Source organism: Salvelinus fontinalis, chromosome 25, assembly GCF_029448725.1.
Source record: "Salvelinus fontinalis isolate EN_2023a chromosome 25, ASM2944872v1, whole genome shotgun sequence".
Classification (NCBI taxonomy): domain Eukaryota; kingdom Metazoa; phylum Chordata; class Actinopteri; order Salmoniformes; family Salmonidae; genus Salvelinus; species Salvelinus fontinalis.
This window is the reverse complement of record NC_074689.1, coordinates 25,650,347-25,793,877: the sequence shown is the minus strand read 5'-3', so window position 1 is coordinate 25,793,877 and position 143,531 is coordinate 25,650,347. Positions and strand designations below refer to the sequence as shown.

The following is a 143,531-nucleotide window of genomic DNA, read 5'->3' as shown; positions in this document are numbered from 1 at the left end:
AAGCATTTAGTTTGGTACAGCAAGGGTTAATATAAGCCTAGCATTTAGTTTGGTACAGCCAGGGTTAATATAAGCATTTAGTTTGGTACAGCGAGGGTTAATATAAGCCTAGCATTTAGTTTGGTACAGCGGGGGTTAATATAAGCATTTAGTTTGGTACAGCGGGGGTTAATATAAGCCTAGCATTTAGTTTGGTACAGCGGGGGTTAATATAAGCATTTAGTTTGGTACAGCGGGGGTTAATATAAGCATTTAGTTTGGTACACCAGGGGTTAATATAAGCATTTCGTTTGGTACAGCAAGGGTTAATATAAGCCTAGCATTTAGTTTGGTACAGCCAGGGTTAATATAAGCATTTAGTTTGGTACAGCGAGGGTTAATATAAGCCTAGCATTTAGTTTGGTACAGCGGGGGTTAATATAAGCATTTAGTTTGGTACAGCGGGGGTTAATATAAGCCTAGCATTTAGTTTGGTACAGCGGGGGTTAATATAAGCATTTAGTTTGGTACAGCGGGGGTTAATATAAGCATTTAGTTTGGTACACCAGGGGTTAATATAAGCATTTCGTTTGGTACAGCGTGGGTTAAGATAAGCCTTGCATTTCGTTTGGTACAGCCAGGGTTAATACATGCTTTTAATTTGGTACAGCGAGGGTTAATATAAGCCTAGCATTTAGTTTGGTAGAGCGGGGGTTAATATAAGCCTAGCATTTAGTTTGGTACAGAGGGGGGGTTAATGTAAGCCTAGCATTTAGTTTGGTACAGGGGGGGTTAATATAAGCATTTAGTTTGGTACAGCATGGGTTAATATAAGCATTTAGTTTGGTACAGCGGAGGTTAATATAAGCATTTAGTTTGGTACAGCGGGGGTTAATATAAGCATTTAGTTTGGTACAGCGGGGGTTAATATAAGCATTTAGTTTGGTACAGCGGGGGTTAATATAAGCATTTAGTTTGGTACAGCGAGGGTTAATATAAGCATTTAGTTTGGTACAGCGAGGGTTAATATAAGCATTTAGTTTGGTACAGCGGGGGTAATATAAGCATTTAGTTTGGTACAGCGGGGGGGTTAATGTAAGCCAGCATTTAGTTTGGTACAGCGGGGGGGTTAATGTAAGCCTAGCATTTAGTTTGGTACAGCGGGGGTTAATATAAGCCTAGCATTTAGTTTGGTACAGAGGGGGGGTTAATGTAAGCCTAGCATTTAGTTTGGTACAGCGGGGGTTAATTTAAGCCTAGCATTTAGTTTGGTACAGCGGGGGTTAATATAAGAATTTAGTTTGTTTCAGCGGGGGTTAATATAAGCATTTAGTTTGGTACATTGGGGGTTAATATAAGCATTTAGTTTAGTACATTGGGGGTTAAAATAAGCCTAGCATTTAGTTTGGTACAGTGGGGGTTAATATAAGCATTTAGTTTGGTGCAGGGGGGGTTAATATAAGCATTTAGTTTGGTACAGCGGGGGTTAATATAAGCATTTAGTTTGGTACAGTGGGGGTTAGTATAAGCATTTAGTTTGGTACAGCGGAGGTTAATATAAGCATTTAGTTCGGTACAGCGAGGGGGTTAATATAAGCATTCAGTTTGGTACAGCGGGGGTTAATATAAGCATTTAGTTTGGTACAGCGAGGGGGTTAATATAAGCATTTAGTTTGGTACAGCGGGGGTTAATGTAAGCCTAGCATTTAGTTTGGTACAGCGGTGGTTAATATAAGCCTAGCATTTAGTTTGGTACAGAGGGGGGGTTAATGTAAGCCTAGCATTTAGTTTGGTACAGCGGGGGTTAATATAAGCCTAGCATTTAGTTTGGTACAGCGGGGGGGGGTTAATGTAAGCTAGCATTTAATTTGGTACAGCGGGGGTTAATATAAGAATTTCGTTTGGTACAGCGGGGGTTAATATAAGCATTTAGTTTGGTACATTGGGGGTTAATATAAGCATTTAGTTTGGTACAGTGGGGGTTAATATAAGCATTTAGTTTGGTGCAGGGGGGGTTAATATAAACATTTAGTTTGGTACAGCGGGGGTTAATATAAGCATTTAGTTTGGTACAGCGAGGGGGTTAATATAAGCATTTAGTTTGGTACAGCAGGGGGTTAATATAAACATTTAGTTTGGTACAGCGGGGGTTAATATAAGCATTTAGTTTGGTACAGCGGAGGTTAATATAAGCATTTAGTTTGGTACAGCGGGGGTTTATATAAGCATTTAGTTGGTACAGCGGAGGTTAATATAAGCATTTCGTTTGGTACAGCGGGGGGATTAATGTAAGCCTAGCATTTCGTTTGGTACAGAGGGGGGGTTAATGTAAGCCTAGCATTTAGTTTAGTACAGCGGGGGTTAATATAAGCCTAGCATTTAGTTTGGTACAGCGGAGGGGTTAATATAAGCCTAGCATTTAGTTTGGTACGGCGGGGGTTAATATAAGCCAAGCATTTAGTTTGGTACAGCGGGGGGGGTTAATGTAAGCCTAGCATTTAGTTTGGTACAGCGGGGGCTTAATATAAGCCTAGCATTTAGTTTGGTACAGCGGGGGGGGGGGGGGGGGGGTTAATGTAAGCCTAATATTTAGTTTGGTACAGTGGGGGTAAATATAAGCATTTAGTTTGGTACAGCGGGGGTTAATATAAGCATTTAGTTTGGTATAGCAGAGGTTAATATAAGCATTTAGTTTGGTACAGCTGGGGTTAATATAAGCATTTAGTCTGGTACAGCGAGGGTTAATATAAGCATTTAGTCTGGTACAGCGAGGGTCAATATAAGCATTTAGTTTGGTACAGCGAGGGTTAATATAAGCATTTAGTTTGGTACAGCGAGGGTTAATGTAAGCATTTAGTTTGGTACAGCGAGGGTTAATATAAGCATTTAGTTTGGTACAGCGAGGGTTAATATAAGCATTTAGTTTGGTACAGCGAGGGTTAATATAAGCATTTAGTCTGGTACAGCGAGGGTTAATATAAGCATTTAGTTTGGTACAGCGAGGGTTAATATAAGCATTTAGTCTGGTACAGCGAGGGTTAATATAAGCATTTAGTTTGGTACAGCGAGGGTTAATATAAGCATTTAGTTTGGTACAGCGGGGGTTAATATAAGCATTTAGTTTGGTACAGCGAGGGTTAATATAAGCATTTAGTTTGGTACAGCGAGGGTTAATATTAGCATTTAGTTTGGTACAGCGGGGGTTAATATAAGCATTTAGTTTGGTACAGCGAGGGTTAATATAAGCATTTAGTTTGGTACAGCGAGGGTTAATATAAGCATTTAGTCTGGTACAGCGGGGGTTAATATAAGCATTTAGTTTGGTACAGCGAGGGTTAATATAAGCATTTAGTCTGGTACAGCGAGGGTTAATATAAGCATTTAGTTTGGTACAGCGAGGGTTAATATAAGCATTTAGTCTTGTACAGCGAGGGTTAATATAAGCATTTAGTCTGGTACAGCCAGGGTTAATATAAGCATTTAGTCTGGTACAGCGAGGGTTAATATAAGCATTTAGTTTGGTACAGCGAGGGTTAATATAAGCATTTAGTCTGGTACAGCGAGGGTTAATATAAGCATTTAGTCTGGTACAGCAGGGGTTAATATAAGCATTTAGTCTGGTACAGCGAGGGTTAATATAAGCATTTAGTTTGGTTCAGCGAGGGTTAATATAAGCATTTAGTCTGGTACAGCGGGGGTTAATATAAGCATTTAGTCTGGTACAGCGGGGGTTAATATAAGCATTTAGTCTGGTACAGCCGGGGTTAATATAAGCATTTAGTCTGGTACAGCGAGGGTTAATATAAGCATTTAGTCTGGTACAGCGGGGGTTAATATAAGCATTTAGTCTGGTACAGCGAGGGTTAATATAAGCATTTAGTCTGGTACAGCGAGGGTTAATATAAGCATTTAGTCTGGTACAGCGGGGGTTAATGTAAGCATTTAGTCTGGTACAGCGGGGGTTAATATAAGCATTTAGTCTGGTACAGCGAGGGTTAATATAAGCATTTAGTCTGGTACAGCGAGGGTTAATATAAGCATTTAGTCTGGTACAGCGGGGGTTAATATAAGCATTTAGTCTGGTACAGCGAGGGTTAATATAAGCATTTAGTTTGGTACAGCGAGGGTTAATATAAGCATTTAGTCTGGTACAGCGGGGGTTAATGTAAGCATTTAGTCTGGTACAGCGGGGGTTAATATAAGCATTTAGTTTGGTACAGCGAGGGTTAATATAAGCATTTAGTTTGGTACAGCGAGGGTTAATGTAAGCATTTAGTTTGGTACAGCGAGGGTTAATGTAAGCATTTAGTCTGGTACAGCGGGGGTTAATGTAAGCATTTAGTCTGGTACAGCGGGGGTTAATGTAAGCATTTAGTCTGGTACAGCGGGGGTTAATGTAAGCATTTAGTCTGGTACAGCGAGGGTTAATATAAGCATTTAGTTTGGTACAGCGAGGGTTAATATAAGCATTTAGTTTGGTACAGCGAGGGTTAATATAAGCATTTAGTCTGGTACAGCGAGGGTTAATATAAGCATTTAGTCTGGTACAGCGGGGGTTAATATAAGTATTTAGTCTGGTACAGCGGGGGTTAATATAAGCATTTAGTCTGGTACAGCGAGGGTTAATATAAGCATTTAGTCTGGTACAGCGAGGGTTAATATAAGCATTTAGTTTGGTACACCAGGGGTTAATATAAGCATTTCGTTTGGTACAGCAAGGGTTAATATAAGCCTAGCATTTAGTTTGGTACAGCCAGGGTTAATATAAGCATTTAGTTTGGTACAGCGAGGGTTAATATAAGCCTAGCATTTAGTTTGGTACAGCGGGGGTTAATATAAGCATTTAGTTTGGTACAGCGGGGGTTAATATAAGCCTAGCATTTAGTTTGGTACAGCGGGGGTTAATATAAGCATTTAGTTTGGTACAGCGGGGGTTAATATAAGCATTTAGTTTGGTACACCAGGGGTTAATATAAGCATTTCGTTTGGTACAGCGTGGGTTAAGATAAGCCTTGCATTTCGTTTGGTACAGCCAGGGTTAATACATGCTTTTAATTTGGTACAGCGAGGGTTAATATAAGCCTAGCATTTAGTTTGGTAGAGCGGGGGTTAATATAAGCCTAGCATTTAGTTTGGTACAGAGGGGGGGTTAATGTAAGCCTAGCATTTAGTTTGGTACAGGGGGGGTTAATATAAGCATTTAGTTTGGTACAGCATGGGTTAATATAAGCATTTAGTTTGGTACAGCGGAGGTTAATATAAGCATTTAGTTTGGTACAGCGGGGGTTAATATAAGCATTTAGTTTGGTACAGCGGGGGTTAATATAAGCATTTAGTTTGGTACAGCGGGGGTTAATATAAGCATTTAGTTTGGTACAGCGAGGGTTAATATAAGCATTTAGTTTGGTACAGCGAGGGTTAATATAAGCATTTAGTTTGGTACAGCGGGGGTAATATAAGCATTTAGTTTGGTACAGCGGGGGGGTTAATGTAAGCCAGCATTTAGTTTGGTACAGCGGGGGGGTTAATGTAAGCCTAGCATTTAGTTTGGTACAGCGGGGGTTAATATAAGCCTAGCATTTAGTTTGGTACAGAGGGGGGGTTAATGTAAGCCTAGCATTTAGTTTGGTACAGCGGGGGTTAATTTAAGCCTAGCATTTAGTTTGGTACAGCGGGGGTTAATATAAGAATTTAGTTTGTTTCAGCGGGGGTTAATATAAGCATTTAGTTTGGTACATTGGGGGTTAATATAAGCATTTAGTTTAGTACATTGGGGGTTAAAATAAGCCTAGCATTTAGTTTGGTACAGTGGGGGTTAATATAAGCATTTAGTTTGGTGCAGGGGGGGTTAATATAAGCATTTAGTTTGGTACAGCGGGGGTTAATATAAGCATTTAGTTTGGTACAGTGGGGGTTAGTATAAGCATTTAGTTTGGTACAGCGGAGGTTAATATAAGCATTTAGTTCGGTACAGCGAGGGGGTTAATATAAGCATTCAGTTTGGTACAGCGGGGGTTAATATAAGCATTTAGTTTGGTACAGCGAGGGGGTTAATATAAGCATTTAGTTTGGTACAGCGGGGGTTAATGTAAGCCTAGCATTTAGTTTGGTACAGCGGTGGTTAATATAAGCCTAGCATTTAGTTTGGTACAGAGGGGGGGTTACTGTAAGCCTAGCATTTAGTTTGGTACAGCGGGGGTTAATATAAGCCTAGCATTTAGTTTGGTACAGCGGGGGGGGGTTAATGTAAGCTAGCATTTAATTTGGTACAGCGGGGGTTAATATAAGAATTTCGTTTGGTACAGCGGGGGTTAATATAAGCATTTAGTTTGGTACATTGGGGGTTAATATAAGCATTTAGTTTGGTACAGTGGGGGTTAATATAAGCATTTAGTTTGGTGCAGGGGGGGTTAATATAAACATTTAGTTTGGTACAGCGGGGGTTAATATAAGCATTTAGTTTGGTACAGCGAGGGGGTTAATATAAGCATTTAGTTTGGTACAGCAGGGGGTTAATATAAACATTTAGTTTGGTACAGCGGGGGTTAATATAAGCATTTAGTTTGGTACAGCGGAGGTTAATATAAGCATTTAGTTTGGTACAGCGGGGGTTTATATAAGCATTTAGTTGGTACAGCGGAGGTTAATATAAGCATTTCGTTTGGTACAGCGGGGGGATTAATGTAAGCCTAGCATTTCGTTTGGTACAGAGGGGGGGTTAATGTAAGCCTAGCATTTAGTTTAGTACAGCGGGGGTTAATATAAGCCTAGCATTTAGTTTGGTACAGCGGAGGGGTTAATATAAGCCTAGCATTTAGTTTGGTACGGCGGGGGTTAATATAAGCCAAGCATTTAGTTTGGTACAGCGGGGGGGGTTAATGTAAGCCTAGCATTTAGTTTGGTACAGCGGGGGCTTAATATAAGCCTAGCATTTAGTTTGGTACAGCGGGGGGGGGGGGGGGGGGGTTAATGTAAGCCTAATATTTAGTTTGGTACAGTGGGGGTAAATATAAGCATTTAGTTTGGTACAGCGGGGGTTAATATAAGCATTTAGTTTGGTATAGCAGAGGTTAATATAAGCATTTAGTTTGGTACAGCTGGGGTTAATATAAGCATTTAGTCTGGTACAGCGAGGGTTAATATAAGCATTTAGTCTGGTACAGCGAGGGTCAATATAAGCATTTAGTTTGGTACAGCGAGGGTTAATATAAGCATTTAGTTTGGTACAGCGAGGGTTAATGTAAGCATTTAGTTTGGTACAGCGAGGGTTAATATAAGCATTTAGTTTGGTACAGCGAGGGTTAATATAAGCATTTAGTTTGGTACAGCGAGGGTTAATATAAGCATTTAGTCTGGTACAGCGAGGGTTAATATAAGCATTTAGTTTGGTACAGCGAGGGTTAATATAAGCATTTAGTCTGGTACAGCGAGGGTTAATATAAGCATTTAGTTTGGTACAGCGAGGGTTAATATAAGCATTTAGTTTGGTACAGCGGGGGTTAATATAAGCATTTAGTTTGGTACAGCGAGGGTTAATATAAGCATTTAGTTTGGTACAGCGAGGGTTAATATTAGCATTTAGTTTGGTACAGCGGGGGTTAATATAAGCATTTAGTTTGGTACAGCGAGGGTTAATATAAGCATTTAGTTTGGTACAGCGAGGGTTAATATAAGCATTTAGTCTGGTACAGCGGGGGTTAATATAAGCATTTAGTTTGGTACAGCGAGGGTTAATATAAGCATTTAGTCTGGTACAGCGAGGGTTAATATAAGCATTTAGTTTGGTACAGCGAGGGTTAATATAAGCATTTAGTCTTGTACAGCGAGGGTTAATATAAGCATTTAGTCTGGTACAGCCAGGGTTAATATAAGCATTTAGTCTGGTACAGCGAGGGTTAATATAAGCATTTAGTTTGGTACAGCGAGGGTTAATATAAGCATTTAGTCTGGTACAGCGAGGGTTAATATAAGCATTTAGTCTGGTACAGCAGGGGTTAATATAAGCATTTAGTCTGGTACAGCGAGGGTTAATATAAGCATTTAGTTTGGTTCAGCGAGGGTTAATATAAGCATTTAGTCTGGTACAGCGGGGGTTAATATAAGCATTTAGTCTGGTACAGCGGGGGTTAATATAAGCATTTAGTCTGGTACAGCCGGGGTTAATATAAGCATTTAGTCTGGTACAGCGAGGGTTAATATAAGCATTTAGTCTGGTACAGCGGGGGTTAATATAAGCATTTAGTCTGGTACAGCGAGGGTTAATATAAGCATTTAGTCTGGTACAGCGAGGGTTAATATAAGCATTTAGTCTGGTACAGCGGGGGTTAATGTAAGCATTTAGTCTGGTACAGCGGGGGTTAATATAAGCATTTAGTCTGGTACAGCGAGGGTTAATATAAGCATTTAGTCTGGTACAGCGAGGGTTAATATAAGCATTTAGTCTGGTACAGCGGGGGTTAATATAAGCATTTAGTCTGGTACAGCGAGGGTTAATATAAGCATTTAGTTTGGTACAGCGAGGGTTAATATAAGCATTTAGTCTGGTACAGCGGGGGTTAATGTAAGCATTTAGTCTGGTACAGCGGGGGTTAATATAAGCATTTAGTTTGGTACAGCGAGGGTTAATATAAGCATTTAGTTTGGTACAGCGAGGGTTAATGTAAGCATTTAGTTTGGTACAGCGAGGGTTAATGTAAGCATTTAGTCTGGTACAGCGGGGGTTAATGTAAGCATTTAGTCTGGTACAGCGGGGGTTAATGTAAGCATTTAGTCTGGTACAGCGGGGGTTAATGTAAGCATTTAGTCTGGTACAGCGAGGGTTAATATAAGCATTTAGTTTGGTACAGCGAGGGTTAATATAAGCATTTAGTTTGGTACAGCGAGGGTTAATATAAGCATTTAGTCTGGTACAGCGAGGGTTAATATAAGCATTTAGTCTGGTACAGCGGGGGTTAATATAAGCATTTAGTCTGGTACAGCGGGGGTTAATATAAGCATTTAGTCTGGTACAGCGAGGGTTAATATAAGCATTTAGTCTGGTACAGCGAGGGTTAATATAAGCATTTAGTCTGGTACAGCGAGGGTTAATGTAAGCATTTAGTCTGGTACAGCGAGGGTTAATATAAGCATTTAGTCTGGTACAGCGAGGGTTAATATAAGCATTTAGTCTGGTACAGCGGGGGTTAATATAAGCCTAGCTGTTTGCCTGCCTGACCTCGGAATCAATGTTCCACTTTTGAATTTCGATCTTTAGAACCATAGTTAGAGTAGATGGTGCCCAGAATACTTTGTCTGAGCTAGTCGAAATCGCACATCAATGTCATTATCATGGACATATTCAAGTATACTGAACAAAAATATAAACGCAACATGCAACAATTTCAAAGATTTTATGAGTTACACACATAAAATAGACACTAATCTATGGATTTCACATGACTGGGAATACAGATATGTGTCTGTTGGTCACAGAAACCTTTAAAAATAAAAGTAGGGGCGTGGATCAGAAAACCAATCAGTATCTGGTGTGTCCACCATTTGCCTCATGCAGTGCGACACATCTCCTTCACATAGAGTTGATCAGGCTGTTGATTGTAGCCTGTGGAATGTTGTCCCACTCCTCTTCAATGGCTGTGAGAAGTTGCTGGATATTGGCGGGAACTGGAACACGCTGTCGTACACGTTGATCCAGAGCAACCCTAACATGCTCAATGGGTGACAAGTCTGCTGAATATGTAGGCCATAGAAGAACTGGAACATTTTCAGCTACCAGGAATTGTGTACAGAGCCTTGCGTCATGGGGCCGTGCATTATCATGCTGAAACATGAGGTGATGGCGGCAGATTAATGGCACAGTATCTCTGTGCATTCAAATTGCCATAGATAAAATGCAATTGTGTTCGTTGTCCGTAGCTTATGCCTGCCCATACCAAAACATTCCTGCATTCAGCATGCCAATCGCAGCCTCCTTCAAAACTTTAGACATCTGTGACTGTGTTGTGTGACAAAACTGCAGATTTTAGAGTGGCCTTTTATTGTCCCCCAGCACAAGGTGCACCTGTGTAATGATCATGCTGTTTAATCAGCTTCTTGATATGCCACACCTGTCAGGTGAATGGATTATCTTGGCGTATGGAACATTTCTGGGATCTTTTATTTCAGCTCATTAAAAACACGGGACCAACACTTTACATGTTGTGTTATTTTTGTTCAGTGTAAATGCCAGTCGAAAAAATGAAACCGCAAATACAGCTAGTGTACGGTCCTTCCAGGTTTAATGTTAGACTTGACTGAGTTAGCTGAAGTTGGCTAGCTAGCTAGTGACAAGAACGTTATCCAGCCTGCATAACAATCATTTTGTTTAGAACGGAAGACCAGTCCTTTCGCATAGCAACTATTCGAAAACAATTAACAACTGGGTGGTTTCTGTAGCAACATGACCAAAATAACTAACAACCTGATTTTTGTCCGGGCTAGATCTTCAGGTGGAAGAATAAAATTGTATGTATTGACTTATCAAAATAACGTTTAAATGAAAATATGTAATTAATTGTTATGTAAATATGTTGGTAACAGTTTTATAAAAGCAATTAGGCACACATGTATCATTAATACAGTCACGGGTAAATGGGTTGACTGGCCCTCTGCTATTGCGTCAGGCTGAACAACGCCCCTTACCTGTGACTGTATTCATGATACAGTATTGCCTTTTGTGCCTTATTGCTTAAACGCAACCTCTATCATTCATTTGCATTATGTAACTGAGCACCATGTCAACTTAATACAATTATACAAGAGACCCTTCTACAAATGACAAAACATGCAAGGACAAGTTATCAACCTAAATCCCAGACTCAACAGTCATAAGATCAGGTATTGTCTTGGAGTGTGGGGTGTTCACTAATGTTTACCCTGCCTTTGGAGAGATAACCGAAGAGAGAGACCCCCCCCCCCCCCCCTCTGCATGTTGTGTCTGTCTGTGTGCCCAGATCCCACTGATAGGAAGGCAGGGAGTCCTTATCTCTCTGATAGGAAGGCAGGCTGTCCTTATCTCTCTGCAGCCTATCTTATCTGTTGGAAGCTTGAAGAGCGAAGCAGAATCAAAGCCTCCGATCCTCCCCTACCCCCTTCTCTTCCTCCTTCTCCACCTCATCCGCTGGCTGCTGTACAGACGAAATAGAAGAAGGAGATTCCACACAACTGTCTATAGGACCAGGAGGAAGAGACAGACAGAAAGATAGTCAGCGGGGAAAAGTAAAAGAGGTCTTGCAGTTTCACAGTTGAAGTCAGAAGTTTAACATTAAAACTATTTTTTCAACCACCCCACAAATTTATTGTTAACAAACTATAGTTTTGGCTAGTCGATTAGGACATCTACTTTGTGCATGACACAAGTAATTTTTCCAACAATTGTTTACAGACAGATTATTTCATTTATAATTCACTATATTACAATTCCAGTGTGTCAGAAGTATAAATACACTAAGTTGACTGTGCCTTTAAACAGCTTGGAAAATTCCAGAAAACGATGTCATGACTTTAGAAGCTTCTGATAGCAAAATTGACATAATTTGAGTCAATTGGAGGTGTACCTGTCGATGTATTTCAAGGCCTACCTTCAAACTCAGTGCATCTTTGGGAAAATCGAAAGAAATCAGCCAAGACCTCAGAAAAAAAATTGTAGACCTCCACAAGTCTGGTTCATCCTTGGGAGCAATTTCCAAACGCCTGAACGTACCACGTTCATCTGTACAAACAATAGTACACAAGTATGAACACCATGGGACCACGCAGCTGTCATACCACTCAGGAAGGAGACGCGTTCTGTCTTCTAGAGATGAACGTACTTTGGTGCGAAAAATGCAAATCAATCCCAGAACAACAGCAAAGGACCTAGTGAAGATGCTGGAGGAAACAGGTACAAAAGTATCTATATCCACAGTAAAACGAGTCCTGTATCGACATAACCTGAATGGCCGCTCAGCAAGGAAGAAGCCACTGCTCCAAAACCACCATAAAAAAGCCAGACTATGGTTTGCAACTGCACATGGGGACAAAGATCGTACTTTTTGGAGAAATGTCCTCTGGTCTAATGAAACAAAAATAGAACTGTTTGGCCATAATGACCATTGTTATGTTTGGAGGAAAAAGGGGGACGCTTGCAAGCCGAAGAACACCATCCCAACCGGGAAGCACAGGTGTGGCAGCATCATGTTGTGGGGGTGCTTTGCTGCAGGAGGGAATGGTGCACTTCACAAAATAGATGGCATCATGAGGGAGGAAAGGTAGTTAAAATGTGGTCACAAATGGGTCTTCCAAATGGACAATGACCCCAAGCGTACTTCCAAAGTTGTGGCGAAATGGCTTAAGGACAACAAAGTCAAGGTATTGGAGTGGCCATCACAAAGCCCTGACCTCAATCCCATACAAAATGTCTGGGCAGAACTGAAAAAGCGTGTGCGAGCAAGGAGGCCTACAAACCTGACTCAGTTACACCAGCTCTGTCAGGAGGAATGGGCCAAAATTCACCCAACTTATTTTTTATTTATTTTTATTTTATTTCACCTTTGTTTAACCAGGTAGGCTAGTTGAGAACAAGTTCTCATTTGCAACTGCGACCTGGCCAAGATAAAGCATAGCAGTGTGAACAGACAACAACACAGAGTTACACATGGAGTAAACAATAAACAAGTCAATAACATGGTAGAAAAAAGAGAATCTATATACAATGTGTGCAAAAGGCATGAGGTAGGCAATAAATCGAGTAATTACAATTTAGCAGATTAACACTTGAGTGATAAATCATCAGATGATCATGTGCAAGAAGAGATACTGGTGTGCAAAAGAGCAGAAAATTAAATAAATAAAAGCAGTATGGGGGGTGAGGTAGGTAAATTGGGTGGGTAGTTTACAGATGGACTATGTACAGCTGCAGCGATCGGTTAGCTGCTCGGATAGCAGATTTTTAAAGTTGTTGAGGGAGATAAAAGTCTCCAACTTCAGAGATTTTTGCAATTCGTTCCAGTCGCAGGCAGCAGAGAACTGGAAGGAAAGGCGTCCAAATGAGGTTTTGGCTTTAGGGATGATCAGTGAGATACACCTGCTGGAGCGCGTGCTACGGGTGGGTGTAGCCATCGTGACCAGTGAACTGAGATAAGGCGGCACTTTACCTAGCATAGCCTTGTAGATGACCGGGAGCCAGTGGGTCTGACGACGAACATGTAGCGAGGGCCAGCCGACTAGGGCATACAGGTCGCAGTGGTGGGTCGTATAAGGTGCTTTAGTAACAAAACGGATGGCACTGTGATAGACTGCATCCAGTTTGCTGAGTAGAGTATTGGAAGCTATTTTGTAGATGACATCGCCGAAGTCGAGGATCGGTAGGATAGTCAGTTTTACTAGGGTAAGTTTGGCGGCGTGAGTGAAGGAGGCTTTGTTGCGGAATAGAAAGCCGACTCTAGATTTGATTTTGGATTGGAGATGTTTGATATGAGTCTGGAAGGAGAGTTTGCAGTCTAGCCAGACACCTAGGTACTTATAGATGTCCACATATTCTAGGTCGGAGCCGTTCAGGGTGGTGATGCTAGTCGGGCGTGCGGGTGCAGGCAGCGAACGGTTGAAAAGCATGCATTTGGTTTTACTAGCGTTTAAGAGCAGTTGGAGGCCACGGAAGGAGTGTTGTATGGCATTGAAGCTCGTTTGGAGGTTAGATAGCACAGTGTCCAAGGAAGGGCCGGAAGTGTACAGAATGGTGTCGTCTGCATAGAGGTGGATCAGGGAATCGCCCGCAGCAAGAGCAACATCATTGATGTATACAGAGAAAAGAGTCGGCCCGAGAATTGAACCCTGTGGTACCCCCATAGAGACTGCCAGAGGACCGGACAACATGCCCTCCGATTTGACACACTGAACTCTGTCTGCAAAGTAGTTGGTGAACCAGGCAAGGCAGTCATTAGAAAAACCGAGGCTACTGAGTCTGCCGATAAGAATATGGTGATTGACAGAGTCGAAAGCCTTGGCCAGGTCGATGAAGACGGCTGCACAGTGGGAAGCTTGTGGAAGACTACCCGAAACGTTTGACCCAAGTTAAACAATTTAAAGGCAATGCTACCAAATACTATTTGAGTGAGTGTATGTAAACTTCTGACCCACTGGGAATGTGATAAAACAAATAAAAGCTGAAATATATCATTCTCTCTACTATTATTCTGACATTTCACATTCTTAAAATAAAGTGGTGATCCTAACTGACGTAAGACATGGAATTTTTACTAGGATTAAATGTCAGAAATTGTGAAAAACTGAGTTTAAATGTATTTGGCTAAGGTGTATGTAAACTTCCAACTTCAACTGTATAGACTGGTACCTGCTCTCCTTTCCTTTCATCTTAGAGATCACTCCATCTCTCTCTTTCAACTCGTCTGATTCAACTCGTCTGCAGCCTTGTAGAATGACCTTTTGGAAAAGGAAGTATGAAAAAGGAAGTATATAGTTCATTTTAAACCCCGTTTCGTCGTGCATAAAAACAGCTCCCGAGTGGCGCGGCAGTCTAAGGCACTGCATCTCAGGGCTAGAGGCATCATAACAGACCCTGGTTTGATTCCAGGCTGTATCCCAACCGGCTGTGATTGGGAGTCCCATAGGGAAGCGCACAATTGACCCTGCATCGTCCGGGTTTGTCCGGGGTAGGCTGTCATTGCCTAGTTAAATAAATAAATAAACATCCCTTTCCTGTGGTATATTGGCCTCACCCCCTCAGGCCTTATTGCTTAAATAAGCCTTTAACCAAGAACCATTTGGCAATAAAGAAATAACTTTGCATTATTTGCAAGTAAAAATAAAACAGGATGACACAAATAATAAACTGTTCTAGAGCAGCAGTTTCAATATGAACTTTAATAAATAATTGTAATAGACAATTAGTGTCTGGCTATTGACAAGTATTCAACCTAAAACGTCCACTTCGAGGGGTATAGAAACTGAATAGGATATAACAGTGTGTGTGTGTATTGGCCATGGGTGAGGAGGCAGACGAAAGACACGCTAATAAGGGGTTGTGTCCTGTTACCATGGTGTCTAGACAGAGCCTCTCCACACACACACAACCTGAGGAGAGAGACTGGTGTCTCTCATTCACATATTCACACAGAGAGCTCAGAGACTATAATAAAATCAAGCTTTATTTCTACAGCACAGTTCAGACATGGAATGCAACACAATGTGCTTCACAGGAAAACAAACTAATAAAAACATTGAAAATAAAAACTGAAATAACAAACATAAAAGGATTTTTTTTAAACTCAAGAATAACAATAAAAACCGAACGACTGAAAAAGCACCCTGAGGGAAAGCAAAGCTAAAAAGGTGTGTTTTAAGATCTCTTTTAAACATGTCCACAGTTTCAGCCCCCCTCAGGGTTTAAATATATATATATATATTTCACCTTTATTTAACCAGGTAGGCCAGTTGAGAACAAGTTCTCATTTACAACTGCAACCTGGCCAAGATAAAGCAAAGCAATGCGACAAAAACAACAATACAGCGTTACACATTAACAAATGTACAGTCAATAACACAAAAGAAAAACTGAAAGATTAAAAAATCTATGTACTGTGTGTGCAAATGTAGAAGAGTAGGGAGGTAGGCAATAAATAGGCCATAGAGGCTAAATAATTACAATTTAGCATTAACACTGGAGTGATAGATGTGCAGATTATGATGTGCAAGTAGAGATACTGGGGTGCAAAAGAGCAAAGGGGAAAGTAATAATATGGGGATGAGGTAGTTGGGTGTGCTATTTACAGATTGGCTGTGTACAGGTACAGTGATCAATAAGCTGCTCTGACAGCTGATGCTTAAAGTTAGAGAGGGAGATATAAGACTCCAGCTTCAGTGATTTTTGCAATTCGTTCCAGTCATTGGCAGCAGAGAACTGGAAGGAAAGGCAGCCAAAGTAGGATTTGGCTTTGGGGGTGACCAGTGAAATATACCTGCTGGAGCGTGTGCTACAGGTGGGTGCTGCTATGGTGACCAGCGAGCTGAGATAAGGCGGGGCTTTACCTAGCAGATACTTATAGATGACCTTGAGCCAGTGGGTTTGGTGACGGATATGTAGTGAGGGCCAGCCAACGAGAGCATACAGGTCGCAGTGGTAGGTAGTATATGGGGCTTTGGTGATAAAACGGATGGCACTGTGATAGACTACATCCAGTTTGCCGAGTAGAGTATTGGGAGATATTTTGTAAATGACATCGCCGAAGTCAAGGATCGGTAGGATAGTCAGTTTTATGAGGGTATGTTTAGTGGCATGAGTAAAGGAGGCTTCGTTGCAAAATAGGAAGCCGATTCTTAATTTTGGATTGGAGATGCTTGTGATTCTGGAAGGAGTCTACCCAGACACCTAGGTATTTGTAGTTGTCCACGTATTCAAGGTCAGAACCGTCCAGAGTAGTGATGCTAGGCAGGTGGGAGGGTGCGGGCAGCAATCGGTTGAAGAGCATGCATTTAGTTTTACTAGCATTTAAAAGCAGTTGGAGGCCACGGAAGGAGTGTTGTATGGTGTTGAAGCTCGTTTGGAGGTTTGTTAGCACAGTGTCCAAAGAAGGGTCAGATGTATACAGAATGGTGTCGTCTGCGTAGAGGTGGATCAGAGAATCACCAGCAGCAAGAGCGACATCATTGATATATACAGAGAAAATAGTCGGCCCGAGAATTGAACCCTGTGGCACCCCCATAGAGACTGCCAAAGGTTCTGACAACAGGCCCTCCGATTTGACACACTGAACTCTATCTGAGAAGTAGTTGGTGAACCAGGCGAGGCAGTCATTTGAGAAGCCAAGGCTATTGAGTCTGCCGATAAGAATGCAGAGATTGACAGAGTCGAATGCCTTGGCCAGGTTGATGAAGACGGCTGCACAGTACTGTGGAGGTTATGATATAGTTTAGGACCTTGAGTGTGGCTGAGGTGCACCCATGACCAGCTCGAAAACCAGATTGCATATTGGAGAAGGTACGGTGGGATTCGAAATGGTCGGTGATCTGTTTATTAACTTGGCTTTCAAAGATTTTAGAAAGGCAGGGCAGGATAGAAATAGGTCTATAACAGTTTGGGTCTAGAGTGTCTCCCCCTTTGACGAGGGGGATGACTGCGGCAGCTTTCCAATCTTTGGGAATCTCAGACAATACAAAAGAGAGTTTGAATAGGCTAGTAATTGGGGTTGCAACAATTTTGCGGATAATTTTAGAAAGAGAGGGTCCAGATTGTCTAGCCCAGCTGATTTGTAGGGATCCAAATTTTGCAACTCTTTCAGAACATCAGCTGTCTGGATTTGGGTGAAGGAGAAGTGGGGGGGTGGTATGGGCAAGTTGTTGCAGGGGGTGCTGAGATGTTGGCCGGGATAGGGGTAGCCAGGTGGAGCCAGGAGGTGATCTTATTCTCCATGGACTTACAGTGTCCCAAAACGTTTTGGAATTAGTGCTACAGGAAGCAAATTTCTGTTTTGAAAAAGCTAGCCTTAGCTTTCCTAACTGACTGAGTATATTGGTTCCTGACTTCCCTGAAAAGTTGCATATCGCGGGGGCTATTCGATGCTAATGCAGAACGCCACAGGATGTTTTTGTGCTGGTCAAGGGCAGTCAAGTCTGGGGTGAACCAAGGGATATATCTGTTCTTAGTTCTACATTTTTTGAATGGGGCATGCTTGGTGAGGAAAACACTTTTGAAGAGCAACCAGACATCCTCTACTGACGGGATGAGGTCAATATCCTTCCAGGATACCCAGGCCAGGTTGATTAGAAAGGCCTGCTCCCTGGAGTGTTTTAGGGAGTGTTTGACAGTGATGAGGGGTGGTCGTTTGACAGTGATGAGGGGTGGTCGTTTAACCGCGGACCCATTACGCACGCAGGCAATGAGGCAGTGATCGCTGAGATCCCTGTTGAAGACAGGATGATATCTAAGAGGGCGCCCATGTTTACGGATTTAGGGTTGTACCTGGTAGGTTACTTGATAATTTGTGTGAGATTGAGGGCATCTCGGTTAGATTGTAGTACGGCCGGGGTGTTAAGCATGTCCCAGTTTAGGTCACCTAACAGTCCGAACTCTGAAGATAGATGGGGGATTATCAATTCACATATGGTGTCCATGGCACAGCTGAGGGCTGAAGGGAGTCTATGACAAGCGGCAACGGTGAGAGACTTGTTTCTGGAAAGGTGGATTTTTAAAAGTAGAAGCTCGAATTCTTTGGGCACAGACCTGGATAGGTTCTCTGGCAGGCTATTCCAGAGGCTTTGGGATAGTTAAAAGGCCATTATCAGAGTACCTGAGGGACCTACCGGGTACATATCTTAAAAGCATGTCTGATATTTATTGGGGTGCACAATCGTGGATTGATTTAAAAACCAATAGAAGAATCTTAAAATTATTTCTAAAACTCTCTGGCAGCCAGTACAGAGACCTTAAAACCGGTGTAATGTGTGCTCTCCATCTGGTTTTGGTCAGTGCAGAGACCTTAAAACCAGTGTAATGTGTGCTCTCCGTCTGGTCTTGGTCAGTACCCGTGCTGCAGCATTCTGTATGTTATGCAGTTGACCAATGGCTTTCTTGGCTAGACCAGACAGGAGAGCATTACATTAGTCAATCCTGCTTGTAATAAAAGCGTGGATGACTCTCTCTGTATCAGCCTGAGATAGAAACAGCCGCACCTTGGCAATGTCCCTCAGGTGGTAAAATCTTGGTCGAAATTGAGTTCAGAATCTAAAATGACACCTAGGTTTTTTACCTGATGTTTTATCTTTATTGCCCGTGAATTCAAATGTGCGCTCTAGATTCTCCCTCTGTGATTTGGCTCCAACAATAAGTACATTGGTCTTGTCTTGATTTAGCTGGAGGAAGTAGTGAGCCATCCAAGTATTTAAATCACTAATATAGTCTAATAATTTATTTGTGGAGCTAAAAATCCTCTGGTGACACACAAATGTAAAGTTGTGTATCGAGTAACAGTGAAAATCAATGCTATGCTTCTATGTGTAAAAGCATAGTACCCACCAACTCCAACCTGGAACCATGTTAGTTAAGGTGCTGATGGTTTTGATGCTATTGCTTCTTTTAGTCTTTGTCTTTTCAAAGTATTATTTTATTTATTTTATTTAATTTTCCCTACTAGCCCTCCCTCTAATTCCTCTAGATATGAGGTTGTATACCAACCACAATTGTTGAGCACAGTGGTTTAACTGTAAAGAACCTTTAATGTGTGGGATCATTACGAACTCCACTGCGTAGGCAAGCAGCTGGGGGTCTTTTCTTTGTTTGTATATTGTTGTTATTTGATCAAGGGAGGTTGTTAACTTAAAAAGACCATTGATATCTGACATGTTACACCATATGGTGCAAAAAGGTGGGGGGGGAAAGGTGGACTGTCTGCTTCTAAATCATTATGAATTAGTTTAGTTAACCATCAGTATAGAGTTTAGTACTAAACAGAACACTTTGTAGACAGACAGAACACTGTGTAGACAGACAGACACTGTGTAGACAGACAGAACACTGTGTAGACAGACAGAACACTGTGTAGACAGACAGACACTGTGTAGACAGACAGAACACTGTGTAGACAGACAGAACACTGTGTAGACAGACAGAACACTGTGTAGACAGACAGAACACTGTGTAGACAGACAGAACACTGTGTAGACAGATAGAACACTGTGTAGACAGACAGAACACTGTGTAGACAGACAGAACACTGTGTAGACAGACAGAACACTGTGTAGACAGACAGGTCACTGTGTCATTAGTTATGATCATAAGCATACCATATGCTACCGGGGAAGCAGCGTAGCCTAGTGGTTAAAGCGTTGGACTAGTAACCGGAAGGTTGCAAGTTCAAATCCCCGAGCTGACAAGGTACAAATCTGTCGTTCTGCCCCTGAACAGGCAGTTAACCCACTGTTCCTAGGCCGTCATTGAAAATAAGAATTTGTTCTTAACTGACTTGCCTAGTTAAATAAAGGTAAAAAAATATATATATACACTACCTGCCTCTCTGTGCTTCAGTCAAGCTACTTTGTTCACTGGGCCACATGAAAGCACTGGACCTCATCCAAATCTCCTATGGAAACCTGTGTGGCTGATGTAAGACTTTGATGCCCAAGTGCCCCCTTCTCTCTATGAGCTATCTCTAACCAGTGATCAGTCTCGGAGTCCAATTAGCCGGACTTGGCTGTGGGAATGACTTCCCAAAAGACTTACAGTAACTTAACCTTCTAAGGTCTTTTGAGGAATTTTAACAGAGAGAGCACATGGAAAGTGTTTTTCATGTGGATGTAGGAGTTGACACAGAAAACGCCATTTGACACAGTACATAGTCCAATTTAACTATCGTTTCTCACTTCATTTGATGAATTAGTTATTGGAAAGGTTTGATCCAACCAATGGAATGGGATACAGATCTGATAACCCTGATTAAAATGGCTCACATAAATCTGCCTCCCCTAACACAGCCATTTCAGTGAAACAGATGAGGTTTCAAAATGCACCGAAGAACTTACAGACAAAAACTAAGGGAGGGCTTTACCTTGAACGACCAGTGACCCAATAGGCCTCCTGTGACCCAATGGGGCGTCCAGTCAGAATCAGGTCCAGAGCCTGGGACAGACCAGAGACGTGGGAGCCGGACTGTACCCCCAATCAATCATGGGGACGCCTGAGGAGACAAGGGAATCATACATGAATGACATCATACCGAGGAGGAATGTCTGCACGCATTAACACTTGTCTCCTCAAATCCTCCCAGTCAAAGATTCTGCTTGACCACCCATTATTAAGAGCATAAGTCTAACACATTTTCATAAACTGAAATCATGCTGTATCTCTGGGTTTTCGGAAAACACCGTAATTCTATTCCTAATCCCCACTACATTATCGACTCCTTCAAATAAATCACATTTTAATATATTGAATACCAACGTTAATACATCTGCAACCAATCGAGAGGCCTAGGGTCTGACAGTCAGCACATATGACAGCCTGACAGAAGACAGCTCTTTGGGAGGAAGCTCTTTGTCAGCGAACACATCTCTCCCTGTCTCCACCGGTCAGGGCTGGTCTGGTGAACATCTTCCAATGACAGTGTTCTGTCAATAGCTCCAGGTAATGAAATGAGACATAAATCTATTAAAATCATTATTATTATTTTTTTTACAAAGGCATCACAAAGTCACATTACAGACAGCTTTTTAAGTCCGTTTATTAGATATTCTTGAGCAGGTTGGCCAGTTTTAGGTTTGAGCAATTTCACCTCAAATACTAATGGGAAGTCCCTATAACTAACTAACAAACAAACAAACAAACAAACAAACAAACAAACAAACAAACAAACAGACAGACAGACAGACAGACAGACAGACAGAGACACACACACACACACACACACACACACACACACACACACACACACACACACACAAACACACACACACACACACACACACACACACACAACCCCCTAGCTTCCCTCAGGGCTGGAGGCTAGATTAGATTGCGGTGCAGAGAGCCTCTTCAGCCCATGTCCAGCTCTATCTGGACAGATTGGAGAGAGAGAGCGATGATCCATGCAGGTTGGGCCAGAATGTCTTTAGTGCTGTTGGCACAGTGCTATCAGTCGCCCGGAAGGGTCCTCTCTTATCCAGCACCCGTCTCAAAGCTTGCTGATTCTCTCCCTGTCTCAAACGAGTCCTGTTTGCATGAACACACCAGCCCATCCTTTGTTCCCGTTTGAATGGAAGCCGGTGTGTTGGGCAATACAACGTCCCCTTAAAAATAGTCTCAAACAAAAAGGACACTTTGGAGGTTTGACTGGGTAGATCTAAAACTGAGAAAGGCCATGTTCACTTCATTTCTCATCTATTCCAAGAAGATCATTCCATTTTCCAGTTTTAGCTGGGGATGTCTGAGTCAGCAGAGCCTATCGTCCAATAATAGATATACAGTTGAAGTCGGAAGTTTACATACACCGTAGCCAAATACATTTAAACTCAATTTTTCACAATTCCTGACATTTATTCCAAGTAAAAATCCCCTGTCTTAGGTCAGTTAGGATCACCACTTTATTTTAAGAATGTGAAATGTCAGAATAATAGCAGAGAGAATGATTTATTTCAGCTTTTATTTCTTTCATCGCATTCCCAGTGGGTCAGAAGTTTACATAGACTCAATTAGTATTTGGTAGCATTGCTTTTAAATTGTTTAACTTGGGTCAAACGTAGCGGGTAGCCTTCCACAAGCTTCCCACAATAAGTTGGGTGAATATTGGCCCATTCCTCCTGACAGAGCTGGTGTAACTGAGTCAGGTTTGTAGGCCTTGCTCGCACACGCTTTTTTTTGAGGTCAGGGCTTTGTGATGGCCCCTCCAATACCTTGACTTTGTTGTCCTTAAGCCATTTTGCCACAACTTTGGAAGTATACTTGGAGTCATTGTCCATTTGGAAGACCCATTTGCGACCAAGCTTTAACTTCCTGACTGATGTCTTGAGATGTTGCTTCAATATATCCACATAATTTTCCTTCCTCATGATGCCATTTATTTTGTGAAGTGCACCATTCCCTCCTGCAGCAAAGCACCTCCACAACATGATGCTGCCACCCCCGTGCCTCAGGGTTGGGATGGTGTTCTTCGGCTTGCAAGACTCCCCCTTTTTCCTCCAAACATAACGATGGTCATTATGGCCAAACAATTCTATTTTTGTTTCATCAAACCAGAGGATAATTCTCCAAAAAGTCCCCATGTGCAGTTGCAAACCGTAGTCTGGCTTTTTTATGGTGGTTTTGGAGCAGTGGCTTCTTCCTTGCTGAGCAGCCATTCAGGTTATGTCGATATAGGACTCGTTTTACTGTGGATATAGATACTTTTGTACCTGTTTCCTCCAGCATCTTCACAAGGTCCTTTGCTGTTGTTCTGGGATTGATTTGCATTTTTCGCACCAAAGTACGTTCATCTCTAGGAGACAGAACGCGTCTCCTTTCTGAGCGTTATGACGGCTGCATGGTCCCATAGTGTTTATACTTGCGTACTGTTGTTTGTACAGATGAACGTGGTACCTTCAGGCGTTTGGAAATTGCTCCCAAGGATGAACCAGACTTGTGGAGGTCTACAATTTTTTTCTGAGGTCTTGGCTGATTTCTTTTGATTTTCCCATGATGTCAAGCAAAGAGGCACTGGGTTTGAAGGTAGGCCTTGAAATACACAGGTACACCTCCAATTGACTCAAATTATGTCAATTTTCCTATCAGAAGCTTCTTAAGCCATGACATCATTTTCTGGAATTTTCCAAGCTGTTTAAAGGCACAGTCAACTTAGTGTATGTAAACTTCTGACCCACTGGAATTGTAATATAGTGAATTATAAATGAAATAATCTGTCTGTAAACAATTGTTGGAAAAATTACTTGTGTCATGCACAAAGTAGATGTCCTAATCGACTTGCCAAAACTATAGTTTGTTAACAAGAAATTTGTGGAGTGGTTGAAAAACTAGTTATAATGACTCCAACCTAAGTGCATGTAAACTTCTGACTTCAACTGTAGGTGGTAGTTCTCTTCCTGACTAACAGCCTTGTCCTCTGCATTGCAGGGGCAGTGCAGGAGACTGTAACGGCTTCATCTTCTATCCAATGGCTGTGGTTCGTGATACACCGAGTATGAATGCTCTACATCAGATGCAGCCTACTATAACCCACTCTTCTCGAGTGTTCTATGCAGAGAGAGGTAGTTAGTCACTCACGGCTCCATTTCTTCACAGCGGAGAGGCAAGAGTTATACCTAAGCAAACATGAGACTTTAGTGCCAAACTGAAGAGTGAAAACCCCAAAGACTTTCAATATAATTGTATGTAGTAACAATAACTACTCAACAAGTGCATGATGATTGACCCAGTAAACAGTAAATGTTTCTCGAGGCTACATGTTTTTTGGAGTCTTCACTTAAATTTTAAAAGTTTTGAGCGTCATTGATGCCCAGCAAACGTTCAACGTTGCGCACACGTCGTTTTTTGGTCTTGATTGTAAGCTGTCTCAGCGTCAACTAGACAACTGTTATAATTATAATTATTATTTTTGATTGTCTTACTACGATTTCCTTACTTCAAATTAGGTTTTTGGCTGAGAGTCTTTATACATTTGATTTATTTTCTCTCTCAATGCCTGTTATAAGACTGGGAAAATAATGATATACATCTACAAGTGGTGCTTTTGTAATTTCGTTTGCACAAGGGATTCACTTTTATTTTTTTTATAAAAAAAAAAAGATATATATATTTTTGCTGTTTGATCCACAAATAAAACACGACTTTAAAGAGCGGGACTGTGGGTTTAGGTTTAAGACCGCACTCTCACAGACAAACTGTGCGAAGAGAACATGTTCTATTTAGGCTTGTACCTCGTTTGGGGAGGTATTGTCTGGGATGGAGGGAGGGGGGATTGAATTGTTCAGTTCTAATGTTGTCATTCTGTCTTTTTAGTTTTTTTTTCTGTACTTTTTAAACATCTACCACCGTACATTATTACTATGAGATAAGTTATTTTTGGGCGATCATTGCTTTTCCATTCTATGCTCTAATGACAGAGCTGTATAACGGGAATGCCCAAAGGGGCCGAAATAATGCGATCAAGTACATTTCGTGGAACATCAAAGGGGTTAATAACCCGGTGAAGCGTAAGAGGGTGTTGACACACTTAAAGGGTTTTATTCTCATGTTCATCAAACATACCTCCGCATTGATTACTTATTTTTGGACAAAAAACTTCTGCCTAACCTTCGGCAGTGTACTTACAAGAGTATTGTTATTTCTGACCATTCACCATTAGTGCTTGAACTAGTTTCCCCAGCGACCTCCTATGTGTTATCAATAGCGTCTTAACCCCATTTTACTCTCAGATAAGGAGTTTGTCAATTCAATTTCTTCTGAAATCACCTTATTCCTAGAAACTAATTCAACACCAGGTATGTCCTGCTCTACCATATGGGAGTCTCTCAAAGCATACCTACGTGGCCAAATGATTTCTTATACAGCCAACCAAAACAGAGTTCGCTCTCAGCGACTTCGGGACCTGAGCGAGTCCATAGCCACATTGGATGAGAAGTATGCTACGGATCCTTCCTCTGATCTGCATAAAGAGCGCCAACTACTCCAATCTGAATTTGATGAGCTTTCTACCAGGCAAGCTGAACAGTTACTCTTGCGAGCTCGGTACAGAGTGTATGAACAAGGCGACAAGGCCAGTAAACTCCTTGCACATCAGATCCGTAAATCTGAGGCCTCACGTTTAATCCCACAAATAAGGACCCCGTCTGGTGTCACCACAGTTATACATAAAGAGATCAATGATCAATTCAAACAGTTTTACTCTGCGCTATACACCTCTGAATCCCCTCAAGACCCTTTGCTGATTGATTCATTCTTTAATGGTTTGAATATGCCTTCAATTGATACAGACTCCCATGACTGTCTACAAGAAGAATTTACACCTGAGGAGATTGCAACAGCAGTGTCCGCAATGAAAAGTGGTAAATCACCGGGTCCGTACGGTTTTCCAACCGAATTTTACAGGACGTTTTCTGGTCTGCTTTGTCCATTCTTATCTCGACTATTTGCAGAGTGCCTTAATACCTCAAAGCTACCGCCTAGCCTTTATCAGGCTTCAATTTCATTACTATTAAAGAAAAACAAAGGCCCCCTGGAATGTGGATCCTATCGCCCAATCTCGCTTTTAAACTGTGATTACAAAATCCTAGCCAAGCTTTTAGCCATCCGTATGGAAGGCTCGCTGCACCAAGTAATACACTCTGACCAGACTGGCTTTGTGAGAAATAGGCATTTGTTTTTCAATATTAGGCGCCTTATGAATATACTGTACTCCCCAGCTTCGGAGGACCCACAGGTGGTGGTTCACTTGATGCGGAAAAAGCGTTTGACCGCGTTGAGTGGGATTACCTAACAGCAACCCTTTATAGATTTGGCTTTGGCCCCAAATTCATTGCATGGATAAAGATTCTTTATTTTTCCCCCATGGCTTCGGTACGGACTAACAACTTGTCCTCTGACTATTTTCCCTTGCACCGCGGATCCAGACAGGGTAGTCCACTCTCCCCCTTGTTGTTTGCTTTGGCAATCGAGCCTCTCGCCATTGCACTGCGCAGAAAGTCTCGCTATATGCGGACGACCTCCTTTTGTTTATCTCTAACCCTGAGACCTCATTGCCACATGCCTTATCTGTTCTTAAAAAGTTTGGATCAATCTCAGGGTACAAGCTCAATCTAGGCAAAAGTTAGCTTTTTCCTGTAAACAAGGCTGCTTTAAAGTGCTCTTTTACAAGTTCTCAGTTTAGGATTGTCCGGGATCAATTCACATACTTGGGAGTTAAAGTGACAAGGAAATATTCAAATTTGTTTCAGGAAAACTTTGTTGCTCTAGCAGACAGTTTAAAACAATCTTTTACTTTTTGGAATTCGCTACCTCTTTCTCTTATCGGAAGGATTAATGTCATTAAAATGAGTGTGTTGCACAAATTTTTATATTTATTTCAATGTTTACCCATTTTTATTCCAAAATCTTTTTTTATTTCACTGGATCAAACATTCATGTATTTTATTTGGGATGGCAAGGGACCACGGATTGGTAGAAAACATTTACAGAAGCCTAAGTCATTGGGGGGTTTAGCTCTACCAAATTATCAGACATACTATTGGGCTGCAAATTTCAGAGCCCTTCTGTACTGGCTGCAGACTGATCCTACTGGCCCTAGACCACTCTGGGTCCAGATGCAGTCTGAATCATGTAAACCTGCTGCACTTTCTTCTGTGTTGTGCTCGTCTCTCCCAGTGTCCCTAGGCAAAAGGTGTGTCAACCCAATTGTAAATCCGTCTCTTAAAATTTGGAATCAGTTCTGTTTAGCCTTTAGCCTCCGAGGCTTTTCTCTATCAGGCCCAATCAATCAGAACATTTTATTTCCTCCATCTTTGAATGATGGGGCTTTTGGCATCTGGCACTCACTAGGCCTCTCCTCACTAGCCCAATTATTCTTTGATGATACATTTGCCTCTTTCTCAGCTACAGGAAAAGTTCAACCTCCCCCAATCCCACTTTTTTCCGCTATCTCCAGACTAGGAACTTTGTCAGAGCTAACACACCTCAATTTCCCCATAGGCCTGCGAATACAGCTATAGAGAGCATCTTGGAGCTGAACAAGCTTCCTAGGGGCGCAATTTCAGATGTATATGCAATAATTCATGACTTACAGAACCCTTCTTTGGTGCCTTTAAAAGTCTCGATGGGAAAAGGATTTGGGGGAGGAACTTGGGGAAGACACCTGGGAATCTGTGCTGCACAGGGTGCATTCGTCCTCTTTTAGCACTAGGCACAGCCTCATTCAATTCAAGGTGGTTCACTGTATCCACTGGTCTGGGGCCAAACTTGGAAGAATATTCTCTGATTTTGATCCTACCTGTGTCAGATGTAAAATTGAACCAGCCACACTGTTGCATATGTTTTGGGGCTGTCATAAACTGTCAGGTTTCTGGGAATTAATATTTAAATGTTTCTCTGATATATATGACACTGTTATAGATCCGTCTCCCCTTACAGCCCTTTTTGGAGTACTGCCCATAGGTACCCCCCTGTCAAGAATCCAGTTGGACACTGTTGATTATACAAATCTTTTAGCTAGACGGCTAATACTACAGAACTGGAAGATGGCAGCTCCCCCATCTTATAAATATTGGGTGAGAGATGTGTTGTGCTCTCTGAAACTAGAAAAGATTTCATTAAATTCACGTGGGAACCCCAAACTGTTTAATGAGGCTTGGGCTCCATTTCGGTCTTACTTTAAACAGTCCATCCTCTGATGGCATTCCTATTAAAACCAAAATAAGTCTGTATTTGACTCCCCTTTGACTTAAGGGCTGGATGAGCATATTTGTGTTTTTTCTCTCCTAATTTTTGTTCACGCCTACATAAAATGATTATTATTCTTTATTTTAATTTTAAAGCATTGTAAACTTTTTATTTTTGGTCCAGTGGATGGTCGGTCTGTGGCCATGACTGTCTGTGAGTGGTTGCATTTCTCCACCCCTATCCCTTGACTGTTTACAGGAACAATGGTGAGGTGTTTGCTCTGTCCCTGTACTATAGATTGCCTTTTAACCTTTGTAGCCTTCTGCCCGGTGTGTTTAACTTGTCTAAAGTATGGTATCTTTAAAGATATATTTTTTTAAATGTATTATTTGTCTTTTTTCTAGTTGAGTATATTATTTATATTGCTTTGTGTTGTCTTGTCTGTGTGTGTGTGTGTAAAACTTAATAAACAGAGTTTTCAAAACAAAAAAACAAGTGCATGATGATGGATGACTAACTTAGAAACAACAGATTTTTCATAAATGCAGCTATACTGGGGAGATGGGCCACTACTATGTACGTAGAATTTGTATCTATGTTGGTCAGAACAATGGCCAGTAAAACAGTGAAGTATTGAACTCTATGAAACAACTTGAGCAGAGTAGACTGATTGTTTCCAGTCAGAACGGAGCTGTACCGGCCATACAGGCATCTGCACTACTTCAAAGCAAAGTTGTCCATAATGGACTCTCATGAGGGTTAATGCGATTAACTTCGATGCAGATTCGAGATTTCAAGCCATATCCGGACGAACTGATACACAGATGAGAACGTGAACCTAAAAAGGCGGGTTAACGTTCAAACACTCTCCGACACTCTCCAACTTGGAGAAATATTTTGGTCTTTTTCCAGCACATCATACATTTTTGGGGTGTTTTGTGACTTCATTGTTTGATGAAGGCCTCCCTATAGGCTCTGAAGAAAGCAAAGGACGTTCGGAGAGCTAGTTTAAATCACATCCAGTGAACCACAGAGACACACAGACACACACTGCAGGTGCCTCTCTAGCCACTAAAGCCAGATCCTCCAGTCTTAGGGCTTGGGTGTAGTCTCTCTCTACTCTATCTCCAGACTTTGATGGCAGGTCCAGTCCAATATCACACAGTCTCTGGCAGCCGCCTCTCTCCCTACCACCCCATCCATCTTATTAATTGGGTCTTTGAGCATAGCCGGAACCATCCGGAGCCAAGGTCCAGAGGTTCTCCACACCATGGTCCAATGACACCCAGGACGTCGGAACTGGACAGTGGCCGTTAAGGTTCTGCATAGGACTCCCTATAGGGAGTTGGACTAACTGTGCCATTCACACTGCTTAGAGGAGCAGGTGTTGAGCCTTGCGGCTTCACCCAGAGGGTTCTAATATGGTATACTCATGTCATCATTGGCATGTCATCAATAAAAAAAAAAGTAATTGGAGAATTGTTTGAATGGGCCAACCTGATGTCAGCTTTGTACTCTAAACATGTGGGCTATCCTATGATCCCTCCTTTGGCCTTCCTCATATTTCCGCACAAGGCGGGGGCTCGGGTGAGTGACGTGACAGGAAGCTGTCACTCAACTTGTGGCTTCCATTAGGCCACATCACATAGACATGGTAGGGTTTGAGTTTTTCATTCAAACCACCATGGATTCCCTCAGGCTGCTGTTCCCATGTGTTTCTCCACCAAAAAACAGATTACAGATTTCTCTGAATCAAAACTGAAGAGATACAGCAAACCTACCTACCAGAGAGATCTGAAAATAAAACTTGACTCCGAAGGAGTAGCGTTAATTTTGATGACAAGGGCCTTCCTGCCGCACACTCCAGGCAAAAGGAACACGACGTGTTGTACACAGCTGATAAATGGGTATAGTCTGTTGGTTGGGATAAGAACGGATCAGTCAAAATAACAATTACAGTGCTAAACTCACATCCCATGGTAAAATGAGCCACAGTGGCCAAACTAAGCTGAGGAAACGACTGAAACATGTGTTGCCAAACAACCCATGGGTTTGTGGAATGAGGCAGAGCCAACATGATGGGGTGGCTGAACATAAGCAGCAGGCAGGAAATGTACCTCCGCTGCCAACCGTGTCAAAACCTTCCAACACTCACATGCTCCACTCTGAGCTGCTAAAGGAGATCTGAGGTAGACGCGTAGTCATTCCCCTTTCAGCAATACAATTATTTCAGATCAATGCAGATGAAGGATAGTAGACAATGTAAGGAGCTTGTTGAAGCCACTTAAGACAACTGAGATGTATCTCTAACGGATTCAGCGGGAGTCAGTATGATAGAGGAGGTGACGAAGGCGAGACGCGGTGGCCATTTCCCTGCCACCAGACAGTCTGGAGGGTGGCCCTGGCGCGAGTCAGACAAGGGCACTGCCAGGATGCTCTGTTAAGTTACAGAACCACAATGATAAGCCCTGTTTAGGGAAAAGAGACCCAGGATCTACCCGCAGCCAGTAATTATAGTACAGCTGGTACTATTTATAACACAGAGGTCCTATTTTTTGCCCCGTAGGCAGACTGGTGTGGAGATGGGAGATGCTACATTAGATTCCTCTCCTTCTGGTCGTCAGGAAGTGTAGCATGTACATGCAATGCTTTTAAAGGCCACGGTCATTGCTGCTATCGCAGAGTTACTCGAAATCCAAACAGGAGAAAGCTAAAGTGACAGAGGCTTGTAAGGCTCCGTAGCTGTTGAAAGGAAAATGAAACAAGCACTTTGTAACGATATGGACTTCCGCTGGTTGGGTGACGGCTGCAGCCTTACAAGATTACATGTCACACACTAGGACCTAGTGACTAGGTAATAGTGGGAGGTGGACAGGCTCAGGAAGGTGGCCCCTGGTCATCTAGTAGGTGGCATGCACATACCATCTCTGCGTTAGAAGACCCCCATGACAGGTCAGCCAACAGAGCCAGCTCCAGCCCTCCTGTTCCAGCGTAGCCCCTGACCGCCAGTGCCTTGCAAAAGTATTCATCCCCCTTGGCGTTTTTCCGATTTTGTAGCTTTACAACCTGTAATTTAAATTTACTTTTATTTGGATTTCATGTAATGGACATACACAAAATAGTCCACATTTGTGAAGTGAAAAAAAAAAAAAAAAGTGGTGTGTGCATATGTATTCACCCCCTTTGCTATGAAGCCCCTAAATAAGATCTGGGGCAACCAATTACCTTCAGAAGTCACATAATTAGTTAAATAAAGTCCACCAGTGTGCAATCTAAGTGTCACGTGATCTCAGTATATATATGCCTGTTCTGAAAGGCCACAGAGGCTACAACACCACTAAGCAAGGGGCACCACCAAGCAAGCGGCACTACGAAGACCAAGGAGCTCTCCAAACAGGTCAGGGACAAAGTTGTGGAGAAATACAGATCAGAGTTGGGTTATAAAAAAATATCTGAAACTTTGAACATCCCACAAAGAACCATTAAATCCATTATTAAAAAATGGAAAGAATATGGCACCACAACAAACCTGCCAAGAGAGGGCCGCCCACCAAAACTCACAAACCAGGCAAAGAGAGCATTAAATCAGAGGCAACAAAGAGACCAAAGATAACCCTGAAGGAGCTGCAAAGCTCCATAGCGGAGATTGGAGTAAGCCGTACACTCTACAGAGCTGGGCTTTACGGAAGAGTGGCCAGAAAAAAACAAGCTAACATGTTTTGTGTTCGCCAAAAGGCATGTGGGAGACTCCACAAACATATGGAAGAAGGTACTCTGGTCAGATGAGACTAAAATTGAGCTTTTTGGCCATCAACGAAAACGCTTTGTCTGGCGCAAACCCAACACTCATCACCCCGAGAACACCATACATACACCCGAGAACACCATGGCAGCATCATGCTGTAGGGATGTTTTTCATCGGGGGGACTGGGAAACTGGTCAGAATTGAAGGAATGATGGACGGCGCTAAATACAGGGAAATTCTTGAGGGAAATCTGTTTCAGTCTTACAGAGATTTGAGACTGGGACGAAGGTTCACCTTCCAGCAGGACAATGACCCTAAGCATACTGCTAAAGCAATACTTGAGTGGTTTGAGGGGAAACATTTAAATGTCTTGGAATGGTTAAGTCAAAGCCCATACCTCAATCCAATTGAGAATCTGTGGTATGACTTAAAGATTGCTGTACACCAGCGGAACCCATCCAACTTGAAGGAGCTGGAGAATGGGCAAAAATCCCAGCGGCTAGATGTGCCAAGCTTATTGTCACGCCCTGGCCTTAGTATTCTTTGTTTTCTTTATTATTTTAGTTAGGTCAGGGTGTGACATGGGGAATGTTTGTGTTTTGTCGGTTTTGGGTGATTATATGGTAAAGGGGGTGTTGGGTGTATTGTATGGGTTTGTGTGTAGTGCATGTGTCTAGCGTTGTCTATGTTGGTTTAGTTGTTTAGGAGAGTCTATGGTTGCCTGAATGAGTTCCCAATTAGAGACAGCTGATTTCTGTTGTCTCTGATTGGGAGCCATATTTAGGGTAGCCATAGGCTTTCATGTGAGGTGGGTAATTGTCTATGTCAGAACGTTTGTAGCCTGTTGTATGTGCACGACGTTTATTAGCTTCACGATCGTTTGTTGTTTTGTTAGTTTGTATTAATTGTTTCGTGTTTATTCATCGTCGTCTTTAAAAATAAAAGAAGATGGCTTATTTTCCAAATGCTGCGTTTTGGTCCGTCAATCCCCCACACGATCGTGACAGAACTACTCACCAAAGGATCAAGCAGCGTGAATTGGAGCAGTGGCCTGCTACACAGGATTATTGGAGTTGGGAGGAAATATTGGACGGAGAAGATCCATGGGCACAGCCGGGAGAATATCGCCGTCCCAAAGCTGAGCTGGAGGCAGCGAAAGCAGAGAGGCGGCGATATGAGGAGGCAGCACGGAAACAAGGCTGGAACCCCGTAAGTCAAACCCAAAAATTTATTGGGGGAGGGCTCTCGGGTAGTTTAGTTGGGTCAGTCGGGAGACGTGAGCCAACTCCTCCTGCTTACCGTAAGGAGCCGGTGAGGGCGGATTTGGAAGTGAGCGACGCAGAGACAGTAAAGGAATTAATGGAGAAATTGGAGGAGAGAGTTATGAGGGATGTACTGGTTTGGTGCATGAGGCACGGCATCCGTCCGAATGAGCGTGTTGGTGAGTTAATGTCACCGGGAACAGCTCTCCATACTCGTCCTGAGGTGCGTGCTAGCCGTCTGGTTAAGACAGTGCCTACAGCACGCACAAAGCCTCCTGTGTGTCTCCAGAGTCCTGTGCGTCCTGTTACTGTTCCTCCACGTACTAGCCCTGTGGTGCGTGTCTCCAGCACATTACCACCAGTGCCTACACCACGCACCAAGCCTTCTGTGTGTCTCCTGAGTCCTGTACGCACTGTTCCTTCTCCCCGTACTCGTCCTGATGTGCGGGTCCTCTGCCCGGTACCACCAGTACCGGTACCACGCACAAGGCCTATATTACGCCTTGAGAGTCCAGTATGCCCTGTTCCTTCTCCCCGCACTAGCCCTGAGAAGCGTGTTCCCAGCCCGATACCACCAGTGCCGGCACCACGCACTAGGCCTAATGTGCGTCTCCAGGGTCCAGTATGCCCTGTTCCTTCTCCCCGCACTAGCCCTGAGATGCGTGTCCCCAGCCCGGTGCCACCAGTCCCGGCACCACGCACCAGGCCTACAGTGCGCCTCAGCCGGCAGGAGTCTGCCGTCTGCACAGCGATGCCTGAACTGCCCGTCTGCCAAGCGCCATCTGAGCCATCCGTCTCCCCAGCGCCATCTGAGCCATCCGTCTCCCCAGCGCCATCTGAGCCATCCGTCTCCCCAGCGCCATCTGAGCCATCCGTCTGCCATGAGCCTGCAAAGCCGCCCGTCTGCCATGAGCCTACTGAGCCGTCCGCCAGACAGGAGCCGCTAGAGCCGCCAGCCAGACAGGAGCCGCTAGAGCCGTCCGTCAGACAGGATCTGCCAGAGCCGCCAACCAGACAGGATCTGCCAGAGCCGCCAACCAGACAGGATCTGCCAGAGCCGCCAACCAGACAGGATCTGCCAGAGCCGCCAACCAGACAGGATCAGCCAGCTCCGTCAGCTAGCCTTGAGCAGCCAGATCCGTCAGCTAGCCATGAGCAGCCAGATCCGTCAGCTAGCCATGAGCAGCCAGATCCGTCAGCTGGCCATGAGCAGCCAGATCCGTCAGCTGGCCATGAGCAGCCAGATCCGTCAGCTAGCCATGAGCAGCCAGATCCGTCAGCCAGCCATGAGCAGCCAGATCCGTCAGCCAGCCATGAGCAGCCAGATCCGTCAGCCAGCCATGAGCAGCCAGATCCGTCAGCCAGCCATGAGCAGCCAGATCCGTCAGCCAGCCATGAGCAGCCAGATCCGTCAGCCAGCCATGAGCAGCCAGATCCGTCAGCCAGCCATGAGCAGCCAGATCCGTCAGCCAGCCATGAGCAGCCAGATCCGTCAGTTAGCCATGAGCAGCCAGATCTGTCAGCCAGTCATGGGCCGTCCCTCAGTCCGGAGCTGCAGTCCCTCAGTCCGGAGCTGCAGTCCCTCAGTCCGGAGCTGCCATTCCTCAGTCCGGAGCTGCCATTCCTCAGTCCGGAGCTGCCCCTTATCCTGGTGCTGCCCCTTATCCTGGTGCTGCCCCTTACCCTGGTACTGCCCCTTACCCTGGTACTGCCCCTTACCCTGGTACTGCCCCTGACCCTGGTACTGCCCCTGACCCTGGTACTGCCCCTTACCCTGGTACTGCCCCTTACCCTGGTACTGCCCCTTAGTCCGGAGCTGCCCCTTAGTCCGGAACTGCCCCTTAATGCTATGGGTTTAATGTGGAGGGGGGTCATTTGGAGGAAGCTAAGGAGGTGGTTAGGGACTATGGTGACGTGGGGACCACAACCAGAGCCGGAGCCGCCACCGTGGATGGAAGCCCACCCAGACCCTCCCCTAGACTGTGTAATGGTGCGCCCGGAGTTCGCACCTTAAGGGGGCGGTTATGTCACGCCCTGGCCTTAGTATTCTTTGTTTTCTTTATTATTTTAGTTAGGTCAGGGTGTGACATGGGGAATGTTTGTGTTTTGTCGGTTTTGGGTGATTATATGGTAAAGGGGGTGTTGGGTGTATTGTATGGGTTTGTGTGTAGTGCATGTGTCTAGCGTTGTCTATGTTGGTTTAGTTGTTTAGGAGAGTCTATGGTTGCCTGAATGAGTTCCCAATTAGAGACAGCTGATTTCTGTTGTCTCTGATTGGGAGCCATATTTAGGGTAGCCATAGGCTTTCATGTGAGGTGGGTAATTGTCTATGTCAGAACGTTTGTAGCCTGTTGTATGTGCACAACGTTTATTAGCTTCACGATCGTTTGTTGTTTTGTTAGTTTGTATTAAGTGTTTCGTGTTTATTCTTCGTCGTCTTTAAAAATAAAAGAAGATGGCTTATTTTCCAAATGCTGCGTTTTGGTCCGTCAATCCCCCACACGATCGTGACACTTATAGAGACATACCCCAAGAAACTTGCAGCTGTAATTGCTGCAAAAGGTGGGTCTACAAAGTATTTACTTTGGGGGGGTGAATAGTTTGTTTGTTTCACAAGAAAAAATATTTTGCATCTTCAAAGTGGTAGGCTTGTTGTGTAAATCAAATAATAACAACCCCCCAAAAAATCTATTTTAATTCCAGGTTGTAAGGCAACAAAATAGGAAAAATACCAAGGGGTATGAATACTTATGCAATCCACTGTATCAACGGCTTGGACAGCATCAGCCGGGAGGGATCCCGGAGAAGGACACGACACACACACCCTGAGTGAGGCATGAAAGAAAAACACTCACTAAACAAGGTTGCAACAAAACTTCCTGCACAAACATACGTCCACAACAAAGAAGGACCTTGGCATCTAAAAAAAAAAATACACAACCTTGAGAAAGACTGGTATTGGAGATTAGGGATGATATATTGTATGAAAGACAAACCCCTGATGCATGTACATGTACATACAGAGGGGTCAATAATGACAAACAGATTCATTGAAAGGTTGTGTGTTATCAGTCATCACTGATAGCATGTGAGGCTGATGTTAAGCCGGATACGTTTTTTATGTAGATGCACGTAGCATAGGAGCAGGACTTTTGGAAACATCTTGCTCCAATCTCACAGAGGCAGTGTGATGGACCAGCTCTTTCAGATTGTAACCAGCACAAAAATTCCATCCTGGAAGAGACCACAAAATGACAAAGTATAGCAGCTGGCAACTGAAGAGGAAGGGAAAATGACGAGGATAGTTTTTTATTTATTTAAGAGGCAGGGCCGCAAAACTGGAAGGAGGAACTCTGGCTTGCTGGCACACAAATGGTTTTCTGCTCTTGGAGTGGGCTCAGTCTGTCTTTACTGCACAATGCTCTCATTAAATGGTAGAATAACGCACCCTGACCTAAGCCCCTTCCGTTGGATTAATTTGGTAATTACAACATTACCCATGAGCCCTACAAACACTATGTCACAGACGCTGAGGAGGAGGGCTGTGAAACGGTGTGGCCTCTCTCTTTCTGACTGTAATGAGATTAAGGATGAGAAAAGCAATACCACCAACTGTACAAGGCTGTATCTGTGTGATTATGTCTTGGAGCCTCCTGGGTTTGAATGAAGCTGAATGATGACATATTATAAAAGGACTACATCTCAGGAGACATACGGTAATATTACTGTTTTTAAAACTGATTAGAACACCTTATTGTGACTTCATGGTGAGTTTAAAGGCCGAATCAGAGAAACAAGCTGGAATCAATGTTCAAATTGAGCACACAGGTCTATTTGGTTGTTTTAAAAAGCACTTACAAATACATGTATTACTGATATAAATGTAAAACCTGTGAGAAAGTTGAAGATACATGGCCATATCTCATGGCCCCACTCAACTACACTTTATCATACAGTACCAGTCAAAAGTTTGGCCTACTCATTCAAGGGTTTTCTTTATTTTTTACTATTTTCTACATTGTAGAATAATAGTGAAGACATCAAAACTATGAAATAACACATATGGAATCATGTAGTAACCAAAAAAGTGGTAAACAAATCAAAATATATTTTATTGAGATTCTTTAAATTCTCCCAACCAGCTTCATGAGGTAGTCACTTGGAATGCATTTCAATTAACAGGTGTGCCTTGTTAAAAGTTCATTTGTGGAATTTCTTTCCTTCTTAATGCGTTTGAGCCAATCAGTTATGTTGTGACAAGGTAGGGGTGGTATACAGAAGATAGCCCTGTTTGGTAAAAGACCAAGTCCATATTATGGCAAGAACAGCTCAAATAAGAAAAGAGAAACGACAGTCCATCATTACATGAAGGTCAGTCAATCTGAAAAATTAAGAACTTTGAAAGTTTCTTCAAGTGCAGTCGCAAAAACCATCAAGCGCTATGACGAAACTGGCTCTCATGAGGACCACCACGGGAAAGGAAGACCCAGAGTTACCTCTGCTGCAGAGAATAAGTTCAGAATTAACTGCACCTCAGATTGCAGCCCAAATAAATGCTTCACAGAGTCCAAGTAACAGACACATCTCAACTGTTCAGAGGAGACTTCATGAATTAGGTCTTCATGGACGAATTGCTGCAAAGAAACCACAACTAAAGGACACCAATAAGAAGAAAAGACTTGCTTGGGCCAAGAAACACAAGCAATGAACATTAGACCGGTGGAAATCAGGCTTTTGTTCGGATGAGTCCAAATTTGAGATTTTTGGTTCCAACCGCCTTGTCTTTGTCATACGCAGAGTAGGTGAACTGAAGATCTCCCCATGTGTCGTTTCCACCATGAAGCATGGAGGAGGAGGTGTGATGGTGATTTGCTGGTGACGCTGTCAGTGATTTATTTAGAATTCAAGGCACACTTAACCAGCATGGCTGCCACAGCATTCTGCCGCGATACGCCATCCCATCTGGTTTGCAATTAGTGGGACTATCATTTGTTTTTCAACAGGACAATGACCCAAAACACACCTACAGGCTGTGTAAGGGCTATTTGACCAAGGAGAGTGATGGAGTGCTGCATCAGATGACCTGGAATCCAAAATCACCAAACCTCAACCTAATCGAGATGGTTTGGAATGAGTTGCTCATCACATGTGGGAACTCCTTCAAGACTGTTGGAAATACATTGCTCATGAAGCTGGTTGAGAGAATGCCAAGAGTGTGCAAAGCTGTCATCAAGGCAAAGGGTGGCTACTTTGAAAAATGTCAAATATAAATATATTTTGATTTGTTTAACACTTTTTTGGTTACTACATGATTCCATATGTGTTGTGTCATAGTTTGTCTTCACTATTATTCTACAATGTAGAAAACAGTAAAAATAAAGAAAACCCACTGAATGAGTAGGTGTGTCCAAACTTTTGACTGGTACTGTATGTTCTCTACTATGGGGATAATAAGGCCTCATTGAAAGTGCTACAAAAGTGACCGTAGCAGTTATTTTAACTGTTTGCAAACCTTCAGATTCCTCCATCCCCTTACCACGAAAATATAGACGATTTCCCCAAAAACATTTTTGCCTTTAATTGTTTTTTAAATAGCCACTCTACCATAATGGTCTGATTGGTTGAGTGATGCAGAGATGGTTGTCCTTCTGGAAGGACATCTGGTCTATCTGGTTCTTGGTCACATCCCTGACCAAGGCCCTTCTCCCCCGATTGCTCAGTTTGGCCGGGCGGTTCTAGTTAGTCTTGGTGGTTCCAAACATCTTCCATTTAAGAATGATGGAGACCACTGTGTTCTTGATGACCTTCAATGCTGCGGAAATGTTTTGGTACCCTTCCCCAGATCTGTGCCTCGACACATTGCTGTCTCAGAGCTCTATGGACAATTCCTTCAACCTCATGGCTTGGTTTTTACTCTGACATGCACTGTCAACTGTTAGACCTTATATAGACAGGTGTGTGCCTTTCCAAATCATGTCCAATCAAATTAATTCACCACAGGTGGACTCCAGGTTGTGGAAACACCATTGGAAACAGGATGAGGATGATCAATGGAAACAGGATGCACCTGAGCTCAATTTTGAATCTCATAGGAAAGGGTTTGAATACTTAAATACGTTTTTTTTAAACAATTTGTATGTATATATATATATATACATACATTTGCAAACACTTCAAAAACCTGTTTTTGCTTTGTCATTATGGGATATTGTGTGTAGACTGATGAGGAAAACTGTTCATTTAATCCATTTTATAATAAGGTTGTAACGCAACAAAATGTGGAAAAAGTGAAGAGGTCAGAATACTTTCCGAATGCACTGTAATTACTCATAATTTTGTGGAAAGTACTGAAACAATTCTCCCAAAATGGAGATTTTACAAAAATGGCTTCCTTATTTTTACAAAATGGCTTCCTTATGGCTGTGTAATTTTGGGGTGGCAGGTAGTCTAGCGGTTAGAGCATTGGGCCAGTAACCGAGAAGTTGCTAGATCGAATCCCTGAGCTGACAAGGTAAAAATCTGTCGTTCTGCCCCTGAACAAGGCAGTTAACCCTAATCCTAGGCTGTCATTGTAAATAAGAATTTGTTCTTAATTAACTGACTTGCCTAGTTAAATAAAGAATCAATTAAATCGTTAGTATTCCAGTCTGTACATGTCTAGCTGTCGTCTCCACAAGTAGAGAGATTACTAATCATACCTGTGGTCAGCAATGAAGGAATCCCAGTGCACTTTGCCAGATATGTCCTTTACACTGGTCAAAGGTAACCCATTTACCCACACACGGTTTTCAGTTCAGCGTTGAAAGCGAGCAACATTTAGCAGCCTGCATTTGGCCGGGATCCAGCTTTGAAGTGTAGAATCGTTCAAGTAAAGCCTTTCGGGACAATGCTACACTCTTAGAGGGGGAGAGTTGATCCAGGTCGAACAAATGATTTCAATTGAAGGAGTTAATTTGGAAGGGGGAGAGATATTATGAAGTGGGTATAATTCTTGACCCCTGGTTGACATAGTGCAGAGCTCTGGAAGCTGTGAGCATACATACGTTAATAAAGACAGCGCAGAGGCCTGCCACGGCTGGCTCTCAGGACCCTGGTGAAGCCCATCTTCCGGATGCTGTTAAATGAGGGCTAATTAGGCAGTGTGAGAGGGGGATAAGGAGGAGGAGGAACGGAGGATGTGTTTCCCACTCTAATCTTCTAGTGCCTGCAGTCAGCCCGGCGAAACGCTTCAAAGAGTGTTTGATCTCTCGCCTCAGCTGATTGGGCCCCTGTGTTTCTTTCTACATGCATAATTAAGAATCTAAATAATTGGTGACTGGTATAGTGTGTTATGGGGAGCCTACCCCCATAATTATATTCTGATGAAATTAAAAGGATATCACGTTGAAGGTGTGATTATCAACACCTTGCTTGGGAGGAATAAGATATATATAGTTGAAGTCGGAAGTTTACATACACTTAGGTTGGAGTCATTATAACTCGTTTTTCAACCACTCCACAAATGTCTTGTTAACAAACTATAGTTTTGGTAAGTCAGTTAGGACATCTACTTTGTGCATGACACAAGTCCTTTTTCCAACAATTGTGTACAGACAGATTATTTAACTTATAATTCACGGTATCACAATTGCAGTGGGTCAGAAGTTTACATACACTAAGTTGACTGTGCCTTTCAACAGCTTGGAAAATTCAAAAAATGATGTCATTGCTTTAGAAGCTTCTGATAGGCTAATTGACATAATTTGAGTCAATTGGAGGTGTACCTGTGGATGTATTTCAAGGCCTACCTTCAAACACAGTGCCTCTGCTTTACATCATGGGAAAATCAAAAGAAATCAGCCAAGACCTCAGAAAAACAATTGTAGACCTCTACAAGTCTGGTTCATCCTTGGGAGCAATTTCCAAACGCCTGAAGGTACCACGTTCATCTGAACAAACAATAGTACGGAAGTATAAACACCATGGGATCACGCAGCCGTCATACCGCTCAAGAAGGAGACGCGTTCTGTCTCCTAGAGAAGAACGTACTTTGATGCGAAAAGTGCAAATCAATCCCAGAACAACATCAAAGGACCTTGTGAAGATGCTGGAGGAAACAGATACACAAGTATCTATATCCACAGTAAAACAAGTCCTATATCGACATAACCTGAAAGGCCGCTCAGCAAGGAAGAAGCCACTGCTCCAAAACCACCATAAAAAATCCAGACTACGGTTTGCAACTGCACATGGGGACAAAGATTGTACTTTTTGGAGAAATGTCCTCTGGTCTGATGAAACAAAAATATAACTGTTTGGCCATAATGACCATCGTTATTTTTGATGAAAAAGGGGGAGTCTTGCAAGCCGAAGAACACCATCCCAACCGTGAAGCACGGGGGTGGCAGCATCATGTCGTGGGGTGCTTTGCTGCAGGAGGGACTGGTGCACTTCACAAAATAGATGGCATCATGAGGTAGGAAAATTATGTGGATAGACATCAGTCAGGAAGTTATAACTTGGTCACAGATGAGTCTTCCAAATGGACAATGACCCCAAGCATTCTTTCAAAGTTGTGGCAAAATGGCTTAAGGACAACAAAGTCAAGGTATTGGAGTGGCCAACGTTGAAATCACAAAGCCCTGACCTCAATCCCATAGAAAATGTGTGGGCAGAACTGAAAAAGTGTGTGCGAGCAAGGCCTACAAACCTGACTCAGTTACACCAGCTCTGTCAGGAGGAATGGGCTTATTGTGGGAAGCTTGTGGAAGGTTACCCGAAACGTTTGACCCAAGTTAAACAATTTAAAGGCAATGCTACCAAATACTAATTGAGTGTATGTAAACTTCTGACCCACTGGCAATGTGATGAAAGAAATAAAAGCTGAAATAAACCATTCTCTCTACTATCATTTCACATTCTTAAAATAAAGTGGTAATCCTAATTTACCTAACACAGGGAATTTTTACTAGGATTAAATGTCAGGAATTGTGAAAAACTGAGTATAAATGTATTTGGCTAAGGTGTATGTAAACTTCCGACTTCAACTGTATATCAAAATCTGAATTATTATTCTGTTGTCAATGACAGTCCACCCCCCAAGGGGTTTAATTCAAATGAAATCAAACGTTATTTGTTACACGCGCCGAACACAACAGGTGTAGAACTTAGCATGAAATGCTTACTTACAAGCCCTTAATCAACAATGCAGTTCAAGAAATAGAGTTAAGAAAATATTTACAAAATAAACTCAAGTAAAAAATTATCAAAAGTAACACAATAAAATAACAATAACGAGGCTATATACAGGAGGTACCAATACCGAGTCAATGTGTGTTGTTACAGGTTAGTAATGAGGCTATATACAGGGGGTACCGGTAACATGTCAATGTGCGGGGGTACAGGTTAATCAAGGTAATTTGTACATATTGGTAGGGGTAAAGTGACTATGCATAGATAATAAGATTAACAGCAGTGTAAAAAACAAATGGGGGGGGGGGGGGTCAATGTAAACAGTCCGGTGGCTATTTGATGAATTGTTCAGCAGTCTTACGGCTTGGGGGTAGAAGCTGTTACGGAGCCTTTTGGTCCTAGACTTGGCGTGCCAGTACCGCTTGCCGTGCGGTAGCAGAGAGCACAGCCTATGACTTGGGTGACTGGAGTCTTTGACAATTCTTTGGGCTTTCCTCTGACGCAGCCTAGTATATAGGTCCTGGATGGCAGGAAGCTTGGTTCCAGTGATGTACTGGGCCATACACACTACCCTCTGTAGCGCCTTAGGGTCAGATGCCGAGCAGTTGCCATACCAGGCGATGATGCATCCGGTCAGGATGCTCTCGATGCAGCTGTAGAACTTTTTGAGGATATGGGGACCCATGCCAAATCTTTTCAGTATCCTGAGGGAGAAAGGGTGTTGTCATGCCCTCTTCATGACTGTCTTGGTGTGTTTGGACCATGACAGTTCATTAGTGATGTGGACAATTGGAGAGTGACCATTGCCTCCCTGCTAATTTGCTGTCTACTGTTCTGTATGTCAGAGATAGAGTGATGCTGTTTAATGTTCTGTATGTCTGAGAAAGAGTGATGCTGTCTACTGTTCTGTATGTCTGGGATAGAGGGATGCTGTCTAATCTTCTGTATGTCTGAGAAAGAGTGATGCTGTCTACTGTTCTGTAAGTCTGAGAAAGAGGGATGCTGTCTACTGTTCTGTATGTCTGGGAAAGAGTGATGCTGTCTACTGTTTTGTATGTCTTGGATAGTGTGATGCTGTCTACTGTTCTGTAAGTCTGAGAAAGAGTGATGCTGTCTACTGTTCTGTATGTCTGGGAAAGAGTGATGCTGTCTACTGTTTTGTATGTCTGAGAACCGGTGATGCTGTCTACTGTTCTGTAAGTCAGGAGGAGAGTGATGCTGTCTACTGTTTTGTATGTCTGGGAAAGAGTGATGCTGTCTACTGTTTTGTATGTCTGAGAACCAGTGATGCTGTCTACTGTTCTTTATGTCTGGGAAAGAATGATGCTTTTCTACTGTTCTGTATGTCTGGAGGAGAGTGATGCTGTCTACTGTTTTGTATGTCTGGGAAAGAGTGATGCTGTCTACTGTTTTTATGTCTGAGAACCAGTGATGCTGTCTACTGTTCTTTATGTCTGGGAAAGAATGATGCTGTCTACTGTTCTGTATGTCAGGAGGAGAGTGATGCTGTCTACTGTTTTGTATGTCTGGGATAGAGTGATGCTGTCTAATGTTCTGTATGTCTGAGAAAGAGTGATGCTGTCTACTGGTCTGTATGTCTGGGATAGAGTGATGCTGTCTAATGTTCTGTATGTCTGAGAAAGAGTGATGCTGTCTACTGTTCTGTAAGTCTGATAAAGAGTGATGCTGTCTAATGTTCTGTAAGTCTGAGAAAGAGTGATGCTGTCTACTGTTTTGTATGTCTGAGAACCAGTGATGCTGTCTACTGTTCTGTATGTCAGGAGGAGAGTGATGCTGTCTACTGTTTTGTATGTCTGGGAAAGAGTGATGCTGTCTACTGTTTTGTATGTCTGAGAACCAGTGATGCTGTCTACTGTTCTTTATGTCTGGGAAAGAATGATGCTGTCTACTGTTCTGTATGTCTGGAGGAGAGTGATGCTGTCTACTGTTTTGTATGTCTGGGAAAGAGTGATGCTGTCTACTGTTTTGTATGTCTGAGAACCAGTGATGCTGTCTACTGTTCTTTATGTCTGGGAAAGAATGATGCTGTCTACTGTTCTGTATATCAGGAGGAGAGTGATGCTGTCTACTGTTTTGTATGTCTGGGAAAGAGTGATGCTGTCTACTGTTTTGTATGTCTGAGAACCAGTGATGCTGTCTACTGTTCTTTATGTCTGGGAAAGAATGATGCTGTTTACTGTTCTGTATGTCTGGAGGAGAGTGATGCTGTCTACTGTTTTGTATGTCTGAGAACCAGTGATGCTGTCTACTGTTCTTTATGTCTGGGAAAGAATGATGCTGTTTACTGTTCTGTATGTCTGGGAAAGGGTGATTCTGTCTACTGTTCTGTATTTCTGGAGGAGAGTGATGCTGTCTACTGTCTGTATTTCTGGAGGAGAGTGATGCTGTATACTGGTCTATATGTCTGGAGGAGAGCAATGCTGTCTACTGGTCTGTATGTCTGGGGTGGAGTGGTGAATGTCATGTTTTGTATGTATAACTGTAGGGGAGCTTTGGAAAGACAACACATCCTCATCATCAGGTGTTGTCATAGGTTGTGTTTACACAGGAAGCCCAATTATGATATTGTTGCCACTAATTGGTATTTTGAGCAATTAGATCAGATTACTGACCTGCTGACCCTCTGTCAGAATTAGTTGATCTCCTGTCTGTAGTCTCCTGTCTATAGTCTCCTGTCTGTGCAGGGTCCAGGGTGTCTCACCGTTGCCATGGAGCACAGCTACAGTCAGGTTGGGGTCGCTGTCGAAGGCCGTCAGCTCGTCCAGCAGTGTTACGGGCCGGTCGATCGCCACGGTGACCACTGAACCCCTCCGCCATCACAGTCCACACGGCCACTGCACAACAATCATAACTTTAACAGTTAGCCAGCAGCATACCACCCTGCACCCCACTGCTGGCTTACTTCTAAAGCTAAGCAGGGTTGGTTCTGGTTGGTCTGTGGAGGGGAGACCAGATGCTGCTGGAAGTGGTGTTGGGAGGGCCAGTAGGAGGCCCCCTTTCCTCTGGTCTAAAGAAAATATCCCAATGCCTCAGTGCCCTGTGTAGGGTGCTGTCTTTCAGATGGGATGTTAAACACGTGTCCTGACTCTCTGTGGTCACTAAAGATCCCATGGCACTTATTTTAAGAGTAGGGGTGTTAACTCCAATGTCCTGGCTAAACTCCCAATCTGGCCTTCATACCATCACAGTCACCTAATCACCCCCAGCGTACAATTGGCTCATTCATCCCTGTCCCCTGTAACTATTCCCCAGGTTGTTGCTGTAAATGAGAATGTGTTCTCAGTCAACTTACCTGGTAAAATAAAAAAGTTGATGAGCCAAAACACATTTACACATAATACAATCATGTAGTGTTGTATAGGATTTGAAGTAGCAGACTACATGTCTGTTGTTGTTCAATATTGACTGCAATTTCATATTCCAAGTCAGGGTCAGTAAATTGAGTGCAGAACTCAACCCACATCATATCTAATATGCATGTTGTGATACATAGTGGCAGCTAGTTTGAGGATGTCTAAAATATGATACTAGGCTCCTTAATCAGCGCAATGAACAAACATGCCACTGCCCCATGTCATCTGGTCTGAAAGCAAGTATTTGCTGCCCTCTTCTGCCAGAGACATGTCATTGCATATATGAGACAGCTGTGTTGTTCAACGTAGCTACCTTTCCCTGATTCCTCTCCGGTTGCAGTGTCTCAGAAGACTTCTTGTCAAGTAACCAGCCTAGGGCAGTAGCAGCTTGACAGCTCAGATTTCTAGCTAATAAAACACGTGCCGTGGTCTGACACGCTCATGGGCCATAGATGTTTATTTATTTTACCTTTATTTAACTAGGCAAGTCAGTTAAGAACACATTCTTATTTTCAATTAATGCCTAGGAACAGTGGGTTAACTGCCTTGTTCAGGGGTAGAACGACATTTTTACCTTGTCAGCTCGGGGATTCGATCTTGCAACCTTTTTGTTACTAGTCCAACGCTCTAACCACTAGGCTACCTGCCGCCCCAAATGTGCTTGATAAGCAAAAATTAAAACTCAAACTGCTGAGCTCACAGAAACGAAATTAATTTCAAGTTAATGTTCCTTGTGCATATCTACAAACAAAAGATATTAAAATGGCAAACTTTCAAATGTTTACTAATAATGTGCAACACCTCGCAAGTTCCTCCAGAAACTTCGCAAACGTGGAAGGAAGGTACTGCACATAATTGGAGCATGCACTGGTGTAAGTACACCAAAACAGACAGGAGAGGGCAAAGTTGCGCCATTTCTTGCACTGCAGTGCACATTGCTGTACAGAGGTTCATTTTCTGTAGAAAAATGAAGTGAATAACCACACGTGAATAGGCGTTATAAGTACTTTTGGTTTAACCACCTATAGAGTACAACAATACCCATAAAACCTAGCAGTCAAACAGGGAAATTGTTCCAATTGTTGCTCCACCATTCATTTCTCCCATAGGGGATTTTAGAAGCACTTAAAATAAGGGCTTTGTTTCATGTAGGCTTACCCTGGTGTGATGTTTTGATTACCTTCTAAATCTCTTATCAATATATTCATCTGGATTTTCCCCCAACAAATTAAATGCTAATATGACTATCGTAAAGAACTACAAATGTATTTATTTGTTTTTTTATTTAACTAGCCAAGTCAGTTAAGAACAAATAATTTTTTACAATGACTGCCTACCCCGGCCAAACCCTAACCCGGATGACGCTGAGCCAATTGTGCGCTGCCCTATGGGACTCCCAATCACAGCCGGATGTGATTCAACCTGGATGCCTCTTGCACTGAGATGCAGTGCCTTAGACCGCTGCACCACTCGGGGGCCCATGATGATGCCATGACGATCTGGACGAGACTGCCGAATCTAGGCAAAGGTAAGAATCTGTGGATTAACTATCTAATGTTTGCTAAATGTAGTAATTAATAAATTGCCAAAATGTTCTTAAATGTACCAGTTTCTTAAAATCCCCTATGGGGAAAAATGAATGGTGGAAAAAACAATTGGAACCATTTCCCTGTTTCACCATTAGGTTTTATGGCTATTACAACACTGTGGGGCTCTACTCCTCTCAGACTAAATCTACCTCTTCCACAAATCTTTGTACCATACGATAAATCACAACAATTTTATCTATGCATCTTATAATATGCCGTTTAGCACAGGCTTTCATCCGAAGAAACTTAGTCATGCATACATTTAACATATTGTATCGGTGGTCCCGGGAATCAAACTCACATCCTGGCGTTGCAAGCACCACGCTCTGCTAACCCGAGCTACAGAGGACTATATTGACCATCTTCCGTCAATAATTGTATACAGTAATAAGTTATACTGTTGTCTCAACAGCAAACTGTTTAGTCTTTGTCCACCACACATTCAATTCAGAGCTCACAACTTTTTTCAGGTTTCTTTTTTAACAAAAGATGTTAATCTTGAATTTATACAGTTTAAGGCATCATGCACACACAAAAAAGCGATACAAAAGCATACGCTTATTTTACCTAAAATCCTAATAGGCAAACTTTTTTTTAAATGGATTTGCTGGTTAAAAATAAGACTATAGAAATATGGCGTTAGCTGGCATGTCAGTGAATCTAAAAGCAGGCTTTGTGCCCCACCATAACCTGCTGTCACAGTGTTTGTAAACATGGCTTCAGCAAAATAGATCTGAGATAGAGGGCATGCTTTGAACATTGGCAGGATTCCCCCGGAAGCATGCAGTTATTTGTCCTAAATGATATGTACAATGCAGGTTTACCTTAACACAGATATTCAGGCCTTTACGATTATCAAGATAAGATTCAGATATTAAACAATCATTATGAACAATGACAGACAGTACGTAATGTTGTTATATCCTAACCCAGAGTCCCAGTCCACTTGTGTTTTGGTCATCTTTATCCAGGAAGACATGTTGTGGAGGTGGGAAGGATTTGGCTTTGGCACAGTTGTGTCCAGTTGTGCTCTTGGCTTTACTATACAACGTTGAAAACCATGGATAGATACTGTTCATAGGAAACCTGGATCCAGCCGTCTTGGTCCGTGTCGTACCTCCTGAACACATCGGTCAACCTCTGAAAGTGACAAATGAAAAAGAATAATAAAAAAATTGTAATTTAAGATAATATTACAGTGGATCTAGAGAGCCGTAGATCTTGACTTAAAACATACTAGCGAGTATAGATGCCATTTCTGTTAATAAACCTTGTCCACTTTCCCAGACAGATTAAGTCGAGTCCAGAACTAAAAAAACATTCAAAATGGAGATTATCCATTGAAAGAGTTTAGTCCAGGACTAGGATTTATCTGTGTCTAGGAAACCAGCCAAAAACATCTTATTTTCATTTACAGACAACAGTATGGCCAGGAAAAACCTCTGACCAAGGTTAGAAATCTAATGAAAAAGAGTCTCTAAAATGTCATGTACATAAATGAAAAGATGCCATGTTGAACCAACCCAAAGTCCAATCTCAATATGGGCTGTATATACTGGGCTGACAAAACAATGTAGGCTACACACCCAGTGGTACATTCTGAAGCGCTAAACCCCCAGTAGAGCGCTAAACCCGCAGGGGAGCGCTAAACCCGCAGTAGAGCGCTAAACCCGCAGTAGAGCGCTAAACCCGCAGTAGAGCGCTAAACCCGCAGTAGAGCGCTAAACCCGCAGTAGAGCGCTAAACCCGCAGTAGAGCGCTAAACCCGCAGTAGAGCGCTAAACCCGCAGTAGAGCGCTAAACCCCCAGCAGAGCGCTAAACCCGCAGCAGAGCGCTAAACCCGCAGCAGAGCGCTAAACCCGCAGCAGAGCGCTAAACTCCCAGCGGAGCGCTAAACTCCCAGCGGAGCGCTAAACTCCCAGCGGAGCGCTAAACTCCCAGCGGAGCGCTAAACCCGCAGCAGAGCGCTAAACCCGCAGCAGAGCGCTAAACTCCCAGCGGAGCGCTAAACCCCCAGCAGAGCGCTAAACCCCCAGCAGAGCGCTAAACCCCCAGCAGAGCGCTAAACCCCCCCCCCCCCCCAGCAGAGCGCTAAACCCCCAGCAGAGCGCTAAACCCCCAGCAGAGCGCTAAACCCCCAGCAGAGCGCTAAACCCCCAGCAGAGCGCTAAACCCCCAGCAGAGCGCTAAACTCCCAGCGGAGCGCTAAACTCCCAGCGGAGCGCTAAACCCCCCCCCCCCCCCAGCAGAGCGCTAAACCCCCCCCCCCCAGCAGAGCGCTAAACCCCCCCCCCCCAGCAGAGCGCTAAACCCCCCCCCCCCCCCCAGCGGAGCGCTAAACCCCCCCCCCCCAGCAGAGCGCTAAACCCCCCCCAGCAGAGCGCTAAACCCCCCCCCCCCCCAGCAGAGCGCTAAACCCATCCCCCCCCCTCCCCCAGAGCGCTAAACTCCCAGCAGAGCGCTAAACCCCCAGCAGAGCGCTAAACCCCCCCCCAGCAGAGCGCTAAACCCCCCCCCCCCCCCAGCAGAGCGCTAAACCCCCCCCCAGCAGAGCGCTAAACCCCCCCCCCCAGCAGAGCGCTAAACCCCCCCCCAGCAGAGCGCTAAACCCCCCCCCCCCCAGCGGAGCGCTAAACCCCCCCCCCCAGCGGAGCGCTAAACCCCCAGCGGTACATTCTACGGGGCGCTAAACCCCCAGCGGTACATTCTACGGGGCGCTAAACCCCCAGCGGTACATTCTACGGGGCGCTACACAACCAGCGATACATTCTACGGGGCGCTACACAACCAGCGATACATTCCGGGTCGCTACACAACCAGCGATACATTCTACGGGGCGCTACACAACCAGCGATACATTCCGGGTCGCTACACAACCAGCGATACATTCCGGGTCGCTACACAACCAGCGATACATTCCGGGTCGCTACACAACCAGCGATACATTCCGGGTCGCTACACAACCAGCGATACATTCCGGGTCGCTACACAACCAGCGATACATTCTACGGGTCGCTACACAACCAGCGGAGCGCTACACAACCAGAGGTACATTCCAGACTGCTAAACCCCCAGCAGAGCAACCAGCGATACATTCTACGGGGCGCTAAACCCCCAGCGGTACATTCTACGGGGTGCTAAACCCCCAGCGGTACATTCTACGGGGCGCTAAACCCCCAGCGGTACATTCTACGGGGCGCTACACAACCAGCGGTACATTCTACGGGGCGCTACACAACCAGCGGTACATTCTACGGGGCGCTAAACCCCCAGCGGTACATTCTACGGGGCGCTACACAACCAGCGGTACATTCTACGGGGCGCTACACAACCAGCGGTACATTCTACGGGGCGCTAAACCCCCAGCGGTACATTCTACGGGGCGCTAAACCCCCAGCGGTACATTCTACGGGGCGCTACACAACCAGCGATACATTCTACGGGGCGCTACACAACCAGCGATACATTCCGGGTCGCTACACAACCAGCGATACATTCCGGGTCGCTACACAACCAGCGATACATTCTACGGGTCGCTACACAACCAGCGATACATTCCGGGTCGCTACACAACCAGCGATACATTCCGGGTCGCTACACAACCAGCGATACATTCCGGGTCGCTACACAACCAGCGATACATTCTACGGGTCGCTACACAACCAGCGGAGCGCTACACAACCAGAGGTACATTCCAGACTGCTAAACCCCCAGCAGAGCAACCAGTGGTACATTCTACGGGGCGCTAAACCCCCAGCGGTACATTCTACGGGGCGCTAAACCCCCAGCGGTACATTCTACGGGGCGCTAAACCCCCAGCGGTACATTCTACGGGGCGCTACACAACCAGCGATACATTCTACGGGGCGCTAAACCCCCAGCGGTACATTCTACGGGGCGCTACACAACCAGCGGTACATTCTACGGGGCGCTACACAACCAGCGGTACATTCTACGGGGCGCTAAACCCCCAGCGGTACATTCTACGGGGCGCTACACAACCAGCGGTACATTCTACGGGGCGCTAAACCCCCAGCGATACATTCTACGGGGCGCTAAACCCCCAGCGGTACATTCTACGGGGCGCTACACAACCAGCGGTACATTCTACGGGGCGCTACACAACCAGCGGTACATTCTACGGGGCGCTACACAACCAGCGGTACATTCTACGGGGCGCTACACAACCAGCGATACATTCTACGGGGCGCTAAACCCCCAGCGGTACATTCTACGGGGCGCTAAACCCCCAGCGGTACATTCTACGGGGCGCTACACAACCAGCGGTACATTCTACGGGGCGCTACACAACCAGCGGTACATTCTACGGGGCGCTAAACCCCCAGCGGTACATTCTACGGGACGCTACACAACCAGCGGTACATTCTACGGGTCGCTACACAACCAGCGGTACATTCTACGGGGCGCTACACAACCAGCGGTACATTCTACGGGGCGCTACACAACCAGCGGTACATTCTACGGGGCGCTACACAACCAGCGGTACATTCTACGGGGCGCTACACAACCAGCGGTACATTCTACGGGGCGCTACACAACCAGCGGTACATTCTACGGGGCGCTAAACCCCCAGCGGTACATTCTACGGGGCGCTACACAACCAGCGGTACATTCTACGGGGCGCTACACAACCAGCGGTACATTCTACGGGGCGCTACACAACCAGCGGTACATTCTACGGGGCGCTACACAACCAGCGGTACATTCTACGGGGCGCTACACAACCAGCGATACATTCTACGGGGCGCTACACAACCAGCGATACATTCTACGGGGCGCTAAACCCCCAGCGGTACATTCTACGGGGCGCTACACAACCAGCGATACATTCTACGGGGCGCTAAACCTCCAGCGGTACATTCTACGGGGCGCTACACAACCAGCGGTACATTCTACGGGGCGCTACACAACCAGCGATACATTCTACGGGGCGCTAAACCCCCAGCGGTACATTCTACGGGGCGCTACACAACCAGCGGTACATTCTACGGGGCGCTACACAACCAGCGGTACATTCTACGGGGCGCTACACAACCAGCGGTACATTCTACGGGGCGCTACACAACCAGCGGTACATTCTACGGGGCGCTACACAACCAGCGGTACATTCTACGGGGCGCTACACAACCAGCGATACATTCTACGGGGCGCTACACAACCAGCGATACATTCTACGGGGCGCTAAACCCCCAGCGGTACATTCTACGGGGCGCTAAACCCCCAGCGGTACATTCTACGGGGCGCTACACAACCAGCGGTACATTCTACGGGGCGCTACACAACCAGCGGTACATTCTACGGGGCGCTAAACCCCCAGCGGTACATTCTACGGGGCGCTACACAACCAGCGGTACATTCTACGGGTCGCTACACAACCAGCGGTACATTCTACGGGGCGCTACACAACCAGCGGTACATTCTACGGGGCGCTACACAACCAGCGGTACATTCTACGGGGCGCTACACAACCAGCGATACATTCTACGGGGCGCTAAACCCCCAGCGGTACATTCTACGGGGCGCTACACAACCAGCGATACATTCTACGGGGCGCTACACAACCAGCGGTACATTCTACGGGGCGCTAAACCCCCAGCGGTACATTCTACGGGGCGCTACACAACCAGCGATACATTCTACGGGGCGCTACACAACCAGCGGTACATTCTACGGGGCGCTACACAACCAGCGGTACATTCTACGGGGCGCTACACAACCAGCGGTACATTCTACGGGGCGCTACACAACCAGCGGTACATTCTACGGGGCGCTACACAACCAGCGGTACATTCTACGGGGCGCTACACAACCAGCGGTACATTCTACGGGGCGCTACACAACCAGCGGTACATTCTACGGGGCGCTACACAACCAGCGGTACATTCTACGGGGCGCTACACAACCAGCGGTACATTCTACGGGGCGCTAAACCCCCAGCGGTACATTCTACGGGGCGCTACACAACCAGCGATACATTCTACGGGGCGCTACACAACCAGCGGTACATTCTACGGGGCGCTACACAACCAGCGGTACATTCTACGGGGCGCTACACAACCAGCGGTACATTCTACGGGGCGCTACACAACCAGCGGTACATTCTACGGGGCGCTACACAACCAGCGGTACATTCTACGGGGCGCTACACAACCAGCGGTACATTCTACGGGGCGCTACACAACCAGCGGTACATTCTACGGGGCGCTACACAACCAGCGGTACATTCTACGGGGCGCTACACAACCAGCGATACATTCTACGGGGCGCTACACAACCAGCGGTACATTCTACGGGGCGCTACACAACCAGCGATACATTCTACGGGGCGCTACACAACCAGCGATACATTCTACGGGGCGCTACACAACCAGCGATACATTCTACGGGGCGCTACACAACCAGCGATACATTCTACGGGGCGCTAAACCCCCAGCGGTACATTCTACGGGGCGCTACACAACCAGCGATACATTCTACGGGGCGCTAAACCCCCAGCGGTACATTCTACGGGGCGCTACACAACCAGCGATACATTCTACGGGGCGCTAAACCTCCAGCGGTACATTCTACGGGGCGCTACACAACCAGAGGTACATTCTACAGCGCTACACAACCTGTGGTATGTACACAGTAAGCCCATTAAAACGGTTACCTGTAGAACAATACAACACTGGATGAAGTCATCGAAGGCCACTTGTCCCTTCCTCTGCCGATCAAATTTCTCTATGAGAGTGTTGTAGAACTGGTCTGAGAGACGATACCCTGGGGAGGAGGACAGAACAGTCAACATCACAGAAACACATCCTTGTTCAACAACCCTTACCCAATGTGTAACATCCATAGGGCTTTATCCTGCTCATTTCACAGAGCACTACTTCATTTTAATAATACAAGGACAAAAGAATAACAATGCATGTCTAATATCTACACCACAGGAGGTTGGTGGCATCTTAATTAGGGAGGACAGGGCTTGTGGTAATGGCTGGAGCGGAATCAGTGGGATGATATCAAATACATGAAACTCATGGTTTCCATGTGATGATACCCTTCTATTCTCTCCGTTCCAGACATTTTTATGAGCCGTTCTCCCCTCAGCAGGCCGCCACTGATCTACACAACTATTTTGGCACATACAGTAGCTTTATCCAGACTCGTGCATGTTGACCTTACGGAAGGGCATTAGAATATCGGGGCTGACCTTGTGAACCACATACATGCAGCGGTAGGCCATCCATCAGTATGGTCAAATAGGGAAAGCATACTGCTCACCGAATCCAGTCAGTGCCTGCTTCAGCTCGTTCTTGTCGATGAAGCCCGAGTTGTCTCTGTCGTAGGTGCGGAAGATGTTCTGCCAGTCCGTGATGTACTTCCACACGCCCGCAAACTCATTGAAGTTCACCCCTCCTTTGTTCTCCCTGTCAAACATGGCTGTGAGAGGGAAGCCAATAGAGGAGACATGAGTGACAGCAAGTAGGGGTCAGTACAGTGCAACGTTATAAAATAACATTCTGATAGAAATGCACTTTGTAGAATAGTTTTTTTTCTGTCTTATAGAATCAGGCACCATGTCATCTTTATTCATTACATTTCTATCTAAAACATCCTGAATAGGTCTAGACCCCTGAGAACTACAACTAAAAAAAAGAGCAGCTGGGAAGTGTAGTTCAATGCTGGAACACTAACACAATGGACTAAGGTCTCGCATAATGTGTTATGACACAGAGTTATAGAAATCTTGCCTGTTTGAATTCTCCCCTGCGGTTTAATCCAATTACATCCTATCAAAGAGCTTCATCACAATTACATCCTATCAAAGAGCTTCATCACATGGAAGGTCTGGGATGGCCATTTGAATACAACAGATTTACACAGTAGGCTCCAGTACAGTGGGAGATTGTGAGCTTTAAAATAACTTAATAGAAAACTAGTTGTATTTTCTTAGTACATATAAAATTCACATTCCGCTACACTTCTCAGACTCCAGAATGATCCAGTTGGTGAAGGTGTAATTAAGTTTGTTAACCAATCAAAACGGTCAGTGGGTGATTATAGACGGGATATGCCTTTTGAGACAAACAAACACCTCCTGTTTGTGGGAAGGAAATACTCCCTTTTGCTGATGGTTGCATGCACAGGAGGTTGGTGGCACCTTAATTGGGGAGGATGGGCTCGTGGTAATGGCTGGAGCAGAATGGTATCAAAGACAAACACATGGTTTCCATGGTTTCCATGTGTTTGATGCCATTCCATTCACTCCGTTCCCGCCCTTATTATGAGCCGTTCTCCCCCCAGCAGCCTCCACTGGCTGCATGCGTCCAATTAACTGGGGAGCTGGGTTGAAATATGTCACTGCACACAAACGTTAAGGTTTGTTGGTTGCTATGGGCAAAACATATCAACAATGCTAGTCCTACAGGACAATATAGGCTTGTCGTTGTGCAAGTTTGTTTGTGTGTCAAGGGTCAATGAGAGACAACTACTCACATATGATTGATCGGACCGTCACTGGGTTGAATGGTGTCCATGTACCTAGAGAGAGAAGATAAGATAGGTGAAACAAATGAGGACATTCAGCCACTAAGAGTTAAATCGTACAGGATGACTGCAAGGTTAATAGCTTTGGACTTCAATCAACCAGGCCATTCATAACAGAACAACCAGAAGAGGGAATTAGGCCAAGAGTTAGTAGTGGAGAACTCTGGTGGCTTATTAAGCAACCTTTATGTTCTTATCTTGGGTATGCTTTGGGTAACAGCAGAACTGCTACCCCGGAGAAAGAGCTGGAGATTTATCAGGGTTCCCTAAAGCTTGCAACCTCACCCTCACTGCTCAGAGAGAGAGAGAGAGAAAAGATCATCCCAGGTCCTCACCAGGATTTAGACAAGCCAAAGAGTTCACAGCTTTTAAATAGTTTAAAGAGAGAGAAAGCTTTGCAGTGAAGTAAACTGAACAGCTTCTCATTAAGCCTTTCCTCTGCAACGACAAGGACCAGTCTGGTAATACAGCTGGTCTGGATCAGGGACCAGTCTGGTAATACAGCTGGACTGGGTCAGGGACCAGTCTGGTAATACAGCCGGACTGGGTCTCGATCAGGGACCAGTCTGGTAATACAACTGGATTGGGTCTGGATCAGGGACCAGTCTGGTAATACAGCTGGATTGGGTCAGTGACCAGTCTGGTAATACAGCTGGATTGGGTCAGTGACCAGTCTGGTAATACAGCTGGATTGGGTCTGGATCAGGGACCAGTCTGGTAATACAGCTGGATTGGGTCTGGATCAGGGACCAGTCTGGTAATACAGCTGGATTGGGTCTGGATCAGGGACCAGTCTGGTAATACAGCTGGATTGGGTCTGGATCAGGGACCAGTCTGGTAATACAGCTGGATTGGGTCTGGATCAGGGACCAGTCTGGTAATACAGCTGAACTGGGTCTGGATCAGGGACCAGTCTGGTAATACAGCTGGATTGGGTCAGTGACCAGTCTGGTAATACAGCTGGATTGGGTCAGTGACCAGTCTGGTAATAAAGCTGGACTGGGTCTGGTAATAAAGCTGGACTGGGTCTGGGTCAGGGACCAGTCTGGTAATACAGCTGGATTGGGTCTGGATCAGGGACCAGTCTGGTAATACAGCTGAACTGGGTCTGGATCAGGGACCAGTCTGGTAATACAGCTGGACTGGGTCTGGATCAGGGACCAGTCTGGTAATACAGCTGGATTGGGTCAGTGACCAGTCTGGTAATACAGCTGGATTGGGTCAGTGACCAGTCTGGTAATAAAGCTGGACTGGGTCTGGATCAGGGACCAGTCTGGTAATACAGCTGGATTGGGTCTGGATCAGTGACCAGTCTGGTAATACAGCTGGACTGGGTCTGGATCAGGGACCAGTCTGGTAATACAGCTGGATTGGGTCTGGATCAGGGACCAGTCTGGTAATACAGCTGGACTGGGTCTGGATCAGGGACCAGTCTGGTAATACAGCTGGACTGGGTCTGGATCAGGGACCAGTCTGGTAATACAGCTGGACTGGGTCTGGATCAGGGACCAGTCTGGTAATACAGCTGGATTGGGTCTGGATCAGGGACCAGTCTGGTAATACAGCTGGACTGGGTCTGGATCAGGGACCAGTCTGGTTTTACAGCTGGGTGGGACAGGGACTGGGTCTGGACTGGTTTTACAGCTGGGTGGGACAGGGACTGGGTCTGGACTGGTTTTACAGCTGGGTGGGACAGGGACTGGGTCTGGACTGGTTTTACAGCTGGGTGGGACTGGGTCTGGACTGGTTTTACAGCTGGGTGGGACTGGGTCTGGACTGGTTTTACAGCTGGGTGGGACTGGGTCTGGACTGGTTTTACAGCTGGGTGGGACTGGGTCTGGACTGGTTTTACAGCTGGGTGGGACTGGGTCTGGACTGGTTTTACAGCTGGGTGGGACTGGGTCTGGACTGGTTTTACAGCTGGGTGGGACTGGGTCTGGACTGGTTTTACAGCTGGGTGGGACTGGGTCTGGACTGGTTTTACAGCTGGGTGGGACTGGGTCTGGACTGGTTTTACAGCTGGGTGGGACTGGGTCTGGACTGGTTTTACAGCTGGGTGGGACTGGGACTGGGTCTGGACTGGTTTTACAGCTGGGTGGGACTGGGACTGGGTCTGGACTGGTTTTACAGCTGGGTGGGACAGGGACTGGGTCTGGACTGGTTTTACAGCTGGGTGGGACAGGGACTGGGTCTGGACTGGTTTTACAGCTGGGTGGGACAGGGACTGGGTCTGGGTCTGGACTGGTTTTACAGCCTGTGAGACAAAGCTTCCTCTGTGCAGCACAAACACTGGGCCTTCTCATTGTGTTGCCCGGTGCTCACTCATGAAGAAGGAGCAGGGACATAGAAGAAAAAAACAGGGTGACTGCAACACAGCTCCCCACGGGAGAGACTCGGTGAGAGAACAGCTCCCCACGGGAGAGACTCGGTGAGAGAACAGCTCCCCACGGGAGAGACTCGGTGAGAGAACAGCTCCCCACGGGAGAGACTCGGTGAGAGAACAGCTCCCCACGGGAGAGACTCGGTGAGAGAACAGCTCCCCACGGGAGAGACTCGGTGAGAGAACAGCTCCCCACGGGAGAGACTCGGTGAGAGAACAGCTCCCCACGGGAGAGACTCGGTGAGAGAACAGCTCCCCACGGGAGAGACTCGGTGAGAGAACAGCTCCATAATAAACACATCAAAAGACACTCACACATGTTTGAATTGAAACATAGTAACACACTCTCACTTACTAGGAACTGCTCTAGGCAGGCTAAAAACAGCATGTGCAAGGTTGAGCTCGACCTTGAGAAAGACAAATCACCCGTCACCCCTTTTCCTCTCGGACACCTAGTGGAGGCAGGGGGCTGAGCACGGAGCCACAGAAGCCAGACAATCTGCCCCTAGCCAAACATTTCATTTTAGTCATTCAGCAGATGCTCTTATCCAGAATGACTTAGTGTGCATACATTTATCCTACTCTTTCATACTGGTCCCCCGTGGGAATCAAACCCACAACCCTGGCATTGCGTGCGCCATGCTCTGCCTATTGAGCCACATGGGACCTAGCCTAATTGTGCATGTTTCTTGTCAAAGCCAGACATGATTGTTCTGTGTTATTATTCAGTCTTGTTCATGGGGCGATTCAGGACGAGTCAATGCAGGAGTTAGTTATTAGTAGATGGTCTAGATTTCCTTGGCACGTAGGTAGACCTGCCATACAAACTACTCAGCACAGTGAATGCAATGCTGCCGATTTCAGTAACTACTAGAGTGGTGGGCTCCGAAACACAAAAAATGTATCCAAGAACATAAATATCAGTCTGGGTGCATTTTGGCAGATGCTTGGTGCAGACAGAGCATGTGCTTGGTGCAGACAGAGCAGGTGCTAAGAGGATAGTTAAATATGAAGACCTAGCTAAAAGGCCCTGGCACCTATAAAATAATCCCTTTAATGAAAGACTGGTGATGTACGGCGGGGTGGCTATCACTTTCTCATCAGGGGGACGATGAGAGTGGGGAGAGGCGCCAAGAGAGGAGGATCGATAAGAAGAAAGGAAAAGAGGAAGATGAGCGGAAACAAGGGAAGACGAGGGGGAAGGGGATGATGAGAATTGAGGAGAGGAGTCGAAAGAGGGGAGGATCGATAAGAGAAGAGGTGAAAAGAGCAGTTTACAAGAAGAAAAGAGAACGAGGAAGAGAACAGTGAGGTTTGGGTGAGAGTCAGATTGACAGTGAGGTCTGAGTGAATGTCAGAGTGACAGTGACAACACCATGGGCATGGTCAGTGAAGCGCACGGCCGAGGACGGGGCACAGCTTGCATTAAGTCAGCAGCTTGGTCACAGTCACACACAGTCTCACTGGCACAGCCTCATGACACAGCCCTACTAAATGAACTGGACTGACTGTGTGAACACAGCTCCTGCCTGCCTGCCTTCCACGCAGCCTAGTCATCAGTATTCTGAACCAGGGCTACTACAACAGCTTCTTTCATCGCTCCTGAGACTCTTTTTCAGTGTCCAAAAACAGTCAGAGAAGAATACCCATTCAACCCTTTTCAAAGTCCTCCATCGATTTAAAATGTTGAGTTTCAGAATAAATTGTTATTATTAACATGGTCTTAAAGTTTGCTTTGCTGGAACAAGTGCCCAAAGGTCAACACGATGTTCAGTCATGTCACTGACTCAATCCTGAGCATATATTTGCCATCCAGCCTGGTGGGAAGATTAATGTCATGTTGCGCTCATGGCGTTGGCTAAGCCACTCTCTGTCATATCTCGACAACAAGAGGGTGTTGAGTTGATTATCAGGTGGTAGCTGTCGTCAGACACTTCCTGCCTTATACAGGAAGTACTCTCCCTGTGTCATCAGATGAATTTTTCCCCTGATGGGTCGGCCATTTTGAGGTAAACACAAAACATTTGTGTCCATTTCAAGTCCAGAACACCAACTTTCCTCACCTCTCAGTCCTTAACCAGGTATTAAAATGAGAGCAGAAGGCAGTGTTGAGGTCGAGAGGAGAAAGAACGTACCGTTCGATAAGGCCTGCTGCAGCTCTGTGTCCGATATCACGGCGCTCCTGTCCTTGTCCACTCTGGGGGGAAACAAGACAGACGGTATTAACACACAGTAGAGCCCTGTTGAAAACCTACAGCCACGCTACGCTGTAAGGCCCTTGTCAGAATCTCAACACTCCATTCAATGAGAGTGTGTGTGGGCTGGTCTCGGGACAGGAGGGACGACGGTTTGTGGGAGATGGTGACGAGTGTCGTTTTACAGGGACGCCCGTGCCACCATCACAGATCAGTGAAAGGTGAAACCAGAAATAACCAACTGCATACAAACAGCACAGTGACACAAGTGCTATTCTCCTGTGTGGTGTAATAGCCAGATTGTTGGCAAGAGGGCTATTATGGTCTGTTTGTGCAGTCTTGCCAGCAATGTTTGGCATGACAACAAGCATAGGAGTTGGGTACAGTGTAGCATAAAGAGATCTGGGATCAGGCTAGCTATTATATTTTGAGTGCAATGCCAAAGAAAGGAGGCTTTTCCATTAAGGGAAAATAGATGAGATGCACGGAACGTTTTCGTTTTGAATTTACAATAGACACAAATATCGTATTCTATTGTAGAATCTCAGAACCCAGCGCCTTTCAGCACAATACCCATGCGCCATCTGTCACAGAAGTGTTGCATCACAAACTAATTAGCCTATTTTGTAAAATCGTGTTCCAATTGAACAGTATAAGAATGGTACAAGCGTTCTATTTAGACGTGAGAGACGTTTTGTGGGTTGAACATTAACAGAAATAAGAGGCTTTGCCTTCCAGTTCTGAAATAACCTTCGCCTCTGTGAAATGAAGGGCAATCATCCCATCCTGAATGACTCACATAGCAACCTCTCAAACCCAACACACCAACTAAACCGCAGTCTTTGCATAGCAAGACGGGACAAAACCTGTTTCCATGAAGGCACGCTGTGACTTCCTACAGACTGTAAAAAGATAAAGGTTGGTCAGAGGGGGTACCTAACATGAAACCCTTTTAGAGTAGGGTCTGTGCTGTGTCCAACTACACACTCTCTACTTCTTGTTTTTCCTCTCTCTACCTCAGGTTAACTTACCTCACTGGGTTTTACATCAAATGAGGTGAAGTGGGAGAGCATCATTATGATTCATTTTCCTGGCCTGAAGCGGAAGTTGGAACCATCTGCCCATTTGCTGAATGGTGTTCAGTACAGATCCTAAAAATGATCTGTACACAGCACAGCAGCCATTGGAATCTTAACATTTCTCAGTTTTTCCTATGAAGCGATTCAAGTTATGACAGGCCTGGCAGAGCATAGTCTTCCAATCAAATGGTTTAGCAGCTTATGTCATGCTGGCTCTCATGGTAGGGGGAAGGAGTAGCCCTTCTGAATAGGAGACCGGTTTTCAGCCGACATGACCCTAAACCATAGCTTATTGACGAACGGCAGACAGTGAAAGCAATCGTTTGTATCGTCACATATCAGAGATGTTGACCTGGGCCTAGATCCTAGACGGATCCTTTGCTGTACTATTCTAGGCTGTCTTTGTGGCCCACATTTTTGACATGCCAGTGTTATGGAAACTGATGATCATATAGGTGGAGAGTGGAAAAGGAACATTCTATGACACAAGCCAAACAAAATATGCTATGAAAGGACCAACTTGCTAGTGACTCATGCATTTACACTGTGACCACTCAAGTCATATGACCTAGGGAGGGAGTTCCAGCCACAGTGAGTTGCTTGGATGTGGAGTGTGTGGTGGAATACAGATAACGAGAACTAGGTCTTATCTGGCTGTTATAAATTATTCAACAAGGTGTTTCAGGTCTTGCGTGCCTTCAGCATTTTAATGTTGAGAGAAAGCAAAGCACCATGGGTCCTCTGCAGTATTACATAACGCAATACTACCACCAGGGACAAGAGCAACTTCTTATTTTTCTACTACAACCTTATGCCAAGCTCTTTCCAGTTATTACTGTATGCAAGTTGTCAAGCCCGCTCTCTTGTCAGTTCTTGTAAAATAAAGTTCCTTCAAAGCCATTCTCCTCGGATAACTGCCCGACAATAGAAACCGATAGTAAATTATTCGATTATTTTAATGTGATGCCATTGCCTAAATCAACTCCAAGAAGTCCATTGAACAACATTAAGGCCTTGTATGTGTGTGTCAAGAAAATGTCATAATGTTAGAGAGTAAAATAGGAAGAGAGAAAAAAAACGTGCTTACTAGAGCCAAATGACAGGCATAATATATCCCAATAATATTTTATATCCCAATAACATTTTTTTTAAAGAAACTGAAACCAGTCTGTCAAATACATGTCCTCATCGAACCATGGTTGTAATTTGAAAACAATAACTTTGTATGCAAACCGAACATATATTGTGCTATTTTTATCTCTGCCAATTATGCGCCGTGGCAGCAGTTTTCAAAATGAAGCTCAAACCAAAGCGGAGTATTTCGATAGCCACGAAAGACGTCTTTTCCCTCACCTCTGAAATATATTCCAAAGAAAACCTTGATCCGGTCCCGGCGCTGCGTTGTTGTATTGTTGTTGTTGTTGTTGTGGAGCTCCTCTATACGGACTACCGGAATTATATGCCATTTTGAAACCTTTATAATTTGTGCTACACTACCCTATACTCGTTTTAATCTGACACTGACGTTCGGTCGTCACATATTACCACAGCCACAAAGTCATAACTATGGCTAAACCCCGCCCATTTCTACAATTTATCTTCTCAAAAATCGGATTGTAAACCTAACCTTAACCACACTACTAACATTATGCCTAACCCTAAACATAAATTAAGACCGAAAAGCACATGTTGGTTTTCATGACATTTTACAATAGAGCCAATTTTGACTTTGTGGCTGTGGTAACTAGTGACAACCTGACATTCCTCGCGCAGAGGCGTGGCATGTAACCACTTCCCATAAAAAACGTGGACACGCCATAGAGCTCCATCCTGAGTGGGTTACTCGGAAATTACTCTACTTTAAAACGTTTTAATTGGTCTTCTGCCCGGTCCAGTGATTTACCCCGGCCAAACCCTAACCCGGACGACGCTGGGACAATTGTGAGCCGCCCTATAGGACTCCCAATCACGGAAGGTTGTGATACAGCCTGGAATTGAACCAGGGTCTGTAGTGACACCTCCTCTAGCACTGAAATGCAGTGCCTTAGACCGCTGCACCACTCGGGAGCCCTAGCCCCAGATAAAATATTTTTATCAAAATAAATCACTTTTGCATGTGAAAATAAAATCCTTCTCATTAATCCACGTGTAACCTACCTCACCTTTGTTTTGAGACAACTTCGCTGGGGCCCCTGGCTCACGCCCGGAAGGTAGCTGTAAGAAATTGTAATAGATACTGGAAACTAGTAATAACAACTTCTCAACATAAGCCATCTTTTATACAAAATACACATACTCCTCATTTCTCTTGGACATATGCTGGACTCATTAAGACACCAACCACAGACACACACAACTCCCCTCCCCCATGACAACCACAGACACACACAACTCAAGGTTGGAGCACAAAACAAAGAACTATCTCAGGAACCAATGGAACGTTGACACCAGGCCTGATCAGGACTACCCAAGACCCAGATCGACCAATCGGAAGGCCAGACTACAAGATCAACCTACTTTGCTTGTTGCCTATATAACCTGTACAAACTTTTTAGACTGTCTCTTATCCTGACGATTCCATACGAATCAGACAGAAGGAGCCGTGCTGCACGCTTTGCCTGATATTTTTACACTTGAATAAACCTGCCTTATTATACAAATATCCACCTCGTCCTATGTCTCCACTTGATCTCCTGTCTCCAGTAAACGTTTTATCAACATAGCCAGTTCCAAAACAAATGCAAACACTTTTCATGCACTAAAAACTCAAATCCCTTTAATGCATTCTTGTGTGAATTTCAAAATCCCTTTTTGCTGGAGAAGCACAAAAAGTAAAACACCATGCTGTTTTAAACTTTGACAAATCTTTTTAACACCAAAAACAAAAGTAAAGTCATCTGAAAGTAGCAACATAATTAAACGTTTAAGATTTAAATGATTTCCAATATGATTTTCACTTCTAAGAACTAAAACAGCTGTTTAGATCCAAAATGTTGTTGACCTGTATTTGCTTTTATGTATTTGCAATCACTCTCCGTGATTGGTCAAAAGCCTAAACGTTGTCAGTCTAAGTTTGGTGCGAATTTCGGTCATGCTCAATGCTGCTCTCTGTGGAGAATCTGAAGCTAGCAGCTGACTATGACCTATTTCTTGATCTAGCTATCTAATCAAGATCTGTTTACCTTATACGCAAGTTCTAGACACCAAACTAAGAAAGAAAATTCTGCACGAATTGAGGAAATATGTTTTACTATCCAAACAGTCTTCAGAGGCACACCAGCTGCTTTTCCACTATTTGGGGAGTCGTGGGCTAACTTAGCTAGGCTAACATTCTCTTTGGCAGAGTTTAATATTTTGTATCTTGTCAATCTCAGTCAATGTAATGTGTGTATTGGTCATCATCATCATCAGAGGCCTTCAATTTAGACAAATTCTGGTATTTATTATCATGCTTTTTGACAGCAACCAAAGGGATCAGGATAACATGCAGAGAGCTTCTGAGGGGCAACGTTGGGCAGACATGGTGACAACAACCCTTCCTCTCTCATTTCTATGTCTGAGAGACAGAGGGGAATATGTTATGCTAACCAACCTATATGGTCCCTAAACTTCGAGACGAAACATGGATAGCTAGCTAAGTTAGATGTATTGTGTCATGGCTCTGATCATAGCTAGTTGTTGTGTATGTGTGTGTGTATCTTTTGCAGTGAGGACATCATGGATTACGTGACGGTCCAGGTGGCTCAGTCCTGCCCTGGTCTCCCCCGGCCTCGCTTCTCCCTCTATCTGTCTTCCCAGCTGCAGTACGGGGTGGGCATCGTCTACCACCGCCAGTGTAGCTTCCTTCTGGATGAGAAAGAGAGGAGAGAGAGGAAAGGGTAATTTCAGACACTTCATTTCAGACACTAGATACAATGAATGGCATTCAGACTAACACCATGTAAAGAGATGCTTGTAGATAAAGGTCGTAATTCGGGTTGCAAAATTCCAGTAACTTTCCCAAAATTACCCATTTTTCCAGGATTTCTGAAAAACCTGGAAACTTTGCAACCCTAGCCGTAATTAGAGACAATATATCAGGTTTAATGTGAAGACAGGCCACAGGAACAATGGACACTGAACTGAAATAAACATAGCCAAAGCCATAACAGATACTCTCCATCCACACACACTCATTGATACAACCTGAGACAATACACCATACAACCAACCGCATTGTAGTTAGAGGTCTATATGAATGATTATGCTCAGACATGTACTCACTTATCATAACAGGCTGCTTGATAGTCTGATAGTCTCCTAAGCAGCCAGACATAAATCATCCTAACAGATCCACGACCAGATGTTCAGGGTCACCCGCTTGACCGGAGGAGAATGGTGCAGGAGAAGATGGCTGCCGTTTTACGGGCTCCTAACCAATTATGCTATTTTGTGTGTTTTTGTGCCATTGTTTGTAACTTATTTTGTACATAATAATAATAATAATATATAATATATTATAATCATAATAATATATATATATATTTTGTTTGCCTTCACCTCCCTTATCTCACCTCACTTGCTCACATTGTATATAGACTTATTTTTCACTGTATTATTGACTGTATGTTTGTCCTACTCCATGTGTAACTATGTGTTGTTGTATGTATCAAACTGCTTTGCTTTATCTTGGCCAGGTCGCAATTGTAAATGAGAACGTGTTCTCAATTTGCCTACCTGGTTAAATAAAGGTGAAATAAAAAATTTAAAAAAAAATAATGTTTCTGCCACCGTCTGTTATGACCAAAAATAGCTTCTGGATATCAGAACGGCGATTACTTACCTCGAACTGTACAAAGATTTTTTCTTTAGCGAGTCGGGCGCAAAGGATTTACTCCAGATACCCGACCAGGCCCAAATCCCTGTCATTCCCATTAAAAGAATACGCCGATACAGGTGACGCAGGTCCGGGTGCCTTGTGAGAATTTCTCGGCCAGTGGGTAACCTGCCTCTACCATCCATCCTATTGGCCAACGTGCAATCATTGGAGAATAAACTGGATGAGGTCCGCTCAAGACGATCCTACCAATGGGACATTAAAAACGGTAATATCTTGTGTTTCACTGAGTCGTGACTGAACGACAACATGGATAATATACAGTTGGCTGGTTTTTCTGTGCATCGACAAGACAGAACAGCTGCCTCCGGTAAGACAAGGGGTGGCGGTCTGTGTCTGTTTGTCAATAACAGCTGGAGCGCAAAATCTAATATTAAGGAAGTCTCAAGGTTTTGCGCTACTGAAGTAGAGTATCTCAAGCTGTAGACCACACTATTTACCGAGAGTTTTCATCTATATTTTTCATAGCTGTCTATTTACCACAACAAACCGATGCTGGCACTAAGACCGTACTCAACGAGCTGTATAAGGCCATAAGCAAACAACAAAATGCTCATCCAGAGGCGGCACTCCTAGTGGCCGGGGACTTTAATGCAGGGAAGCTTAAATCCATTTTACCTAATTTTACCTATGGCGTCATCACTACCGTGTCTCACCACCTTGGCCTGGATGAGGGCAAGGTTCTTGGCAGTCTGGCGAAGTACACTTACAAGCAAGGGCTTTGGGATGGAGATGCAATATGGCAGACTTGCCAACATATCTCATCAGCCACCTGGTGGAAGGGACTTTGTGGATCTGAGGCTCTTTCCCCAGTTGCCTCCATCATCCTCCAAATCCCACCAACATCAGCCACCTTAGAGCACAACTGGTCCTTGTTTTGGAACATACACACCAAAGCACTCAACAAGCTGACCAATATAAGGGTTGAAAAATTGGTGGCCATCTGGGCAAATGTGATGTTTTTTGAGCCTTACAACGAGCCATCCTCAACAAGGTTGGAAAGTGACTGTGAAGATGAGGCCTCAAAGTCTGATGTTCAAGAGGTGGACATTGAAGCCTAAGAGAAAGACAACCAAAGCTTTAGTTTATAAACTATCATTTTACAGATGTATGTTGAAAACGTTTTTGGGAGATACGATGGATCATTGGGGATCATTCAATATTACCTTTTGTTGTTCAGTGAAATCATCCCACGTGAAGAATCAATTAATTTAATTAAAGTTCAATTCGTAACTACATTATTTTTATTTTTTTCTATTGGAAGGATTTGATCATTTGCAATTATGTCAACTTATGATAAGGTAAAAGGTTTATGTTTCTGTCTCCATATGATTTGGTAAATATATCCAATGCAAAAAACATCTACATTTAAATGGTATTAATATTAATTTGCATATAGTCCCGTTAATTCCTACGGGAAGTTTCCACCTCTGAATATTCCCCAAAATGTGCAACCCAAGTCTAAACACACCAAGACAGTCGTGAAGAGGGCACGACAACGCTTATTCCCCCTCAAGAGAATGAAAAGATTTGGCATGGGTTTTCAGATCCTCAAAAAGTTATACAGCTGCACCAATGAGAGCTTCCTAACTGGTTGCTTCACCGCCTGGTATGGCAATTGCTCGGTCTACGACCGCAAGGTGCTACAGAGGGTAATGCGTACGGCCCAGTACATCACTGGGGCCAAGCTTCCTGCCATCCAGGACCTCTATACCAGGCGGTGTCAGAGGAAGGCCCTAAAAATTGCCAAACACTCCAGCCACCCTAGTCATAGACTGTTCTCTCTGCTACCACACGGCAAGCTGCACTGGAGCGCCAAGTCTAGGTCTAAAAGGCTTCTTAACAGCTTCTACCCCCAAGCCATAAGACTGCTGAACAGCTAATCAAATGTCTACCCAGACTATTTGCATTGACCCCCCCCCCTTTTTTTAAGCTGCTTCTACTCGCTGTTTATTATCTATTATCTATGCATAGTCACTTTACCCCCTACCTACATGTACATATTACCTCGACTAACCTGTACCTCATGTATATAGCCTCGTTATTGTTATTTTATTGTTTCTCTTTTATTTTTTACTTTAGTTTATTTAGTAAATATCGTTCATAACTGTTATTTTTCTTAAAACTGCATTGTTGGTTAAGGGCTTGTAAATAAGCATGTTGTATTCGGTGCATGTGACAAATTAAATTAAATTTGATTTATTGAATTTCTTTACAGAACCACAACTGTCCAATCAGGAAGATGTACAGTATATTGTATGTATTCCTTGACGTCATCTCGACCTTACCCCTCTCTTCCAGAGGAGATCCAGCAGGCGCATGGCGCGCTCCACGAGACATACGCATCGCCCTGGCCAAGCCTGACATGTCAGAACACACATGGTCTCCCGTATCCCCCCCCCCCCCACACACACACACACACACACACAAACGTCCTCTTGAGTTGTCCGATATAACTGTGAGACATATTGTATATTGGCAATGTTAATGAATTGGATTAATGTAGTATTTTCATTAGGTCTCAAGGCACATCGTGTGCATGGTATGCCATTCACCACCAATGTGTAGCACCCACCTGGGTGATGCACAACAGATATTTTTCAGCCACGTTCTGGTCACAGTAGCAGCGTTTCCTTCCCCAGGCAAGCCTTGAATGTCCCAGACTCTCTGTTCCTGCTGGACAAGGCTGAAGGGCCACAGGACCCCTTCCCTATAGGATTCCTCAGGCAATGTCAATAATACAAACACAGTAAAACCATTTCTACCAACCGTGTTAACACATTTTCAACGGTAATGTCACGTCAAATATTTATAACCCCCAAACAACCGCAGTTAATTCCAATGTACACATAGCACACAAAATGCCTTTTCACGACACAATTTTAACTTTACCCTCATTGAATCACCTTGTGAGTTGATAATGTGTGTCTCACTCTTCTGTGTGTCTCGTTCTCTTACAGCCATGGCAGCTGATACAGAGAATGACTCCAGAGTGCCCTCTAGGGACCAGTCCTAGAAACGCACCAGAGGACGTAGGTGAGACTGAGTGAGGGAACGATTTGTGTTGGAAAATCCTCAGCAAGAAATCTGCATTACTAATGCTTGCTCTTTGTCTCCATCTTTCTCTCTCGTAGGTTTCAAATCCTCTCCTGATGCCATTACCCTCAAAGAGAAGGAGCATCTTGTCATCAGTGCAGTAGAGGTGACCTCACTAATTTGTTTAAACCTAAAAAGGCTATATTTCTAAAGAAACCACAGTTGGGATTAGACAAACTGAGAATGTTACTCACTTTGCCAAATAAGAGACATTCAACCACGTGAACACATACCAAGCCAACTGTGTGAAACCAAAAGGATCTTTCCTGAGCTTTCAGTCGTTCATTATTAACTTCCTCTCCGTCTCCCTCACCATCAGTTTGAAGAAGCTGGGCTTCCTTAAGCCACAGGCAAAGAGAATGACATGCTTCTGGAGCAGCAGGACCAATTCCATGATAGTGAGAGAAGAGGGAGAGTAAAGAGTTAGGACAGATAATAAAAGCTATAGAAACGGAAATAAGCCAGTAAATATAGGTTTGTGTAAACTGGTGTGTGTCCCAGACGTCTCCGAGAGAGAGGGGGAGTCAGGGAGTCAGTCCGAGAGGGGCACGGAGAAAGCACTGGAAAGCTCCTGTGGAAAGGTGTCTGTGTGTTCACACTGTTCTGTGTTTGACTCATGAGGAACTACGAATCCAACTATCCGCATGAATTCCAAGATATTTGGGTCCTATATTTTCTTCTGACAAATGTGTGTGGGTATGTACAGTCACAGTATGTACAGTCACAGTATGTACAGTCACAGTATGTACAGTCACAGTATGTACAGTCACAGTATGTGAGTATTATAGCTCCTCTCTACAGCGCCCCCTCTGGCTGTGAGTATTATAGCTCCTCTCTACAGCACCCCCTCTGGCGGTGGGTATTATAGCTCCTCTCTACAGCGCCCCCTCTGGCTGTGTGTATTATAGCTCCTCTCTACAGTGCCCCCTCTGGCTGTGAGTATTATAGCTCCTCTCTACAGCACCCCCTCTGGCTGTGAGTATTATAGCTCCTCTCTACAGTGCCCCCTCTGGCTGTGAGTATTATAGCTCCTCTCTACAGCACCCCCTCTGGCGGTGGGTATTATAGCTCCTCTCTACAGTGCCCCCTCTGGCTGTGAGTATTATAGCTCCTCTCTACAGTGCCCCCTCTGGCTGTGAGTATTATACCTCCTCTCTACAGCACCCCCTCTGGCTGTGAGTATTATAGCTCCTCTCTACAGCGCCCCCTCTGGCTGTGAGTATTATAGCTCCTCTCTACAGCACCCCCTCTGGCTGTGAGTATTATAGCTCCTCTGCAGATAGTAGTAATACTGTAATATGCTTTAATTCTAAACAGCTCATAGTTCTTATATCGTAGTATTGTATGTGTGCTCCACGTGGGAATCAAACCCATAACCCTAATGTTGTCAGCACCTTGCTCCACGTGAGAATCAAACCCATAACCCTAATGTTGTCAGCACTGTGCTCCACGTGGGAATCAAGCCCATAAATCAAATCAAATGTATTTATATAGCCCTTCTTACATCAGATGATATCTCAAAGTGCTGTACAGAAACCCAGTCTAAAACCCCAAACAGTTAGCAATGCTGGTGTAGAAGGACAAACTACACAAACTACCTAGAGTACTGTAGGCCGTATTTACACGGTAAGAGACCTGCTCTTAACCATATTCCACAAAACAACTAAATGTAATGTTAACTAGCTTGGCTAGCAAGCAATGCAGGTGTAGAAGCACAGTGTAGAAGCACCATAAATCTGATGTTGTCAGCACCGTGCTCCATCTGGGAACCAAACCTATAACCCTGATGTTGTCAGCACCGTGCTCCACGTGGGAATCAAACCCATAACCCAGATGTTGTCAGCACCGTGCTCCACGTGGGAATCAAACCTATAACCCTGATGTTGTCAGCACCGTGCTCCACGTGGGAATCAAACCCATAACCCAGATGTTGTCAGCACCGTGCTCCACGTGGGAATCAAACCTATAACCCTGATGTTGTCAGCACCGTGCTCCACGTGGGAATCAAACCTATAACCCTGATGTTGTCAGCACCATGCTCCACGTGGGAATCAAACCTATAACCCTGATGTTGTCAGCACCGTGCTCCACGTGGGAATCAAACCTATAACCCTGATGTTGTCAGCACCGTGCTCCACGTGGGAATCAAACCCATAACCCAGATGTTGTCAGCACCGTGCTCCACGTGGGAATCAAACCTATAACCCTGATGTTGTCAGCACCGTGCTCCACGTGGGAATCAAACCTATAACCCTGATGTTGTCAGCACCGTGCTCCACGTGGGAATCAAACCTATAACCCTGATGTTGTCAGCACCGTGCTCTACGTGGGAATCAAACCCATAACAATGTAGTTGTCAACATCGTGCTACACGTGGGAATCAAACCCATAACCCAGATGTTGTCAGCACCGTGCTCCAACCAACTGAGCCACCTCAGAACTGCCACACCGTGAGCATGATGTAGATATCACAGTGAGTATTTTTTCTCTTTGCCCTAATGCAGCTCTCCTGTACCCTGACCTCTTGTCGCTACGGAAACAGTGCGCTGCCCTCACAATGCTAACTCGCTCCGGGGAGAGACGCAAAGGAGAGGAAATGGAGGAGGAGGGAAGCTCCGAGCTGGACGGAGAGATGGAGATGAAGAAGAGGGACTCTGGCATGCAAGAGGTGAACAGGTCTATATTTGCTATGTAACTTTCTGCATTTGTTTTTATTCTGGTTATCAATCGATGAACAATAAAACAATTGAAGCTGTAACATATTCTGTGTCCTTTATAAACAAATGAGGTCATTTGACACTGTGTTCTCTATATTACCAATGCCACCAGGGGACACTTGTGCAGGAATTTGTAAACATAATAAACACTTGATGGGGAATTCTAACATACCCAAGGGAGGAGTTGAACAGAAGGACAAGGCATACTGATAATGTTCATATAGCTCCAGCCTGGTCTCATAGACTAGACGTAACATAGTAATCGAAAATCCGGGACACTCAAATTAGTATATGTTATCGGGGTGGATGAGTGGGCGTATAACGTGAACGTCTAGCAACCCAAAGGTTGTGTGTTCAAATCTCATCATTGACAACTTTAGCATTTTAGCTAATTAGCAACTACTTAACATGTTAGCTAACCCTAACCATATTGCACGAATTGCAATTTGTAACATATCATATGAAATGGATGATGGACATCCACATATTAATACATACCATACGAAACGTAACAATTTATAGTATGGAATAAGAGCATCTAGTCTACACTGCTTAGTTTGTCATACTGACACTGTAGATGTCTGAAGTCTAGATTAAATGTATTTTCTCTCCTGTATCCCCAGATCCCAGAACAGTTACTGGAGTCAGCAGCAGCCCCTCCATCTGAAGCATCAGGTCGGACATTGTTTCACTGTCACAGTTACTTCAAATTCTAGAATGACACCCACGGAACTAGAATTAGATTTGATTTCTAGAATGACACCCACGGAACTAGAATTAGATTTGATTTCTAGAATGACACCAATGGAACTAGAATTAGATTTGATTTCTAGAATGACACCACTGGAACTAGAATTAGATTTGATTTCTAGAATGACACCACCGGAACTAGAATTAGATTTGATTTCTAGAATGACATCAACAGAACTAGAATTAGATTTGATTTCTATGATGACACCATTGCATCTGTTATGTGTTCTCTGTTTTCAACTGAGGTTCTTCTGGACATGTCCAAAGAGGACAGATCCCTAGAGCAGATGTCTCCTGTGAGCAGACTGTGAGGAATAGAGAGAAACAGATGCTGGGAATCTCTCCCAAGATCAAAGCAGAGACACGGAAAGAGGGACAGAAAGTGGGAGGAAGAGAAGAAGAAGATATATTTGTATAACTGTTTGCAGTAGTAGTTGTCTTGGTTAGATAGCTCAGTGTCTGCTCTTTTCAAGTCTCCTATGGAAGAAGCCCCAGTGCCTGTGGAGGCTATAGTGGAGGAACATGTGGCTCTACCAGACAGAGAACAGGAGACCGACTAGAGAGGTCACTGCTGAGGGGCTGTTGAGATAAGGTGTTTATAATTACCTCTCTAGTCACTGAATTACTATCTGCTCTATATCTATCTAACTCACCCATTACTGTACTGCTCCATCTATTATATCTATCTAACTCACCCATTACTGTACTGCTCCATCTATTATATCTAACTCACCCATTACTGTACTGCTCCATCTATTCTATATCTATCCCACCCATTACTGTACTGCTCTATATATTCTATATCTATCTCTCGCCCATTACTGTACTGCTCCATCTATTCTATATATATCTCACCCATTACTGTACTGCTCTATATATTCTATCTCACCCATCACTGTACTGCTCCATCTATTCTATATCTATCTCTCACCCATTACTGTACTGCTCCATCTATCTCTCACCCATTACTGTACTGCTCCATCTATTCTATATCTATCTCACCCATTACTGTACTGCTCCATCTATTCTATATCTATCTCACCCATTAATTTACTGCTCCATCTATTATATACCTATCTCTCACCCATTATTGTACTGCTCTATCTATTCTATCTATCTCTCACCCATTACTGTACTTGTCACGTTCTTTCAAGATCGAACCCAGAAGCAGACCAGGACAAGGAGCGTAGGAAGAAGGTGAGTATTTATTTACAATTAAATGTGAAAGGGTAGATATATCCAGATGGCGTAGCGGGCAGCGGTGGTGAATTGATGAGAGGAAATAGGTGAATCCAATGGAGTAGCGGAATCCTCTGTCAACCAGGCGGGAATGGGGTGAATGATCCAGGTGAGTAACTGAAGGCAAAACAAACGGAGGTAAGTTCAAGGCAAGCAATACGTAAACAAAAACAACAAAACAAATACTATCCAACTTGAGTCTGATACTATGGCACAACATACTGTTCATGGCTAACGATCCGGCAGGGAATGGATGTCAGGTCAGAGTTTTTGAAGGGGAGAGGTGATGATCAGGACAGGTGTGCAGATTACTGATGGGATACAGGTGCGGGTGAACATCAATCTCCCAACAAGCTAATTCGCCCGGCAACCAGACAGGGTGCGTTCCAGGACACCGGAAACACAGTCCAGGACAGAAACACAGGCAAACACACACTCAGGAAGCGGGATTCGTGACAGTACCCCCCCTCCGACGAACGCCACCGGGCGGACTACCTGGAGCGCCAGGATGGAGGCGGTAGAAGTCACGAAGCAGATCGTCATCAAGGATCTGACGCCGAGGAATCCAACTCCTCTCCTCTGGACCATATCCTTCCCAATCAACTAAATACTGGTACCCTCGACCCCGCCGTCTGGAGTCCATGATGCGGCGCACCGTGTAGACAGGACCACCTCCGATCATCCGAGGAGGAGGAGGAGGCAACAGAGGACTGAGGTGAACCGGCTTGAGACAGGAGATATGAAAAGTGGGATGAACTCTAAGTGTTGCAGGCAACTTGAGTCGAACCACCACAGGATTAATGATTCTCTCCACTACAAACGGCCCAATGAACTTCGGTGACAACTTCCTCGACTCCGTCCGTAGAGGAAGATCCCGTGTAGCCAACCAAACCTTATCTCCAAACGTATAAGCTGGGGCAGGAATCCGACGACGATTCGCCTGGATCTGATACCGGTCAGAAACTCTAAGGAGAGCCTTCCTGGCCCGATGCCAGGTCCGGTGGCAACGACGAATGTGGGTCTGGACAGAGGGAACCGAGAGATCCCTTTCCTGAGAAGGAAACAAAGGAGGTTGGTATCCGTAAAGGCATTGGAAGGGGGACATCCCAGTGGCAGATGAAGGAAGGGTATTATGGGCATACTCAACCCAGGGTAATTGAGATGACCAAGAGGTAGGATCAGAGGAGACAAGACAACGCAGCGTGGACTCAATCTTCTGGTTGGCTCTCTCTGCCTGACCATTAGATTGTGGGTGAAATCCAGAAGTGAGACTGACTGTAGCTCCAATGGCCAAACAGAAGGATCTCCAGACAGCAGAGGTAAACTGAGGACCACGGTCAGAAACAATGTCACCGGGCAATCCGTGAACCCTGAAAACCTCCCTAACCAGGATCTCAGACGTCTCTGTAGCCGATGGAAGCTTGGAGAGAGGGACAAAATGAGCAAACTTGCTGAATCTGTCCACAATGGTCAGAATGACCGTGTTCCCAACAGAAGGGGGCAATCCTGTGACAAAATCCAGGGCCAGATGCGACCAAGGTCGCCGAGGAATAGGTAGGGGGTGAAGAAGACCAGAGCTGGGCCGATTGGTACTTTTGTTCTGAGCACAAACAGGACATGCGGCAACAAACCTCCGGGTATCTTCTCCCATGGCAGGCCACCAAAATCGTCTGCGCAGTAGCGCCATAGTCCGAGCAACGCCAGGGTGACACGCTATCTTGCTGGCGTGGGAACACTGAAGAACAGCAGAATGGACCGACTCAGGCACGAACAACCGACCGGGTGGAGCGTTACCGGGGCCGGGCTGCGTCTGAAGGGCCGCCATCACATCCTCCTCAATCCTCCAAGTAACGGCTCCCACGACAAGGTTCTGGGGAAGAATCGTCTCAGTCTTGACCCCACTCTCCTCCGTCTTGGAGAACATCCGGGACAAGGCGTCCGCCTTGCCATTCTTCGACCCAGGTCGGAACGTCAGAGAAAAATTGAAGCGTCCAAAAAACAAAGCCCACCTGGCCTGACGGGAGTTGAGACGTTTAGCCGATTGCACGTAAGCCAGATTCTTGTGGTCAGTCCAGACCACAAACGGTTGCTCCGCTCCCTCCAACCAGTGACGCCACTCCTCCAAGGCAAGCTTCACAGCGAGAAGCTCCCGGTTACCCAAATCATAGTTACTTTCAGCTGGAGAAAGACGACAAGAGTAGAAAGCGCAGGGATGGAGTTTACCGTCAGTGGAGCTACGCTGGGACAGGATGGCGCCCACCCCCACATCAGACGCGTCCACTTCAACAACAAACTGACGGGAAGTGTCAGGTTGAGAGAGAATCGGGGCGTTGGTGAATCGACTCTTCAAGTCCAGAAATGCTCGGTCTGCCTCAGGAGTCCAACAGAACCTTCTGGTGCAAGACGTCAAGGCAGTTAATGGAGCGGCCACCCGGCTGTAATCACGGATAAACCTCCGATAGAAGTTCGCAAACCCCAGGAATCTCTGGAGCTGCAATCTCGTACCGGGCTGAACCCAATCCCGAACCGCCCGAACCTTCTCTTGGTCCATCTTGATCTCTCCCCTGGAGATGATGTACCCGAGAAAGGATGTAGTGTGGGCGTGAAAATCACACTTCTCTGCCTTCACAAACAGACGGTTCTCCAATAACCGCTGCAGGACCTGCTTAACATGCTGGATGTGGCTAGAAAGCTCCTTGAAGAAAATCAAGATGTCATCCAGGTAAACGAACACAAACAGACCGATCATATCCCTCAGCACGTCATTCACCAAACATTGGAACACTGCTGGAGCGTTGGAAAGTCCAAACGGCATCACCAGGTACTCGAAATGTCCCATAGGTGTATTGAATCCAGTCAACCACTCGTCCCCCTCTTTGATCCGAACCAGATGATACGCATTGCGTAGATCAAGCTTCGTAAACACAGTAGCACCCTGTAAAGAATCGAAAGCGGAGCTCATCAAGGGCAAGGGGTACTTGTTCTTGACCGTAATATCATTCAACCCCCGATAATCAATACACGGTCGAAGAGAGCCAGCCTTCTTACTCACAAAAAAAAATCCAGCTCCCAGAGGTGATGACGAGGGACGAATGAGACCTGCAGCAAGAGACTCCTTTATGTAGGTTTCCAGGGCTTCCCGTTCAGGTCGAGAAATATTGTATAACCGTCCCTTGGGAAAGGCAGCTCCAGGGAACAGCTTAATCGTACAATCATAAGGTCGGTGGGGAGGAAGTGACTGAGCTTTCTGCTTACTGAACACCTCACCCAACTCGTGATATGTTTCAGGAACCAGGGACAAATCAGGAGAAGCAGACTCAAAGACCCGACTGGGGACAGCATGAGAACAGGCAGTCCTGAGACAGTTACCATGGCACTCAATGCTCCAACTAGTTACCTTTCCAGTCACCCAATCGAACGAGGGATTGTGTTCCTTTAGCCAGGGATATCCAAGAACCAGAGGTACATGGGGGGAAGGCAAAATGAAAAAAGAAATAACCTCTGAATGATTCCCCGACAACAACATCTTAACCGGTTCAGTCCTCATAGTGATCCGTGCCAGAACACTGCCGTTCAGAGTGGTTGCTTCAATGGCTTCTGGTAATTGCTCCTTGGAAAGCCCCAGCTGTTCCACTAAGTCGGCATCAATGAAGCTGTCATCGGCACCTGAATCGATGAAAGCGTTAATCGCTAAACTCTGATCCTTATTTATGAGGGTAGCAGGAAAACGAGGTCTGACAGAACTCTTAAGAGGTTGAAACTGGCTCGCTAACAAACCTCCCAAACTTAACGAGCCGAGCAGTTTAACGGGCGCTGAGGACAAACGGAGATGTAATGTCCCGAACTACCACAGTAGAGGCAGCTGTTGGTCTCACGTCTACGTTGGCGCTCGTCCTTAGTTAACCCGTGCCGCCCCACTTGCATAGGTTCAGGATCTGGCGGCCGAACTCCTCCACTTATCCCGTGTGAAGGAAAATGATCAACCCGTTCTGGTCCATCTCCTGACCCGAATGATAACCGAGTCTCAGATTGATTAGATGGACCCCACTTCTTCTCCCTCCTTCTCTCTCGGACTCTATTATCTACCCGGATAGCTAAGGTGACCAAACTATCTAGGTCACTAGGCTCTGGATAGGAGATCAGCTCATCCTTGAGTTGCTCCGACAACCCCTGGTAAAAAAACGCTTGTAGTGATTCCTCATTCCAACCACTCTCCACAGCCAATGTCCTGAATTCTATCACAAAGTCTGCCACACTGAGAGTTCCTTGGCGAAGAGAGAACAAACGTTTAGCTGCGTCCTTACCTCGGACTGGATGGTCAAAAAGCTTTCTCATCTCTCCCGTGAACTCCTGATATGAAGACGTGCAGGTTCCCTGTCGTTCCCAAATGGCTGAAGCCCATTCCAGAGCTCTTCCACGCAGCAGTTCAATAACAAAGGCTATCCTAACCTTATCTGTGGCGTAAGAGTAGGGCTGCAGATCAAAAACTAACCCACATTGCAAAAGAAATGAACGGCATCCTCCCAGATCTCCCTCGTACTTATCCGGTGTCGGAACCTTGGGCTCACGGAAGGAACCCGCTCCCGAATCGGCAGGTGATATGGGTGAAACAGGTGGTAGATGATCCACCGGCAACCTGAGCTGATCCTGGATACTCGTTAATCTATCCGATAAGTTTCGGATCGAACCCGCTATATCATGTAGCGCCGTCTTGTGTTGTCCCAACATCTTCCCCTGCTGGGTGATTGCATGGCAAACGGAGTCCAGGTCCGCTGGGTTCATCACTGGCCGGATCGTTCTGTCACGTTCTTTCAAGATCGAACCCAGAAGCAGACCAGGACAAGGAGCGTAGGAAGAAGGTGAGTATTTATTTACAATTAAATGTGAAAGGGTAGATATATCCAGATGGCGTAGCGGGCAGCGGTGGTGAATTGATGAGAGGAAATAGGTGAATCCAATGGAGTAGCGGAATCCTCTGTCAACCAGGCGGGAATGGGGTGAATGATCCAGGTGAGTAACTGAAGGCAAAACAAACGGAGGTAAGTTCAAGGCAAGCAATACGTAAACAAAAACAACAAAACAAATACTATCCAACTTGAGTCTGATACTATGGCACAACATACTGTTCATGGCTAACGATCCGGCAGGGAATGGATGTCAGGTCAGAGTTTTTGAAGGGGAGAGGTGATGATCAGGACAGGTGTGCAGATTACTGATGGGATACAGGTGCGGGTGAACATCAATCTCCCAACAAGCTAATTCGCCCGGCAACCAGACAGGGTGCGTTCCAGGACACCGGAAACACAGTCCAGGACAGAAACACAGGCAGACACACACTCAGGAAGCGGGATTCGTGACAGTACTGCTCCATCTATTCTATATCTATCTCTCACCAATTACTGTACTGCTCCATCTATTCTATATCTATCTCTCACCCATTACTGTACTGCTCCATCTATTCTATATCTATCTCTCACCCATCACTGTACTGCTCTATATATTCTATATCTATCTCTCACCCATTACTGTACTGCTCCATCTATTCTATCTATCTATCTCACCCATTACTGTACTGCTCCATCTATTCTATATATATCTCTCACCCATTACTGTACTGCTCCATCTATTCTATATCTATCTCTCACCATCACTGTACAGCTCCATCTATTCTATATCTATCTCTCACCCATTACTGTACTGCTCCATCTATTCTATATCTATCTCTCACCCATTACTGTACTGCTCCATCTATTCTATATCTATCTCTCACCCATCACTGTACTGCTCCATCTATTCTATATATATCTCTCACCCATTACCGTACTGCTCCATCTATTCTATATATATCTCTCACCTATTACTGTACTGCTCCATCTATTCTATCTCTATCTCTCACCCATTACTGTACTGCTCCATCTATTCTATATATATCTCTCACCTATTACTGTACTGCTCCATCTATTCTATCTCTATCTCTCACCCATCACTGTACTGCTCCATCTATTCTATATCTATCTCTCACCCATTACCGTACTGCTCCATCTATTATATCTATCTATCTCTCACCCATTACTGTACTGCTCCATCTATTCTATATCTATCTCACCCATTACTGTACTGCTCTATCTATTCTATATCTATCTCACCCATTACTGTACTGCTCTATCTATTCTATTTATCTCTCACCATCACTGTACAGCTCCATCTATTCTATATCTATCTCTCACCCATTACTGTACTGCTCCATCTATTCTATATCTATCTCTCACCCATCACTGTACTGCTCCATCTATTCTATCTCTATCTCTCACCCATTACTGTACTGCTCCATCTATTCTATCTCTATCTCTCACCCATTACTGTACTGCTCCATCTATTCTATATATATCTCTCACCTATTACTGTACTGCTCCATCTATTCTATATCTATCTCTCACCCATTATTGTACTGCTCTATCTATTCTATCTATCTCTCACCCATTACTGTACTGCTCCATCTATTCTATCTCTATCTCTCACCCATTACTGTACTGCTCCATCTATTCTATATCTATCTCTCACCCATTACTGTACTGCTCCATCTATTATATCTATCTATCTCTCACCCATCACTGTACTGCTCCATCTATTCTATATCTATCTCTCACCCATTACTGTAGTGCTCCATCTATTCTATATCTATCTCACCCATTAATGTACTGCTCCATCTATTATATATCTATCTCTCACCCATTATTGTATTGCTCTATCTATTCTATCTATCTATCTCTCACCCATCACTGTACTGCTCCATCTATTCTATATATATCTCTCACCCATTACTGTACTGCTCCATCTATTCTATATCTATCTCTCACCCATTACTGTACTGCTCCATCTATTATATCTATCTATCTCTCACCCATCACTGTACTGCTCCATCTATTCTATATCTATCTCTCACCCATTACTGTAGTGCTCCATCTATTCTATATCTATCTCACCCATTAATGTACTGCTCCATCTATTATATATCTATCTCTCACCCATTATTGTATTGCTCTATCTATTCTATCTATCTATCTCTCACCCATCACTGTACTGCTCCATCTATTATATCTATCTATCTCTCACCCATCACTGTACTGCTCCATCTATTCTATATATATCTCTCACTCATTACTGTACTGCTCCATCTATTCTAACTCACCCATTACTCTGTGTTCCATATATTCTATCTAACTGGAACAGTCTGGGCAGTGTTTTAGACATGGCTATGATCTCCCTCTCTTCAGCTTTCAGTGTGGTGTCCTCGTTCCTCCTTAGGTTTGGCAAGGTCACCTTCTACTCTCTGTTGCCCCTGGAGGCAGACTGCAGTACTGCAGCTCACATGCTCTCCAAACTGCTAGGTGAGAGCTGACAGAGAGAACAGAGAAAAAAAATAGATATCGCATTCCAATATTGTTTTACTTCACTAACAAACATGCATGCGTTTTGTGTTTGTTGTATTGCGACCTATGTGTGTGTGTGTGTGTGTTGTATTGTGACATATGTGTGTGTGTGTTTGTGTGTGTTGTATTGTGACACATGTGTGTGTGTTGTATTGTGACGTGTGTGTGTGTGTGGTGTTTGTCCAGAGCTGGTGTCTGCTAGGGAGCTGGCAGTACATCAGGCTGAATCCTACAGCCCCATCACCATCATCCCTGGACCACTCAGCACCGTGCACGCCTGAGGAACACAGAGGATGTCCACGTCCACACACACACAAAAACACACACACACACACACACAAACACACACACGGGATGTGTGTGGCCATACTTTTAAAACTAATCATGTTCATTCATGTCCCAAATTTAATTTCTGTGAGATCATCACCTCAAATTGTTTTGTAGCACACATGATGACAACATTTATAAGTGAAGCCTTTTTTATAACAAGTGAAGTTACTGAGTTATTATTGAAAGGTAGTTGTTAATATTGAGATTTTTTATTCAAAGTTGGTATTTATATTATTAATATGTATTGATATGAGTGTATTTAGCAGGGGATATATTTTATTCTAATTTATTTGTCAACTGTCATGAAAGTTGATATTGTTGACAGCAACGTTTTTGGTGAACTTTTCTCAGATGTTTTTTCTGTCTTATTGTGGTATGATGTTACTCTGTTCTTACGGTGAAGCATTTATGAGTATCTTATGTCAAGTGTTATTGAAGTGTTGTGGTTTCAAGGTCACATCTAAAGCCTTTTCTTTTGGGGTGTTGTTATAGGCCACCAAGTGTTAACAGTCAGTAACTAAATAATATGTGTGAAATGCTTGATAGTGTATGTGATGTAAACAAAGGTCTACTTTCTTGGGGACCTGAATATTAACTGGTCTTCATCAAGCTGTCCACTCAAGAGGAAGCTTCTTACTGTAACCAGTGCCTGTAATCTGGTTCAGGTTATTAATCAACCTACCAGGGTGTTTACAAACACTACAGGAACAAGATAATCCACATGTATCAATAAAAAAATGTATTAATACTGTAGAACTTTGTTCTAAAGCTGTATCTGTACCCATTGGATGCAGTGATCACAATATAGTGGCTATATCCAGGAAAGCCAAAGTTTCAACAGCTGGGCCTAAAATAGTCTATCAGAGATCATACAAAAGATTTTGCTGTGACTCTTATGTGGATGATGTTAAAAATTGTTGTTGGTCTGATGTGATTAATGAGGAGCATCCAGACGCTGCACTTGATGAATTTATGAAATTGCTTCTTCCAATTATTGATAAACATGCACCTGTTAAGAAACTGACTGTTAGAACTGTTAAGGCTCCATGGATTGATAACGAATTGGAAAACTATATGGTTGAAAGAGATGGGGCAAAAGGAGTGGCTAATAAGTCTGGCTGCAGATCTGACTGGCTGATTTACTGCAAATTGAGAAATGATGTGACTAAACTCAACAAAAAGAAGAAGAAACTGTATTATGAAGCCAAGATCAATGATATAAACTTTGGAGTACTTTAAATGAAATTATTTAAAGAAAAGACAAATTCAACTCCATCTTTCATCCAATCAGATGGCTCATTTATCACAACACCATTTGATGTTGCCAATTATTTTAATGATTATTTAATTGGCAAAGTGGGCAAACTTAGGCAGGAAATGCCAACTACGAACAGTGAGCAATTGTAATCATGCATAAAAAAAACAAATAATGAAAAAAAAGCATTGCAAGTTTGAATTTTGTAAAGTTAGTGTGGGAGAGGTGGGAAACTTATTGTTATCGATCAATAAAGACAAACCTCCTGGCATTGACAACTTAGATGGAAAGCTACTGAGAATGGTAGCTGACTCTATAGCCACACCTATCTGTCATATTTAATCTGAGCCTTGAGGAAAGTCTTTGTCCTCAGGCCTGGAGGGAAGCAAAGTCATTCCGCTACCCAAGAGTGGTAAAGCGGTCTTTACTGGTTCTAACAGCAGACCTATAAGCTTACTGACAGCTCTTAGCAAGCTGTTGGAAGAAATTGTGTTTGACCAAATACAATGCTATTTCTCTGTAAACAAATTGACAACAGACTTTCAGCATGTCTATAGAGAAGAACATTCTACATGTACTGCACTGACAGTAATGACTGATGATTGGCTGAAAGAAATTGATAATAAGAAGATTGTGGGAGCTGTGCTGTTAGAGTTCAGTGCAGCCTTTGATATTATTGACCATAACCTGTTGCTGAAAAAACGCACACTGCCGTTCAAAAAGTTTGGGGTCACTTAGAAATGTCCATATTTTTGAAAGAAAAACTAAAAAAATTGTCCATTAAAATAACATAAAATTGATCCGAAATACAGTGTAGACACTGTTAATGTTGTAAATGACTATTATAGCTGGAAACAACATTTTTTTAAATGGAATATCTACATAGGCGTACAGAGGCCCAGTATCAGCAACCATCACTCCTGTGTTCCAATGGCACTTTGTGTTAGCTAATCCAAGTTTATCATTTTAAAAGTCTAATTGATCATTAGAAAACCCTTTTGCAATTATGTTAACACAGCTGAAAACTGTTGTGCTGAAACAATAATAAAAAATAAAAAAAGGCCTTTAGACTAGTTGAGTATCTGGAGTATCAGCATTTGTGGGTTCTGTTAAGATTCTGGGTTAAACTTGGAACATTGTTATAATCAGAAGTTAATGGTTATGTGTAGGAGCCAGATGGCTTTGGAATGTGTAGGGGAGACGGGTGGAGAGCTTAGAACATAACAATGTCACTGAGGGAGAGAGGGTCATGTATAACGTTTACATTATGTCAGGATATGTTATTGTTAGCCATCAGGGATCCTCTGCGAGGAGGAGAGACGCAGTCTGGTATCAATCGCCATGACAGCCTTGAGTTGGGGAGGAGTGAGCACTTTGGGGTAGAGGTCAGGTCAGATGAAGTGAGGAAGAACAGATATCACTAAGGTTCTGTCTAGCAAACAGAGATGCATTGGCTGTTCAGATGTGGAGGAGACTCAACCTAGGAGAAAGGGTTAAATATCAGTGCTTGTGTGAAATGTCGTTGTCTGAATACAGCTGTATCGACCCTTTGGGAAGAATAAAACTTGGTTAAGCTTTTCTAGTGTCCGTTGAGTTATTTACTCTGAGAATTATAACCTAACAGTTCGATTACAGGCTCAAAATGGCCAAAAACAAAGAGCTTTCTTCTAAAACTCGCCAGTCTATACTTGTTCTGAGAAATTAAGGCTATTCCATGCGAGAAATTACCAAGAAACTGAAGATCTTGTACAATGCTGTGTACTATTCCCTTCACAGAACAGCCACAGAACAAGTCCTCAACTGGCAGCTTCATTAAATAGTACCCGTAAAAGACCAGTCTCAATGTCAACAGTGAAGAGGCGACTCCGGGAAGCTGGCCTTCTAGGCAGTGTTGCAAAGACAAGATAAGACTGGACAATAAAAATGTAAAAATTAAGATGAGCAAAAGTGGTATGGACAGACAAATCTAAGTTTGAGGTGTTCGGATCACAAAGAAGAACATTTGTGAGACGCAGAAAAAATGAAAAGATGCTGGAGGAGTGCTTGACGCCATCTGTCAAGCATGTTGGAGGCAATGTGATGGTCTGGGGGTGCTTTGGTGGTGGTAAAGTGAGAGATTTGTACAGGGTAAAAGGGATCTTGAAGAAGTAAGACTATCACTCGATTTTGCAACGCCATGCCATACCCTGTGGACGGCATTTAATTGGAGCCAATTTCCTCCTCCAATAGGACAATGACCCAAAGCACAGCTCCAAACTATGCAAGAACTATTTAAGGAAGAAGCAGTCAGCTGGTATTCTGTCTATAATGGAGTGGCCAGCACAGTCACCGGATCTCAACCCTATTGAGCTGTTGTAGGAGCAGCTTGACCGTACGGTACGTAAGAAGTACCCATCAAGCCAATCCAACTTGTGGGAGGTGCTTCAGGAAGCATGAGGTTAAATTTCTTCAGATTACCTCAACAAATTGACAACTAGAATGCCAAAGGTCTGCAATGGCTGCAAACGGGGCAGCAGCGTAGCCTAGTGGTTAGAGCGTTGGACTAGTAACCGAAAAGTTGCAAGATCGAATCCCCGAGCTGACAAAGTACAAAATCTGTCGTTCTGTCCCTGAACAAGGCAATTAACCCACTGCTCCTAGGCCATCATTGAAAATAAGAATTTGTTCCTAACTGATTTGCCTGGTTGGGATCTACTGAAGAAATTGTATTGTTGAACGTGGACTCATCCACATCTGAGCTATGAAAACATGAACATCTGACTAACTTTGATTTTGGGGCTGAAGAATCCCTTTACATTTCTGGTCAATAAATTGAATTAGATACCAGCTAGTTAGCTTTACAATTTAGGAATAGTCTGCAAGGGGACAGTAGGGGGCAGTTGAGGACTAGTAGCTAGTCTCAGCAATTTAACAGCAGAGATCTATTCTGGACTATGACCTCGTCCCGCTCCTATCTCCCCTTGACGTCATTATGTCTGGCTGGCAGAAAAATCACATCTGATCTCATCTCTTAATTACTCAATACAATTCAACTTGTGGGCAGAAGGAGAGGGGACTGTGCAGCCTGTATCACACAGCACAAATGTAGCGGCGGGCAGCAATAAACAAAAGCAAACGAGGCAGAGGTCACTGCTGTGGTACATGCTGAGTGATGGTGACAGCCTGTTTCTCTGCTGAATGCAGACCAGCCCAGGGGACAAAATGGAAGTGTAACCGAGTGCCCGGAAAGAGAAGACTTATTTCATGTTCTAATCTAGCACTGAACTAGCAGAGAGCTGACATTACCAGTGTAAATCCATTAGCCAAGAGAATAATTGGTCTATTTTACTAGCCTTTTTAGGCCATTTTCAATTTACTTTCCACATCCTGCTAAGGCCAAAAGGTGGAGGTCACCAAAGATCATACTGACTTCACCTCTTCCTCTCTGATGTCACTGTGCAATGTGTGACCACTGACCAGTACACAACGTGAAAATCAACAACCCTCTGCTATTGTCATTTCACAGAGGGGACTGAACGCATCACAAAATGATCGCTAAAATGTCTTTGCATTGGAAAATAATCGTACATCCATATAGAGTTTATATTGGGTTGTTGGTGTGGTATCTAGGTGATAGAATTTGTTGTGAAACTCTGGTATGTCGCATAGGCCAGTCAGCATGTGTGTTAGTGGAAAAGGAACTCCCCCTTCCCTGGGGAGTGACCACACACAGTTATGGAACATGCACACAACACACACAGTCATGGAACATGCACACAACACACAGTTATGGAACATGCACACAACACACACAGTCATGGAACATGCACACAACACACACAGTTATGGAACATGCACACAACACACAGTCATGGAACATGCACACAACACACACAGTTATGGAACATGCACACAACACACAGTCATGGAACATGCACACAACACACAGTCATGGAACATGCACACAACACACAGTTATGGAACATGCACACAACACACACAGTTATGGAACATGCACACAACACACAGTCATGGAACATGCACACAACACACAGTTATGGAACATGCACACAACACACACAGTTATGGAACATGCACACAACACACAGTTATGGAACATGCACACAACACACACAGTTATGGAACATGCACACAACACACAGTTATGGAACATGCACACAACACACAGTTATGGAACATGCACACAACACACACAGTCATGGAACATGCACACAACACACAGTTATGGAACATGCACACAACACACAGTTATGGAACATGCACACAACACACACAGTTATGGAACATGCACACAACACACAGTTATGGAACATGCACACAACACACAGTTATGGAACATGCACACAACACACAGTTATGGAACATGCACACAACACACACAGTCATGGAACATGCACACAACACACACAGTCATGGAACATGCACACAACACACACAGTTATGGAACATGCACACAACACACAGTTATGGAACATGCACACAACACACAGTCATGGAACATGCACACAACACACAGTTATGGAACATGCACACAACACACACAGTCATGGAACATGCACACAACACACACAGTTATGGAACATGCACACAACACACACAGTCATGGAACATGCACACAACACACACAGTCATGGAACATGCACACAACACACACAGTTATGGAACATGCACACAACACACAGGCATGCAACCACACGTGCCACACATTCCTGCACACAGGAGAAACTTGTAAGGGTTATTGGGCAAACAGGTTTTTTCTTTACGCTTACAAATGTGACACCACACTGCCAATGTTCCGTAAATCGATCACAGCTCATACAAACCTGTCACACTGCCAGAGAGAGAGAGAGGCGGAGGAAGGGGAGGCCAACAATCAGTTACAGTCCAAATATTTACAAGAGGTCAGCCAAAAGGTCACTCACTGCATATATCACAAATAAGCTATGTATAATTATTGATAAGCATAAATCTGCCAAAAATGAATTGTAAAATGAAATTTTTGGTAATATGCCCTTTTGACCCTACAGAACAGGTTTGCCCGTTGGCCCATCAATTTGACGTGTAAATAGGATCACCAGGTTTCACACACCTGAGAAACCATTCTGAACAGTGCAGACTTTGTATTTTTGTTGCAAGTTTTGACATGAAAGCCATTTACCTTCAAACACTAACCGCGGATACATTGGCAGTGCTATGATTCACAAAGGTAGACCCCTGAATTGATAACGCGCGCACACACACACACACACACAACACACACACACACACACACACGAAGAACAGCATGAATACAAAGACAGAGGATAATCCCCTGGCAATAAAAACAACATGTCAGTCCATCAGCCAGCCCCTGACAGACTAATAAACATCACATCTGACTGTCACATTACACACATTCACCCCGACCGTTTAAATCCTCAGGAGGGAGAGAACAAGCCTGCATACACCACCACACCCTCCTTCAGTCTCTACCACTCTGCTCAGAGAGGAGGGAAAAGGACCTGCTGTCATTCTGAACCATTCACTTGGACTTAGTATCACAGACAAGCCTTTCTATTCTTCTGACCAAAGCAACTGTAGAAGTAACGGAAGACGACAACTGTCTACTGGATAGATACTGAGAAGTAAATCAGAGAAAGACAAATCACAATAAGAGAAAGACGGTAAAGGAGTAGTCCCATTTTAGATAGTGGTCTGTTTTTTCAGTCAGGCTGGCCAAAGACACTGACATGGCAGAAGAGATGAACCACACCTCGGAGGCCCAGGAGACACAGACCAACGGAGAACACAGCCTAACAGACTCCCCTATCCTGGGGAACATGGTACGCACCGAGCTGGAATGGGACGTGCCCATGAGTGTCCCTTTGCCCATCGAGGTCATCAGTACTGACCAGCCTTTCCCGTTCCTGGACACCACCCTGGCAGACCTGGGCATCGAAGAGTGAGTCCGCCAGTGGCAGGTTTGAGTGTGTGTGTTGTTGTCTACATGACCAGTGGCAGGTTTGAGTGTGTGTGTTGTTGTCTACATGACCAGTGGCAGGTTTGAGTGTGTGTGTTGTTGTCTACATGACCAGTGGCAGGTTTGAGTGTGTGTGTTGTTGTCTACATGACCAGTGGCAGGTTTGAGTGTGTGTGTTGTTGTCTACATGACCAGTGGCAGGTTTGAGTGTGTGTGTTGTTGTCTACATTACCAGTGGCAGGTTTGAGTGTGTGTGGTGTTGTCTACATGACCAGTGGCAGGTTTGAGTGTGTGTGTTGTTGTCTACATGACCAGTGGCAGGTTTGAGTGTGTGTGTTGTTGTCTACATGACCAGTGGCAGGTTTGAGTGTGTGTGTTGTTGTCTACATGACCAGTGAGATGATCAGTGTGTACTCCCAAGTGTTGCAGGACATTTGCTGCCACATAATACACAACATGCTGTACATGAAGTATGTTGACATGATGATGGATGTTTTCCTTCCCTCTACATAGTTTGTATCAGATGTGTGTCGATGTTGATCGGTTAGGGGGAAGCCAGGTTCTGGTCTGAATTGTGAATTGTGTGCTCAGATCCGCAGTGAAGGAGCGGGTGGTGTGGGTGGACACCAAGCGGACGCAGGTGAAGAGCAAGTCAGGCAAACTGAAGGAGAAGGAAATCACCATCTTGGAGGTACGGGTCAAGGCCCAGATCCCCGGAGACAAGAAGACCCAGGAGGTACTCTACAGCACCGAGTCCCACACAGACCGCTCCTTCTGTCGGACCGGAGTGGATATCCTGCCCTGGAAGAGTCACACACAGACAGGTCTGGGCCACACACGTCACTCTCCACACTATATCTTGTCAACAGCAATACAGTTGGATAGGTGTAAGCAAAATTGTGATGCTCTATGTAGTCCTCATGGAGCTTTTGCCGTATTGCTTTACACCGATCCAGTTCCTTCCGATGTGTAAACACTGACGGAATAGGGAATGAGGTAAGGATTTGGTTTGGGACCAGGCATAGGCCTAGGCTGGTTGTCAGTCTTTTTAGCTACATTCCACTCCTTGTACTGTGTTTAGCACATGACATAGTGGAATGTTAGATAAACAGACTGACAACCAGGCTAGCATAGGCCTAGACTTTATTGGCAAACTGAAGGCACCACCTGTGTTCTCAATATGAATGTCTCAATTTATCAAAGCCAATGCCACCCATCCCCTTGCCCTGGTCACGGACCTGACAAATGTTCAGCTGCCGAGTTCTCAAGGTGCTGTGGATTTAGCCATGCACCAGGCGGCAGCGACAGGAATCCAAGATGAGATCATGCTGCATGCCATTGCATCATTAATAATCCACCCAGATATCTCACACTTTGCCCCTGCCCCTCTGGTCTACACAGCTTCAGAATGGTGTTCGGTCAGTGGGCATGTGTGGTACTTGGCCCACTTAGCATAGACTTTACATCATCGACTGTGGTTTCCAATTTGATATGAACTCATACTTAACCCTAGAACCACATTCCCGAGATGGCAAAGCAAATTCGTCAAGCTGACACTCATTTTGCTCATAGAAACATTTTGATGTATTGGCATCCCTGCATTGAAGTCTTTTGTGCCTTTTTCAGAGGAGAATGGCTTCCAGCCAGTAGAGATGACCATGGCCTTGGACATCGAGTCACAGCCCAAACAGGAGATTCGAGAGGTGTGAGGGAACACTCAGGATCATCGCCAGAAAAAGCTATAACTTAATGATCAGTGCAATTAAACATGGATCAGCCACTCAGGCTTTGAATTGTAAAAACATTTAAGCAAAAAAAACAAAAGCAAAGTCGACCTGTAAAGCTATCTATGCCTTTGCTGTTATACCATGCTCTATATCTAAATCAGGGATGGATAACTTTGATTGGGGTGGGGGCCACAACTGAACCCCTGAAAATGTTGCTGCTTAAAGCAAGTTTGCTGCAATTCTACAATTGGAGAGAAATGTTTGCAGTTTTTAATATGATATCTGAGTGAGACTGACTAACAAAATCAAATGGGGGCCCCCCAGACAGTAATTCGACCATGATAACAAGTTTAGATAGCCGGCCGCTAGATTAATTTACCAATCTTAATTTTTTTTAAGATGGGCTAATTGATTGACTATTAATTAACCGACATGGGCTAATTGATTGACTATTAGTGTCTGACACATGAGGGAAAACTGCAGACGCACAACTACATTTCAAAATTGCACCTTGCTTATTCTACTATTTAAACTCAAAAAAGTAAGTGGAGATCCCAACAGGAAATTGAGCCGCATGTGGTCTGACAGATGCACATCCCTGATCTAAATCCTGCCTTATATATATTTCTTTCCAAGTATTTGTTGTAATATTATTTCATGAACTTTGTTTGCTATGTAATATTTGGCATCTCTATAGACTTGGTTTGTCTAGCTATTGCTTATTATACAGTGGCTTGCGAAAGTACATTTACATTTACATTTAAGTCATTTACCAGACGCTCTTATCCAGAGCGACTTACAAATTGGTGCATTCACCTTATGACATCCAGTGGAACAGCTACTTTACAACAGTGCATCTAAAACTTTTATGGGGGGGGGGGGGGGGGGGGGGGGCTGTAATTTCTGCAAAAGGTGGCTCTACAAAGTATTGACTTGGGGGGGATAGTTATGCACGCTCAAGTCCTCTGTTTGTTTCACAATAAAAAATCATTAGCATTTTGAAATTGGTAGGCATGTTGTTTAAATCAAATGATACAAACCCCCCCAAAATCTATTTTAATTCCAGGTTGTAAGGCAACAAAATGGGAAAAATGCCAAGGGGCTGAATACTAAAATTGCAGCATGATGCTGCCACCACCATGCTTCACTGTGGGGATGGTGTTCTCGGCGTGATGAGAGGGGTTGGGTTTGCGCCAGACTTAGTGTTTTCCTTGACGGCCAAAAAGCTCAATTTTAGTCTCATCTGACCAGAGTACCTTCTTCCATATGTTTGGGGAGTCTCCCACATGCCTTTTGGCAAACACAAAACATGTTTGCTTATTTTTGTCTGGCCACTCTTCCGTAAAGCCCAGCTCTGTGGAGTGTACGGCTTAAAGTGGTCCTATGGACAGATACTCCAATCTCAGCTGTGGAGCTTTGCAGCTCCCTAAAGGGTTATCTTTGGTCTCTTTGTTGCCTCTCTGATTAATGCCCTCCTTGCCTGGTCCGTGAGTTTTGGTGGGCGGCCCTCTCTTGGCAGGTGTGTTGTGGTGCCATATTCTTTCCATTTTTTAATAATGGATTTAATGGTTCTTCGTGGTTTCTTCTAAGTTTCGGATATTCTTTTATACCCCAACCCTGATCTGTGTTTCTCCACAACTCTGTCCCTGACCTGTTTGGAGAGCTTCTTGGTCTTCTTAGTGCTGCCTGCTTGGTGGTGTCCCTTGCTGAGTGGTGTTGCAGACCCTGGGGCCTTTCAGAACAGGTGTATATATACTGAGATCATGTGACAGATCATGTGACACTTAAATAAAGTCCACCTGTGTGCAATCTAACTAATTATGTGACTTTTGAAGGTAATTGGTTGCACCAGATCTTATTTAGGGGCTTCATAGCAAAGGGGGTGATTACATATGCACGCACCACTTTTCAGTGTTACATTTTTGGGAATTTTTGGAAACAAGTTTTTTTTTATTATTATTTTTTACTTCAACAATTTGGACTATTTTGTGTATGTTCATTACACGAAATCCAAATAAAAATATATTTAAATTACAGGTTGTAATGCAAAAAAATAGGAAAAACGCCATGGGGGATGAATACTTTTGCAAGGCACTGTATACACATATAAGATGGATTTGAGTAGGTGATGTAACTAGTAGTTACTGATTGTGGGCTGAAAGCTGTTGACAGAATGGAATAATTAATAATTAAAAAAAACGGGAAGACATGTTAGTAGATTTGATCGCTGAACCCAGCAGAAGCTATTAGGCAAGTGTGTTGAGTGTTTATCTATCAGCAAGCATATGATGCCAATTGTGTCCGATGTAAATAAAATATAACAAAAATTGCCATTATAATCCTGTCATTTGGGCACAAAGGAAGAACCGATTCACAAAGCCACCTTACTAAGCATGATGGGGAGCTCTCTGAATGAGGGACAGTGGAGAGAGAAACAATGGTACCAGGAGGAAAAAAGGGGGTTGACAACACGTGAGGGGAAAGGCAGAGAACAGTGCGTGACACTGACAAGTCTGAGAAAAGGGCATTTATCATGAGTTCAGTTCATTGCTTCACACTCAATACTAGTCAAGCCAGTTGATCAAATGTGTGGTAAAAGGGGGACAGCAGCAAATAGATGGAGGTTCTCAGTTACAACAAGGTTAAACCAGTATCAGATTAAAAATAAACAAAAACATACTAGTAACACAAAAAATGTAATAACTTCTAAAAAGCACAGATAATATAAATTAAAAAGTGAGAACTAGGAACAGAACCTCTGAATAATGATAGAACACTAATAGTAGAATGGTTCAAGTGCAGGAGTTTTAAGGTTTAACCAATTTTAATGTGTTCCAACTACTGTCCCACTTGTCATCTGTAGTAACACAAATCCTACATTTTGCTGGCTTTGACTGGCATGGAATAGCTGGTTGACGTGGTGTGCTAGGATTGGCTAACGGCCCCTGTCAGCTTCATCTTCTGCTCAGCAGGAAGTGACTTCATGGCGACCTCAAATTCCTGGGAGTGACGCTGAGCGACGTCTTGGAGCAGCATGACCAGGGTGTTCTGGGTTTCTGGAAGACAAAGACCTACGTTGTTATTACATTGTTAGAACGTTGTTATCCACATAAGACAACATTTCTACACAAGGTGAGGAAACATGTCAGGATTTAAAGCTCTCGCCTGTGTCAAGATCCTTGGTTCCCAGGACGTGGCTGGAAGCAGATACTATTGGCTTAATTTGACTCAGGACCTGAGGAGACAACATAAATATCAGTACTAATATACAAACAGATGGGTATGTAACAACAACAGATTAGTCAACATGATGGAAGAACACCACTAACGATCAGCGTACCAGTGCAGGGTTCTGAGAGTAGAGCATGGCCAAGCAGCTGTACACAGTCTTATTCTCCTCCATGTCCTCCTTCAGAGGGAGGCGAGCCAGGAGGGCAGGAAACACCTAGGACAGGCGGATGGACAGACAGACAGAGTTAGCTAAGTGAGCATCACTGAGGACAATCAGTTCATCTGTGTCTGTATGTCAAAAAGCCTGTGGCAAACTGTTACATTGTAAATCTAATGTACAGCATTTGGGACATTAAAGAACTGGAGACAAGGCTACAGACACAGGTCACAGTTATTCTCAAGAGGGTACAAATCCTAACATCGGAGCCACTCAAACTTCTACACAAATCTTTGAGTCATGCACAAACCTCAAGGTAGGCAGTGGCCCGGTATTACATCCCATGAATAAACGTGCATAGACAGTACCTGTTCCAGAGGGACACCCTCCATATTGCTCATGATCATCCTGCAGAGGGCAGCACACAGGTTGTCAATCACCCTCCTGTCCTGTTCTTTAGACAGCAGGTTGGAGAAGAGGGACAGCATCATGGGGTAGTCTCTGGGAGGGACAGGAGTTGAGGAAAAGACCCTGGTCTTCTGGGACAGGTCAGTAACATAATAATAGAATCTAATGATATGGTCAGGGCTGGTCAATGTGTCTAGCTATCAGAACCATAACACGGTTATCAGTGATCAATCCTGAACACACACACACACACACACACTTTTCATTATTATTGAGGGATACTGTGCGACGAGGGGTCCAGCAGCCTGGGCCAGTGCTCCCAGTGCAAACACGCTGTTGTTGCGAACCTCACTGTCGCTGTCTCTCACCCCAGCCACCAGGACAGGCAGCAGCTGATTGGACAGTTTGCCGGCACAGGCCCTGCCCCCAGACACGTTGACGAGGGATTGCAGGATCTCTCCGAGCGTACCCACGGAGAACGAACGGTCAGCCACTGTGTACGACAACTTCTACAGAGGAAGAGGAATAAATCCACTCATTCAATACATATAACTACATCTCTAACTAAAAGGTTTATCCTTTCTGTGCTTAAGGTGACATTTTTTGCAAACTCAAAATAAAACTAGTTGTGGAAATTGTAGAATTTCAACCAAAAATGAACTAGGAATTAGGTCTATTTATCTCTATATTGATGGCTTGTCAACTGGAGTTAATGACTTGTGTTAAGGGAGAAAAGGTGTAGTGATGGTTGTGTTACTCACAGCCTTGTTCATGATGAGCGGCAGCAGCTCGTTGAGATAAGGCTGGAAGGTCTCCGCTGGGACGGCAGAGGCTAGCAGGGGGATCCCCTCGCCGGCAAACTCCTGCAGCATGGCATCATACTCCGCCTAGAACGTTCATATCATACACCTGAAAGTACAGCCAATCCTGCCGGTGACGGACAGAGTGATAAAAGAGAGGAAGTCTCACCTGCTGCTCGTCATCATCTGCCTCGTCTCCTCCTCCGTCCTGACAGACAGTCTGTAGAGAGACGGGGGGAGTCAATGGCTTATCAAAATGTTTTCCTATTTTACTGTAGACATTTTAGGCTAAAGCACTTTAGTCCACTGGAACAAAAACAGGTAAAAATACACCTTATGGAACAGCGGGACTGTGAAGAGACACACACAGACACATGCACGATTTCATACACACTCCACACACACACATGGATTCTGTGTTGTAGATATGTGGTAGGAGACTAGTGGCCTGAGGGAACACAATGTGTTGTGAAATCTATTGTGAAATGTAATGTTATTTTAATTGTATATAACTGCATTCATTTAGCTGGACACCAGGAAGAGTAGCTGCAGCCTTGGTAGGAACAAATGGGGATCCTTAATAAATACAAACACATATCCTGATTTCAGATATTCTAAATGAATTAATCTGGGAAACCCAGTCTGAAGTGCGCTCAGGCCCAGCTTGGTTGGTCTGGGCTCACCCTCTTCTTGAGCACGTCTCGGATGGCCTGGCTGATCTCCTGCAGGCGCCCGGGGCTCTGCAGCGCCTCCCCCTGGCAGGCCTTCAGCACAGCGTTCATGGCCTCCAGCACGCCCATCACCACTTGGCGCTCACGCTCACTATGGACCGCCTCCAGGAAGCTTGGCAGCACCACCCCCAGCAGCTTCTGCAGGGCTGGACGGAGGAAGAGAAGCACAACTCCATTTTTTGTTTCAGAGAGGTATAGAGGTATAGATAGAGAGGTATAGAGAGAGGTATAAAGAGAGAGGTATAGATAGAGGTATAGAGAGAGAGAGATAGGTATAAAGAGGTATAGAGCGAGAGAGAGAGGGGTAATTTTATTGGTCACATACACGTGTTTAGCAGAGAGGTATAAAGAGAGAGGTATAGAGATATAAGAGAAGATAAAGAGCAAGTGAGGTATAGATAAACATACACAGTATCAGTCAAAAGTTTGGACCAACCTAATCATTCAAGGGTTTTTCTTCATTTTTACTATTTTCTACATTGTACAATAATAGCAAAGACATCAAAACTATGAAATAACACATATGGAATCATGTAGTTAAAAAAAAGTTTGTCGCCTTGACAGCTTCACCTGGAATGCTTTTTCCAACAGTCTTGAAGGAGTTCCCACATATGCCGAGCGCTTTCCCTTCACTCGGTCCAACTCAACCCAAACCATCTCAATTGGGTTGAGGTTGGGTGATTGTGGAGGCCAGGTCATCTGATGCAGCACTCCATCACTCTCTTTATTGGTCAAATAGCCCTTATACAGCCTGGAGGTGTGTTGGGTCATTGTCCTCTTGAAAAACAAATAATAGTCCCACTAAGCGCAAACCAGATGGGATGGCGTATCGCTGCAGAATGCTGTGGTAGCCATGCTGGTTAAATGTGCCTCGAATTCTTAATAAATCACTGACAGTGTCAACAGCAAAGCACCATCACACCTCCATGCTTCACGGTGGGAACTACACATGCGGAGATCATCCGTTCACCTACTCTGCGTCTCAAAGACAAGGCGGTTGGAACCAAAAACTTCAAATTTGGAATCAGACCAAAGGACAGATTTCCATCCATCTAATGTCCATTGCTTGTGTTTCTTGGCCCAAGCAAGTCTGTTTTTTTTATTTTTTATTGTTGTCCTTTAGTTGTGGTTTCTTTGCAGCAATTCAACCATGAAGTCCTGATTCACACAGTCTCCTCTGAACAGTTGATGTTGAGATGTGTCTGTTACTTAAACTCTGTGAAGCATTTATTTGGGCTGCAATTTCTGAGGCTGGTAACTAACGAACGTATCCTCTGCAGCAGAGGTAACTCTTGGTCTTCCTTTCCTGTGGCGGTCCTCATGAGAACCAGTTTCATCGTAGCGCTTGATTGTTTTTGCAACTGAACTTTCAAAGTTCTTGACATTTTCTGGGTTGACTGATCTTCATAGCTTAAAGTAATGATGTACTGTCGTTTCTCTTTGCTTTTTTATTTTATTTAACTAGGCAAGACAGTTAAGAACAAATTCTTATTTACAATTACAACCTAGGAACAGTGGGTTAACTGCCTTGTTTAGGGGCAGAACGACAAATTTCTACCTTGTCAGCTTGGGCATTTGATCTAGCAAACTTTCGGTTACTGGCCCAACGCTCTAACCACCAGGCTATCTGCCGCCCCATTTGAGCTGTTCTTGCCACAATATGGACTTGGTCTACTACCAAATAGGGTTATCTTCTGTATACCACCCCTACCTTGTCATAACACAACTGATTGGCTCAAACACATTTAGAAGGAAAGAAATGCCACAAATGAACTTTTAACAAGGCACAGCTGTTAATTGAAATGCATGAAGCTGGTTGAGAGAATGCCAAGAGTGTGCAAAGCTGGCAACAAGGGTGGCTACTTAGAAGAATCTAAAATATATTTTTATTTGTTTAACACTTTTTTGGTTACTACATGATTCCATGTGTGTTATTTCATAGTTTTGATGTTTTCACTATCATTCTACAATATAGAAATAGTAAAAGTAAAGAAAAACCCTTGAATGAGTAGGTGTGTCCAAATGTTTGACTGGTACTGTATGTGATGTGCGCTGAGAAAGAGCGCGAGCAAGAGAGAGATACCCTGGTGGTCGGCCTCAGTGGGATTCTCCTGCCACACTTTGTGCTGAGCTCGGCAGAACTGGCCCATGGCCACGAAGGCAGCCCTGCGCACATCCTCGTGGGGAAACTGAGGGGAGGGGGACACAGAATGCATGGTCAGAGAAACAAATGCTAACCCACACACACACTGACACACTGACTGAATGCCCTTCATGGCTCATTACACAGAGGGAGGGGGTGGATGAGCAGTGCTACAGTGCTTACATCACGCAGCTCATAGATCTGCTGAAAGCTGGACTCCAGGAAGGGCTGGAAGGCAGCACTGAAGGGGTGAACAGGAAAGAAAAGGACATCAGTAACTACTAATGGACTTGACGCTGTCCTGGTGCTCAAAGTGCTGACAATGTATATGACGGGAAATACACGACATGACCAAAAGTATGTGGACACCCACTCATCGAACAGGTCAGGTGCAGGCCAGCCAAGTTCTTCCACACCGACCTCGACAAACCATTTCTGTATGGACCTTGCTTTGTGCACGGGGGCATTGTCATGCTGAAACAGAAAAGGGCCTTTCCCAAACTGTTGCCACAAAGTTGGAAGCACAGAATTGTCTAGAATGTCATTGTATGCTGTAGCGTTAAGATGTCCCTTCACTGGAACTAAGGGGCCTAGCCCGAACCATGAAAACAGTCCCAAACCATTATTCCTCCTCCACCAAACTTTACAGTTCGCACTATGCATTGGGGCAGGTGGCATTCTCCTGGCATCCGCCAAACCCTGATTTGTCCGTCGGACTGCCAGAACCAATTTCATGAAGCTCCTGACGAACAGTTTTTTGTGCTCACGTTGCTTCCAGAGGCAGTTTGGAACTCTGTAGTGAATATTGCAACTGAGGACAGATTATTTTTTACGCGCTGCGCTCTTCAGCGGTCCCGTTCTGTGGGCTTGTGTGGCCTACCACTTCACAGCTGAGCCATTGTTTCTCCTAGACATTTCCACTTCACAATAACAGCACTTACAGTTAACATGGCAGCTCTAGCAGGGCAGAAATTTGACAAACTGACTTGTTGGAAATGTGGTATCCTATGATGGTGTCACGTTGAAAGTCACTGAGCTCTTCAGTAAGGCCATTCTACTGCCAATGTTTGTCTATGGAGATTTCATGGCTGTGTACTAGATTTCATACACCTGTTAACAACAGGTGTGGCTGAAATAGTCAAATCCACTAAGTTGAAGGGGTGTCCACATACTTCTGTATATATAGTGTATATACAGCATAGGACTGAATATATAACCTTTTTTATTTTTTTATTTTATTCAACAGAACACACATTTCAGTTGCTGGGAAGTGAAACGATTATATACCAGGACTCCCGGCACAGAGAGGAATGGAGACCAACGATGCCAGATGTCAAATTGCTCATGCACTGACTAATGAACAGTGGAACCAGAGTAGTGGCTGGCTGCTGATACTATGCAGTCCTGAATGAATATAGAGCCTTAATGGTCTGTGACAACCACCACCAAAGATCTCTATGCTCTCGAGTCTTTACCCGGTGTTGAAGGCAATCTCTCCCAGGGCGTCACATGTGTCCTCCTTCTCATCAATGTAGGCGTTCTCTACACTGAACCTGAGGAATGGAGTGAGAGCACAGAAGTTAGGATGGGGGATGGAGAAGTCCCTCTGCCTAGCTCAGTGGCAGGAAAAACAACATGGTTACCATTGACACCTTTTATGAGAGTTGCCTTGAAGGCTGCTTTAAGGAGCCTTTGCAACGTGTATGAACATCAAACATCACAAGATCATCATCAACATCTCAGACATGTACCCGGCGATGTCTGGGTCCACGGTGTCCGTCCCCTCCTCATCCAAAATGGTGTCTCCCTGAGCCTCGTCATCATCATCGTCATCCAGCAGGACAAACGTCTTGTCTTCCTCAAGGTGAGCCTGATCATGGAGAATAGAAAGAGTTCATCAGAGGATAAATTCTTTCAGACATTATGGATGTGCATATCATGATACCAGGATCGAGTCCATTTCAATTCAGTCCATTGAAAATGTCATTACGTATCTATGTGGACTTTTCATTCATGCATTTCATGTCACGTCCTGAATTGGCTGAGTTGACATGGAATACAGCGCCAAGTCCTGAGTGGTGAGAATAGGAAGGGTTTGGAGCCATAAAGCCCATTGACTGACCGTGACTCCCTCTGTGGACTTGAGAGACAGAAGCATGATGGTGGTGATGGCAGTGAGGTGTGGGTTCAGACAGTCTGGACTCACTGTGGACACGGCCGAAAACAGGCTGTACCTGCACACACAGAGAGAAAGACAGAGAGTTGGGCGATATACAAACTAATCAACAAGTCACAAAACAGCCATGCACTCTGAAAGCCCACCCCAAGAAGGTTGGCAGGACTTCTACTAGAGAGTGGGAGTATCTGGCACACAAACACCCGTTAACTACATACGTGCAGCGGCGCAGGTCGGGGTCGTCGATGGCGTTGGTGAGATTGAGTCCCAGCTGAACACACTCTGCAGCCAGGGGGCTGAACACCTCCTTACCTATGGTGCGGGCCAGCACTGACAGAGTATCTGAAAGGACAATGTATACCCATCAATCCCCATTCACAGGTGACTCATAGTTCATTCATCTTTATTACACAAGACGGGTTCCGATAGCTCAGTTAGTTGGAGAATAGTGCTATGAAATATAAGAGTTTTAAGTTAGAAACCAACCGGGGCCACATACTGTCATGTCTAAGCTGTTAGTCGTATTGACTAAAAGTGTCTGCTGGAAGACCACATCAAACTGACTAAGCCTTAGAGATAGTTAACCTACCCAGAGCCTGTGTCTGCAGAGACCTCATCTCATCCCTGGTGTCAGTGAGGAAGCCCTTCAGACTCTCAATGACAGGCAGGAAGTAAGGAACTAGCTTCTCTTTGGCTGCATTGGCTGAAAGGAAGAGAGGAGTTAATACATTTAGTGACGTACGCACCACTTGCATCTCAACAGTCTCAAGTGGCTTCCTCTACTTCTGTCCTCTCCATCTGCACTGATCTGAAAACAGTTTGTAAAGCAACTGGGACTACCTTTTAGCTTTCAGACCAGTGTGGATGAAGGAATACACAAGCGCTACATTATTCAGATGTAACATTCTCTATTGAAAGTCCTTTTGCTGGGTGTTACCTATAGCTCCTATAGCACTGACAGCCAGCTCTTTGAGCTTCAGGTTCTCTGCGTTGCTGAGGGCAGACAACATTGTCTCCATCAGGGTGGGCAGGTAGGGCTCAATCTCTGAACCTGACAGAGATGATGACAAATTCAACCTCATCTTTTTTGTACATTGAAAGTAGTCTGGGGACGAGACTAAAAAAACAAGATAGTCATTGACTGAATATTTTTTTACCTTGCTACAGTTTAGCATTTTATTATCTGAGTATAGAACAGAATCAAATAATAGCAAGAGAGATGGTTATGGATCAGGTGAACGGGAGGATCCTCACCCAGATTTTCCAGGAAGTTCTCCAGGGCGTAGAAGGCCTTGGTGACGTGTCCGATCTTGGCCTGGTTCAGAGCAGACATGTAGCCCAGCAACAGTGGCATCAGCTCAGCACAGTACTTACTGACCTCGGGCTGCAGGTGCTCAGAAAACTGTCCCAGGGCAAAGAGGCCGGCGCTGCGGACCACTTGGTTACTGTCTGACAGACTCTGGCACACCGTCTGCAACATTGACGAGAGCATCCTGACAGACAGACAGAGTGGGATTAGCAGGAAAAATACTAATCTAAAACCCATGACTATAGTTTATAGCTACATTACACACTGAAGGACATTGTCAAACGTAAACCTTTAAAACATTTAAGAAACTGTTTTTTTGGACAGGGAGCCACTGAATAGACATCAGAAACAGCATTGCACAGGGGACTCACTTGGTCCGTATGTGGTCGGCACAGCCCTCGGCCAGCACTGCCAGACACATCAGGCCAGCTTTCCTCTCATAGGGGTTCTCACTGGCCAGACACGCTTGAGTCAGTGGCATCTGATGGACACACCATTGGTCAGACATACATACTTACTAAAACCATATGTACTTCTATGCATGGAAATTGGTGTACCTCAGTACAAGACCGCAAATTAGTTAAAAAAATACTGCTGCTACAATCCTACCGCTATGTCAGAGATGATAATAACATGAATTGACTGATTGGCAGGCAAATGATTTATGAAGCAAGTGAGTGTGTTCACTAACCAGTTGGTGGAATAGTTTCTCAGGGGGCATGTGAAGAGCCATGGTGTCAATAACCTGCAAACAAAAAATACATTCTATTTCAAACAGGCATTAAAATTCATGCTCAAAATGTGTTGCTCTCCAAAACGTCACCTGTTTTCTGTGCATTATATATTTTCTGTGCATTATATATACATTTTCTGTGCATTATATATACAGTCCAACAACAGAGAAGGGAAGTTGACCTGAGCAGCAAAGTGTTTGGGACTCTCGTTGTCTGTGTCGTCCTCGTTGCTGTTCTCTTCGTCCTCAGGGTCCTCCTCCCCAGGTGGTGGCGCTGCACTAAGCACGGGGAACACCGTCTGCAGGATGGGATTGAGCAGCATCTGCTTTAACACTGTCTGAAGGGGAGAGAGAGAACAGCCCAGCATACATCACTGGATAAGCTCCACATATTTTAACTGACAAAAAGAGAAAGGCTCATCTCTATGGTTTAAAGTCAACTTCCCTTCTCTGAAAACACAGGCTAGGAAATTTGCGTTCACCTGTCCATTTATTTAGTGAGATGGGGGAAGGAGACAAGGGATGACGCCACTTGAGAGAGACTATTGACATATACCTCAGTTTAAGGACAAAAGGGCTCACTGGAGGGTGAATGTAGGCCAGGGCATCCATTTTATAACTGGTGACTTTACCTTGCTCTTGAGACGAATGAGAAAAGCAATGCAGGACAGAGCCTTCACACGCAGGGAGTCAGTCAGAGTGGTGTCTGCACTGACCTGAGAACACATACCATTGTCAACAAGACAAACCATCACTTTTCCTACAATGGCATGTAAGCAAAAAGTCAGTAGAAATAGTTTTAGAAGCTCCTTGCTCTCACCTCCAAGCAGAAGTGGACAATTTCAGCAATGTGTGGGACCATGATGGACACTTCACTCTCCATCAGCTCATCGAACACCTCCATGGCCTCACTGGCCTGATCCTGGTCAACACATAGAAACAGTCCAATAACACCTCCATGGCCTCACTGGCCTGATCCTGGTCAACACATAGAAACAGTCCAATAACACCTCACTGGCCTGATCCTGGTCAACACATAGAAACAGTCCAATAACACCTCACTGGCCTGATCCTGGTCAACACATAGAAACAGTCCAATAACACCTCACTGGCCTGATCCTGGTTAACACATAGAAACAGTCCAATAACACCTCACTGGCCTGATCCTGGTCAACACATAGAAACAGTCCAATAACACCTCACTGGCCTGATCCTGGTCAACACATAGAAACAGTCCAATAACACCTCACTGGCCTGATCCTGGTCAACACATAGAAACAGTCCCATAACACCTCACTGGCCTGATCCTGGTCAACACATAGAAACAGTCCAATAACACCTCACTGGCCTGATCCTGGTCAACACATAGAAACAGTCCAATAACACCTCACTGGCCTGATCCTGGTCAACACATAGAAACAGTCCAATAACACCTCACTGGCCTGATCCTGGTCAACACATAGAAACAGTCCAATAACACCTCACTGGCCTGATCCTGGTTAACACATAGAAACAGTCCAATAACACCTCACTGGCCTGATCCTGGTCAACACATTGAAACAGTCCAATAACACCTCCATGGCCTCACTGGCCTGATCCTGGTTAACACATTGAAACAGTCCAATAACACCTCCATGGCCTCACTGGCCTGATCCTGGTTAACACATTGAAACAGTCCAATAACACATCACTGGCCTGATCCTGGTCAACACATAGAAACAGTCCAATAACACCTCACTGGCCTGATCCTGGTCAACACATAGAAACAGTCCAATAACACCTCACTGGCCTGATCCTGGTCAACACATAGAAACAGTCCAATAACACCTCCATGGCCTGATCAACACATAGAATAACTCCAATCAAGGGACAATAGTGTTTTTCAACAGTCATCCCTGAAGACTGGTGCAGTCACCAGTGGTGCTAGAGGGGGCTGACATATTGAACTATCCCCTACCTGGTCTGCCTTGATGAGGTTTCTGAGAGCAATTATCAGTGTTGGGATGAGGGAGCGCATTAGGTTCTGAAAGACACAAGACATTTAATTACAACACAGTGATGGAGGAAACTGGTAGACTAAAACCTCTGTTCACTCCAAAAGGACATCAAATAGATAAGATTGTGGCCTCACCATCTCTTCTGTGCCAGTGTAGGCAGTCATAGAGGTGAGGGTGAGGATGCTGTAGTACATGGCTGTGGGGTTGTCCAGGTCTTGCAGCACGGTGCCAAACAGCTGCAGCAGTTGGCGATAGTGGGGCTTGAAGGGCTCTGGATTGGACTCCACCACTTTGCTGAGCAAGAGTAGACCCACCTGAGGGAGACATTTTGATCGATGCATATTCTGACCAATCAGTGAGCAACCATCAAGAGCGCTGGTCAAATCCACATAAAGCACAACCTCTCGCTGTTCACATTGTCAGGACAAGCCAACTGAAGTCATCCTTTTATATCCCATGAATTACAACAAAAATGTTGCAGTGTTTAAGTTCTACCTAAAGAGGCGGATACCTGTCTGTCCATTGGGTTGTTGCTCTTGGTCGACTGGTTGAGGAGTGTGAATAGAGCAGGCCAGCGGTCTGGGGTCTCGTGTTTGACCATCACTGCGCTGAGCTGCGAGAGAGAGTGGCGCACTGTGTGTCTGGAAACAGAGACAGGAGTTATTGTCAAGTTCAGATGTAACAAGTTTCATCGGTTTGTATGGATGAGTTAGTGGTTATGGTCCGATATCGGTTATAGCTATCTGTTTGATAATCCATTGATATTCTAATAAATCGTGTTTTCCACCTCAAAACAAAATGTGTGACTGTGTGATTTTATGTAAAGGATAAAATATGCTTACTCTGTCTCCTGCTGGAAGGCTTGCAGGACCACTGCTTTCAAACTATGAAGCAAAAAAACAAAAACATCTCAAATACAATAAAAATGTAAAACAAATAAAGCTCAGTCGGAATTCATTCAACAGTCCAATACAGAGGACTTGAAAATGACTGATTGCGGGGAATTGGACAACAAAGGGCAGCCAACCTCTCTCTGTGATCAGGGCTAATCTTCTTCCAGTGCTTCTTCACTCTCATCCGCAACATTACTGCAGCTGACTGGCGGATCTGATGAGAGGGGGGAGCAACAATTAATTCACTGATGAGAGCCAGTGATAAGCCGCACACAAAAATAACAACTCATGCAAGGCCCTGGGTTCAACATATATGGCATCTTCACACCGATGATAGGTGTTAGTGTAACTAATGTGTAACCTCCATACCTGCGAGTCCTGGGACCCAGTCATGACAGCACACAACGCTGGGATGATGGCTGGGTCTTTAAAAGCCAGCTTCAGCTGGGCGGTGGCCTGTAGGAGAAAAATATGTTGGATATGGCAAATACTGACTGAAATAAAGTAAGCTAGCCAGGCAGCTAAAACGTTCGTGAACTGTCAAGTTTATAAAGTGACGGACCATGTGGGAAAATAATTGTGTGTTAGCCACACTCGTTCGTGACTCTCGTTCGTGACATAATTTGGCTTTCTAATAGCTGTCCATTTTGATAACTAACGTTAACAGTTAGATAGCCGGTTGGTGCTTGTTATCAAAGCATGCCAGGGTAAGTGTCAATCCCAATTTCACAGGCTAAATCAGGAGTCCTTACCTGCTGAATAATCGCATTGTCAGGCTGCGTGAGCTGTAAGAGAATCTGCTCTAGTTCCCCAGACATCTTGGCTCTTCCCAAATCTCAGTGCTTCTGAGATTTTATGTTATTATTCAAAATTATGCGCAAACTGTCACGCTAAAATATGACCCTTTGACAGGGATAAACTGGGAGAGCGCTCTGAATGGTCAATTATAGACAGTTCGCTAACTCGACTCATATGTCAACAAATTATCTCTAGCTAGTAAGCAACTTTGATAGCTAGCGTATCAAACATATTTATGGATAAATCTTCTCCGTCGATTTATAGGAACCCAAATAGGCGACGGTTGGGTTTCGAGTCCCAGTCTGGTTCGTTCTATCAATTTGCCACGCGGGACAGAACCAACCCAGCGAGCGTTCCACGTGAACAGCGTCGTTAAAGGGCCACATTATGGAAAGCCGTTTTGGGTCTTTGCGTGTCAAAAAAATATACAAGTCAAATAACACTATTTGATGTGTCAAATAACACTATTTGACGTGTCAAATAAGCTTGTTGACCACCCAGGACCTGGACTTTTTTTACGTAGTTATTACACATTGATTACACTATCACTGGTATTTAATATGTCACAGAAATTCATCGATACGTATGCTAAAGTTGAATCGAGCACCTACAGTCATAAAAAGAGCTAGCTAGCTCATGGATGCAAACAATGTTCATCCCCAAAAACATAGCAAAAACAACAATCTGTTTCAGTAGCTATAGTTAGCTAGGTGTCATCTAAAATAACCCTAATTTATAAGACAGTTCTTATTTGATTAATGGTCAGTCCCATCTATGTGAAGCTAGCCACAATAAAGATTAGCCACAATAGTAGACTTTGCGGTTAGCCTCCAAAATAAAAGTATGTCATTGACAGTGATGCAAATTAACACAAATAGTAGAATTATGCCATAATTGAATAGATCATGCTAAACGAGGTTGGAATGTTATATAAAATCAACAAAAAACAATTTGTTAATTTTAAAAAATCTTTTGAAATCACACTAGATTTATTAAACGTTAGAATTGCATTGGGGTCATACTTATTTCACTGTACAGCCTTACCTATGGATTGTATATCAATGACATGGGGTATCAGTCTACTCAGTGACACCCAGAGAACATTACTGTCGTAGCTCTTATTGTGGGACTGAAAAAACTGTGAATTGAGCCACATTTATTGTCAACCTATGTGTATTAAACACTATTCCAGGGTAAAAACAATACTGTGTGGATGTTTCGGAGTCTGATAACTCTGAGGAGGACGTTGGGAAAATATTTATTGGGTATTGAGTAGACTGATACCCCATTTTATTGATCCTCAAATCCTTAGGTAAAGCTCTACAGTGCAATATGAATGTCAATACACACAATAGGCTGACTGGGGAGGTGATTTCACAGTCACAGTCCCGCAATAAGAGCTACAACACTAATATTTGCGTAAACTCTATACAGTTGTGTTTTGTGGGTGTCACCGAGTAGACTGATACCCCATTTCATTGCTTCACATTCCAACCTTGTTTAACATTATCTAGTCTAAATATGGCATGATTCCACCATTGGTTATCTTCTGCATCACGTTCAAATTGGGACTTTTATTTTGAAGGCAATCCGCAAATTCCACCATTGTGCCTAATCCTTATTGTGGCTAGCTTCACAACACATAACCAGGTCCGGTCGAGCCTCACTAGCCAGGTGAAGCTAGCTGGCTGCTTATAACGTTAGCTTTGGGCATCAGGGTTTTAGTAGCTGGCTAGCTATTTCTTTTCATGAACTGAAGTTTAATGTCAATAGGCGAACAACAAGTGACTACTTAGCTAAGACTTACTCACAAGGATTCCTAAATCATTGCTAAGCATAATGAAAATGACTGCAGTTGCTATTGGTCATTATTTTCAGGCTGGTTGTATTGGTGTTAGCTAGGTACCAAGCTAAGGCTAGCTAGCTACCCCAGAAGTTGCAGTCCAACACAACATTCTACAATTAAACTGTTATTTGTCAAATTATAAGCTTATTTGACGTGTCAGATAGTGTTATTTGACGTGTATATTTTTTGACACGCAAAGACCCAAACCGTGTTCCATACCACATTGAAATACACATCAACATCAGCTTTACAAGTGTACAGCGGCTGTTTTGGGGCGGAGGGCAAACATGATCAATATTGTTAGTGAACAAACTACAGTAGAATATTCTTGCATGAGTGCATGTCTAATTCTACACGTTTTCAAGTTGTAAAAACGTTGTTGTAGTTGAGCATGTCTCAATTGACATGCATAGTAGTATGAGGTGACAATTCGCACCTTTTAAAGGTCACAAAATGGGTAGTACCTCGTCTCACACGGACACTAAAGAAATCGATTAGTCAGACAACTGACTGATTTTCCTGTTCCAAGCGGTTGTTTTCACTGGTACAAATGTTTTTGTAAGCACAAGGTGAGGAATTCACTTTTTTTTCTCTTCTTTTGACATTTTTTAGAAAATTCAAATAAAATAGCCCAATGATTTATATACTAAATGCAATTAGAATTTTAAAAAACATTTAGGATACTACTTTAGCTACATCTTCTAATCACCCCCCCCCCCCCCAACACCCATCCCCCAAACACACACCCCACACCTATCACCCTCCCTCTGCCCAGGGTAAAGATCAGTAGCTATGTCAGTAGTCCCGTAGTCTCAACGTGATCACATATTCTCACCACTAATTGAACAATTACAATTACAATGCAGCCACTGAGGTAGACTAAAAACAAGCATTTGAATGGTAATTCTTGGGCCAGTTTGGTCCAGTATGTGAAAGCATTGCTACCAGGTGCTGACTATACACTGCATTTACATGTTGTTGCTGATGTAAGAAGGGCTATATAAATACATTTGATTTGATTTTGATTTGTCTATGAAGCAGACTGTTAGGTCGACAGTATTTCTCCCTTCATTGGTGCAGCAAAACCAAACGTTCACACAATCTTATTTGAACCTTTTTACAATCAAATAAAGTCCTGCCCACAAACTGCTGAGAATAGATAGGCTTCAGTCACGTTTGCCATAACATGCAGTTACATTTGTCCGTGTTGCTTTGGGCATCTACAAAGGACACTAAATGAAAGTTAAATAAAATAGCCCTATGATTTATATACTAAATGCATTTAGAATACAAAAGCATTTAGGATACTACTTAGGCTACATCTTCTAATCACTTGCCTCCCACCACACCCATCACCCAAAAAAAAGCCTCCCACCACACCCATCCCCCACACACACACCCCACACCTATCACCCTCCCTCTGCCCAGGGTAAAGATCAGTAGCTATGTCAGTAGTCCCGTAGTCTCAACGTGATCACATATTCTCACCACTAATTGAACAATTACAATTACAATGCAGCCACTGAGGTAGACTAAAAACAAGCATTTGAATGGTAATTCTTGGGCCAGTTTGGTCCAGTATGTGAAAGCATTGCTACCAGGTGCTGACTATACACTGCATTTACATGTTCAGCCATTTTAGCCAATTGTCTCCAAGTTGCCTGAATTGTCCTATGATTCCTATAAAACGTTATTTACTGTACATAATTAAGAAATATGGTCCGAGGGGGTGTGGTATATGGCCAATATACCATGGCTAAGGGCTGTTCTTATGCATAATGTAACACGGAGTGCCTGGATACAGCCTTTAGCCGTGGTATATACCTCAAACCCCAGAGTAGCCTTATTGCTATTATAAACTGGTTACCAAAGTAATTAGAAACAGTAAACAAGTACATGTGGTATAAGGTGTGATACACCATGGCTTTCAGCCATTTTCTTTTCACTAGCAGACTTGTTTGGAGAACCTGGCAACTGTTAATAGCTCTACACTGAACCACACGGAATGCTTCGACCAGGATATTTGGTAATGTCATCTTGTTACCTAATCTGTCACTCTTGCAAAGGGGAAACAAGGACTGGTTGTGCACATAAAGCATGTCTTATCAGAGCAAACTCTGACTCAATACTTGGTTTTAGGTTGGACCTCGACAACATGTGTGGTATTAAGAGGGCAGCAGGTGCTGCAATATTCCAATTAGTTCAGAGTGGAAAGGTACACGGTAACTTTGATTTGCTAGGATTTCAGCAGCCATTTGCATTCTTGGCTGATTTGTATTTATCCCAAAGCCGTCCATGTAAAGTAAATGGAGACTAACTGTACTACAGCTGCATATTATTCACTCTATCTAGATCAGTCAGTCACTTTTAAAGCGGTAAGATGTAATAGAAATATGTCTTTATTGAAAAGATTGTATTTACATTGGACCCAAAATCAGTCGATGACGACTACAGTACACAATATTGCCACAAACCCCAGAGTTGCCTTATTGCTATTGTAACGGATGTGAAATGGCTAGCTAGTTAGCGGGTACTCGCTAGTAGCGTTTTAATCAGTTACGTCACTTGCTCTGAAACCTAGATGTAGTGTTGCCCCTTGCCCTGCAAGAGCCGTGGCCTTTGTGGAGTGATGGGTAACGATGCTTTGTGGGCGACCGTTGTTGATGTGTGCAGAGGGTCCCTCGTTCGCGCCCGTGTCGGGGCGAGGGGACGTACTAAAGTTATACTGTTACATTGATGCTGTTGACCCGGATCACTGGTTGCTGCGGAAAAGGAGGAGGTTGAAAGGGGGGTGAGTGTAACGGATGTGATATGGCTAGCTAGTTAGCGGGTACGCGCTACTAGCGTTTCAATCAGTTACGTCACTTGCTCTGAAACCTAGATGTAGTGTTGCCCCTTGCTCTGCAAGGGCCGCGGCTTTTGTGGAGCGATGGGTAACGACGCTTCGTGGGTGTCAGTTGTTGATGTGTGCAGAGGGTCCCTGGTTCGCGCCCGGGTCGGGGCGAGGGGACGGTCTAAAGTTATACTGTTACACTATTATAAACTGGTTACCAAAGTAATTAGAAACAGCAAACAAGTACCTGTGGTATAAGGTGTGATATACAACAGCTTTCAGCCAATCAGCATTCAGGGCTCCAACGACCCGGTTTATAATAAGTATTTCTCCCTTCATTGGTGTTTTATTACATTTGTATGTAAATGTAATAAAATGTATGCACTCTACTGTAAGTCGCTCTGGATAAGAGTGTCTGCTAAATGACTAAAATGTAAATGTAAATGTGCAGCAAAACCAAACGTTTACACAATCTGATTTTAACCTTTTTAAGTAACTACACTCCAAGCGATCCAGTGTTGCACAGATCACCAGGTAAATAACGTTAGCTAGCCAAGCTAGTTAACATTACATTTAGTTGTTTTGTGGAATATGGTTAAGAGCAGGTCTCTTACCGTGTAAATACGGCCTACAGTACTCTAGGTAGTTTGTGTAGTTTGTCCTTCTACACCAGCATTGCTAGCTGTTTGGGGTTTTAGGCTGGGTTTCTGTACAGCACTTTGAGATATCAGCTGATGTAAGAAGGGCTATATAAATACATTTGATTTGATTTTGATTTGTCTATGAAGCAGACTGTTAGGTCGACAGTATTTCTCCCTTCATTGGTGCAGCAAAACCAAAAGTTCACACAATCTGTAACCTTTTTACAATCAAATAAAGTCCTGCCCACAAACTGCTGAGAATAGATAGGCTTCAGTCACGTTTGCCATAACATGCAGTTACATTTGTCCGTGTTGTTTTGGGCATCTACAAAGGATACTAGATGAAAGTTAAATAAAATAGCCCTATGATTTATATACTAAATGGATTTAGAATACAAAAGCATTTAGGATACTACTTAGGCTACATCTTCTAATCACTTGCCTCCCACCACACCCATCACCGCAAAAAAAGCCTCCCACCACACCCATCACCCAAACACACACCCCACACCTATCACCCTCCCTCTGCCCAGGTAAAGATCAGTAGCTATGTCAGTAGTCCCATAGTCTCAACATGATCACATATTCTCACCACTAATTGAACAATTACAATTACAATGCAGCCACTGAGGTAGACTAAAAACAAGCATTTGAATGGTAATTCTTGGGCCAGTTTGGTCCAGTATGTGAAAGCATTGCTACCAGATGCTGACTATACACTGCATTTACATGACCAGACATTGTAGCCATTTGTCCCCACGTTGCCTGAATTGAATTACAAAAATCTGTATTTGAGGAGGGATAAAGGCTCAGGTAGAAAGTGATCAGTGATGTTTTGAGTTGTACTAACTGCATCGACAACAGCATGCTGTGAGACACATTTCGTTTCCTGCTTCAATTTCCACTTTTAAGCCACATAACACAGATACCTATTGATTAAATAATGGGGTGATAATCTAACCAAATGGAGTTTTCCCCCGACCCAGGTCTATATCCTATGTCTGGGCAAAACTAGGGAGAATAAAACAGTCTTTAGGCTACATACTAGTCAATACATTTCTGCAGATGAAATAAATACATCTACAGTATTTCTACCACTCACAGCCACCATTGCTACACACATTTGTGTAGCCTTTCTCTACAATTCAAGCATAATGCACCACCAGCAGCCTTGATCACATTAACTGTTGAGGTCACTATTACCTTGAGGCTACCTCCACAACAATGGGACAGCTCTGAAGAGACACTTTATGGCAGGGATGTGAGAGAATGAACATTCTGATCCAAGCGGAAATGTAATCATGTTTGACATGTGTTATAAATTAGGTCTACACATAGAAGTGATATGACACTATGATTGGCATGTCAATTATAGAGCTAACAAAATTAAAATATAAGAGAAGCAGACTGAGCAGAAAGCTGTACTCATTAATCAAAGGTTGTCTTTTCAAAGTGAAGAGAGGATAAAATATGGGATTCACAAACAGTGGCAACTATTACAAAACACTGTGACCATTAAGTGTCTGCTCATTATGTTACTTCCAATTAATGAAACTTTTAAACTCATATGTTTTAAAATATAAAATGGTGATGATTTAATGGATATCTGATATATATGTTGGATAATGACTAATAATTTGCACCAAAATAAATCAACCATCAAATAGTTTTTCCTGAGAAAAATGTTGCTTTTTGCTGCTTATTTTGCTTCTTAACATTACTAGTTCAAGAAATACATTAAAACTTCAGGGCAGTGATTAAATTACAAAAATGTAATTTCTCCTGAACAGACCTTTTAAGGGGCGCGGCCTCAATACCGATACCTGAATGAAAGACTTGATGATTGGCTGAGACCTGACCCATACCTTTCCCTATAACAGGTGACCCCAGATTCGATAGACAGTATAATATTACACTACTTTCTTCAACGTAGGGGAAAGCGATATTGCTACTACAACTTCGGTGTTTTCCAGCCGTCGGCAGTTAGTTTATACTAGCTAGCTACACCAAGAAGCTTTCAACCTTCTTGAAGGTTGGCTACAGCATCCTTATTTTTGGGGCTTCATTGACAAGTTTGGACATTTTTTTCTTGCAAAGAAGAGGGCCTGTGGAAGCGATGGCGGATTGGAAGCTACCGGTGAGCTACAACCCACCCTACCATGCCTTCGCCTATGGTCTCATGTACCAAACAGGGGCTGAGCAAAATCCTCCCAACTTTTCCGGCTGGGCAGAGACCGTTTACAACTCTGGGGTAAGCGGCGGCTACCACCAGCAAGCGCAGCAGCAAGCTCAGCATCAATCCACACCCAGGGATCCCGAACACAACATTGGTAGTGGCAATTCCCACTACCCAGGTTCTGTCATGTATCTCGGCGACCCTCACAGCCATACTCCGGGTGGACGCCTTTTCATTTCCCACAACCGGACTCTGTTTGATCAACCGCCGAAGGAGACCGACGGGCCAAGTAACTACACTCCAAGCGATCCAGTGTTGCACAGATCACCAGGTAAATAACGTTAGCTAGCCAAGCTAGTTAACATTACATTTAGTTGTTTTGTGGAATATGGTTAAGAGCAGGTCTCTTACCGTGTAAATACGGCCTACAGTACTCTAGGTAGTTTGTGTAGTTTGTCCTTCTACACCAGCATTGCTAGCTGTTTGGGGTTTTAGGCTGGGTTTCTGTACAGCACTTTGAGATATCAGCTGATGTAAGAAGGGCTATATAAATATATTTGATTTTGATTTGTCTATGAAGCAGACTGTTAGGTCGACATAGTGGTAGTTCTTGTACTTGCATTTGCTGGGTCTCTGGCTAAAGTTACGACCTCCCTCTCAAACAAGGTCCATGTGTTTGTATACAACGCCATTTTGTGAACCGCCAAAAGTGTCCACTCTGGCGCCACTGTTTACCTTTGGTCAGACTGCATGGACAATGGCGCCATCCTGTGGAACTGTTCAAATTCAACCAAGCCAAAATGCAGACTTTATGTACCGACAAGTGTATATAACTTTCTCCCATTTTCTCGCTCAGATTCTTGGAGTTCAGAGAACAGCTATCCTCAAACCTACCCTGCCACCTGGGTGAAAAAGGAGTTGGAAGAGGAGACGGAAAGTGGAAGCCCAAATAATATTGAGCATGTCTCCAGCTCCTATCCAGAGAACACAAGCGTGCAAATTCTGGGGAGTGAGGACAACTCCCCGCAGTCTTTGCCCTTGCCTCTCCCAGAGAAAGTGGACAAAGACACCCCCAAACAAAAAGCTCGGACTGCTTTTTCAACAGGCCAAATGGATGCCCTGACCCATCGGTTTAACATGCAGAGGTATCTCTCCCCTGCTGAGATGAAGGCCCTGGCTGGACTGACGGGGCTAACTTACAAACAGGTGAGTTGATTGATTAGCCTACTGTTATGAGCGTAACCCACTCTTCACCATTGGGTCAAATCATACATTTAGCTGGTATTTACTTCAGATGTTGACTAATTATATGCATGTCTTTTAGGTTAAAACATGGTTCCAGAATCGCAGAATGAAACTGAAAAGGCACCAGAAAGACAACAGCTGGGAATCTGCTGGGTACCCAAACCCTGGCTACCCTATCATGCCACCACACCCTCAGGTGAGCACAATTATAATGCTGTGTAAACCTGCACAATATACATGTTATTTTCCTAGTTGATATGTTTGGTTATGTTGTACAATACTACATTTATCTTAAACCACAGTTATTGCTCCAGCAGTTGTCTAGCTTGTGCCTCCTGTTGGTTGGTAACAGAGGCAATAGGCTTGGACATAGTGTCTCCAGTCTGGACAATGTCTTAAAGGCAGGATGAAACATCTCTACACACATCAGTGCTTTAGCTTCATGCTGACTGTGTGGGTGATATTAACCACTATCTCTTTCTAGTTTCAGGGAGATGCCCAAACACAGATTCAGGACCATCACACCAACACTCAGCAGTTCCAAGAGGCCATGTTCAAGAAGAGCCCCCAGCAGAACCTGCCTTACTACGCAGGTGGATACCCTCAGCCATCCTCCTCTCCCCCACATCCCTCTGCAAGGCCCCTGGGCAACTGGCCCCCAGCCATGACCCACTAAGTGCCCCCCAATGGCTTCTACAGCTCAGCAACAGGCTACAACATGGACAGTGTACAACACGACTCCAGCATCAGGTGACGACGGGAGCCCCACCAACAGCTCCATACGCATGACCCTGTTTCACAATGCTAGCCAGTAATCCACAGGTGAATGTCTCAGTTGTAAATCAACTGTTTTCTTTGTAAATGTATGAAATGGTTGTTTGGAAGGATTCTTATAATTAATGTTGAGAGTCAGACACAGGTCATTCTCAAATGATGCGGTGTTGGCTAATTATATCAATCCATCTTAATAATGTACAGGTTCTGTTTGGACTTTTATCCCTTATTCATGTTTTATCACAATGTTGCCTTATTTTTTTTGTTGTAAATGTATGAAATGGTTGTTTGGAAGGATTCTTATAATTAATGTTGAGAGTCAGACACAGGTCATTCTCAAATGATGCGGTGTTGGCTAATTATATCAATCCATCTTAATAATAATGATGTGCAGGTTTGTTGCCTTATTTTTTTTTTTATACCTTACCTGCGTTTTTAATATCGTTAAAGAGGTCATTGCTCCTTGTGCTTTTTGACACTCAACTCTGACAAAGTTTTGCACTGTCTATGTTGGAAGTGGCGGCCTTTTTTCTTCTTTTTTTTTTTCTTCTTCTTCTTCTTCTTCTCCATCAGTTAACTGATGTCACACGTTCAGCTGTGTAGCATTTCTCACTGCAATGTTTGTGGTTCCAAGCTGCACCAGTATGATCTTTAACGTTACTGATATGTTTTACCTATTTGTTTTACCTATTTGACCAGTGTGTGTGTGTGGCGCTGCCTTGCGCTAGTTAGAATCAAATGTTAAGGTTTTGTTCGGTAGCCCTGAAACGGGAAAATGCATTGGAACTGACGGGGTAAGTTCTGTGCCCCAGAACTTTTCCCAGATTTTACAAGTTATGCATATATTTTTTTTCTATTTTTATCATTAACCCTGTTGGTGCACAGTTCACCTGTAATGAAATTATTTGACCATGGTGGTGGGATTTAATTTTCTTTGTATTGATTACACAGGGCAGTTTTTTTTTTAAAGGCAGACTTGTTTGGAAAACCTGTTAAAAGCTCTACACGGACTGCTTCGACCAGGATTTTTGGTAATGTCATCTTGTTGCCTGATCTGTCACTCTTGTAAAGGGGAAACAGGGACTGGTTGTACAAATAAAGCATGTCTTATTAGAGCAAACACTGACTCAATACTTGGTTTGTGTGTGTGTATATATATATAGCGTTTTTCTGGCAATATCTATCTCATTATAATAGATGTCTTTATTGAAAAGATTGTATTTACATTGGAACCAACTCAGTTGATGGCAACTATGGTACACAATATTGCTCCATCACTGACATTACATTACGCTAGAACTGATCCTTCTGCCAAACCGCAGGCCTGCGTCACACTGAAACATTCACGTCATACACTTTCATCCCCTTCTAAAGCCATTAACAAAATTCCATTCATGTCTGTCTGACATCCATATTTCTATAAGGCCCCTGGGATCCCCTTTTCCCCCCACAGGAGGTCTATACACAGCCCTGTTAGTCATTTCCAAATGCATCTTTCCCCACTTCCTTGAGGCGATCACTGGCCTGTATGTGATTGGCTAAGAAAACATCATTTTCACTTTGTTTCCACCAATCAGATCAACTACCTCAATGACCAAATGACAGGACACACATTGGGTGTGTTCCTCTGCTCAGAGAGTTCCTGACACATGCCAGATCTTACAATGCCTGGAGAGGTATTTTACATATCTACTAGCCACCTCGTTATAGCAATCTGGTGCCCGATGTGCAACCATTGGTTGATGCATGCAATGTCTGAGCAGGGAAACCCAACCTTGAACATTCAAACTGGGCCGGTGTGTGTACATTCCCTTAGTCCCTCTTGAGGATGCGGTAGAGGTTTATCTATGCAGTCACTTCACCCCAACCTTTTTTATTTTTTAACTAGGCAAGTCAGTTAAAAACAAATTCTTGTTGACAATGACAACCTACCGGGGAACAGTGGGGAAACTGCCTTGTTCAGAATTACACCTTGTCCACTCGGGGATTTGATCCAGCAACATTTCGGTTCCTGGCCCAACGCTCTAACCACTAGGCTACCTGCTACCTACATGTACAAATAACCTCGACTGACCTGTACCCCCGCACATTGACTGTGTACCGCTACCCCCATTGTCATTTTATTGTGTTACTTTTTTACCTTAGTTAATTTTGTTAACTCTTTCTTGAACCGCACTGTTGGTTAAGGGTTTGTAAGTAAGCATTTCACTGTAAGGTCTACACTTGTTGTTTTCGGCGCATGTGACAAATAAAGTTTGATTTGATGTAGCGAATTAAGACCAGCAAGATCCAGAAGGAGACAGTTCCCAGCACGAGAGAGAAGACCAACGCCATGAGGAGAGAGTAACCAAAGAACTCTGCACCGGGCCGCTCATACTAGAATGGTCGTGGTAGTAAAAACGCTGAATAGACAAAGATGAAGAAGGCATGTGGAAGCTGTGCTCAGCACGCTGGGCCACCACCAGCGGTAGTCCTCGCCAGACAGCAGGAAGTAGGTGAGCGCCACCGAGATGCAGGCGCCTAACAAGAGGAAGATGCTATACAGGGTGTAATGCTCGCGGCCCCACATGGTGGCGAAGATGTAGTACAGCTCCACTGGGATGGCACTGAGGGAGGTTAGGGCAATACGTCAGAAATACACAATATACACTCTTTATGTTTGGGTGTTGTTCAGCGTTCTGTGACAAATTACTTTGAGCTAGCTACTAAAATCCCAATCAGAAATAGATTGCCCTGACATAGAGAAAGGGGGGAGGGAGAGAAATGATTAGAAACAAGGCTATACACAATAGATGGATTGTCTGGGTGTTGTTCAGCGTTCTGTGACAAATTACTGGGCTACTAAAAGGCCAGACCACAAATAAAATGTGATCAATTAGTTTTATACATAACAAGGGAGCTGGAGGAGGGATGGAAGGTTAGGTGGCAGGAAGGGAGGGAGCGAATGAAGGAAGGATGAAAAGAGCGTGGTAGCAAGGAGAGATGGGTAGAGAGAGGAAGAAGGGAGAGATGAGGAGGGAGGGAGGGGGAAGAGGGCAGAGAGTCAGATGCAAGCAGAGATGGAGACAAGAGAGAAGCTTTAGGTTAATTGAAACTGAACAGTTCAAGACACTACACACATCCTGCTGAAAATACACACATACTGTGTAAAAGTTTTATTGTAATTGAAACTCTACCAGACTTGACAAAAATACATTAAATGTACAATATATGGAACATAACATTTACGATATATATGGAGTGAAAATAAAATAAAATCGGTCAAGTCACCTGAGAAGAGTGAGAAGGATTGTCCAGACCAGGCACTGGCCATGTATCTGTGTAGAGGATATTCCAGACCAGGCACTGGCCATGTATCTGTGTGTAGAGGAGGATATTCCAGACCAGGCACTGGCCATGTATCTGTGTGTAGAGGAGGATATTCCAGACCAGGCACTGGCCATGTATCTGTGTAGAGGATATTCCAGACCAGGCACTGGCCATGTATCTGTGTGTAGAGGAGGATATTCCAGACCAGGCACTGGCCATGTATCTGTGTGTAGAGGAGGATATTCCAGACCAGGCACTGGCCATGTATCTGTGTAGAGGATATTCCAGACCAGGCACTGGCCATGTATCTGTGTGTAGAGGAGGATATTCCAGACCTGGCACTGGCCATGTATCTGTGTGTAGAGGATATTCCAGACCAGGCACTGGCCATGTATCTGTGTGTAGAGGATATTCCAGACCTGGCACTGGCCATGCATCTGTGTGTAGAGGAGGATATTCCAGACCTGGCACTGGCCATGTATCTGTGTGTAGAGGAGGATATTCCAGACCAGGCACTGGCTATGTATCTGTGTGTAGAGGATATTCCAGACCAGGCACTGGCCATGTATCTGTGTGTAGAGGATATTCCAGACCTGGCACTGGCCATGTATCTGTATATAGAGGATATTCCAGACCAGGCACTGGCCATGTATCTGTGTGTAGAGGAGGATATTCCAGACCAGGCACTGGCCACGTATCTGTGTGTAGAGGATATTCCAGACCAGGCACTGGCCATGTATCTGTGTGTAGAGGAGGATATTCCAGACCAGGCACTGGCCATGTATCTGTGTGTAGAGGAGGATATTCCAGACCAGGCACTGGCCATGTATCTGTGTGTAGAGGATATTCCAGACCAGGCACTGGCCACGTATCTGTGTGTAGAGGATATTCCAGACCAGGCACTGGCCACGTATCTGTGTGTAGAGGATATTCCAGACCAGGCACTGGCCATGTATCTGTGTGTAGAGGAGGATATTCCAGACCAGGCACTGGCCACGTATCTGTGTGTAGCGGAGGATTTTCCAGACCAGGCACTGGCCATGTATCAGTGTGTAGAGGAGGATATTCCAGACCAGGCACTGGCCATGTATTGTGTGTAGAGGAGGATTTTCCAGACCAGGCACTGGCCATGTATCTCTGTGTAGAGGATATTCCAGACCAGGCACTGGCCATGTATCTGTGTGTAGAGGATATTCCAGACCAGGCACTGGCCATGTATCTGTGTGTAGAGGATATTCCAGACCAGGCACTGGCCATGTACCTGTGTGTAGAGGATATTCCAGACCAGGCACTGGCCATGTATCTGTGTGTAGAGGAGGATATTCCAGACCAGGCACTGGCCATGTATCTGTGTAGAGGATATTCCAGACCAGGCACTGGCCATGTATCTGTGTGTAGAGGAGGATTTTCCAGACCAGGCACTGGCCATGTATCTGTGTGTAGAGGATATTCCAGACCAGGCATTGGCCATGTATCTGTGTAGAGGAGGATATTCCAGACCCAGCAGATGGCCATGTATCTGTGTGTAGAGGATATTCCAGACCAGGCACTGGCCATGTACCTGTGTGTAGAGGAGGATATTCCAGACCCAGCAGATGGCCATGTATCTGTGTGTAGAGGATATTCCAGACCAGGCACTGGCCATGTACCTGTGTGTAGAGGATATTCCAGACCAGGCACTGGCCATGTATCTGTGTTTAGAGGAGGATATTCCAGACCAGGCACTGGCCACGTATCTGTGTAGAGGATATTCCAGACCAGGCACTGGCCACGTGTCTGTGTGTAGAAGCTACAGGAGCAGTATCCTGACACACAACTCGGCAACGCGTACAGCATGATGGCCGCCGAGTTGATAGCACCATGACGATGCACGTTAAACATTCCCAGCAACGCCATGACGATGATCCCTACAGCAACAAGACACACATAAAATCGGTCAAGTCACCTGAGAAGAGTGAGAAGGATTGTCCAGACCAGGCACTGGCCATGTATCTGTGGAGAGCAAAATGGGAGAGCTTCAGGAGCCTATCAAGAGCCTGTCGTGATAATAGCTCACAATGTCTACTGACTACTTTGTCACTGGAATATCTGTGTACATCCACACCCATGTTCTGTGTCTGTGTGCTTATCAGATGTCCAGTTCTTATGTCACAGACATTCAATCCCCGTGCAATGGGAAGTAACACAAGGGGAAAGGAATGCAATGCATTTGATGAACGCTAGGTGTCAAACATCACACAACCATAAACAACTGGTCAAATTCAACCCTGATCTGCTCTTAGATTTTTCTGGATAAAGATTCTGTATTCTGAGGCATTAATTGTAAGATTTGATGAATGTGTTCTGAGTGTTAAACCAGTGTGTTGATGGGTTACCTGTCACCAGGGTTAGAAACTGAGTTCCCACTCCCAACACGGCACACAGCAGGCTTTTATATGGAGGGACCCGGAAAACGTCCGTTTGGATGATTTACCAGTCACTGTCCCCTTGGTCCAGATCATCACAGCTCCCCTCCTCAACATTGTACCTACAGTAACAACAGGAATGTAAGAAAGAGCTTGAACAATGGAAAAGTAATTCCCACACATTTTAGCTCCCATTTCCAGACATAATCCCATTTAAACATGATTTATAGCCACAAATAGACCTACTCTTATATGCCCAAACTGTTGCATTCCAACACCAATTTGACCTCTCTGGTGAAACAGAACACCATTACAATGTCTAATCATCCCCAGTCCGTCACCTAATTGGTCACCTGGCGAAGTTGTTCTTGAGGACCTGGATGAGGATGATGTCAAAGCCCAGCAGTAGCACCACCAGCACCAGGGAGATGTCCAGAGTCTTGGGGAAGAACGAGTAGTCCCTCAGCCTCTCTGCCAGCCGGGTGTGGGTCAGAGGGCTATCAAACCAGTGCACGCTGTTGGTGAAGGACAGTGCCAGCCTGCCGCCTGTCCCCACAAACCCGTGTCTGACGCCACCGCCACCCTCCTCCAGAGGCACTGGCTTGGAGTCCTTCACTGAGACGTTGGCAAAGATCACAGAGTCGCCGTTGTACACAATGTTGAAGTCCAGGTGTGTCCACAGCCCTACCTGTGTACACACAGACAGACAGACAGACAGAGACAGACAGACAGACAGACAGACAGACAGACAGACAGACAGACAGACAGACAGACAGACAGACAGACAGAGCCCGTAGACATGGGTCTGTACTGGGATGTAAAGGGAGATAGAACTGAAGAACGACCGACTGACCCTCCTAATGACGTTGAGGCAGGAAGCCACTCTCCTCCATGTATCCCACAAAGCCCCAGGTGGTAATGTCATCCAGGACAAACTCAAAGTAATACGGCTCCTCTATGGCCTCTCGGAGCTGGTCCACCTACAAGAAAGGAGACATAAAAGGAAAGATGTCACCAATTAGACTCAGGTACACCTTTCAATTATGCAATGTACTGTGAAGTTGTGTGTATTTTGTCCGAACGCAAATACCTCTTTCTCTGTTAGACTTAGATGGCAGTGACTTTTTTTTTTCCTGTATTCTCACAGAATTTGATTTTATACAGGGACTCTGTCATCCAATCTCCATCAAGCACTTCTCCCACAGTAAGGGACTTATGGAGCACGTGGGGAGAAAAGTTTCTCAGACATTATATGCTAAGTCCTCATAGAGATATTATATACAGTACTGCTAACATACAGTTCAGTTAACTGAAGAGCCATACAAGCATAAAATCATTAGTCATATATTTGCATATTCATATGCATTCATGGTCCTCTTATGGCCTGCAAACAGACAACATGTAGTAATGATATGTTCTCTGGGGGTTGTGGTAAGGACCAACTTTGTTGAAATGTAGGGTTTTGGGATCCCCTTACTTGTAGCTCACTTTAGCCCATGTCATCTGTGGCATGAGACACAAGACCAATGTGCAATAGCTTATCATCCTGCAGACTCCTTGCTGTGTAGGATGCTCCATTTCAGCCATTATGAGCCCTGTTGAAAATGAATAGAGTTTCAATATATTAAGAATACAGTACCGCAAGAGTTGAACAGGTCGAGTCTCAAAAAGCCTAGAAGCATATTCAGGGATTACAGCAAACTATTGCAAAAACATTAGCATTTCACCATAGGTAAATATACAGTGAGTATACCAAACATTAAGAACATCTGCTCTTCCCATGACATAGACTGACCAGGTGAATCCAGGTGAAAGCTATGATCCCTTATTGAGGTCACTTGTTAAATCCACGTCAATCAGTGTAGATGAAGGGGAGGAGACCGGTTAAAGGAGGATTTTCAAGCCTTAAAACGATTGGGACATGGATTATGTATGCCATTCAGAGGGTGAAGAGGCGAGACAAAATATTTAAATGCCTTTGAACGGGGTATGGTAGTAGGTGCCAGGCGCACCAGTTTGTGTCAAGAATGGCAATGCTGCTGTTTTTTTTTTTTTACGCTCAACAGTTTCCCGTGTGTATCAAGAATGGTCCACCACCCAAATGACACCCAGCCAACTTGACAGCTGTGGGGTCAACATGGTGGGGGGGGGGGGGGGTATTTAGCCAATTCAACAGCCATCACCCACATAGCAACTGTCCCTAGCTACCTGTGAAACAACAACACATCGATAGTGCATTGCAGGAGTGAACTCTAAGCAAAGAGTCTGTAGTCAGTGTTGAGTCTACTAACTACATTAAAACATGCACAATACTTGTTTTCATCTAAAGTCCTCTAGTTACAGTTGAAGTCGTTAGTTTACATACACTTAGGTTGGAGTCACTAAAACTCATTTTTCAACCACTCCACAAATTTCTTGTTAACAAACGATAGTTTTGGCAAGTCAGTTAGGACATCTACTTTGTGCATGACACAAGTAATTTTTCCAACAATTGTTTTCAGACAGATTATTTAATTTATAATTCACTGAATCACAATTGCAGTGGGTCAGAAGTTTACATGACTTTGACTTTGCCTTTAAACAGCTTGGAAAATTCCAGAAAATTATGTCATGGCTTTAGAAGCTTCTGATAGGAAAATTGACATCAATTGGAGGTGTACCTGTGGATGTATTTCAAGACGTACCTTCAAACTCAGTGCCTCTTTGCTTGACATCATGGGAAAATCAAAAGAAATCAGCGAAGACCTCAGAAAAAAAAATGTAGACCTCCACAAGTCTGGTTCATCCATGGGAGCAATTTCCAAATGCCTGAAGGTACCATGTTCAGCTGTACAAACAATTCACCCAATTTGTGGGAAGTTTATGGAAGGCTACCTGACGTTTGACCCAAGTTAAACCATTTAAAGGCAATGCTACGAAATACTAATTGAGTGTATGTAAACTTCTGACCCACTGGGAATGTGATGAAATAAATAAAAGCTGAAATAAATAATTCTCTCTACTATTGTTCTGACATTTCACATTCATAAAATAAAGTGGTGATACTAACTCAAGACAGGGAATTTTTACTTTGAATAAATGTCAGGAATTGTAAAAACTGAGTTTAAATGTATTTGGCTGAGATGTATGTAAACCTCCGACTTCAACTGTACATCGAGGAACTTGCTACCGTGCCGTGCATCAACTAACTCAAGAACATACTTATTTACATGCTACCAAACCTGTCTGTCCGCTGGATTCCTCAGATTCCAGGCTCAATAATACTGTTTATAAACGCGGAAATCGATTCTGCCGTACGAGCATGCTTTTGCGGCACAGTCGATAGCGCGCCGGACCGGGGGCTTAGAAGGTCGAGGGTTCGAGACCTGCTCCCTGCTGTTTAATTACACTGGTGTCAGAAGTGGGATCGGACCTTGCATCCACGACAGTGCGTGTGCTTGGCCTGTGAGCGCGTTCCTGTAGACGTAGACGTAGAGTCGCAAACTAACGCGAGGACGCACTCTTTGAAAGGAGGGATTAGTTTAACGGCTATCAAACAAGTCCAGTCCACGGTGATGCAATCGATTCTGCGGCACAGTCGATAGCGCGCCGGACTTCAGGTGAGAAGGTCGAGGGTTCAAGACCTGCTCCCTGCTGTTTCATTACAATACTTACTCTACTCCTCTCTCCTCCTCAGCAATGTCCTGCTGGGATTAATCTAAATATTGATAAAAATAATAATTTAGATTCAATTGTGCTACTTCCATTATATAGGAATCCAGATATGTATCGTACTTTTAAAGACACATGAATCGAAGGAGACCGACACCTCACCTTAAAAAATACAAATAACGACGGCTCACTTTTTCGGAGTGGGCGGGTTGAAGACGCAAAAAACACACCTCCACTACAGAGTTTCAAAACTTGTCTTTGCCACCTCGTTAATCTATCTTCAAATGATTATTCATTAACCCCTCATATTTGTCCATTTAAATAATATATCATAAACATTTCGTGTGTGCATATTCACTGCTGTAATGTGTACTGAGCTATAATAAGAACAGTCCTGTGTTAATTTTTTTATATTTATATATATATTTTTTTTCCTTATTATTCTTTTTTTTTATTAACAGTAACATACAAAACATAAACATAACAGCCAGAGGGATTCCACAAAGAAATTATAAAAAATAAAAAAAAACTAATCCACATTATATCAATTCAAATACAGACATGTAGTGAATACATTTTTAACATTTTGTTTTGTATACGTTTTAATTACTCTAAATAGCATTCCACAATAGATTTAAAAAAATGTAAAAAATTGGCTTTTTCTTCATAAATTTTGATTTGTCTAAGAAAAATGATCCTCTTAAAATAAAGAGATTTATGACACACTCACGTTCAATTGTGGAATCAGTGTAGTAAAATAATATGTCAAACGTAGACATTTCAATGGTTGTATGCAATTTGAAGCCAACATATAGTTTTACATCAGTCCAGAACACTTCACTATATAAACAATGACAGAATAAGTGTTCAATAGATTCAGGTTCCAGTTCAGAAAAACTGCATTCACTGGTAACATCAGGTATATATTTAGAAATCAAGCTATTACACGGATAGAATCTATGGATAATGTTAAAGGAGATCTCCTTTAATTTATTGGTCACCATAAATGTGTGTGGAGTGAGTCAAGCACGGCTCCAGTTTACATCAAACGATGAAGCCCAACAAAATATCGCAGAGGGAATAGACTTCCTGTAGAAAATATCCCTTAATAAACGATTGTTGAATTTCGTATCTAGTATGCCATTCACCTGGATATCGCTTACAATCGGAGATATTCCAAAATATGCATTATTCTGAAGTAAAGTATTTATCCCACTAGCTATAGCTTTAATAACAGTGTCATATTCCTTGCTTAAAACCTCAAAGTTGTATATTTCCATAAATTCTCTCCGCGTAAATAGGTACGTAATATTAACTAATTGGCTGACAAGGATAATGTTTTTCGAGAACCATTTATGGTAAAATAACATCTTGTTTCTTTGTAATATCGAACCATTGTTCCATATAAAACATTTATGAGGTGAAAAGTTGTCTTTATACAATAAAGCCCAGCACATGAAAGCCTGCCGGTGAAAAGCCGCCAGTTTCACAGGAAGTTTACCCACAATATATGGACATCGTAGTAAAAGATTAAGCCCTTCGAACTTCTGAAAAACAAAATGAGGTATAATATTCCAGAAACTATGAGGATTTTTTATGCACCTTTTAATCCAGTTAATTTTTGATATCTGATTGAATAGAGTGAAGTCTATGACATTTAGACCGCCATCACAAACCCTGTTGGTGATAACATCTCTTTTTATCTTATGTAGCTTGTTTTTCCATATGAAGTTGTACAATAGCCTATCTAAGATACAAGTGGATTTGGGAATGTCAATAGGTGAAAAAAGATAGGATGCACGAGATAGCTTTGGATAAAAGCACCCTTCCTTGAAGACTTAAATAAACTCCCTAACCATGAGGATATTTTTTGTTGTTGACAGATTCAGTTACAGGGTTCAAATTAAGATCATTCACAGCCTTAAGATTTTTGGTGATCTTTACACCGAGGTAGGTTACAGTATCTTTTTTCAGAGATGTTACAATCTGCTGGATTTACAGCTCCTTTCAGAACAAACATCTCACATTTTGAAAGATTTAATACCAAACCTGAGATTTTGGAGAACTGCTTCACGATATCCAATGCTAATTTAATAGCTTGTGACACATATTTTTTTTTTTAAGTGAGGTGTCATCCGCCAGTTGGGATATCTTGATCTATCTGGCCTGGGATATAATGCCTTCAAATTGACTTTTATGAACTAATGAGCATAACATTTGAGATAATAATAAAAATAAAAAATGTGAAATTGGGCAACCTTCTCGTATTCCTTTGTAATTGTTAAACCTTGAGGATGTTCCATGACATGGTTTGATACAGCTATTGCCACCATTATACATAGTTCTAATAGCATCAACAACAAAAAAGACCAAACTTCAAATGACAATCAAAGATAAAATTGGGACTTACAGTATCAAATGCTTTCTGAAAATCCAAAAATAGGATAACAGGGAAGTAATCCAATATATCACAATACTCAACCAAGTCTAACACCAGCCTCAGATTATTAGATATATGGCGCCCTTTCATAAACCCTGATTGACATTCATCAATCAGATCATTCAAGCAAGACTTTAACCTTTTTGCAACGATTAAGGCTATAATTTTGTAGTCGTTATTTAGGAGTGTGATTGGACGCCAATTATCAATATTTAAGAGATCCTTGTGTGGTTTAGGTATAAGAGTAATGACCCCTTGCTTCAAAGAGGCAGGTAGTTCTCCCTTCTTTAAAGCCTCCTTAAAGGTTTCAAGTAAAAATGGTGCTATTTCTTCAGAGAAGGTTTTGTAAAATTCAGAGGTTAATCCATCACAACCTGGAGATTTGTTATTTTTTAACTGAGCAATCCCGTACTGGATGTCCATAATGGATAAATCTTGACAGCAAGAACGATTTAATTCTTCACTAACCGAATTAACATTCTCTATAGAATCAAGGAGATTCTTAGAGTCACCCAAATTGGTATCTAAGGAGTAAAGATTCTCATAAAACTTACTGGTAAAGTCTGATAACAACTCTCTATCCTCAGTGGTAACCCCATTAATCTGAGTGGTCTGATAACAATTCTCTATCCTCAGTGGTAACCCCATTAATCTGAGTGGTCTGATAACAACTCTCTATCCTCAGTGGTAACCCCATTAATCTGAGTGGTCTGATAACAACTCTCTATCCTCAGTGGTAACCCCATTAATCATACATTTCTGAAGTGTGTTGAGTTCCCCTCTCCTCTTTTCCAAATTAAAAAAGTATCTACTGTTCTTTTCACCTTTTTCAAGCCATTGTTTTCTGGATCTTATGAAAGCTCCTCTAGCCTTTTCCAATGTATCTAGTTGATTCTGTAAATCATTCCATTTAGCTTTCTCATTAAGATCAAGATCCTCAATCTCTGTGATATCCGCAATTGTTTTAGAGAGTTCAGCTACCTCACATCTCATTCTTAAAGCAACCCGTTTTCCATAAGTAATGCAGGCTGAGCAGATTTTAAATTTCAGCAGTTCCCAATATTTCCCAAATTCTGCATTAGATGTAGCTAAAATCCAGTAAACAGAAATTAGATTCTTAATCAAATTTTTTTAAATCATCATTCATTAACAATTAGTTATTTAATTTCCAATAACCACCAGAGTATTTCTTACCATCATTACTGCACATTCTTACAGTCAACCATATGACTTTATGATCAGTCAGGACTGCAGGCAGTATTTTTACCTCTACAGTGGAGGGCTCAAGACTAGAGGTTATCACCCACAAGTCAATTATTCATTGTAGTGAACAATCTCTATTACTCCATGTGTATTGTTTCTCTCCAGGGGTTTTAACTCTCCATATGTCAATTAAGTCCAGGTTTTGGCAGAAATTCACCAACTTGTTCACACCAATGTTAGGCCTATGGGGCAATCTATCAGTCTTATTAGAATAAACCATATTAAAAATCTCCACCAACTACAATCTGACTGGATGGATATTTTCTCAAAATACTTTTAAGAGTTTCTTCAATTTCCTCTAGAAGTAAGTTATTTGGAGGACTAGAACAGTATCCATATACATTACACAACACATAATCTGTTCATGTGGTTGATGACCGCTACTAGCCAATGTCCATTGGTGTCCATTTGAGTAAACAAAAAATGCCCTTTGAAATTGTGTGCTAAAATTGCAGTCCCAGCTGAATGATTAGTCCCGTGGGCCAAAAAAAGGACATTTCCCCACAGATTTTTCCAATAATTATAGTCCTCTTTGCATGAATGTGTTTCTTGAACGAATACAAGATCTGCGTTACAGTCCTTACAAAACTAAAAAGTGTTTCTCTTCACCTGTGTTAATTAAACGACTGATATTTCTCTCGACTGGATTGCCTTTAATCTCGCTAACCAATCAAATATGATTAGTAACTTTCTGTCAAAGACACAGGCATCTTAATCAGTTATCGGTTAATCGATGAAGGATAGTTTATGGCGTTGTACTCGAACCGATTCGAACACTCGATTTGTAATGCCTGGATTTGGATTTCGCGCGAAATTGCGGCATTGTCTTCGCGCCCGAAGCAGTGGACTCCGGGAAAGTATCACGACTAGAACATTCGGTGAGTCGCAGATAAACAATGGTTTGGTCGCATGTTACGTCGGTAGTTGATTAACGTCTATATTGCATAACATATCTACATTAAAATATCACCATGCAGCACCAAGTCAAATATCATAATTGAGCGCGAGGAGGACACTAGCAGTCTTTCATGTACACAATGCATAGCTAGCTAGTTGCTAACGTTAGCTAACTAGCTCTCAGTCAGCTAACCATCGAATTCATTGTTTTGTAGAGCACATTCCACCATGGGAATTCACGGGCTTGCAAAGTTGATTGCAGACCAGGCACCATCTGCTATAAAGGAACAAGACATTAAGAACTACTTTGGTAACCACCTAACGTTACTGTTATTTTTTGTTGCCGTCCAAGCTTTCTCGTCATGCAGTGGTGTATGTTTGGTGTGTATCATGCCATTGCAATGTTGTCTTGTTCCCTTGACTACTGTAGGGCGGAAGATAGCAATAGACGCCTCCATGTGTATGTATCAGTTCCTTGTCGCTGTCAGACAGGATGGTAATGTGCTACAAAACGAGGATGGAGAGACCACAAGGTAACGTTAGCTAGCTAGTTACATGTTCCCGCATGCCTGCTGAGCTACTCGTGCATTTTTGAGATATAACGTTAAAGTGAATTAATATACTTTATATATTCTAACTCATTCTAATGTGATATTTTCAAGTCTCAAGTCAGTTTTGTTACGTGAATTTTCTTGCATCTTCAGCCATCTCATGGGCATGTTCTACCGGACTATCCGCATGCTGGAGCACGGGATCAAGCCTGTCTATGTGTTTGATGGCAAGCCCCCACAGCTGAAGTCAGGAGAGGTGAGACAGGCTGAGGTCACATTAGCCTCTATGAATCAGTGTGGACTGGACAAGCCTGCACTGATAACTTTTAGATAAAAACACATTTTTCTAACAGTCCCTTTACAATGTAGAATAAACTTAATTTTAACTTACTCTGCATCGATGACAGTATGATGAAAGGTTAGTCTACATGCATTTACTCAAATATTGAACGATGTGTCGATGTAATTCGCTTGCTTGCTCTCTCTGTCTCTCTCTGTGGTTCTAGCTGGAGAAGAGAGGAGAGAGGAGGGCTGAGGCTGAGAAACTGCTGGCACAGGCACAGGAAGCAGGTAGAGCAAGTCACCCACTGTAAACTGACATTGATTTACTTAATGTTTGCATGCAAACAGAAATTACACCATGGCATTGTGTAGTAACAACCTATTTTCCTATTCACCACTAGGGGAGCAGGAGAACATTGATAAATTTAGTAAACGACTGGTGAAAGTCACCCGGCAACACAACGACGAGTGCAAGAAGCTGCTCACCCTGATGGGGGTGCCATACATCGAGGTTTGGCTAAATCTCTGTTTAGTTCCTTTCCTTAGCCAATCATAAACAGTTGAATGTAGTTAGGTATACCTATGTCCATAAAGATTTTTTTTTGTCGAGCATACGCCATCTTCGTTAAACTAATCCATTGCGGAAGCCTAGACTAAAAGCCAATTTATGCTTGATCTGAAAATGTGGTGAAGGCTAAATATGGAGGGTGTGACGCAAATGTAGAGTCTCCACAGACATGCAGAGGCCAAAAGTGGACACATTGTTTGCACAGCACACAACCTATGGGGCGGCAGGGTAGCCTAGTGGTTATAGCGTTGGACTAGTAACCGGAAGGTTGCAAGTTCAAATCCCCGAGCTGACATGGTACAAATCTGTCGTTCTGCCCCCGAACAGGCAGTTAACCCACTGTTCCTAGGCTGTCATTGAAAATAAGAATTTGTTCTTAACTGACTTGCCCAGTTAAATAAAGGTATTTTTTTTTTAAATGCGACACTTGTGAGAAACAATTAGAGGTTTATTTCATTCCCTTTAAGAGTTTTGTCAATTCAATTTAGTCATTGTCTTTTGTTTGGAGTGCTCCTGTCAATGTTGAGTAAGGACTTGCACCTGACTACGCTTAGAATTAGGCCTATAGGCTACCTGGGCTGCGTACATATGTCGGCATAAATGTGCCCATTTGGGGATCTGATAGTATTTCTGTTTGGATAGTTTATTTGTTCTGTTTTGATAGTGAAGATACAATCTCCCATTTACCCTCTAGGCTCCGTGTGAGGCTGAGGCGAGCTGCGCTGCTCTGGTTAAGGCTGGGAAGGTGTTTGCCACTGCAACAGAGGATATGGATGGTCTGACTTTTGGAACAGGGGTCCTACTAAGGCACCTCACTGCCAGCGAAGCCAAGTACTACTGCAGTTCCTATACTACCTTAATCATTACCTATCTTTTCATCGCATTATACGGTATTTGCAGCATCACAGCCACACAGTTTGTGGTCCTATTTTAACAGTAGAAAAAGCGGTCTATTTGATGTGTGTTTGATATTCATTTTTTGAGTTTTATAACATTTATGTTCCTCTATCCTAGAAAGCTTCCTATCCAGGAGTTCCAGTTCACTCGCCTTTTGCAGGACATTAATCTGACTCATGAGCAGGTATCTCCAAACATACACCCCCCCCCTTGTCTTCTGTTGTCTAGAACTGTCCGTGTTATGTCATGTTGTGACATCAGACCATGGACCTTTTGTTTGTAACTGTGTAGTCCTCTACCTCCGCCACTCACTCTCCCCTCTCTCGCCTCTTTCTCAGTTCATAGACCTGTGCATACTGCTGGGCTGTGACTACTGTGGTACCATCAAGGGAATCGGGCCCAAGAGAGCCATTGACTTGATCAGACAACACGGCTCCATCGAGGAGATTCTGGACAACATCGACCCGTCTGTGAGTACTGCTGTACTGGCTGTCTGTAGCTAAGTAGTGTTCACTGTATTATATTCTCTATTGTTATAACGTGCTCCTCTTCAGCGCAGACATTTAGGACACTCCCACATTACTAACAGTCTTTAGTTTAAGTTCAAAACAACGATGCAGCAGTTCTCCCTGTCCAAGAAGTCAGTCTGAGTGTCTGTCTCCTTGGCCCCTTGCAGAAGCACCCTGCCCCAGAGGACTGGCTGTATAAGGAAGCCAGAGGGCTGTTCCTGCAGCCTGATGTGGTGGACTGCTCCACCGTAGACCTCAAGTGGAGCGAGCCTGACGAGGACGCCCTCATCCAGTTCATGTGTGCAGAGAAACAGTTCAGGTGACTGATTCGCTGATTGATAGTCTGAGCAATGAACAGTATTGGACTTTTTTCAAATTGATTTTTTGCATGGCATTAAAGTAACACCTGTGTCAAACAGAGCTTTAATACTCAACTCAATGAATTATGTGAGTTTAGAATGGCAGGGGCGAGTCCTAAATTCTCCCATTTGATGTCATCGCATGACTAAGGGGAAATTCAACTAAAGTGGAAGTTGGGATTTGCCCCAAATGGTGTAAATAGTGGAATAGATGCTTCAGTCACACTTCTGTGTTCTAAATCAGTCAATTATTCTAAGTGGTTCTGTGCTTACAGACTATCGCTGCTTTTTCACTGTTTAAATGTTAACATTTACATTTTAGCAGACACTATTATCCAGAGTGACTTACAGGAGCAATTAGGGTTAAGAGCCTTGCTCAAGAACACATCGACAGATTTTTCACCTAGTTGGTTCAGGGATTCAAAACAGTGACCTTTCGGTTATTGGCCCAACGCTCTTAACCGCTAGGCTACCTGCCACTCCAATTTCACACCACATTCACATGTTATGCCATGGTTGGTATTTTGAATTTATTAGGGATCCCCTTAAGCTACTCTTCCTTGCGTCCAAACACACCAAACACCCACATTATATATAAAACCAAAGCTAAAACAGTGAACTATGTTTGTACTGAGTGAACTAAAGATAAAACAGTATATCAAATAACATCTCTACACCACATATCCACAACATGTTCAATACCACCATACAACAATATCACAATGTGTGCGTATTCATGCATGTGTGAGTGATGAAGTTTGACTCATCCTTTGAGGTGTGTGTTTGTGATGTGTTTTCAGTGAGGACCGCATCAAGAACGGCTGTAAGAAGATTCTGAAGAGCCGGCAGGGCAGCACACAGGGACGACTGGACACCTTCTTCACCATCACCGGGTCTCTGTCATCAAAACGCAAGGTGCTTAGGACACTACATCACATACTTGACAGCATGGACACACACAAGGGTTTCAGAGAGAGAAGTGTGGAGCTAGAAACCTGTACAATCTAAATGGTTGATAGTTCGTTCTATTACAGATTGCCTTGAGAGCGAGAAACAACAACATGAAGTCTCTTGACTATACTGTATCCATGTTAAAATAATCCTCTACTTCCTCCTTGTTTAGGAACCTGAGACAAAGGGATCCAACAAGAAGAAACAGAAGACCGGTGCAACCACAGGCAAATTTAAGAAGGGAAAATAGACTACAAACAGGAAGTGAAGCAAGTAAAGCAGAAGTTAGTGCAGGAGTGTATGAATCACTTAGCTACAATTACTTACTACAACTATAGTGCGTCTGATCAAGTCTGTTTTTCATGTTGAACTAGGCAAGTTTTATGAATGTTTATTTTTTTTTGAATAAAAGTTTAAAAATGATTGATTTTGCCTTGAGTTTTTTAATTTAAACAAATTAAACGGAACATGCATTTCCATTCAAGTCAGAGCTAGGGGAGAGGGAGATGCCTCTTGCTGAAGCTTTGTTGCATTATCAATATGACAAACAAAATGTGCAAGAGTATAGAGTCATTAGAAAGGGGAAATGTTTTTATAGCACATTCATTTCCATTCTTGCGTAAACTTTAAAAGCATCATGTTAAATTAATACTGTTTTTTTTATATACAGGGCATTCAGAACCTATTCAGACCCCTTGACTTTTTCTACATTTTGTTACATTACAGTCTTATTCTAAAATGTATTAAATTCTTTCCCCCCCTCATCAATCTACACACACTACCCCATAATGACAAAGCGAAAACCAGGTTTTTAGAAATGTTTGCATATTTATAAACAGAAATAACTTATTCACATAAGTATTCAGACTGTTTGCTATGAGACTCAATTGAGCTAAGGTGCATCTTGTTTCCACTGATCATCCTTGAGATGTTTCTACAACTTGATTGGAGTCCACCTGTGGTAAATTCAATTGTTTGGACATGATTTGGAAAGGCATAAACCTGTCTATATAATGTCCCACAGTTGACAGTGCATGTCAGAGCAAAAACCAAGCCATGAGGTTGAAGGAATTTTCTGTAGAGCACCGAGACAGGATTGTGTCGAGGCACAGATCTGGGGAAGGTTACCCCAACATTTCTGCAGCATTGAAGTTCCCCATGAACACATTGGCCTCCATTGGATGTCTTTCAGCAGCAGGGACTGGGAGACTAGTCAGGATCGAGGGAAAGGTGAACGGAACAAAGTACGGAGATCCTTCATTCAAACCTGCTCAGGACCTCAGACTGGGGCAAAGGTCGCCTTCCAACAGAACGACCCCAAGCACACAGCCAAGACATGGCAGGAGTGGCTTTTGGACAAGTCTCTGAATGTCCTTGAGTGGCCCAGCCAGAGCCCGGACTTGAACCTGATCTAACATGTATGGAGAGACCTGAAAATAGCTGTGGAGTCAGTGATGCTCCCCATCCAACCTGACAGAGCTTGAGAGAGTCTGCAGAGAAGAATGGGAGACACTCTCCAAATATCACGTATCACGTCCGGCCGTGATTGGGAGTCTCATAGGGCTATCTTCTGTATACCCCCCCTACCATGTCACAACACAACTGATTGGCTGAAACGCATTAAGAAGGAAAGAAATTCCACAAATTAACTTTTAACAAGGCACACCTGTTAATTGAAATGCATTCCAGGTTACATGAAGCTGGTTGAGAGAATACCAAGCGTGTGCAAGGCTGTCATCAAGGCAAAGGTTGGCTAATTTGAAGAATCTCAAATATAAAATATATTTTGATTTGTTTAACACTTTTTTTGGTTACTACATGATTCCATATGTGTTATTTCATCATTGTAATGTCTTCACTATTATTCTACAATGTAGACAATAGTAAAAGGGGTAACCTTTGAGTAGGTGTGTCCAAACTTTTGACTGGTACTGTATATAATTAGTAGAAAATTATACTACTTGCTTTTGAAAATGCAAATTATTTTATACACTTATTAGGAATAGGAAGTACATCACGTGCCGTTGTCCAACTTGAATTGCAACACTTCAATTTGTCAGAACTCACTATGGGTGTGATATCATCTCCTTTTCTGTGATCGGTTTTCAAGATTGTACGGTAAGTGTCCACTTCTTCACTATCTTTTCATTTTAATGTTAAGACTCACTGAAATGTTATTTCTGGTGATGATTTGAAATGTTCAAAGTGCTGCTGTTGGTTCATGTTATAGCTTCACAACTGAAAGCCATACACTGCGTTTGGATAGTATTCAGACCCCTTCCCTTTTTCCACATTTTGCTACTTTAGTCTTATTGTAAAATGCATGAAATAATTTTTCCTTATCAATCCACACACAAAACACACATTTCTAAAAAACTTTTTTTTGTTATTATGGGGTATTGTGTTTAGATTGAGGGGAGAAAACAATTTCATCCCTTTTAGAACAACGTAACAGTAAGGGGGAATGTTAGTGCGAATGTTAGTTGACAAAAGGCTTTTTTGAGGTTGGGCTGTGAAAGGGGGGGTGCTGTGAGATTATTTAAGATGCCCTGAAGAGGTAGGGTTTCTGATGTTTTCACTAGATGGGCAGGTAGCTTCAGGGGGGAGCTGGTTACAACATTGGGGTGCCAGGACAGAAAAGAGCTTGGACAGGCTGAGAGGGAGCTGCCCTCCTGTAGGGGTGGGAGAATGGACTGCTCGGGTGTTGGGTTTGAGCCTGAAGGTAAGGAGGGGCAGTGTGTTGTGAGTTACTAAATGTGTGTATGTTTGGACTGTTTCAGGTTATCTGTAGTGTGTGAGTTCTCACATGGCTTGTTCTGAGAACATGTTTTTCCTCATTGTCCTCTTTATGTCAGGTGAGTCTTACACACAACAACAACTAGTTATGAATCAGACAGAGGAATAAGCACAAGTGATGATATTTCATGGTATGAGCTATATTCCCATCTGTCTCAATGTATATAAAAGTGTACAGTTGACTCCTGATTAGTAGAGTTTAATAGTCTGGATTCAAACATTCTGTGCTCCAGATATGTGCATGATCCAGTTTAGGGTGTCGTGACATCAGGAATCACCTGTATATTGAAATGTGTTCATATATTTTGCTGCAGAAGGAGAGAGTGACTGTACTGAAAAGATCACATAACCTCCTTGATGTTGTCTTTCATGTTGCAGGTGTTTTGGCCTGTTTTGGCCAACGAGATTTGATCGCCACAATGCCAGATAAACTGGATGGACTGACTGGCTCCTGTGTGGAAATCCCATGTTCATTTGATATTCCTGAACAACATAAGGATAAATTTAACAGTGCAATACAAACCTCTGGAGTGTGGATTAAAGAATCACCACAGTTTGGTGGGAGTCCGGACAATGTGATATTTAACAGTAGTGAGACGGTCAACAGATATCAAGGGAATATAACTGGCAACATGTCCCAGAAGTACTGCACCACAGTCCTCTTCAATGTAACCACCAGTTACACTAATAGATACTTCTTCAGGATTGAGAGTCAACCATTCCGTGCAACAGACAATGAAAAGTCTGTTAAAATAGTTGTCAGAGGTAAATCATTTATCTTTTAACCAACTATTTTCCCCAGTTCATATTCCTTGCATCAAAGATAAGAGTCGAACAAGTGGATAATTTACCTATTAGTGTAAAATATATTTATCTACAATGTATTACAGATTTGCCTTCCAGTCCCAACATTACTGTCTCAGGTGAGGTGAAGGAAGGGACCCCTGTCAGCTTGAACTGCTTTGCTGTCGCTCCCTGTCCTGAACACCCCCCTGAGCTGACATGGACTCTCCCAACACAGTTCACAACTGAGAAGCAACTGCATGAGAATCCAGATTTAACCAAATCAGTTCTCTCCATGGTGACCTTCACTCCGTCATACCTTCATCATGAGAAGAACATCACTTGTACTGCAGTCTACCCAGTAGGGACAAGCAACAAGACAGCTGAACATAACATGATGCTTAACGTTTCATGTAAGATTTAATCACCGGTTCCTGTAGAATAGATCATTCTATCATGTTTTCACTGATGATTGTAATAGATTGGTTTGGATGAGGCTATTCAATATACCATATACATTCTAAATGAACCCCTCTCCCTCAGTCTCTCCTAAGAACACCTCGGCCTCCATCAGTCCAGCTGATCCAGTATTAGTGGGCAGCTGTGTAAATCTGACCTGCAGCAGTACAGCCAACCCTCCTGTGACAAACTTCACCTGGTTCCAGATCAGTGGGGATAAAAGAATACAGGTAGCATCTGGACTGAGTTACTCCCTTAATGTGACTGTTGGTGATGGAGGACTGTACTTCTGTGAAGCAAGAAATAGTCAAGGCTGTGGCAAGTCAAAGGAAGTGCAACTGGCTATTAAAGGTAAAACGGGCACGTAGGGCACAATCGTAGGTTAGATATACACTATATATTCAAAAGTATGTGGACACCCCTTCAAATGCATGGATTCAGCTATTAACGCCCCACATGTTGCTAACAGGTGTTTAAAATCGAGCACACAGCCATGCAATCTCCGTAGACAAACATTGGCAGGAGAATGGCAACATTCACTACCGAGTTCCAAACTGCCTTTGGAAGCAACTGCAGCACAATAACTTTGTTGAGGGCTTCATGAAATGGGTTTCCATGGCCGAGCAGCCGCACACAAGCCTAAGATCACTATGTGCAATGCCAAGAATCAGCTGCAGTGGTGTAAAGCTCACTGCCATTGGACTCTGGAGAAGTGGAAATCTGTTCTCTGGCGTGTTGAATATACGATTCACCATCTGGCAGTCCGGTGGACGAATCTGGGTTTTGATGGACTCCAGGAGAATACTACCTGCCCCAATGCATAGTGCCAACTGTAAAGTTTGGTGGATGAGGAATACTGGTCTGGGGCTGTTTTTCATGGTTTGGGCTAGGCCCCTTAGTTCCAGTGAAGAGAATTCTTAATGCTACAGCATTCAATGACATTCTATATTCTATATTAATGCCCATGATTTTGGAATGAGATGTTCGACGAGCAGATGTCCACATACTTTTGGTCGTGTAGTGTACTTTAGAGTTCTTTTTGTGAGAAATGACCATAATATGTTCTGTATTTTCAGAGCCAAAAACCTCAATGGTTGTTGGGGTTGCAGCAGGAACTCTGGGGGCCTTTTTGTTCATCAGCCTGATCAGTGTTTTTGTATGGTAAAAACTATTCCTGGCACCAACGCAAAACTAGTTTATTTCTGCTGTTTGTGCTTTTGCATATGTAAACCCTCACAGTGTATTCAGAATACCTTTGTAATTGTCTTCCAGGAGGAGAAACTCTAGGCTCCACGATGGACTTGAAAGCACAGACAATCCACAGGGACAGGTGGGAATAAGGCTCAACTTTCAAAACCATCTACAAAGTGTATTTAAGGAAGTACTGAATTAATACAGAAACTATTTAAAGCCATGAGGTTAACATCATTTCAGAGGAAGTTTAGGGGGAGATGACCACACCGATAGCAATGCCACATCCTGTAAGAACATGGAATGATAACAGAATAGCTGTTGGACTTTGACAGTGTTTACTGGCAAAATGTAACTTTTTACACCTGTCAGTTGAATTGACATTTTCATTGACATCTCCTCAGTATGTGTTGTGTAACCTGCTGACCTTAGAGTTTTACACATGACTGAGCTTAGAGCTTTACACCTGTTCCTCTCTCTGTGTTCTCTCCACAGAACTCCCCGGTTGGGACAGTGTGTGCTAACCAGGCCACAGCCGGAGAGGAACCAGAGGAACCTGCAGAAGACCAGTCTGAAGAGATCCACTACGGTGACATAGACTTCTCCAAACTACAGCCCAAAGAGACCCCAGCTGCAGCCCAGGATAGGGTCCAGGGACAGGAGAGTGAGTACGCTGAAGTCAATGTGACCGGGAGAGGGGACAAGGTACAACACCGTAACAACCTAGATGGGCTTTATGCACAAGTGAATTAAAGAGGTGCATGTTAATTTTCCAATGGGTATTAAGTGTTTTTTGTACAGTATTGTCATTGTGTATCAGTTTTCTATTTGTACTTTTGTTACATTTATAATTGTGTTCTCTTTGATTATCTGCATATTTGTAGAATTTGCTGGGTTGAAAAGTGTTTAACTGTTACTGTAGTGGTGATACGATGATGTTGGCTACTCTTTATTTTAGACCATTTATTTTTAGTGTTGAGTTCACAGAGCATCTGTTTAATGGGTTCCAGTATAGAGGAACTGCTGAGTTCAACTAGACAACTGAAGGCAGTTTAAGTCCATATAAAGTCAATTAGGACTGAGGAGAGAAGACACAGTTAGTTGTAGAGACTGTGGTCTGATACAAGACAGGAAGTTGGTGAAGTAAGTCTACATGATGGCAGAATGGTGTTAACATCTACTAGTCACTGTTTATCTTAATATTTTGTGCAGTTCCCAGAATAACAATACAATATATTTTCAGTTCATATCTATTTAGAAGTTGTTGTGTCAGTTTTTGTGTTGAGTGTTAAATCAAAGAAACAATTGAGACGGAATTTAAGGTTGTTTATTAATTGCCCTGTAATTAAAACCGTTACATTCAATTTCCATGAAATCTTTTGGTCTTTTTGGTCCAACATTTAACATATCTCATTAAAATCGATTAAATTGAGATTTTGTTTCACTGTTCTACACACAATGTGGAATTATGTTTTTAGACAAAAAAATGAAAAGCTGAAAGTCAATATGTATTCAACACCTTTTCCATGGCAAGCCTAAATAAGTTCAGGAGTAAAGATTTCCTTAACTAGTCACATGAGCTGCATGGATTCACTTTCTGTGCAATACTAGTGTTTAACATGATTTTTAATGACTACCTCATCTCTGTACCCCACACATACAATTTTCTGTTAGGTCCCTCAGTCAAGCAGCAACTTTCAAACAGATATAAACAGCTTTTCCAATGACTCACAAAGAAGGGCACCTGTTGGTAGATGGGTAAAAAGAGCATGGCGAAGATATTAATTACAGTTTGGAGGGTTTTTCAATACACCCAATCACTACAAAGATACAGGCGTCCTTCCTAACTCAGTCGCCGGAGAGGAAGGAAACCGCACAGGGATTTCACCCACAGGAGGTTGGTGGCACCTTAATTGGGGAGAACGTACTCGAGGTAATGGCTGGAGCAGAACAGGTGGAATGGTATCAAATACATCCAACACATTTTCCATGTGTTTTATTCCATTCCATTTGCTCCGTTCCAGACATTATTATGAGTTGTCTTCCTCTCAGCAGCCTCCACTGATTTCAACATAAGGCTAGTGGTGACATTAAAACCGTTACAGAGTTTAATGGCTGTAGTTGGAGAAAATTGAGGATGGATCAACAACATTTTACTTACCCCACAATACTAACCTAAATGACAGAGTGAAAAGAAGGAAACATGTACAGAATAAAAATATTCCAAAACATGCATTCTGTTTGCAATAAGGCACTAAAGTAAAACTGCAAAACATTTGGCAAAGATATTCACTCTATGTCCAACACAACATATCGTTGAGTACCACTCTAAATATTTTCAAGCATGGTGATGGCTGCACCGTGTTATGGGTATGCTTGTCATCAAGTGTTTTAGGATGAAAATAAATGGAATAGAGCTAAGCACAGGCTAACTTTAGAGAAAAACCTGGTTCAGTCTGATTTTCAAAAGACACTGGGACGCAAATTCACTTTTCAGCAGGACAATAACCTAAAACAAAAAGCCAAATATACACCAGTGTTGCTTACTATGACAATATTGAATGTTCCTAATTGTCCAAGTTACAGTTTTGATCGGCTTGAAAATCTATGGCAAGACTTGAAAATGGCTGTCTAGCAATGATCAACAACCAATTTGATAGAGCTTGAAGAATTTTTAAAAGAATCATGTGCAAATAGTGTACATTCCAGGTGTGCAAAGCTCTTCTAGACTTACCCAGAAAGACTGATTCTAATGTAACTATTTTACTTCCGTCCCTCTCCTCGCCCCTACCTGGGCTTGAACCAAGGACCCTCTGCACACATCAACAACTGCCTCCCACGAAGGATCGTTACCCATCGCTCCACAAAAGCCACGGCCCTTGCAGAGAAAGGGGAACAACTACTTCAAGGTCTCAGAGCGAGTGACGTCACCGATGGAAACGCTATTAGCGAGCACCCCGCAAACCAATTCACATCAGTTACACTCACCCCCCTTTTGACCTCCTCCTTTTCCGCTGCAACCAGTGATCCGGGTCAACAGCATCAATGTAACAGTATAACTTCCATCCCTCTCCTCGCCTCTACCTGGGCTCGAACCAGGGACCCTCTGCACAAATCAACAACTGACACCCACGAAGCATCTTTACCCATCGCACCACAAAAGCCACGGCCCTTGCAAGATTGAATCCTACTAATATTGAATCCCACTACACCAGCTCCGACGCTCGTCGGATGTGGCACGGCTTGCAAACTATTACGAACTACAAAGGGAAGCCCAGCGGCGAGCTCACACAAGCCTACCTGATGAGCTAAATTACTATGTGCGCTTCGAGGCAAGAACCACAGAAGCATGCATGAGAGCACCAGCTGTTCCGGATGATTGTGTGATCACGCTCGCCCATAGCCGATGTGACTAAGACCTTTAAACAGGTCAACATTCACAAAGCCGCAGGGCCAGATGAATTACCAGAATGTGTAGTCCGAGCATACACTGACCAACTGACAAGTGTCTTCACTGACATTGTCAACCTGTCCCTGGCCGAGTCTGTAATACCTACATGTTCCAAGCAGACCACCATAGTCCCTGTGCCCAAGAACACCAAGGTAATCTGCCTAAATGACTACCGACCCATAGTACTCATGTCTGTAGCCATGCTGGTCATGGCGCACATCAACACCATCATCCCAGAAACACTAGATCCACTCCAATTTGCAAACCGCCACAACAGATCCACAGATGATGCAACCTCTATTGCAATCAACAATGCCCTTTCCCACTTGGACAAGAGGAACACCTACATAAGAATGCTGTTCATTGACTACAGCTCAGCGTTCAACATCGTAGTGCACTCAAAGCTAATCACTAAGCTAAGGACCCTGGGACTAAACACCTCCCTCTGCAACTGGATCCTGGACTTCCTGATGGGCCGCACTCCAGGTGGTAAGGGTAGGCAACAACACATCTGCCTCTCTGATACTCAACATGGGGTCCCTCAGGGGTGCGTGCCTAGTCCGCTCCTGTACTCCCTGTTCACCCATGACCGCGTGGCCAAGCACGACTCCAACACCATCATTAGCTTGGCAGACGACACAACAGTGGTATGCCTGATCACCAATAAAATTGAGACAGCCAAAAGGGAGGTGTTCAGAGACCTGGCAGGGTGGTGCCAGGACAACATCCTTTCACTCAAAAGTGATCAAGACAAAGGAGATTAACGTGGACTGCAGGAAATGGAGGTCCGAGCATGCCCCCATTCTCATCGATTGGGCTGTAGTGGAGCAGGTTGAGAGCTTCAAACCCTCCTCTAACCCGGATGACGCTGGGTCAATTGTGCGCCGCCCAATAGGTCTCCCAGTCACGGCCGGCTGCGACAGAACCTGGACTTGAACCAGGATCTCTAGTAGCACAGCTAGCACTGTGATGCAGTGCCTAAGACCACTGAGCCACTCGGGAGCCCCCCAAAAGGCTTCTTAACAGCTTCTACCGCCATGAGATTGCTGAACAGCTGATCAAATGGCTAACCGGACTATTTGCATTGATCCCTACATGTACATATTACCTCAATTACCTCGACTAACCTGAAGCCCCGCACATGACTCGGTACAGGTACCCCTGTATATAGCCACGTTATTGTTATTTTATTGTTGCTCTTTTAGTTGTTTACTTTAGTTTATTTAGTAAATATTTGTTTTAACTCAAATTTTTCTTGAAACAGCATTGCTGGTTAAGGGCTTGAAAG

At 43.7% G+C, this 143,531-nt stretch overlaps 8 protein-coding genes and 1 long non-coding RNA gene across 17 annotated transcripts; 5 read left to right on the top strand and 4 right to left on the bottom strand.

Annotated features, from left to right (window-relative positions):
- Positions 1 to 45,850: 45,850 nt before the first annotated feature.
- Positions 45,851 to 62,763, bottom strand: pdcd6 (programmed cell death 6). 2 transcript variants are annotated; one of them, XM_055881705.1, is made up of 6 exons: positions 62,565 to 62,763; positions 60,073 to 60,134; positions 55,507 to 55,551; positions 54,292 to 54,450; positions 53,675 to 53,784; positions 45,851 to 48,140 (listed from the first exon to the last, which is right to left on the bottom strand). In XM_055881705.1, exons 1-6 carry the CDS (start codon positions 62,675 to 62,677, stop codon positions 48,042 to 48,044), a joined length of 588 nt encoding a protein of 195 aa, XP_055737680.1. In that variant the 5' UTR covers positions 62,678 to 62,763; the 3' UTR covers positions 45,851 to 48,041. The 2 variants fall into 2 exon arrangements, with proteins under 2 accessions (XP_055737680.1, XP_055737681.1); XM_055881706.1 differs by lacking the exon at positions 60,073 to 60,134 and having other exon boundaries at positions 62,565 to 62,621.
- Positions 62,764 to 67,043: 4,280 nt separating this feature from the next.
- On the top strand, positions 67,044 to 84,482 carry rec8b (REC8 meiotic recombination protein b). The gene is given in 15 exon segments (XM_055882258.1): positions 67,044 to 67,081; positions 68,389 to 68,454; positions 68,730 to 68,791; positions 68,794 to 68,813; positions 69,048 to 69,123; positions 69,222 to 69,289; positions 69,503 to 69,581; positions 70,345 to 70,398; positions 71,688 to 71,851; positions 72,524 to 72,575; positions 72,891 to 72,957; positions 73,102 to 73,206; positions 73,208 to 73,242; positions 81,164 to 81,278; positions 81,478 to 84,482. Coding segments are annotated over 15 exon segments (1,287 nt in total). The 3' UTR covers positions 81,764 to 84,482.
- Positions 78,739 to 79,263, bottom strand: LOC129823034 (uncharacterized). The gene is made up of 2 exons (XR_008754557.1): positions 79,027 to 79,263; positions 78,739 to 78,907 (listed from the first exon to the last, which is right to left on the bottom strand). It is a non-coding gene; the product is annotated as an uncharacterized LOC129823034 (long non-coding RNA).
- A 3,880-nt stretch (positions 84,483 to 88,362) lies between the features above and the next one.
- si:ch211-196f5.2 (uncharacterized protein LOC556372 homolog) lies at positions 88,363 to 91,472 on the top strand. Its single transcript, XM_055881702.1, has 3 exons — positions 88,363 to 88,845; positions 89,455 to 89,687; positions 90,490 to 91,472. The coding sequence occupies exons 1-3, from the start codon at positions 88,634 to 88,636 to the stop codon at positions 90,570 to 90,572; spliced, it is 528 nt and encodes a 175-aa protein (XP_055737677.1). The 5' UTR covers positions 88,363 to 88,633; the 3' UTR covers positions 90,573 to 91,472.
- A 1,630-nt stretch (positions 91,473 to 93,102) lies between these two features.
- LOC129823030 (importin-4-like) lies at positions 93,103 to 114,165 on the bottom strand. Of its 4 annotated transcripts, none has more exons than XM_055881698.1 (29): positions 114,083 to 114,165; positions 105,538 to 105,624; positions 105,303 to 105,382; positions 105,118 to 105,159; positions 104,787 to 104,916; positions 104,410 to 104,619; positions 104,236 to 104,301; positions 103,099 to 103,200; positions 102,911 to 102,994; positions 102,461 to 102,616; positions 102,237 to 102,290; positions 101,917 to 102,026; positions 101,491 to 101,729; positions 101,174 to 101,287; positions 100,826 to 100,939; positions 100,455 to 100,578; positions 100,183 to 100,294; positions 99,812 to 99,930; positions 99,536 to 99,613; positions 98,244 to 98,301; positions 98,001 to 98,106; positions 95,870 to 96,063; positions 95,356 to 95,406; positions 95,148 to 95,273; positions 94,669 to 94,895; positions 94,347 to 94,479; positions 93,931 to 94,035; positions 93,756 to 93,825; positions 93,103 to 93,646 (listed from the first exon to the last, which is right to left on the bottom strand). In XM_055881698.1, the coding sequence occupies exons 1-29, from the start codon at positions 114,152 to 114,154 to the stop codon at positions 93,516 to 93,518; spliced, it is 3,294 nt and encodes a 1,097-aa protein (XP_055737673.1). In that variant the 5' UTR covers positions 114,155 to 114,165; the 3' UTR covers positions 93,103 to 93,515. The 4 variants fall into 4 exon arrangements, with proteins under 4 accessions (XP_055737673.1, XP_055737675.1, XP_055737674.1 ...); XM_055881700.1 differs by having other exon boundaries at positions 104,410 to 104,589; XM_055881699.1 differs by lacking the exon at positions 114,083 to 114,165 and adding an exon at positions 105,921 to 106,748.
- Positions 113,065 to 116,006, top strand: nanog (nanog homeobox). The gene is made up of 4 exons (XM_055881704.1): positions 113,065 to 113,793; positions 114,319 to 114,668; positions 114,787 to 114,903; positions 115,192 to 116,006. The coding sequence occupies exons 1-4, from the start codon at positions 113,403 to 113,405 to the stop codon at positions 115,381 to 115,383; spliced, it is 1,050 nt and encodes a 349-aa protein (XP_055737679.1). The 5' UTR covers positions 113,065 to 113,402; the 3' UTR covers positions 115,384 to 116,006.
- Positions 116,007 to 118,604: 2,598 nt separating this feature from the next.
- tm9sf1 (transmembrane 9 superfamily member 1) lies at positions 118,605 to 124,763 on the bottom strand. 3 transcript variants are annotated; one of them, XM_055881696.1, is made up of 5 exons: positions 123,880 to 124,763; positions 122,286 to 122,790; positions 121,537 to 122,175; positions 121,166 to 121,317; positions 118,605 to 120,782 (listed from the first exon to the last, which is right to left on the bottom strand). In XM_055881696.1, exon 5 carries the CDS (start codon positions 120,684 to 120,686, stop codon positions 119,310 to 119,312), a length of 1,377 nt encoding a protein of 458 aa, XP_055737671.1. In that variant the 5' UTR covers positions 120,687 to 120,782; positions 121,166 to 121,317; positions 121,537 to 122,175; positions 122,286 to 122,790; positions 123,880 to 124,763; the 3' UTR covers positions 118,605 to 119,309. The 3 variants fall into 3 exon arrangements, with proteins under 3 accessions (XP_055737671.1, XP_055737670.1, XP_055737672.1); XM_055881695.1 differs by having other exon boundaries at positions 121,549 to 122,175; XM_055881697.1 differs by having other exon boundaries at positions 121,549 to 122,175; positions 122,673 to 122,790.
- A 4,557-nt stretch (positions 124,764 to 129,320) lies between these two features.
- On the top strand, positions 129,321 to 133,986 carry fen1 (flap structure-specific endonuclease 1). 2 transcript variants are annotated; one of them, XM_055881694.1, is made up of 12 exons: positions 129,321 to 129,427; positions 129,662 to 129,756; positions 129,877 to 129,979; positions 130,151 to 130,253; positions 130,504 to 130,567; positions 130,681 to 130,790; positions 131,542 to 131,678; positions 131,862 to 131,928; positions 132,083 to 132,214; positions 132,421 to 132,572; positions 133,413 to 133,527; positions 133,736 to 133,986. In XM_055881694.1, exons 2-12 carry the CDS (start codon positions 129,675 to 129,677, stop codon positions 133,811 to 133,813), a joined length of 1,143 nt encoding a protein of 380 aa, XP_055737669.1. In that variant the 5' UTR covers positions 129,321 to 129,427; positions 129,662 to 129,674; the 3' UTR covers positions 133,814 to 133,986. The 2 variants fall into 2 exon arrangements, with proteins under 2 accessions (XP_055737669.1, XP_055737668.1); XM_055881693.1 differs by having other exon boundaries at positions 129,389 to 129,469.
- Positions 133,987 to 135,595: 1,609 nt separating this feature from the next.
- Positions 135,596 to 140,156, top strand: LOC129823027 (B-cell receptor CD22-like). Of its 2 annotated transcripts, XM_055881691.1 has the most exons (8): positions 135,596 to 135,681; positions 136,344 to 136,418; positions 136,738 to 137,124; positions 137,250 to 137,555; positions 137,686 to 137,952; positions 138,678 to 138,762; positions 138,874 to 138,931; positions 139,288 to 140,156. In XM_055881691.1, the coding sequence occupies exons 2-8, from the start codon at positions 136,370 to 136,372 to the stop codon at positions 139,543 to 139,545; spliced, it is 1,410 nt and encodes a 469-aa protein (XP_055737666.1). In that variant the 5' UTR covers positions 135,596 to 135,681; positions 136,344 to 136,369; the 3' UTR covers positions 139,546 to 140,156. The 2 variants fall into 2 exon arrangements, with proteins under 2 accessions (XP_055737666.1, XP_055737667.1); XM_055881692.1 differs by lacking the exons at positions 135,596 to 135,681; positions 136,344 to 136,418 and adding an exon at positions 135,691 to 136,285.
- The last annotated feature ends 3,375 nt before the right edge of the window (positions 140,157 to 143,531 follow it).

Bases quoted from the DNA above. Each gene is read 5' to 3' on its own strand.
- pdcd6 (XM_055881705.1), bottom strand. From the start codon at position 62,677: ATGGCATATAATTCCGGTAGTCCGTATAGAGGAGCTCCACAACAACAA. The intron at 55,552-60,072 runs GTACGTTCTTTC...TTCTCTCTCTAG, and splicing joins GCAGCAGGCCTTATCGAACG to GTACATGGACACCATTCAAC. The intron at 53,785-54,291 runs GTGAGCAGTATG...CCTCCTCCCCAG, and splicing joins GCAGGCACTGACTGGATTCG to GGTATCGTCTCTCAGACCAG.
- si:ch211-196f5.2 (XM_055881702.1), top strand. From the start codon at position 88,634: ATGGCAGAAGAGATGAACCACACCTCGGAGGCCCAGGAGACACAGACC. The intron at 88,846-89,454 runs GTGAGTCCGCCA...TTGTGTGCTCAG, and splicing joins GCAGACCTGGGCATCGAAGA to ATCCGCAGTGAAGGAGCGGG. The intron at 89,688-90,489 runs GTCTGGGCCACA...TGCCTTTTTCAG, and splicing joins GAAGAGTCACACACAGACAG to AGGAGAATGGCTTCCAGCCA.
- nanog (XM_055881704.1), top strand. From the start codon at position 113,403: ATGGCGGATTGGAAGCTACCGGTGAGCTACAACCCACCCTACCATGCC. The intron at 113,794-114,318 runs GTAAATAACGTT...TTTCTCGCTCAG, and splicing joins AGTGTTGCACAGATCACCAG to ATTCTTGGAGTTCAGAGAAC. The intron at 114,669-114,786 runs GTGAGTTGATTG...CATGTCTTTTAG, and splicing joins CGGGGCTAACTTACAAACAG to GTTAAAACATGGTTCCAGAA.
- LOC129823030 (XM_055881698.1), bottom strand. From the start codon at position 114,154: ATGGCGTTGTATACAAACACATGGACCTTGTTTGAGAGGGAGGTCGTA. The intron at 105,383-105,537 runs GTATGGAGGTTA...CCCTCTCATCAG, and splicing joins CTGGGTCCCAGGACTCGCAG to ATCCGCCAGTCAGCTGCAGT. The intron at 102,617-102,910 runs GTAAAGTCACCA...TCTCCCCTTCAG, and splicing joins TCATTCGTCTCAAGAGCAAG to ACAGTGTTAAAGCAGATGCT.
- tm9sf1 (XM_055881696.1), bottom strand. From the start codon at position 120,686: ATGGCGTTGCTGGGAATGTTTAACGTGCATCGTCATGGTGCTATCAAC.
- fen1 (XM_055881693.1), top strand. The intron at 129,980-130,150 runs GTAACGTTAGCT...TTGCATCTTCAG, and splicing joins GAGGATGGAGAGACCACAAG to CCATCTCATGGGCATGTTCT. The intron at 132,573-133,412 runs GTGACTGATTCG...ATGTGTTTTCAG, and splicing joins TGTGCAGAGAAACAGTTCAG to TGAGGACCGCATCAAGAACG.
- LOC129823027 (XM_055881691.1), top strand. From the start codon at position 136,370: ATGGCTTGTTCTGAGAACATGTTTTTCCTCATTGTCCTCTTTATGTCA. The intron at 136,419-136,737 runs GTGAGTCTTACA...TTCATGTTGCAG, and splicing joins CATTGTCCTCTTTATGTCAG to GTGTTTTGGCCTGTTTTGGC. The intron at 137,125-137,249 runs GTAAATCATTTA...AATGTATTACAG, and splicing joins TGTTAAAATAGTTGTCAGAG to ATTTGCCTTCCAGTCCCAAC.